The sequence below is a fragment of the Neofelis nebulosa genome, chromosome 2 (genome assembly GCF_028018385.1).
Source record: "Neofelis nebulosa isolate mNeoNeb1 chromosome 2, mNeoNeb1.pri, whole genome shotgun sequence".
Lineage (NCBI taxonomy): Eukaryota > Metazoa > Chordata > Mammalia > Carnivora > Felidae > Neofelis > Neofelis nebulosa.
In genome coordinates, this window is record NC_080783.1 from 221,982,927 (window position 1) to 222,097,797 (window position 114,871).

A 114,871-nucleotide genomic window follows, 5' to 3' on the forward strand; every position below is an offset into this window, starting at 1 on the left:
AAGTCAGGCAAGTCCAGGAGCTGTGGAGGTGGCAGGGTCAGCACCTAGGGTCCCGGAGGCTTGCCCTGATGACCAAATCGTGAATGCCTGAGGAGGCCGTGCAGCACTGCGGGTGCGTGGGGGGCATGTCAGTAGACCTTCCTACTTGGGAACCCAAGCGACACCTCTGGCCGCCGCTGTCACGGAACTGGGCCTGTTTCTGCCATCCGCTGGCCTCTCCTCCACTCAGTGCTTCGCCAAGTTGGGGCAGGGGGATGACCTGGCCTGGCCGCTTCCTGCAGAGACCCGCTGGGAGCTCCTTCTGCAGGGGCAAGCTTCGGAGCAGATCCAGGGACTCCGAGGCCCCCCTCTCCTACCTGGCCCCCTGAAGGTTCACTATGGGGATCCTGTCCATCCTTACCAACCTCAGCAAGAACAACGGGGCCCTGGCAGCCCCCTACCCCGAGGCGCGGCGGAACCCAATCCACGGAGGCCGCTTTCGGTTTTCGGCAAGAACTAAAGTTTCTAATTTTTCTTCCCATGGCACAGGAGGGGAGTCGGCTTTCAAAAAGGAAAAAATACGTATCCCCCTAAGCAAAAGGCGTCGTGCTCTCCCGCGTTAGAGGCACGGCCGCCTTCACTGATCCAGTTTCGCGGGCAGAGGAGGCTGCTGGGCCCGCAGCCCCGCGGGAGTCCTGGCGGACCGGGCGCCCCGGCTCTGCCTAGGCTCTGCCCCAGCACCCGGCACGGCGCCCTCTCCCCCTGCGAGACCACTCCCCAGGCCACGGAGGAGGGGCCGGGGCCCTTCGCTTACAACCCCAGTGGGTCACTTCCGTCGTCCCGAGAATTATTTCCGCCGCCGGGCCAACGCCACTTCCGCCCGCCCTCGATGCCGGGCCGCCGGCTCATCCGGAAGTAAAGCGGAAGTAAATCCGGAACTAAAGCGAGGTCGGGACAAGACGGCGCACAGGGCATCCCTTGGGATTGTGGGAAATGTGGTTTTCGGCCAACGTTAGAGAGGGGCGGAGCCTGTGGGCTGTGGGCGGGGCAGGCCACTCCTCTGGCCGGAAACCGCTGCCTTCCGGGCCCGGCCGGACCTGGGCCGAGGCGGAGCGGGACGCCGTGACGCCGCCAGGGGGCGCTGGGAGTGGGTACGGCCTGGCGGCTGCGTGCGGGGCTGGGGGCCGGTTTAGGGACGGACCGGAAGTGCCCAAACTCGGCGGCAGAGTGGTCAGTTTCAGTCCACCCGGGTTAGGTGTGGGCAGGCTCGGCGCGAGCCCTCGGCTGCGGGGGGTCGCGGTCGGGTGACGCTGGGGCCGGACGGGGACCGCCGCCTCGGGGCCTGGGACGCGCGGCTTCCGTGCCTCCGAGCGTCGACTCCGCCCCCTTGGTGGGTCCCTGGGGTGAAGCGGAGGCTCGGGGAGAGTCGGTGACTGCCCAGAGTCGCGCAGCTGCAGAGCGGGGTTTGTGCCCCAGGCTGGCTGTTTGAGGGAGTGAGCCCTGTTTGAAGTGGCAGCCTCATCGTGGGAGAGGGTGATGAGGGTGCCGGGAGTCCTGGTCTGACCGGGGCCGCCGCCGGCGCCTCCCGGCCACTCCCGCGTGACCTCCACGCTCACCTACCTATATTCCAGCCACCCTGAGCACCTGGGGCCGCCACCACCCACAGACCATGTTCCTGGTGCGCCTGACTTCTCAGCTGCTTAGGGCTGTTCCTCGGGCAGGTAAGCGGCCCCGTGGGGGCAGGGCAGATGGGCAGGATACACCTGGATGAGGAATGTGGGGCTAGGTAGTCCCAACTGCCCCACCTGCAGAGCCTCGCCAGCTTGAGGCCGGGGCCTGGCCACACAGACTCCCTTGTAAACATCCAAGTAACAAAAAAGGGGAAGTCTGGGCCTGAGCACAGCCGGCAGGAGTTCCACTAGGCACGCTAGGCCATCCTGGTCTGTGATGACAGTTCTGCTCCCCAGTCGGTGAGGCGGGATTGGCTGTGCTCAGGTCTGGTGGGGCTGCTTGAGTGGTAACTGGGCCATCTTGTTTCCTGCAGGTTGCGGTCGGCCCTGGCCCGTCTCAGGGGTGCTAGGCAGGTGTGCCTGTCGGCCCTGCTACAGCACACGGCCAACAGGCCCGAGCGGAGTCGCCTCCATCCCTGGCAGGGGGCTCCAGCTGGAGCTTGAGGAGATGCTGGTCCCCAGAAAGATGTCCGTCAGTCCCCTGGAGAGCTGGCTGTCCGCCCGCTACCTCCTACCCAGACTAGCTGCTGGAGGCCCAGCGACCGTGGCTCCAGCCCGACTCTATGAGTGTCCACCTAGCCAAGTGGGGGAACGGGCTGAGCAGGAGGAAGTGGGGGCCTGGGATGCACCCCGGATGCAGTGCAAAAACGTGCTGAAGATCCGCCGGCGGAAGATGAATCACCACAAGTACCGCAAGCTGGTCAAAAGGACCCGGTTCCTGCGGCGGAAGGTCCGGGAAGGGCGCCTGAAACGGAAGCAGGTGAGTGTGGGCCTCTCAGCCTAGGGCCCGGCAAGGAGGCTGAGAATGCGTGACTGTGCCACAAACCAGTCAGTGGTCCCTCCCTGTGCCTTTGCAGATCAAGTTCGAGAGAGACCTGAGGCGCATCTGGCTGAAGGCAGGCTTGAAGGAAGCCCCTGCAGGCTGGCAGACCCCCAGGATCTACCTGAAGGGCAAATGACTCTAGTGCTCCTCCCCCCACCCGTTACCGCTGATGACCCGTTGTAATAAACGTTCAGAGAACGCAGCTGTCCCCGACTGCCCTGGACCCTCTTCTGCCTAGTGTGACCTGTCTCAGGTTCGATGCTGGTGCCAGCCTCTGGTTTTCTAGGAGGCACAAGGGCCCCAGGGTGCAGGCTGGTGGTTCCTTCCCGGCGAGGGCCCTTCCTGGTGCCAAGCCTGCAGGAACGACAGCCTCCCCTGCCTAGGGACGGTTGCTGCCAGAACAGCTGTAAGCAGAGGCCCAGCCCCGCCCTTAAGGCTATTTCAGTGGGGGAGGCCGACTCTTACTGGACACACTGATGGCAAGAGTACCAAGGGACAATGCTGGGGGGTGGGGGAGTGTCCAGACTGAGTGGGGTGTGGTTGGGTTGTAAGGCGGGGCAGGGAGGGCCTCACTGGGAAGACTGGGGGAGGGGGCCAGGCCGCGTCCCCAGAGATGGAGCTTGGTCCCCTACAGGTCCCACAGGCCTGGGCCTCAAGTGGCTCTCCGAGCTGTCCTGCTCAGCTAGGGCTGGGGACCCCTCATCTCCTTTGGGCTCCGTGGCTCTGCACCTCATGGGACCCTGAGTGGGGGCCGATGAAGAAAGGATGGTTGGAGGCAGGTGCTCTGGCAGGCCGAGGGTTGGGGCTCACTGAGGACAGGGTGCCGTTCGCAGAACCGTGGAGACCCTACAGCCTTAGCGTGAGCCAGTGGCCCCCAGGGGTTGCAGGTTCCTCCTGGGTGCAGAGGGTCATATGATCTCCGATAGCGGGGGGGGGGGGGGGGGGACCCGGAGCAGCCTGTGGGCCCCTGCGTCCAGGCTTGGTGAGGGCTGGGCTGCAGGCAGGGGGGCCCGGCCAGAGTGCCATGGATGCGGGTGAGGCTGGTTCTCAGCATCTGCCCCGCTCCCTGGTGGCTGGTGTCCTCCCTCCATCCCCACCACCCCGTGGAGGGCGACACCACTTCTCACCAGGGCTGTAGGGACTCCTCGCCTTGTTCCAGAAACGTGTCTGGGGCCGGGCTTGAGTTCTCAGCAAATCACACACCTCTCGGGGAGGGCTTGAGCGTGGGTTACCCGGCAGTTTCTCTGGGATGGAACAGACCACATTGTGTTTCTCACCCCACGTTGTCTCAGCGAGCCAGGTGGGCCCCTGCCCTGTGCGTGCCAGCCAGCCAGCCAGGTAACAGCTGGGCCTGTCCGGGTCTCTGTCCGTCAGGGGAGACGGCTCGCGGAACTGCTGTGTGTTGTGGGTGATGAGAAGGGTGAAGCTGGCCGTGATCTGGGGGGGACCTTACACAATTGAGGGTACAGGCCTGCTTCCGCATTCGGGCTCCTGGCGGCCCCCAGGGGTTGGGGCTGAGACCAGGGCAGCCAGAGCACCCTCCCGGCCCAGTCACCTGAGAGGGCCCAGGGGGGCCCTGAAAGGCTCCCAGCTGGGATCACAGGCATCCTTCCTGGGTCTTGGTTTCCCCATGTTGGGGGCGTGGGGGGCAGTCAGAGGTGCCAGGACCCAGCGGTGGAGCCTTCTGGGGTGGAGGGGACCATGCCCTGTCAGTGCCAAGTCTGGGCTCCAATCCGCCCAGGCTCCCAGCAGGGCCTCTGCTTGCCAGTGGTGCCCTTGGCCCATGCCCGTGGCTGCCAAGCAGCTGCTGTGCTCACGGATCTTGGGCCACCCAGTCGCGGTAGCTGCCCTGCGGTTTACTCCACTCCTCCCCGGCCGGTGAGAGAGGCACTGGGATACTAAGTTGATCTGCCATCTGGAGACAAAGCCCCTGTCAGGAGCTTGGCTGGGCAGTGGATCCAGGAGGTGTGACTGGCCGGCCCGTGCAGGAAGCCACAGACCCAGGCTCCTGGAGGCTGGCAGCTGGCAGAGCACCACAGGGCCCCGGCACCCTGGCACCTGCTCCTGCCTCTTCCACCTGCGGTGGGTGCCAGCTGGGGGGGTCCCCTGGAGGTAGGGCACCTGGCCACACCTGGTCGTCCCAATGCGTGGGGTACTGACAGCAGGGGGCAGGGGCCGGGAAAGCTGTTAAATGAGCACATGGGGCAGCCCCTGCTGGAGGGTAAAACATCAGTGGGACTGTGGTTGAGACCTCCGCTCCAGGTGTCACTGATGCCATTGGGTTCCCTCGTGAGCCCCCCCCTCCCCCCCCGCCAGCCCCTGCTCCCTTCTCTCCCTGCCCCTGCCTGGGCTGCACATGTGCACAACCCCTCCTGCCCGTGGCTCGGACCTCTTTGGGCCCCAACCGCGACCTCGGGAGGCAATTTTGGTGGTTTTATTTTTATCTTTGCAGTTCCTCCCAGACTATAAGAGACTGCCCCTTCCCTCTTCCCTGTGGGGCCTCCACCCTGCCCTCAGCCTGCGGGATGTGCAACTCCTCCCTACTGGCCCCGGGCACCTCCACCCTGCAGAAGGGCAGAGGCAGATGGGTGTGGCAGAATACCCCTCCTGTCCCTCACTCCAGCCTCTCCTAGCATCGCCTAGGGCTTGGGTTCTGGCCAGAGGAGGCCCCAGCCAGGGCCAGAGCTACTGGCAGTGTTCTTAGGCCCTCGCTGAGGCCCTGCCTCTTGGGCCCCATGTGGCGGCATCTCTGAACTCATCCCTTGTGCCTTGTCACTCTGCTGTTCCATGTCTGGGGCACAGCCAGTGTCTTCTTGCCTGGGTGTTCCTGCCTACACGGTGGGCCAAGGAAGGAGCCTGAGGCAGGCTCAGGCCCCGGGGGAGGATGCTGAGGCTGGATGCTGGGTCCTGGGAGGGCTGGTTGTGGTCTGTTCACAGCAGATGCACAGGAGACAGCGTGCATATGTGCAGGGGCCCTGAGCTGTGAATGGCTGTACTCCCCGCTGTCCACGGGGAGTATGCAGACTGGTGAGGGTGACAGGCTGAGAGCGAGGCCTGTTCCCTGGCCTGGCTATGGTCAGCTGAGCTTGCTGAGGAAGGTCTCTGGAACCCAGGTGGACAGGGGTGGGAGGGAACATTCCTCTCGGGGGCCGAGTTTTGGGAAAAGCTCTTAAAGGGTTCTTGAGCTATGGCCCCTGGGATGGGGCCAAGGAGTCCAGACCTGGGTGTGGAGTTGGCCTCAGGTGGGGGCCAGAGGGTGACAACTCCCACCACCCGGCTTGGCGCCCAGAGGCCAGCCCGTGCCCCCATCAAATTCTGTCCACTGCTGACCTCAGCCTCACAGGGCCATTTGAATGAGGAAAGTGCCCCAGGGCATTGGGTCCCACAAGAGCTAAATGCTAGAGCCGGGCCTAGAGTCCAGGGAGGCTGGGACTTGGCCACTTCCGGGGGTGGAGTCTGAGCAGCATCCTGAGGCTTGGGGTTCTCGGAGGGTGTGGGGGGGCCTCTATGCCTACGTGTGTTGAGGACCACTCCCGGATGTGCCGGGGAAGGAAGCCCTGAACACGACTCCCAGATGAGCCACGGGCAGGGGAGTGGCTCTGGGAGTGTGGGGGGCAGCCCCAGGGCTGTCAGGGCTCCCTGAGGCCGAGGCTGAGGGGAGGGGAGGCCTCAGGCCGGGTGCAGCCTCTAGAACGTGGCCAAGACCGGGGTCGAGTGGGGTCACCAGGTGGCATTCATAATGCCTGCATCTTGTGGAGGGTGCGTCGGCCCAGCAGATTCGGGAACACAGGGGTCAGCGACAGCTGGACACGGGTGAGTGCCCTGGGACCCGGCACTCCGCGCCCCACATCCTTGCCCCCCAGGCTGGCCTCACCCTGCCGCAGATGATGTGCGGTGCAGGAGAAGCAGAGCCCAGCAGCCCAAGGTCTGCTGCGGGTGGAAGGGGGTCCCCGAGGCCAGCAAGACCGTCTCATGGACAGGGGCCTCCTGTCCACCACCTGTGCCAGCAGAGGGGGGTCAGGTAACCACTGGGTCCTCTGCGCCCAGACCGGGGGGGGCTGGGTCGGACGGGCTCTGGGCCCATCCCCTCCTCCAAGAGGAGCCCATTCACTTTGACCAGTCTTGTTGGTTTTATTATTTTGTATTTACAGTTGAATTTTATTCTTTAGCTTTTCAGCTGAAAGGGGTCTATTCAAAGCCCCCTCCCCAGTCAAGCTTACAGACAAAACTGACAGTTGTCTGCACTTGGCCCTAACTGGGTGTCTCCAGGTCGTGATGCTCTGCATTCTCAGAAAACAGACCCCAACTACAAAACATTTTTGTTTTACTTTTATTTGAGAGAGAGAGCTGGTGAGAGGGGCAGAGGCGGGGGGCAGGGGCGAGAATCTTAAGCAGGCTCCACGCTTGGCATGGAGCCCGGTGTGGGGCTCAGTCCTACAACCCTGGGATCATGACCTGAGTCGAAATCAAGAGTCAGATGACCAACCAACTGAGCCACCCAGGCGCCCCTGCAAAACATATTTTTCTCCTGCTGGGCCACAGCCCACATCCTGGATGTAGCCCAGGACAGAGCCCCTGGAAGACCTAGCACAGGACATAGACCCTGGAGAAGGACACCGCCCAGGACAGAGCCCCTGGAGAAAGATACAGCCGAGGACAGAGCCCCTGGAGAAGGACCCCGCCCAGGACAGCCCCTAGAGAAGGACACAGCCCAGGACATAGACCCTGGAGAAGGACACAGCCCAGGACAGAGCCCCTGGAGAAAGATACAGCCCAGGACAGAGCCCCTGGAGAAGGACACCGCCCAGGACAGAGCCCCTGGAGAAAACTGCCATCTCTTGCTGTCCTCTGGACCGGAGTCGGCCCCCTCCACACACACCCCCAAGGGCACAGCCAGGCAACCTTCTCACACCCTTAAAACCCCTTAAAAGGCCCAGCCCTACAGAAGCTCGGAGCCAACATTTCGCTTGACGTCTGGCCCCTCTCCTCCCTTGGAGAATTAACTCTGTCCCACTGGCTGCTCTGCCCTGTGTCACGGCCACCCCAACACCCACAGCCCAGTAAGATTGTAGCTGCGGGTGAAGCTGTTGTACCAAGCTGAGGACAAAGCGGCACCCGCTGCCTCACCCGCCCTGAGGCCATCACGGAAGGGCACCCACGGCCCTGCATTCCTGTGCCTCCCGGTGCGGCTGCGACCCAGCCTCCCAGCACTCCCGCGGCCCCTCGACTCGGCAAGATCACGTTTCCTTTCTCGTTCTGCTATTTCTTGTCCGGTTTTGTTTTTGCGTGTTTTTCTATTTACCTAAAGTCTCAGTTTGGCCCAAAGCCCTCAAGGAATTGTTCACATGGAGCCACCCTCCTGGCGCCTCTGTCTGGGACCCCTTCGGGGACGCCACGTTCCCCTCTTTCCAGGTTTCCTCCCTTCTCCTGGACTACGTCCTTCTGAGGGTGCGTGGGAGATAGATCATACAGTAAGGATCATGTATTTTTTAAAAATTAGTAGGGGGGCGCCTGGGTGACTCAGTCGGTTGAGTGTCTGACTTTGGCTCAAGTCACGATCTCACGGTTCGTCGGTTTGGGCCCCATGAATGGCTTTGCGCTGACAGTGTGGAGTCTGCTTTGAATTCTGTCTCCTTCGCTCTCTGCCCCTCCCCCGATTGTGCTCCCCCCCTCCTTCTCTCTCTCTCTCTCTCTCTCTCTCTCTCTCTCTCTCTCAAACAAAACATTAAGAAAGGTAAAAATACATAAAAATGAGTGGTAAGAATTGGCACGTGAGTGGATTCCCTGCGCCACAGGTGTTGTGCTGGTTCTTGACGGGAGTGACTTCCTTTCACAGCAGACCCGTGATGCGCCTGTTTTCCGAGGACCCAAGCACAGGGGTCAACTTGCCTACAGGTGGTGAAGAAGCATCCATGACTCAGCTGCAAGTCTGCCTGACTCTAAAATTTAATTTTAAAATATTTTTACGGAGGTTATGCTCGTATGTGCCTGAGTAGTTCAATAGTTCAACAGTGCTTATGGAAACTACCACACCACCTGCCCGGAGGCCACTGTAGCCCCTTAGATGATTCTTTTGGTATTTGTTGTCATAACTTCAAATTGGTGGCTTTTAGATTTTTTTTTTTTTTATTTTGAGAGAGAGAGAGTGAAGGAGGGGCAGAGAGAGCGGGGACAGAGAATCCCAAGCGGGCTCCCCGTTATCAGCGCAGAGCCCGATGCAGGGCTCAAACTCACAAACCCGCGAGGTCATGACTTGAGCTGAAATCAGGAGTCGGACGCTTAGCCGACTGAGCCCCCCAGGCCCCCCCAAATAATTTTCATTTTAAGTATGTCCTGGGGGTGCCTGGGTGGCTCAGTTGGTCTAAGTGGCCAACTTCGGCTCACGTCATGATCTCAAGGTCTGTGAGTTCGAGCCCTGAGTTGGGCTCTGTGCTGACATCTTGGAGCCTGGAACCTGCTTCGGATTCTGTGTGTGTCTCTCTCTTTGCCCCTCCCCTGCTCTCTCTCTCTCTCTCTTTCTCAAAATAAATAAAACTTGTTATTTATTTAAGGTCATGTAAACGTACACATGTATGTTTCTATCCTATGAAAATAAGTGCTCTCTATCATTAAAGATGTCTTCTTGTAAACGCCAGTGCTCTGAATTATTTGCACTTCATTATGCCACGTATCTCTCACGTCCCGTGGTATATTATCTTTGACGGTGTCACAACAGTGTCCCCTTCCCTGCACACATGCTGCTGGGCATCGTGACTCTGCTGCTCGTTCTACCCAAAGTGGCGTCTGCCTCCCTCCGCGTGACCTGCTCTGGCCCCAGTGTGGAAGCTGCCGAGCTTGGGCCTTGGGGGCCTGGCAGCTTCCGTCAGTGGAAGGAGGCCTGGGCTAGGTTGCTGAGAATCAGGTGAGCGGAGAGAAGGGGCCCCACGGACAGAGAGGGACACGTAGAGAGAGACGGGGCCCCGTGGAGAGAAGATCCAGCCGATGCCCCCTCTGAGGCCCCGGGTGCCAGAATGAAGCCGTCTGGACCCTCCAGCCCCCGTCGCCGCATGCCACCCGGCGCCACGTGGGGCAGACGAGCTGTCCTGCCGGAATTCCTGACCCGCAGAATCGTGAGCAGAAGATCACGGACACAGGTCAGATCCCTCCCGCACCACGCCGCGTGGTGAGGGCTGGGCCGCTGCCGGCTACTTTCTGCTTTGGCCGCATAAATGATCTGGGACTCTCCTGCCCTTATTTAATCAGCACGGACGCGGGGATGTTGTCTTTCTATTTGGATGATGATGCAACAAACTTGACTGACTTTCTTGCCGCACTGGCCCCAGCTTTGGCTCCTGTGCCCTTTGACCCCATCATTCTTGTTGGTCCGTCAGCACTTGCTTGCTTTTTGGCACCACGGGTTCTCCAGGCTTATCTCGTGTATTTCCTCCCCTGGTCCTAAAATAAGCCATTTCTTCAAGGAACCCCGATTCCTTTGTTGGAAAATGGTCTTAGGGACCAGGATCTAAGGGGTGGGCTTGCTGCCTCCCGAATGCAGAGCTAGAAAATGCGCATATGTGTACTGACCCATGCGTAGACACGGCTCTATGCTTCACGTGCACCTGTGTGCACACCGCTTGGGACATGAGCTGATTCGGGCGTCTCCAGCAGCAATCCATGGCCCCACGGCGCACTGTAGCCTCCTCTCCTTCCTTAACCCCCAAGTAGTGACGGGTCCGCCACTGGCCGCCACCACCCGCTTGCCGCATTGTACGCGAACGGATAACCCTGACCCTAACCCGCAGGGGACAGCTCTGTCGGCTCGAGGGCGGGGCTGTGTGCACTTCCTCTCCTGTGGTAGTGCAGACTCTTACCTTAACTTAGGCCAGCGCTGCCCACCCCCAGTCCCTCCCCTCCCCTCCCCCTCTGCTCTCCTCCCCCACCTCCTCCCCTCCCCCTCCCCCTCCACTCCCCACCCCCTCCCCTGAGCTCCTTTCACTCCTAATGTCCTTTGCTTGCTTGTTTCTGTCACTTTCTGATTCTCCCAACTTCCTAGACGAGTTTTTAAAAATGCGTCTGTCATGGGGCGCCTGGGTGGCGCAGTCGGTTAAGCGTCCGACTTCAGCCAGGTCACGATCTCGCGGTCCGTGAGTTCGAGCCCCGCGTCGGGCTCTGGGCTGACGGCTCGGAGCCTGGAGCCTGTTTCCGATTCTGTGTCTCCCTCTCTCTGCCCCTCCCCCGTTCATGCTCTGTCTCTCTCTGTCCCAAAAATAAATTTAAAAACGTTGAGAAAAAAAAAAAAAGAAAAAAATAAAAATGCGTCTGTCTTGAGGTTCACAGAACTGTGTGGTTCCTTGGGTCTCAGTAAACACACAGTGTCGCTTATGCACCCTCACGGTAACGTACAGGGCTCTCTTCCTCTTAAGAAATCCCCTGGGCCCCCTACTCAGCCTCATGTTGTAGTTTTAAGGTGGTTGGTTATGCATCAAAGGCTATAAGAAATATCTGGATATATATTGGAATTCCCAAAGATTGAGACTACAGAAATAGTGATCACGATAGAAAAACATTTGTTCTTTTCGCATTATGTGTTGTTTGGATGGTAAAGTCAACGTGGTATTTGTGCTGTGTTGCATACGCACTTGAGTGCAGATAACCTGAAGCTGACCATTTAAATATGTTATCTACAATATAAATGTTTGTGAACGTGCACTCACACAAAGGTAAAGGAATGTTGTTAAACTGAGAGAGTGTGTACATAATAAAGAGAAAGTGGGGCGCCTGGGCGGCTCCGTCGGTTAAGCGTCCGACTTGGGCTCAGGTTGGGCAACGTCGCACGTTCACGCCCACGGGTAGGACCCGCACGGTAGGCGTGTTTTGGTGCCCTTGCCCGTCAGTGACAATCAGGACCCCGTGAGGTGAGCAGAAAGCCCCTGGCAGTTTCTCGTGCCCTCCAAGCTCGTCATCGGTTCTTGCTCTCAGAGTGATTGTTGATCAGATCCTTGGAAGGTATGTTACAGCTGAAGACGGGCTCCGCTCTCTGACCTTCGGATGCGCCGGCCGCCCCGTCAGCTGCGATGCTTCCTGCTCTCCTCATACTGCCCTGCTGCCAACTGCAAATCCGACGCGGATGTTTCTGCAAGAAAGATCAAGACGGCCCGTTTATGACAGGCTGTTTCAGGGACTCTTGGCTGGCGATGCCGTACGAAACAATCTCCTTGGACAAGCTGTCATATGACCACAGCCGGGGACGCGTGCCACACTGTCCCCGGGGGCCACATCAGGGCTCCGGGGCCCCTCCGCACCAGTTGCTTCCTCTCTGGATGAGGAAGAGCATCCCTCTCATCCAGACTCAGCCTCTTTGGGGCCCCTCCTTTCAGTGTGAGGCTGGTCCCCACCGAAGCTCCAAGAAGACGGGCTGGGAACACATTCGGCTTAGTCCCAGGTCCCCATGACGAAGCAGAGTGAGCAGCGGCCCCGGCTGTGGGTGCAGGTGGGGGTGCTGGGCACACGCAGTGATGGGAGCCCCCCAGGCTGCGGAGCCCACGGCGGGCAATGCAGAGGGAGGCGGGCGCCGGTGTCCCTGTTGAGAGCACTCCAGGAAGATCGCTGTGGTCAAGTCAAGGCTTCAGGATGGCCGAGGGACCGTGCGTCGTGGGCACGACGCCACTGGCCCACCCAGCCCAGCCGGACACACGGGAGAGGCCAACACCCAGTGCAGAGCAGAGATGTGCACAGGGCTCGCGTGCGTGGCCCCACGGCCTGTCCTGGGGGACGGGATGGTGGTGGCGATGTCACATTTAAAGGCAGATTTATTTCCCTCGGTCGGGCACGGGAAGCAACCATGTCCTCGAGGAGCCGGGACACGCACTGCGTGCGGGAGCAACGCTCCGTGGGGCCTCTCAGGACGCTGGCCTGGAGGCCGCTCCGCAGCCTGCCCGCCCAGCCGTCCCCAAGGACAGAGCGTCCCTTCCCGGCTCGCTGGAGATGTGGGGGGACATGGGGATCTCGCAGGCGGAGGTCACCCCCACAGTCAGAGGCGCCGCACGCGGAATCCGCTAGAACCAGATCATCGGTTCTTGGTTCCTGGCTTCAAAACTGATGGCCTGTGAGGACAGTACAGAAACGACCCCAGCACGACAGGAGACGCCGTTTACGGACGTGGCCCAGGAGCCCGAGGCTTACAAACCATAGAATAAATGGGCTTCTGCGCATCATCGGCTGGTTGGCAGGGCCGCCACAGACCGAGGAAGCCGAGCGAGGACAGCACCCCACTAACGATGCCATGCCAGGAAACCGCTGATCGGGGGGCTGACCGTGACTAGTAAAATCTGTGGTCCCGGTCGCTTGACATTTTCTCGGGACGAAAGCGTTGGCTGGTCCCTGAAGCAAGGTTTCTGTATTTCCATAGTTTGTCTGTATTTTCAGATCACGGTGTCTCGATGCCTGGACGATGTCCCAGCCCCGTCTCGACGGGCCATCCGGCCCACGGTCCTCACGAGAAGGCAGCTCACGGTCTGTTCCTCGGGGTCTCCGGCTCTCCTGAGGGACGCCCAGGCTGTGCGAGTCTACTGCCTCCCTCGCGGCGTGAGACGTGACCGTGTGGCAAACCGCTGCGCCTCGGGGGGAGGGACCAGCACACATGCAAGCGGCCCCTCCCCGGAGCTGGTCAGAACCGGCAGAGGCTGGCTGCGGCGTTGGGAGAGCTCGTGTCGCTCATACGTGGACGCAGCTCCCGAGCAGCCTTGGGGTCTGCCCGCACCATCCCTGCGGCCAGCGGCCAGTCCCAGACCGGACACCAGTCGCTCTTCCTTGTGAAACTTGTGCCTCGTGCTGCCGTAGGCCCCGCCCCCGCCCTGTGCCGGGAGCCCGCTGCCTTGGCCGTCCAGTGCTGTGCCGCGCACGGCCACAGGTTAGCAGCGTGGCACGGGAGACTCGTCACACAGCTCCCATGGCCCACACGCCCGGATACGTGGCTTCTGGGCCCTCGGCGTCCTCCCCGGCGCTCATTCTGGGGGCGCTGCAGGACTGAGGTCCATTTTCTTCTCGGCTAGTTGCCTGGGGGCAGCCCCGCGGTCCCTTCCAAGGGCCCTTTCACGCGACAGCCGCCGTGATGGCGACCGGCAGACAGTGACATCCCAGCATGTCGTCACGGGGGTGCAAAGGACTCTTCCAGCCTTGTCGCCGCTCCTGCCCACGCTGAGGGAGACAGGACACGGGGGGGGGGGGGGGGGGGACCGAACCTTACAGCTCGGCACACCACCTGGCCCCAGCAGGGCTGTTTTCCTTGTGTGTTCACGTCAATCCTCCCAGCCCTGAGCCGTCTGGACCACACCCACCTCACTTAGACCCTGCGGGCCCCCCCATGAGAGCCAGACTGCAGCCCTCACGGACCTCCCTGTGTGAGGCGCTGCTCTCTCCCCTGGGAGGTGGTTCCCCAGGCGCCGCCCGCCTGGAAGGACATTTACCTGTGCGTGTCCCTCCATCAGAGGCCATCCCGGCCAGTCCCACGGAGGAAGACCCTGCCCCGTTTTCGTCTCTAGACAGCATTTCTCCCAGAGATGAAAACAACCTTATTTGTCAGTGGGAGGACCTGCCGTCCGTCTGCCTCCCTCCAGCAACTCGCAGTGCCCTGGCACACAGTAGGCGCTCAGCAAATATTTGTTGCGTGACATTATTGGTGGGTGTGAGCACGTGTCTCTGTGTCTGGTTGTGGCTGGTGGCGTCTCTGAGTGCCTGTGGTTTCTCCTCCCAGTGAGCCTGGCTGCCTGGAATGTCTGAGTCCTCGGGAGGAAGAGGCAGAAGCTGAGTCTGTCAGGCTGAGTGACTGACCCCGGCCTCGTCCAGCCACGCCTCCGAGGAGAGGGGCGGTGGGTCTGGGCCTCTGGGCTGGCTGTGGGATTGGCCAGAGTTCAGGGTGGGACCAAGGTGATGTCCGTGGGTTTGTTTTGTCCTGGTCAGTTCCCTTCCCGAGGGAAAACGGAGTGCGGGCGACACCGGGAAATGAGCAACCCGCAGGCACTTGTGAAGGAGCAGGAGGCCTCAAGCCTCTGCCGGGGGAGGGGCACGTGGCCTGATGGCTCTCTGCTCTCATCTGTGGCTATTTCCTGCCAAGAGCGGGGGTGGAGGGGTGGGCAGCGGCCCTTTGCCGCTGACTTTGGTTTTGCTGGCCTCAAGCAGAGAGGGCAGGGAAAGGGGTTTGCAGCCCTCCACTGCCTCTGTCCCTTCTTGCCCAGGGTGCGTGGGGGGTCGGCTTCCCCCCGGGGGCGGCCCCCTCAGACTTCTGCACTTGGGCCGAGCTGAGGGCTGAGTCCAGACCTCGAGGGCCCCGCTGGACCTCAGTGTGCAGGGCCTGAGGCCAGGGAACCTGTTGGGAACAGGAGGGCGCCCACCGGCTCCCGGCTCAGGGCTGGAGCTGCCCCCTACCCCTTTGTCCCCTCCCAGACAGAGGGACCAGCCCTGGGCCATTTCTGTCTCCCTCCAGCACTGCCTGGACATCTTCCCTCCGTGGGGGAGAGGCAGCCCGGCAGACAGAGGCGGGAATGGGGGACAGAGATGGAGAGACATGGGCGGGGCCCAGAGAAGGGAGGTCACCAGCTAATATAAACCAGTTAAAAAAACAGGAGGAGAGGCCAGGCCTCAAGGCCAGCCAGGCGGGCTTGTTTTTCCAGAATGAAAGGCCCAGGGAGGGGCTGGGGCCAGGACAAGCTCTGATTCCAGTTTGGAAAAGGGGCTCCAACCCCCCGGGGCCTGGGTCTTGCTGAGGAAATGGGTTCATTAGGTCTGGGTTGGGGGGGCCCTCTTCACACCCTCGTGGCTGGTCCCCCTTGTCGTGGCCCTCACTCCCTCCGTGGCAGTGGCAGTCTCCCCAGCTGACCTGGAGCCTAAGAGTCTGGTTGGGCTGGGTTTCTTGCTACTCTGAGGACTTGGGGACCAGGACAGGGTTCAAGGGTGAGATGCCAGCCACCAGGAACTGATGCCCGTGACCATAATTCTATTCAAATGGGCAGTCTAAAAAATGCACTGTGGAGTTTTTGCGGTTGTTTGGATTTTTTCTTCCTTTTTTTCTCTTTTTGAGGTTTGCTTAACTAGAAAGAGTGGGTTTGGTACACAGTGTGTGCTCTGTTATTTTGCATTTGTTTACGTGACTTGGTAATTTTTCCCAGAGCTTCAAATTTGTGCTTTCCGGGGGGCAGGCTCCCAGTACCGCCCCCCCCCCCCCACTCTGGGCAAGGAGGAGGTGCTCCAGGGAGCATCTTAGCCAGGGTTTGGTTTCAGGGACACCAAGGTCTGCCCTTGATGGTGGGCAGATGGGGGGGGGCAGGGGGTGTCCAGGCCAGGGGGGAGGGGCTGCTCAAACGCTGGGCGCTCAGTGCTCAGGGTCCCCACCCTCATGCCCTGGCAGGCTCCTCTGGGTGGTAGAGATGACTGAGGAAGAGCAGGGCCCACTGTGCTGTCCTGAAGCTCCTGGGCTGGTGTTCCTGTTCTCTTCCGTCCACGGGTGAATATGTGCAGCGCCCCCTCCCCCCAGGAGGCTAAGGGGAAGAGCTGTAGGTCTGGCAGCTGGGGCTCCTTGGGGGTCCCCAAGCCCCAGGATGCCTGGAACGCCACAGCAGGCACGGAGGGGACGGCCAGGCTGTCCACGTAGAGGAACCCCCTGGGCCAGGGTCCTCCTGCAGAGGTGGAAGGGAGGTGAAGCACGCCCCAGAACCCCAGCTCTGCAGCAGCCCCAGAAGGGCCTCTTATGTCACAGCCGCCCCCACAGCATTAGGGCCATGCCCTCAGCCCTCCTGCCCCTCTAAGGGCTGGGTTACTGCCCCCCCCCCCATCCTCCCAGGGCCTGAGCCATCCCCAGGCCGGATGGCTGCTCAGATTCCCCTCACCTTGTCGGACACAGTGACCATGCTCCTACCCCTCCCCACCAGGCCAGACCAGGATTCGGGGAAGACTAGGGGCCAGCTAGAGCCAGAGGGGGCGGTCTGCAGACTGTCGACCCGGCCCAGGGCTCCGTGATGTCATGGCGGGTACTAAGGAGGGGGAGGGGGCCGGGCTGTTTTTCTGGAGAGTTGGAGCAGAAGTGAGACAAAGCCAGGCAGGCGGGCCAGGCGGGCGCCATGGAGCTGCGGTCTCAAGTCCTGCTCTGGGAACTGTTGCTTCTGCAGAGTGAGTGCAGGGTGGGTGAGGGTCCGGAGTGGGAGCACAGGCGGGTCTTCGGGAGTTTCCATTCTGGGCAAAGCCTCCAGTCTGAGCTTGAGTGCAGAGGGGTGGGACACTCCCACCCTGCCGGGAAGGGGCTGGTCTGGGGGGCCTCGAGGGAGAAGCTCGCCAGGATAAGGGCCCCCCAGGACCCGGGAGGGTGTGAGGATTTATGTTGGATCTCCACCAGAACTTTCCCTCACACGGATTAGGGAGCCAGAGGCTGAGGTGGTGGGCGCCTCTCGCTGGGATCCCTCCTGCACCCCACTCTTCCAGGAAGCTCCTCAGGTCTGCACTTCTCCCAGTGGCCAGAAAAGGAGTAGGTTGGGGATTTAGGGGGCCTGGGAGTGGTGCGGCTCACAGGGTCTGTTCCAGACGCCCCCTGGCTCCCAGGCCCCCTGAGCCCGCCTCCTGGGCTGGCCTGCTGACCCGGCACATTCCTCCTGGTCCCGGGCGCTCAGCCCATCTCTGGAGCAGGAACTTGCTGGTGGGGTGCGGACGGTCCAGCCGCTCGTGCTTTGGACCTCTGCCCTTCGGAAAGGCTGAGGGGGCTCCGACCCTGAGAACTGGGTGCGGGGCAGGGCTCCCAGCTGTCTGAGAACCCTTGAGGGCTCGTGTGGCATGGCCCTCGGCAGGTGCACCTACCACGTGGGATATGAACGTGCAGGAGCCCCCTCCCCCCCCCAAACCAGCTTGGGTATCAGGCTTTGGTGCTCTGGGGGCCTTGCTGCAGTGATGGTGACAGTGGCCACCATTCCTGAGGGGGGCTGTTGGTCACACACACACACACACACACACACACACTCCAGAGCCGGCCCCACCGTCCAGCCCCAGAAGGGCAAGTGCTGTGCCACAGCCCAGGGAGGTGGCTGTGAGGACTGGGTGGGGGGGGGGCCGTGGGAGGGGTGCCTCCGTCATGCGGGGCTAAAGGAGACCTCCCTCCGCTCACTTGGCCTGGCCCTCCTGACTTTATCCCCACCTGTGAGGCAGGTGTTCATTAACACCCACCTGGCGGGGACTATAGAGGGACGCAGGGATCCAAGTGTGATGGCCCTGGGCCGGGTGGATGACGGTGTGTGTGTGTGTGTGTGTGTGTGTGTGTGTGTGTGTGTATAGAGGTTCAGGTTGCACTCCCCCTCCCCCAGTGTGACTCTCCTCTTCTTCTAGGCACCGCTGTGCTTCTGTCCTCAGGTTAGTGACCACCCCCTCCCTCGTGCCAGACCCACCCTATACCATCCCCTCGGATCCTTCCCTCCCCCTGACTCCTCCTCCCCACCAGTGCCCTCAGGGCCCGCGCCAGCCGCCAGCTCCGTGGTGTCCGAGTCCACCGTGAGCTGGGCGGCCGGCGCCCTGGCGGTGCTGCGCTGCCAGAGCCCGAGAATGGTGTGGACCCAGGACCGGCTGCACGACCGCCAGCGCGTGGTCCACTGGGACCTCAGCGGCGGCCCGGGCGGCGGCCCTGCCCGCCGGCTCGTAGACATGTACTCCGCGGGCGAGCAGCGCGTGTACGAGCCGCGCGACCGCGGCCGCCTCCTGCTGCCGCTCTCCGCCTTCCACGACGGCAATTTCTCGCTGCTCATCCGCGGTAAGGAGCCTGGGGCGCGCGGCGGGGGGTCGCAGGGGCCGCGGGGGCGCGGGCCGGCCGCGCACCCCACCGCTGGGTTTTCTCTCGGGTCCGCAGCGGTGGAGGAGGCCGACGAGGGGCTGTACACCTGCAACCTGCACCACCATTACTGCCACCTGTACGAGACCCTGGCCATACGCCTCCAGGTCACGGACAACCGTGAGTGCGCCCGCCCCCGCCCGCGCCCCCCGGCGGCCCCCTCCCCGCCCGCGCGCGCTGACCCGCACCTGCACCCCCAGCCCGGGCGGCCGGCGCGCACTGGGACGGCGAGAAGGAGGTGCTGGTGGTGGAGCGCGGCGCGCCCGCGCTGCTGACCTGCGTGAACCGGGCGCACGTGTGGACCGACCGGCACCTGGAGGAGGCGCAGCAGGTGGTGCACTGGGACCGGCAGCCGCCCGGGGTGCCGCACGACCGCGCCGACCGCCTGCTGGACCTGTACGCCTCGGGTGAGCGCCGCGCCTACGCGCCGCCCTTCCTGCGCGACCGCGTGGCGGTGGGGGCGGACGCCTTCGCGCGCGGCGACTTCTCGCTGCGCATCGAGCCGCTGGAGCCCGCCGACGAGGGCACCTACTCCTGCCACCTGCACCACCACTACTGCGGCCTGCACGAGCGCCGCATCTTCCACCTGACGGTCACCGAGCCGGTCGCTGAGCCGCCCCCGCGGGACTCGCCGGGCAACGGTTCCAGCCACAGCGGTGCCCCTGGCCCAGGTGCCGCGTGGCCCCTCCCCGCCCCAACCCCGGGCCCCGGGTGTCTGGCGAGGGGAGGGGAGCCCCCCCCCTCCCCCCCGCCCCACCGTGGGCCGCGGCCGGCTGTCCCTTCCCGGGACCCGGACCCGGACCCGGTGCACGCTCGGCGGGTCGTGCCGCGCGCTCCCTGACGCCTTCCCCGTACGGCCCCGTGCAGATCCCACGCTGGTGCGCGGCCGCAGCGTCATCAACGTCATCGTCCCCGAGGGCCGGGCCCACTTCTTCCAGCAGCTGGGCTACGTGCTGGCCACGCTGCTCCTCTTCATTCTGCTGTTCATCGCCGTCATCCTGGCCACCCGCCAGCGCCGCCGCGGAGGTGAGCTGGGGCTCTCCGGAGCAGGGGTGAGGCCAGAGCCAGCAAGCCTTTCCCGACCAGAAGCGGGATGTGGGGTGGGCGGGGATGGGAAGGCCCCTCAGGGCCTAGGGAGCTGGGGAGGGGGCGAGACGGCACCCAACTCGAGTCTCCCTCCCCAGGCTACGAATACTCGGACAAGAAGTCAGGGAAGCCAGAGGGGTGAGTGTCCCCTCCAGGCTCTCCTGGGGACCAGAACCCCCCCACCCCCCTCCACCCCCCCGCCTGCTCTAACCACCCACCACCCTCGCACCTCCAGGAAGGATGTGAACGTGGCAGACTTTGCCGTGGCCACAGGAGACCAGGCTCCTTACAGGAGTGAGGATATCCAACTAGGTGAGGGGGGCCCCAGAACCAAGACAGACCGTGGCTCCAGGCCTGGGCTAGGGGAAGCGCAGCCCCGCGGGGGGCGGGGCGAGGAGGCTCAGCCTGCTCTTTGCCTACACCAGATTACAAAAACAACATCCTGAAGGAGCGGGCTGAGCTGGCCCACAGCCCACTGCCCGCCAAGTACATTGACTTGGACAAAGGTGAGTGGCTAGGAGGGCGGGGCTGGTACCTCACCTCACCCACGCTCACTAGCCAACACCCCCCCACCCCCCCGGGGGGGGAGGGGCAGGAGTCCCTGGGCGGTCCTGCTGGATGTCTGCCTTGTGTTTACCCCACCTGTCCCCCTTGGCTTCCAGAGTTCAGGAAGGAGTACTGCAAATAAGGTGACCCTGGGCTCCTGGCTGGGCCAGTAGCCCTGCCGACTCCTGTCTTGGAGGATGACCTCCTGACCCTCATGTGGCTCACCCTACATCCTTCAGCGGCTGGTCCCGCTGTTCTGGAACTTGGCCTCGACTGGCACAGAGCAAGGCTGCCTCTGGACTCCTCTCCCAGGAGCTGTCCTAATCCCCACAAGCAGCAGGGGGCTCTCTGGGACTCTGCTCCATGCAGCAGCCCTCAGGTGCCTACTGGCTCCCACACCCACTGGTGGTCCTGCCCCCCCCCCCCTCCCCAGGCACAGCCCAGACCCCACTGATGTTCACCAACCCTTTGGGCTCTCCTGGCCTCTGGCGCTGTGGGCTGGGGCTCGGTGCTCAGATCAGCCTCAGGACTAGCACCCCCACCCCTCCTTCACCCCTTTTAGGGGGACCCTAAGGCTGGGATCTGAGGATTGCACACTCCAGGCCCCAGGCTAATTCCCCTCTGCTCTGTGTTGGGGTACTTGGGGCTGCGCAGGGGCCCCTTCTCTGCCTTCCGCCCAAATTGCCTTGACAGTCACCGGGCTCCGTGTGACTTTTGACCCTGACCCCACTCCCACAGCCCCTCCCTGGGCTGGAGTCTGGGGCTGGGACCTCCTTCGGCCTGTTTTGGCTGAGGACAGGGGAAGGGTAAAGATGGTTCTAGAGTGGCTTGTGTTGCCACTCCCAACACCCCACGTTTGCTCCTCCTAGGAAACTGCCATCATCACAATAAAGACCACATGATTTTTAGACTCGGCCCGGGTATGCATGCCTCTGTGGCTCCTGCTTTATGTCCCGGGGGCAGAGTCTGGGCTTTGGGAACCTCAAAATGCTTTCCTTCATCTGAAGCCCTGCCGTCACTGCCCATTTCTTTGAGTGGAAGGTCTGAGTCCAGGTACCCTGGGAAGAGCCACATCAAGGTCAATCCTATGGCACTATTCCTGGTCGGTCGTGAAGGAATTTCGGCTCTCTTCTGAGGGTTTATTTGGACACGGAGGAGGAGAGCCAGGATGCGCTCAGAGGACAGCCCTCTGAGAAAGCGGATGCCAAAATGGGATTCGATGTGTGAGGGTAAAGAGGGGGGAAGCAGGAGTGGGCACCAAAGGTAGGACACCTGTGAGGGGGAGGGGAGGGGGCTGCAGGAGGAAGAGGACTGTGTGTCTCCAAACATGCCCCCCTCCTCTAAAACCCTCCCAGGGCAGCAAGGGCTGGAAACCGGAGGTGGTGAGTCAGTAACATGCAGCTTAGGGCGCCTGGGTGGCTCAGTAGGTTAAGCATCTGACTTTGGCTCAGGTCATGATCTCATGGTTTGTGAGTTTGGGCCCCACCTCGGATGAGCACGAGCCCCGCTTCTCTCTGCCCCTTGTGGGATTCTCTCTCTCTCCTCACTCGCGCACGCACTCTCTCTTAAATAAAAATGTGCAGTTTATGACTGTCTACATCAGGGTGCACAAGCCACCCGCATGGAGTCCGCAGGTAACTTGGCATCTGAGCTCCCACTCTGGGGACGTGAAAACCCCAGGGCGACTTTGGGGAAGGCACGGTTTCAGTACACTCACACAAAGGAAGTCAAAAGATTTGTTACAGATCCTAGAACAGGGGTGCAGTGAGCAGGGGGAGGGCAGTTCTCTATCCCAGATCAGGAGAGAGCAGAAGAGAGACTGCAGGGTGCCATACGCCCCTTACTTATAACGTGGCTGGGGCAGGGGTCACTAATTTTTTGTAGGCTCAATTCTGAACGGCCAGTTTAAAAGGTACCTAGGGAAACACGAGGCAGGAGTTTGTGGTGGACACCTTAAGCTTGGGTTCTTAGCTAAATGTCTGGGCTCAGTGTGAGCAGGCTTGTCTTGCTGTAAATGCCTAGACAGCACCTCAGAATGGCTGTTTTCTCACCACACACCTGCAAGGGTCCCACAGTGGCAAAGGCAGGGGGCGAGGCTGGGCCAAGGGGCTGTGGCTTGCTTGATAATGGGCCTCCCTCTCAGCCTAGTGACCCCTAGTCCCACAGTAGCTGCACTGCTCTGACCACGGACTCACCCCTCCTTGCTGTGCGCCAGCCTGACCACATCAGAATCCACTCTGGTATTGTCTCTAGCCTCCAGCTACCAGTGTCCTATGACTTGGGCAGTCTGGTGAGAAAGAAAGGCTTGGGGGGGCCAAAGCGCAGATGGGGCATCAGACCCCCTGCATGTACGTGACCAGCAGTCATTTGTATCCGGCCTGCGGGATGCTGGGCCACTGGTGAGCTCTCGGGTGGGGACTGTCTTCCTCCTTCCCTAGAAACCCAGCAGAGAGCCATGGCAGACCCTTCATCCAAGGCCATACTGCGCAGTATCCTCAGATTACCTCTGGGGAAACGGAGCCCCAAGGGGAGAAAGCGCAGGCTTTGTTAAGTGGAGGTCAACCTCACAGATCCCTGCCTGCTCTCCCTGTCAGAGCTTAGGGGAATGGAGGTCAGCACCCTTGGCCCAGGCTGACCCAGGGGTGGTCCCCAGCCTGGGCTCAGGGACTTACCTTCTTCAGTCTGGCCCTGCCAGTCAGTGGTGGACTGATGGGCTTTCTCCTGTGCTGGTCCACCCTCCAAGGACAGCCATGACTAGGCAGATGGCAGAACCCAAGTTCCAGCCAGCTTCAGGGGGAGTGCTGGGGACACACCAGGAGGGGCATCCCCCTCAACATCACTCTTGGGTTCTGTCCTGGGGACTATCCTGTTCCTCACTCTGGCCAATGTGGGACTCCCTCTAGTGGCCTCAAGTTGTCCTCCTGGGACGGAGGCGGGGCGGGGGCGGGGATGGCGCGGGAGATCCTTTACCTCCAGTGGGAGCAGCGTGTGGTTGTACCCTCCACAACCCAAGAGGCACTGCTCTGAGTCTCCCGTGGTTCACAGAGGACCCCAGGCTGGTTGGATCCACAGATGCATGGGTGGGGATCGGGGGATCTCTTCACCTGCTACCAGAAGCACCTTGCCTGGGTACCTCTATGCACACGCGCGAGTGCACCGCTGCCCACGCTGACCTCCGCTGTTGCCGTCAGCAGCACATACACGTGTTCACGCGAGCACTCCCGCCTTCACGCCAGCACCTGCATGCACTTGGCCCGTGTTTCTCAGGGCCTCCGTGGGACCCGGCAGAGGGCGCGAGAGCCCGGAGTGGGCGCGGGGACGCAGAGACCGGGCTGTCTTCGGCTCACGGCCCGGCCCGAAGTATCCTCAGCTTCCCGTGGTGCCCGCCGATATGATTTTGAGCACCTGAGGGCCCTGGGAGACCTCGCGAGGGGGCGGAGGACCCGAACCCCGGCCCAGCCACACTTCTGTGTTCCGCAGTGGACCCAGGGAGCCCTGGCCAGGGGCTTGGCGTTGCCTGGGGCGGGGTCTCCTTTCTGACAGCTGGGTTGCACGTCGAGGGTCCCCAGCCGCCTCCCTCCGGGGGACGCCCCCCTGTCCGCTCACGGACCGAGACCCTAGGCCCAGCGTGGGGTGAGACTCGAGCACATTGTGGACGTCCCCTCGTGCCGGGCCAGGGACCCGTGGCCCACGACAGCCGCGAGGGCGGCGCGCCGGCGCTACCACCTCCGCCCCGCCACTGCCCACGCGCGTGCGCTCCGCCCTCCCGCCCTTCCGCGCGTGCGCAGCCCTGCCCCGCCCCGCGCCGCGGGCGGCCGGGTGACGTCAGGCCCCGCCCGCTCTCGGGCGCCCCCCGGCGGGCGCGCTCAGCCCGGGGCCGGCGGTCCCTTTAACTGCGCGGCCCGAGGGGGCGGCGGCGGCGGCGGCGGCGGCGGCGGCGGCGGCGGGGCGCACGGACGCGGCCGGGCCTCGCACGCCCTCCCTGCCTGCGTCCCCGGGCCGGGGCGGATGGGCGGCCGCGGGCCGCGGGGCAGCAGCCGGGGCGCGAGGAGAGCCGGGGCCGGCGGGGCGGGTGGGGCTGGGGCGGCCGGGCGGGGCGCCGGGGGCCTGGTAGCGGCCGGGCCCGGAGCGGGCGGGCGGGCAGGCGGGGCGCAGGCCGGCAGCGGCGAGGCGGCGGCGTCCGAGCCCCGGGCCGGGCCGGGAGCGCCGCGCGGGCCCCGCGCCGCCGCGCCATGGCGGAGACCAAGATCATCTATCACATGGATGAGGAGGAGACGCCGTACCTGGTCAAGCTGCCCGTGGCGCCCGAGCGCGTCACTCTGGCCGACTTCAAGAATGTGCTCAGCAACCGGCCCGTGCACGCTTACAAATTCTTCTTCAAGTCCATGGACCAGGACTTCGGGTCAGTGGGCCGTGGGGCCTGTGCGCCAGGACGGGTGTCCGCACCTGTCCGCACCGGGGCAGGGCCTTGGGGAATCTTGGGGCTGTGACTGGGGCAGTGCCTCTGCTCCCCGGGGTTGCCGTGAGTCCCGTCTGTGTGTGGCCTGAGCTGGGAACGAATGATTGTCCCTGACTGCCTGTCCAGGAGCCTGAGAGTGCTGGCCAGTGTGCGGGAGAGGGTCCTCGTTTTTGCCCCCACTCTGGACCTGGGCCTGTGTGCCTGAGTGTGTTTGACTTTCAGGTGGTCAAGGTCCGTGGCCCAGAGTGAGCTGACGTCCTACCTTGGCACTTGTCAGACTCAGGATCCCACTGCCCCCCCTCCGTGGAAGGCAGGTGCTTAGAGCTGGCCTGGAGGGCTTGTGATTCATGGGGCCCCGGGGTCACAGGAGTGGAGGGGGGGGGGGGAGAAGGAGAGGGGCAGTATCCCAGCTGCCCAGTAGGTCCCCTGTAGTTAGCATGGAGGAAATGAGGTACTCTGGGACAGACACAGATATGTCTGTTGGGGTCTGCAGAGGTTTCCAGAGGCTCAAGGCTCAAGTCCTCTCTCTGGACCCCTTCTCCAGGGTCCTGAGGATAGAGCAGAGATCAAGGGTTACTGGGGACGCTGGATTGTCACTCGACCTGCCCCTGCCTGAGTGTTACCGGTTGTTGGGTCTCTATCCCTGTTGAGCCACATAGTACTTGGGTTCCTGGGAGCAGCCTAGGCCATCTGCTGACTCCAGGCAGCCTCTGGGTCAGTGTCCCCATGTCCAGCCTTAGTGGTGGTTGTCTTGGCTGAGGGGACTTCCCGCTTGCACTGGGCTGGGCTTCTGGAACTGTGAGCAGGAGGCTGGCTGTCCACTTGAAGCTCTATCCGAGGCCTGACCTAGCACAGCCATGGGTAACCTGAGTCCCCAGCTCAGCAGTGCTGGGGGGTGGGGTACTCAGAGGCCTCACGGGCTAAGCAGGTGGGCCTGGCCGCCCTCAGGCAGCCTGTGTCCTTGTGTGCGACTGTGTCTCGGGACTTTGACATTGAGGCCATTTCCTGGATTCTCTGGTTTGCATAGATACTGGACAGCCCCAGGGCAGGTCACGCTGGGGCCATTCTGCAGTTCTCAGGGGGCCTGAGGTACATTTGGACAACTAGACTCTCTTGGGCACCACCACCACTGGCGAGAGGCAGAGAGTGAGGGTGTGTTCTTAACAGTCCTGGCTGGGCTGGGGCAGCGGCCCTACCATGCGAGGGGCAGCCTGGAATCAGGGGCTGTGAGGAACACCCTGGTGAGCCTCCTGCCCCAACCTTCCTTCCCACTGTGGACCAGAGCCTGAGTTCCCAGAGCCTCATGTTCCCGGCCACAGGTGGACACCTAGTAAGGGAAAGGGGAGTCTGAGCTGTGGCCATGGCCACCTGCTCTGGGCCGGGTCCCACTCCCATTTTTGGCCAGGTGGGTGGGGAGTCCTGAGCCCACATCCCACTTTTCCCATGCAGGTCACAGCCATTCTGACCCAACAGAGCTGGGGAAGGTCCCTGGGCCTATGGTGGGCTGGCCCAGAGGTGCCAAGCTTTGGCTTTGGTGAGCCATGGTGCAGGGAGGGGTCTGGGCCTAGCTTTTAGATGGTGAGGCACACGTTGAAGTGCCCTTGCCACCAGGGCTGCCTTGCTGATTCCAGGCCTGGCTGGGCTTTGGCACTTAGTTTGTCTGCCTGGCGGTGGCCCTGGCCTCTCCATCTCTGGGCCAGGAGCTCCGGTCGCTGGAGCCACCTGCCTGTGGGCCGTGTGAGGGCTGTGGGGCAGGGGGTGGGGGCTGGGCCTGACCCAGATTGCCTGGGTGAATGCCCACTCTGCCCTCCACAGCTGGTCCATCTGGGGTCAGTGCCTTAGTGGTGTCGGGAGAGTCCGGGTTGTAGAGGACCGGGGCCCCCTGGCCCTGGAGTCTGCAGAGCTGAGCTTGGGGGAGCTCTAGGATCAAGAGGTGGTGGGGGGGGGCAGGTCAAAGCAAGGTGGGAGCTAAGGATCCCTGACTCGTGGGTGCAGGAAGGGGACTCTTGGAGGTCTCCCCGGTTGTGTCTAGTTTGCTCTGCAGCCTCCCGCTCCATGGTGGGGAGGTCTGGTTGAGGGGACCCTGTGCCTCTGGGGACACATTTGTGGCTAGCCCACTGGGAAGGGCTGGCCTGTGGCATGCTGTGGCCTCTGGGAGCCCTGGGGGTTCCCCTGGGCCTGCGTCTGTGCCCGGTTCCAAGGGCCCCGGGGGTCCCCTTGGGCCTGTGTCTGTGCCCGGTTCCAAGGGCCCTGCTCTGCAAAGATTCCTTGCCAGGGCGAGTCTGCGGGGGCGGCAGGCGGGGCCGGACAGCCACAAGTTTGAGGTTAACTGGGATCTCGCCAGGAATTCTGAGGTTGGGGGCGTGATGCCAATGGGGGTGCCCCTGGATGGCCACCCCTGAGGGTCGGTGGAGACTCCTCCTGAGGCCTGCTCTTCCACCTGGTGAGGCCCGGCCCAGGAGGGAGCCCCAGAATTGCTTGGAGGCGTTTCCCCCAGCTCCACTGAGGCCTCTCCTACCCTTGTCTCTGCCCTGGAGCACCCAGAGATCGCGCTGGCCAGTGGTGGGCAGCATCGTGTATCCTGGGGAAAGCGCTCGCGCCCTTGTCCTGGGGGCTCTGGTGCCCCTTCCCCCAGCCCGGCTGTCTTGGCCTAGCTGGGTGGGGGACTGGGGTATCCCCCAGTGCCCCAGGCCTCAGGTGGAAGGCAGGATGCTCTGTCGTGCTGGTTGGAGGACAGGCTGGGGGGGCCAGGGAAGCAGGGACTCTGGGCCCTGGGGGTGGGGCGTCTGTACAGGGGTCGGGGACAACCCTGGCGGATTGGTCATCTCTAGGCCCTGGCCAGGTGAGCAGTAGAGACCTGGGGTGCTTCTGGGCCGTCTGCCCCTGGGGGAGCCAGGCAGGCCCTGTGGTGTGGGGGCTGGGGCACCCATCTGCCTGCTGGGGCGGGGGGGTGAGTCAGAAAGGGCGGGGGCTTGGGAATGGCAGGAAAGACTGGGCCACCTGGGCTGTGAGACAGGAATCAGGTCCCTCCCAAGTCTCTGTCGCTGCCCTCACTCAGAGACTGTGCTCTCCGCCTGCTGGGCTCCCAGGAGGGCTTGCTCCAGGGCTTTGTCTGCTGGCCGCGGCTGGCAGAGCCCCAGGTGTCCCTAGGCCACCTCGGGTCTTGCTGTGGTGACACCCTCTTACGTGGCCTCTGCTGAGTCCGGGGCTGGGTCACGGCCTCCCCTGGAAGCCCCACTCTGTGGGGTGTGGTGCAATCGTAAGTCGGGGCGGCAGATGTGGGGCCTTCTCCCATTGGGGTGTCCACCTAATCGTTGCATGTGTGGCCGACCCTGGCAGGGTGCCCCATCCCGCCCGGGCTGGCCTTGTGTCTTTTGTCTTCTGAGGCCTGGGGGGTGGGGGGTGGGCCTGGGCCTTGCTCCCTGAGGGGAGTGTGGGGTGCCAGCTCTGTGGGGACCTCCTGCCACCTGTTGCTGCCCAGGACTAGCAGAGTCCAGGTGTCCGGGCTCAGCAGGTCACAAGGCTGCCTCCTGCCTGTCTGGCTCCTCTTTCTCTGCTGGGCCCAAGTCCCGGGTGTGGAAATCTCTCTGTGTTGGGCAGGGTTGGGCTCCAGGGGGGTAGGGCGTAGGGGTGCCTCCTGCTGTAGGCCTGACCCTGCCTGCCCTCCTCCCTGGGGGTGCGTCTGGGCCGTAACCACTGCCTGCTCTGCCCCAACGCCCCTCCCCAGCTGCCCCTGTGATCTGTGCGGGCTGCTGTTCTCCTTGGCCCTCTGAATCTGAGACCTGACACCCCGCCCCCCCCGCAAACCTGTGTCTGACCCCAGCATCGTATGCTTCCCTCCCAGGGTCCTCTGTGTCCTGCCTGGGTACCTTCCCCGCCCCTAAACCCCCCTGACCAAGTGTGGCATTGAAACATAGGCCGGGGGCTGATTGCGGGGCATCGTGGCTGCTGGGGCTTGCCGGCCTCTGGGGCTGAGACTCCACGGTGGGCCCCAAAGCCTCGTGCCTGGCTGTGTTTCAGCCCTTGGGTTGGGCTGTTGCAGTGAGTCAGGGGGTCTGCTTCTGTCTCCTTGGCCAGTTAGATGGGTCAGGAGGGCTGTGGCCTGCCCTCCATGTGCGTGTACAGGCCTGTCTGCCAGCCATCTCTACCTGCCTGTGTCCGTGTGGTCTGACTGACTGTCCTCACATCTGTGTGGAGGCCTGCCGTGAACCAGGCCCCGTTCTGGGTTGGGGCTGGGGTTGGGGGAGGGGAGGTGGAGGGGAAAAGCCAGACAGAGGCCCACCCTCACGGATCCACACTGCGTGGGGCACACGACACAAAGCAAGATTAATACTTGCGTTATAGGGGGCTGCAGGAGATGACCCCCTGCTGGTAGAGGGTCGGGAGTTTGGACCTCTCTCTGACCCGGGCCCTGGGGGGGGTCCCCAGGAAGGGAACGTGTTAGGCAGCAGCATCCACAGACTGACATCTGGGCGTGGGGCTGTGCGCCCTGGGCCGGCACGCACCCTGGACAAGAGTGTGGGGAGGTGTTACCTCCGGAGTCCGCCGGTGTGAGCAGGCCCTGGTGCAGGTGGCCTCACGGCCGTGTCTGCCCACAGGGTGGTAAAGGAGGAGATCTCTGATGATAACGCCAAGCTGCCCTGCTTCAACGGCCGCGTGGTCTCCTGGGTGAGTCCGTGGGATGTTGGCAGAGGATGCTAGGCTACGGTGGGGGCTGGGCTTGGGTGAGCCCATGGCGGGGGTGGGGGTGGGAGGGGGGCCGCAGGCTGGGGGGCGTCCCTGAGCCATCGCTCTCCTCCACAGCTGGTCCTGGCTGAGGGCGCGCACTCGGACGCAGGGTCTCAGAGCACTGATGGCCATACAGACCTGCCCCCGCCTCTTGAGAGGACGGGCGGCATTGGGGATTCCCGGCCCCCTTCTTTCCAGTAAGGACTGTGGGCGGGGGGCTGAGGCTGGTGGTGCTGAGGGGCCTGCTGCCGGCCAGGCCTTTCGGGAGGAGGGGCAGCTGACCAGGGACCCACGGGCAGTAGAAACTGGTCAGCGGATGCGGGGCGGGCAGAGAGGCCCGATCTAGGTAGGTGGGCGGGTGGGAGAAGGGGCAAAGAGCTGGGAGGGCGTCCAAGGTCCAGCCTGCCCTGGCCCACCCCCTCTTGTGGGCACAGCCCCAATGTAGCCAGCAGCCGTGATTGCATGGACAACGACACTGGCACGGAGTCCATGGTCAGCCACCGGCGGGAGAGAGCCCGACGCCGGAACCGTGAAGAGGGTAACAAGGCCACACTGCGGACGCCCCTGGGCCCCTGTGGTGCACCCCATGTCCCTGCCTGCTCCCAGTTACTGCCCCCAACCAGGAGGGGACCCCGGGTGGAGGTCCTAGGCCCGTCTGCACAGGACCCCGGTGATCCCGCCCCCCAGCAGTCCCACAGTCACCTGGCCAGCTCCTAGTTCAGCTGGTGCTCGAGGCAACACGGGACCCCACGGCCAGCTCCCCTGCTGGCTTTCCCCGCAGCTGCCCGGACCAATGGGCACCCGAGGGGGGACCGGCGGCGAGAGCTGGGGCTGCCCGCCGACAGCGCGTCCACCGTGCTGAGCAGTGAGCTTGAGTCCAGTAGTTTCATCGACTCAGACGAGGATGACAACACAAGCCGGTGCGTGGGTGTGCATGCAGGTGTGCACGGGTGTGCTATAGGTGTACGCACACGGCGTGGTGTGTGGGGGCACGTGTGCGTAGGTGTGTAATGGGTGCGCACGTATGGGCATGGGCCTATGTGTGTGCATGGCCACATTCTACATGGGTGTGCAGGTGTATACTGCGGTGTGTGTGTGTGCGCGCGCGCGCGCGTGTGCATGGGTGTGTGTGACCCTGGATGTGTCCCTGATTGCACGGACATGTGTACGTGAATGGGCGTGTGTGTCGAGTGGGTGTGTTACAGGTGTACGTGCACGAATGTGCTGGCTCAGTGTCTGTGTCTCCGTTTGTCCTGAGAGAAGCGCTCCGTGCAGGTGTGGGGTGTGTACGTGTCGTGTGTGTAGGGGCGTGCACAACCAGAAGCTGAGCCTTCTCCTGAGCCAACTGTACCTCAGCCCCATGTCTCCCACGGTCGGCCTGGTTGGGGCCGGGGGGCGGGGGGGACAAGACCCAACGCCCATCACCTCCACTCCCTGCCCTGTGTGTGTTGGGGGGCGCCCTGTTCTCCCCAGCTGCCGCAGCCCTGCAGCCTGTGGCCTGGCCCCTAACCTTCATGCCCCCCCAGACTGAGCAGCTCCACGGAGCAGAGCACCTCCTCCCGGCTCATCCGGAAGCACAAGCGCCGGCGGCGGAAGCAGCGCCTGCGGCAGACGGACCGTGTAGGTGGCAGCCAGGCGCTGGGTGGGGTCTGCCCTTCGGAAGCCCCCACCTGCACCCCCTCACTCGTGCCCCTCCACAGGCCTCTTCCTTTAGCAGCATCACGGACTCTACTATGTCCCTGAACATCATCACCGTCACGCTCAACATGGGTGAGGGCTCCGTGGGGCCTCCCCAGTGGGGTGCGGGGTGCCTGGGTGGGCCGGGCCCCCTCAGCAGACCGTGGGGCTTCCCCAGTGGGGTGCGGGGCGCCTGGCTGGGCCGGGCCCCCTCAGCAGACACACCCCTCGCCCCCGCAGAGAGGCACCACTTCCTGGGCATCAGTATCGTGGGGCAGAGCAACGACCGGGGAGACGGCGGCATCTATATCGGCTCCATCATGAAGGGCGGGGCCGTGGCTGCCGACGGCCGCATTGAGCCCGGGGACATGCTGTTGCAGGTGCGGGGCTGCGGGAGCTGCTGGGGGGCTGAGAGGCCGGCACCCCCAGCCCACCGCGCTGAACCCCTCCCTGCCCCCCCAGGTGAATGACATCAATTTCGAGAGCATGAGCAACGATGACGCTGTGCGGGTGCTGCGGGAGATCGTGTCCCAGACGGGGTGAGGCGTGGGGTGGGCAGGTGGCGTGTTGGGGGGCCCGCACGGGGCGTTCCCCGTGTGACCTGCCCCACCCCACAGGCCCATCAGCCTCACGGTGGCCAAGTGCTGGGACCCAACCCCCCGGAGCTACTTCACCATCCCGAGGGGTAAGTGACCCCTCAGGGCTGACAGGGGAGGGGGATGAGGGCGCTCGCCCAGCCTGAAGGTCCTTTCCTCTGTGCCCCCGTGCTCCATTGTGTGTCCTACCATCCGTCCGTCCGTTTGTCCATCTGTCCGTTACCACACGCATTACCACACGGCGGCCGCCCAGCTGACCCGGTTCGGCCCATCGACCCTGCCGCCTGGCTGTCCCACACGGCGGCGCTGACCGGAGCCCTGCCCCGCTACGGTACGAGCCCCTGCTCCAGCGCCGTCACGCGCACCAGCTCCTCCTCACTAACCAGCTCTGTGCCCGGCGCTCCGCGTAAGTGGCAGCTCGGGAGAGCAGGGACCTGAGGCACCCGGGTGGGGGACCCGTCCTAAGTGCCCACCCAGCACAGTCAGGCGCAGGGCACACGTACGGATGGACACTGCCGACACGTGTGTCTGACCCGTGTGTGCCCTCGTGCGCACCCTCCTTCCGGTTTGCTGCCTGTGTGGTGGGTGGAAAGGTGCCCAGAGGACCAGGACAGCCCTGTGGTCCCTGCCCAGGGCTCTGTCTCGGCGGGGACCGGGGCAGTGGCCTGTCCCCCATGTGTGTGACCCCCGCCTGCTTTCTTGCAGCTAACACGACTAACAGCCCTGAGCTAGCGGAGGAGTGGCGGGAGGGGGGTGGTGGTGGGGAGAGGCCTGATCTCTCCTCTTGGGGGTCTGGCCTGCAGCGGGGGTGTGGCTCCACCTTGGTTTGGGCCCAAGATCCTGATGAAGCATCTGCAGGGGTAGGAGACAAGAGATTCAATCTCCCCAGCCCACGCCTGCTCCCCGCCCCTGGGAGGGCCCATCCTGTGGTGGGCGTGGGCCCCACAGTCACGAGACAGCCTTGCCATCTGGGCTCTGTGACCAGAGACCCTACGCGGAGCCCGGTCTCTGAGACGGGTGCAGCAGCAGGGCCCGGGGTCCGCCCCAAGCCCTCCCCCCTGCCCTCAGCTGCTCAGGGCTGAAGAGGGGCCTCTGCCTTGCAGAGCTGGAGGAGGCGCCGCTGACGGTGAAGAGTGACATGGGTGCCGTGGTGCGTGTCATGAAGCTGCCGGACTCGGGCCTGGAGATCCGAGACCGCATGTGGCTCAAGATCACCATCGCCAATGCCGTCATCGGTGAGGGGTCCCCGCTGGGCTGGCTCCGGGTGGGCAGGGTCAGCGCCCCCAGGCTCCGTGCCCTGACACGTGCCGCGGGCCAGGGGCGGACGTGGTGGACTGGCTGTACACGCACGTGGAGGGCTTCAAGGAACGGCGCGAGGCCCGCAAGTACGCCAGCAGCATGCTGAAGCGTGGCTTCCTGCGGCACACGGTGAACAAGATCACCTTCTCTGAGCAGTGCTACTACGTCTTCGGGGACCTGTGCAGCAGTGAGTGAGGGGCTGCGGGGCAGGGGGTCCCCAGAGGGCCTGCCCACCCCGCCCTCAGCCACCCTCCCTTCCTGCCAGATCTCGCAGCCCTGAACCTCAACAGTGGTTCCAGTGGGGCCTCGGATCAGGACACGCTGGCCCCGCTGCCCCATCCGGCCGCCCCCTGGCCCCTGGGTCAGGGCTACCCCTACCAGTACCCGGGCCCCCCGCCCTGCTTCCCACCCGCATACCAGGACCCTGGCTTCAGCTACGGCAGCGGCAGTGCTGGGAGTCAGCAGAGTGAAGGTGAGAGCCTGCCGGGCGCCTGACTCCCTGCTGTCCCCGCCGCCTGGCTCTGCCCTATGTGCCCGCCACCCCCCCCACTCCCCCCCCCCCCCCCCCCCGCCCTGTGTGCTCCTGCCTGCTCTGTGTTGAGGCCCTGGGCATGCTCCTTCTGGAAGGGGTGAGTGGCTGAGGGGGACGGGGCGAACCCTGCAGACTTCGGTGGTTGTGTGTGTGCGGGAGGGGCTGGTGGTCCAGGTGTGGCAGAAGCAAAAGGCCGGGAGATGACGCGGAAAAGGGCGGTGGAGGGGCCCTGGGACACAGTGGAGGACAGACCTCCCCCACCCTCGCCGCGGCGCCTGCAGCCCAGCAGGGAGCCAGAGGGGACACTTTCACAGACAACTGCGCATCCACTCTGGGATGTGTGGAGAGCTGAGGAGGGGCTTGTTGGAGGAGTGGCCTGAGGCTGTCTGTGTCGCTGAGACCAGGAGAGAGAGGTCAGGCAGCCAGCCCAGTAGACCCAGAAAGGGGTGGGAGAGAGAGGAGAGCAAGTCAGAGGGCAGTGGTGCCCAAGGGGAAGCTGTGTTGGGTGCCTGTGGACCCTGGATAGGCCCAGCTGGTGGCGGCATGCCCCTGTGGGCGGGAAGGGTGACCAGGCTGGGCCTGCTGTGTGACTCATGCTATCCCTTGCTTTGTGCTGAGCAAGCCTTAGACTGAAGGACTAGCGGAGTGGACCCTCCGGGCCGGTAAGCCAGGGTCCTGCCCGGCGTCCCTCTCGGCATGTTCCCAGCCAGCTGGCCTTCTCAGGCTCCCCGCTCTTCCTGGGAGCCCAGGACGGGGGCTGAGCTGAGTAGCTGGCCAGGGCCTTGGGGCTGGACGGAAGGCGGGTCTTTGTGTGGGGGGGGCCCAGGATGGCCGATGGGAGCACCAGGCACACAGGGCCTCACTGGTGCCTCAGGTCCTCAGCTGCAAGGTCAGGCATTGGGGTGAGAGGAGGCACTGTGCTGGCCCCGGAGTGTCCCTGCCTGCCGCCGCTCGCCCTGCGCCCCCCCCTACCCCCACTGCCCCCCCCCCCCCCGCCCCGTGCTGCTGCAGCTGCTCTGACTTCTCTGAGTGGGGTCGGCCCTGCCCTCCTGTCTGCATGGCTGCCCCCCTCCCACCCACCCTGCTTGAGACCACCAGGCTCTGCCCCTGGTTGCCCTGGCAACGCCCGGTTGTCCTGGGAGTGGCACGGCCTCACGCCATCTCGTTCCTCCCTCCACTCCTTGACTCCAGGAAGCAAAAGCAGTGGGTCCACCCGGAGCGCCGGCGGCAGCAGCCGGCGGGCACTGGGCCGCGAGAAGGAGCGCCGGGCGGCTGGAGCCGGAGGCAGTGGCAGCGAGTCAGACCATGCAGCACCGAGTGGGGTCGCTGGCAGCGGCTGGAGGGAGCGTCCGGCTAGTCAGCTCAGCCGGGGCAGCAGCCCACACAGTCAGGCCTCGGCTGCCGCCCCGGGGCTCCCCCCACTGTACCCCCTGACAAAGGCATACTCGGCGGTGGGGGGGCCGCCTGGGGGGCCGCCCGTCCGGGAGCTGGCTGCTGTTCCTCCAGAGCTGACGGGCAGCCGCCAGTCCTTCCAGAAGGCCATGGGAAACCCCTGTGAATTTTTTGTTGACATCATGTGACCGAGGAGAGAGTGCCTTCAGCTGGGCCCCACGGTAGGGGAGCTGGTGGTCCTGGCCGTTCCTGCACGGGCACTGCCCCTGGAGCTTGTGTGGGCTTGCCTTATTGGTGGCTGTCCTGCCTCAAGCCAGCCTGTGCTCTGGGGCACACAAGGGGCCATGTCTTGGGGCCCAGGCCTGGACAGAGAGTGGGAGCAGGCTGGGGGGATGGGCGGAGGGCAGCCCAGACCACCACGATCTGGACTCGGTGGCCTGCACGTTGCTGTTCAGAGCGCCTTGTGTCCACGCAGACCCTGGTGAGGGTCCTCCACCTCCCGGTGCCCTTGGAGTGCCTCTGGGACTCCCACTTGCCCACAGAGCCATGCACAGGGCTTCAGACTAAGCTGAGAAGTAGCTGCTGGCCCTGGGCCCCCTGTTTGCCCGGGACACAGGCCCCACCACTCTCTCCTGGGCTGGGTCGGACCCCTCAAAGGTGGAATCAGAGCCCCCAGGCTCTTCTGTGGATGCCCAGGATAGGGATCTAATTTATTTATTTATTGTCTGGCCTGTGTGCCCTGGGGAAGGTGGTGGCCAGGTCAGCTGCCCCCCTGCCCCCGGGACTCAGACTGAATGCAGGGACACAGGTTGTGTCTGAAAGTGGGAGGGTTGGTGAGGGAGAGACAGGAGAGGCATGTGTTTGAGCTAGCAGTGGTGGGGATGTGACCCTGAGGGGCAGAGGGCACAGATGCACGCAGCTGCTGCAGGGGCAGGGTCTGGGGGAGAGGGGGTAGGCAGCCCACCCTTCCTTGCTGTCCTCAGGTGACTGCCCACCCACTCACGCCGCTTCCTTCCTGGCGTTTCTGGCCTGCACACATCTGCGCTGTAGATACCGTATCAAGTCAGAGTGTCCGTCCAGATAGTTAATAGAGCTGCTTCTGTGTAAATGCTATTTTAAAGACTAAAAAGCATTTAATTTTATGGGACTGACGTGTGGATTGTCTCTTCTCTCCTGCCGGGGTACCTTAGAAGACTCGTCCAGCCTCCCCAGGGCCTGGCTAAGAGCTGACCCAGGACTGGCCAGGTGCTGCGCTCTGGGTTCCCGGTCAGCCACAAGGCTCTGTCCCCGGTGCTGGCTGCCAGCAGAGTCCCGGTGGCTGGTGTTCTGTCCGTGGTGCTGCCTCCCGGCTCCAGGGGTCTTCGTCGTGGGTGCTGGCCTTGGTGCTGAGTCCCACCACCACCCTGCCGGGGCTCTGTCCACGGTGCTGGTGGCGGCTGACCCCATTTTACCCGCTTGGGTTGGGCCAGGGAGGGGAAGAGTTTGGGTGTCTCCCTCCCCCACTAAATGGGCTTCTGCCCTGCTCACTATTCCTGCACCACTCTGGGAACCACGGTCTGTCACATGCCTCTGCGGAGGAGTCAGCACAGCTGACCACCACCCACCAACCTCCCACCCCTGTGATGCTTGGGGTGCTGGCTGGGGTCTCCAGGGTGGGCCTGGCCAGGCAAGTGATGCCCAGCTTGGCCTTCAGGTGGTCTGGCCAGGGGCCTTCCTGAGCCCTTGGCCTGAGCTAAGGAGCCCCGAGGAAACTTTTGTTGGCTTTATTCTGGAACAGTAGGGCTGGATCACCTGGGTAGGCCCTGGCCAGGACTTGGCTGGGACAGGGGCAGAGTCTCTCTGGGGCCCCAGGTGGGTGCTGAGGACCTTCCTGAGTGCTGCAGGCCCAAGGATCATTGTGGCATCCGGGTCAGCAGTCAGCCTGCTGTCAAGATCTAGAACTGGGGGCGGTCTCAGCAGTTGAGGTACTGTCTGGGTTGCTTCATAAGAACTCAGTTTGGGGGCATCTCAACTAAGTCTAGTAGGCTCACTGCGGTGAGGTCACTGGATCAGGTGTCACTTGTTTTTGCCCCGATTCTCCCCTCCCCTGCCCCCAGCTGCTGCCCTGTGCTCTGGCATTGTCTTCCAGGAAGAACTCAGGGGTGTTGAGCTCCGGCCGCTGCAGCAGCAGATAGCACTTGGGCAGGTGGAAGGTGGCTAGGATACCCAGGGCACAGAGGAGGATGGCGCCCATCTGCACGGCAGGCTGGTAGGCCACGTGCACATTGGCAAAGAGGGGCACAAAGGAGATCCAGGTGATGAAGTAGGCCAGCATGGCAAAGGTGAGGCCGTGGGCACCATTGTAGCGGCCTGGCCGGCTCTGCACCAGGAAAGTGCCCAGGAAGCAGAGGAAGGCCAGCATGGCGTTAGTGGCATGCACCAGGCCGAAGCTGATCCAGGAGTGCACGTGGCAGTGCACCAGCGCCTCTGTGGGCAGCACCCGCCAGTCCGTCACCACCTCTGGCGGGAAGGCTACCAGGTGCCAGGCACACAATGCGGCTTCTGCCAGCATAGCAAGCAGCACCACCAGCCAGGCCCAGGGCCCCCGCAGGCGGCCACGCATCTTCTCAGCCCAGCTTGGTGGCAGCTCCGACCCCACAAATATCTCGGCCGCTTGCAGGAAAAGTGTGCTCAGGCAGCCAGTGAGTGGGAGGTGGAACAGTGGCTGCTGGGCCAGGCAGCTGGCAGGGCCCGGCTGGCCAGGGAACAGGAGGACACTGAGGCAGACCAGGCCCAGGCAGGCCAGGCCAAAGCAGGCCCGTGGCCCACCTGAGGCCTGAACCAGCGGGCTGTCCGAGTGCCAGAGGAAGAGCCCCAGGGCCGCCAGCGCCAGGCCCAGCACCAGAGCCAGCAGCGTGAGCAGTAGCAGCACAGCTGGCTCCCCCCATGCCAGGAACATGGGCTTGCGGGGGAAGCAGCGTGTGCTCCGGTCTGGGGACCACTGGTCCTGGTCACACTGGGTGCAGAGGAGGTCATCTGTGGTGTGGGAGGAGAGAGGGGGCACTGGGGGGACGGGCTCTGCCACCACACTCCCACCTGCTGTGGCCTCAGAGTTGGACTTGGAGCCAGGACGTGAGACCGTGTGGGTCCCCGCCCCTGCTCAGCCTCAGGGAGGTGCTCACCTGGGTTGCGCTGATAACTGCCCGCCTTGCAGTCCACGCAGTCGTAACAGCAAGAGTGGAAGCCCTTCACGCGGCGCACCTGGCCCTCCTTGCACTGCCGGGAGCACTGGGACACGGGCTGCTGGCATAGGGCCTCGGGGCTCGGGCTGTGCTCAGCTTGGTGCACCCCCCCCCCGCCAGGACCTGCGGACGGTCCCCCACTGCGCCCCAGGCAGGGCCAGAGCTCTCTCCCGGCTGAGGGGAAAGCTGCCGTGCAGCTGGGGACCGGCCACCCAGTGCTCACCTGCTTCCCCGGCGTGTGCCAGCACATCTGAGAGCGCCAGAGCTCCAGGCGGCCCTTGAAGGTGCCTACGGTGCGCAGCTTGGGCGTCGGGTCCTGCCACACCCACAGTTTCAGGTCGTAATCAACATTCACGTTCCCGCTGGCGTCGAACTGCAGTGCCAGGCCGCGAGCACGGAAGCTCACGTTGTACATGTTCTCTAGGAGCTGACGGGTGCGTTGGAGCAGGTGGGTGGGGCCGGGCCGGGCCGGGCCGGCCGGCCGGAGCTGCCGGAGCTGCCGCCAGCCCAGATTCCCCACTGAAATTCCCCCGCTCTCGGGAGGGTGGGGGCTCCTCGGCCTTACCTGCCAGGGCCGCACAGGCTCCCGCCTGGGGCAGCCCGAGGCATTGCAGCGCAGTGTGTTGTGAAGGGCCTGGGCCACGCCATACACAGCCGCGTAGGCAGCGAAGGTCCGGTGGTGCAGCAGCCCCGCAGACAGGTTCTCTAGCGTGACGTGGTCACATTGGGGGCAGCGTGGCCCCACCACGTGCTCCTCCAGGCCTGGCTGTTCAGCGTCCAGCGAGGCGCAGAAGGCAGGGTCAGCGGCCAGGGCCAGGCGGGTCCGCACGTAGGATGGGAACTCCGGCATCGGGGCGCCCTGCTGCAGGAAGCCCAGCACGGTGCCCACCCCAGGCATGCCGGGCAGCGTCATGACCAGGTCTGAGGTCAGCCAGGCCTCACTGGCCACCCACACCTTGGGTGAGAGCTTGCAGCGGATGCTGTAGCTGAAGAGGGTGCGGGCCGCGTGGGCGGAGGAGAACAGCACCACCACCTGCACGCTGCTCTGGTTCACCTGGCGCAGCAGGCCCCGTAGGGCGCCCAGCCGCAGGCTGCCTGGTGGCGGTGGCACCAGGCCCTCGTGCGCGATGCAGATGCCCCTGGCGTTGGCCAGGCCGGAGAAGAGGCTCAGGCCCTGCCGGCCATACTCGTCGTCACTACCCACCGCCGCCACCCAGTTCCATCCGAGCTCCTGCAGCAGCTCCGCCATGGCCGCCACCTGCACTTGGTCGCTGGGCACCGTGCGGAAGAAGGACGGGAAGATCTCCCGGTTGCTCAGCCGGTCGGTGCTGGCGCCGTAGCTGACCTGCAGTGGCCGGGACGCACCTCCTGATGTGGGGGCCCCGGTGGGCAGGGCCAGTGGGGGCGGGTGGCACCGGGAGAGGTGGGGGTGGGGTGGGTGGGGGGCGCACCTGAGGCACAAGGAAGAAGCTGAAGAACTTGCCGGTGACGAGGGCGAGCTCGGATGAGTGGGGCCCGATGACGGCCAGCACGCGGGGCTGGTACCGTGTGTAATTGCAGTAGGCGGCAATGTTGCGGCTGCCTGCTTTGGCCATGAACATGAGGCTGGGCTTCATGGCCACCGTGGGCTCTGAACACGTGTCAAAGAGGTCATAGCCCAGGTGCAGCCCGGGCAGCAGGGCAGACCCGTTGTTGATCTCCTCCACCGCCATCTTCACGGCCAGTGCCGAGAGCAGGCCCAGAGACGAGAACCTGGGGCCACACAGGGCTGCGGGTGGCTGACACCTCATCCCCACTCAGGAGCACCCCCAACCCGAGCCACTCCCAGCCTCGCTCCCCACCCCCTGCATTCCTACCTGGTGCACACGGTAGCATTGGGCTGCAGCCTGTCGCCAAGACCTGTATCCTCGGCAGAGCCCAGCGGGAAGAGCCCACCCAGCACATAGTCCCCCTGCATCCTGAGCTGCTGTGACAAGCACAACGTTGCGCCCTCCCCATGGTCCAAGAGAGCCGTGAGGCCCAGGAGAGCCGTGAGGCCCAGGAGTTCGAGGCCGGGCATGGCAGGGATGGCAAATGAGAGAACAGGGTGGGGGCCCCGGATATGATGAAGTGGGGTAGGGCGTGTGCAGGGAATTTGCTTAGCAAAGTCCTCGCCTGTCTGCACCTGCTGAGCCCGGGGGGCCCCTGGAGACACCCTCGATTCCCCGCCCAGTAGGTTTGCAACTCTCTGGACTCTTTGATCCTGATGTCACAACCAGGCTCTCTGGCTGAGCAACCACGGACCATGATCTTGTTACCTGCCTGTGCCCAAACCGCTCTGCACCCACTCCGTTCCTGGAAGGGAGGGAGAACACTCAGGATGTCTCTGGGAGAGGGTCCTGGGGTCTCCAGCTGGCTGTAGGAGGTGCCAGTGCCCCGAGGAGTAGGTACAGAAACATCTGTCTCCAGCCCTGGAGAGGGCTGTTAGCAGCCAGGGGTGGGGAACTCCATCTACAGCCTCAGGGGACAGACCAGCCCGCCAGCTTGGTCTCCACCCTGTGGCTGGGGTGGGGAGGGCCCCAAGGTGGGAACAGTGCAACTGGAAGGTCTGGGCTGTTGCTCTGCTAAGTGTCTGAGGCCTGGAAACTTTGGGGACCCCGAGCCTGGCTGTGCCCACACCGAGCCTAGGCTCTTGACACAGCAGGTGCCTCCCTCTGGGGACAAAGGTCACAGCTGGGCCTGCAGGACAGTGCATGCAAATGAGGGAGGAAAGGCCATCACCCAATGGGCCTCTGGAGCTGGGTCAGCACCAGGTGTGTGCAGGGGAGCCTCAGTGGATTGCCAGCATTCCTACTTAGCCTCTGGGCGCCTGGGGGGCACCCAGAAGAACTGGGGGAGGCTGCAGACGCCCCCGGAGTGGAGTGGGAGAGCTGCAGGTGGACCCCACCCTGGCTGGGGCCTGGCAGATGTTTACAGGAGGTGGTCTGGCATCTGGTCTTTGCTGCCTGTGGGGAGGGGCCCCCGCTGCATGGTGCTCTCGGGACGTGCACGCATGTGCAGAACACACGCTTGATGCACTGTACCTGCACACACCACACACACAAACGCAGGACACGTATGCAGTGTGTGGCACCTGAACGTTTGCACGCGCATGTGTGCACATACGTGCAGCGCCGGCTCTCTGGTCCTCGTGGACCGCAGGCCGTCCTCGCAGGCTCTGGCACCACACGGTGCTGCGGTCCCTACTGGGTCTAGGGTAGTGCTGGACAGGGTGAAGCAGCAGACCCGCAGGTGGCGGAGGTGGCGCGGGACACCGCTGTTCGGGTCTGATACGTGTTCTCTTTCCGTCCCAACCACCGTGTGGCACAAGGCGGCTCCCCTTCCACGTTCTCCTTACAAGCTGTGTCGTTGGCCTCAGACCCGCCCTCCCAACCCAGGCCCTTGTGCGATTGTTTTCTCAACTACAAAATGGGGACAGGGGCGCCTGGGTGGCTCGGTCGGTTAGGCGTCCGACTCCGGCTCAGGTCACGATCTCGCGGTCCGTGGGTTCGAGCCCCGCGTCGGGCTCTGGGCGGACGGCTCGGAGCCTGGAGCCTGTTTCCGATGCTGTGTCTCCCTCTCTCTGTGACCCTCCCCCGTTCATGCTCTGTCTCTCTCTGTCTCAAAAAATAAATAAACGTTAAAAAAAAAAAATTCAAAATGGGGATAATGTGGACCTCAGCGGGGGCTCGGGGTGGGGGGCAAGCTAAAGCCTGCACAAGGACAGATGGGCAGCATGTCCCTGCCCCCTGCTGGCCGAGACATGCCACGTGTCCCCCTGGTTGCCACTGCCCTGTGAACCTGGCAGTGGGGCCTAAGCCCCCACGGGGTCACGTCTCCCCTTCAGTAAGCTAGTGCTTGACGCAGCAAACAGCCCCCGTCCTGGAGCGTACCACCTGCTCTAGAAGGGGAATTTATTGATGTTTGAAAATCCATCGCCCGTATCACACTTTCCCAGGGTCTCTGCAAGTTCACACTTACGCACATCTCCGCATGGTGGATACAGTCCCCTCGGCATTGAGGGCCCTGAGCTCACAGTGAAGAGCCAGTAGGAGACGCTAGGCCCCCAAGTGTCTGGTGACGGCTGGCCTGTCAGCTGGGCAAAAGGGTCCAGGCTCTCTCCGTGTGCCATATCATCCCGGGTCTCCTGAGCTCTGTAGGGACGGGGAGGACGGAATGCAGCATCTTGTTGGATGATGGGGAGGGAGAGGCCAGAACTGGACCAGCAGAGTCACGGGCTCTCTAGAGCTTTGGAGTTGTGCTGTGCAGACTCACAGGCAGCTGCCTGGGGGAGCGCCTGAATGACAGGGTGGCTGCAGGGGGCAGCTGCTAAGTGTGCAGAACTAGAGGCAGGGCAGGCCTCCGCTCAGGGCTTTGGCTCCTGCATGTTGCCGCTGAGGACATGTGGGACCCTGGCTAACAAGGAGGTGAGGGACAGGGAGAGGGCCTGTCCGCTGCTGCCCAGGGGTTCCATCCCTGTCCTGGGGACGGCCAACCCCGTGTGGAGGGGCCCGGGCGCCTGGACCTAGGCACTGCACCCAGGGCCTGGCACCGAGATGGGCCAGGGACAGAGAAGCACCTGCTGGGTGAGTTTGCTGGCAAGCAGGATGAAGTCTCTGCACTGTGGGGACCTGTGACTTCGCCCCATTTCACACACTTGGCTCACAGGCAGGGGGCAGCTTTTCAGGGTTTTGCACGAACACGGATACTGCCCTTACCCTCCCCGCCTTCGGCACTTTACCCATCCGGGCAAGGCCCGGTTGCACACGTGTAACCTGGTTGAGGGTGAAGCCAAGGTGCCCTTGGGCAGAGCAAGACAACGAGGAGGAGCGATGGCCGGGGCTTGCCTTCTCTGTCACGGCCCCCATGCCGCAGCCCAGAAGCTCAGCCCGAGTGGGCTAAGCTGGGCCCGTAGCTCAGCTGGCAGGGGAAAGCGTATTTCCCATTCCTGGGGCACCCGCAAATCTCCATGGTGGGCCTGATGGGTCCTGGCTGCCCCAGCCCAGCTCTGGAAAGGAGAAACAGGCCCCACCTCACCCGCTGGCCCTCAGGGCAGGTTCAGCAGGGAATGCTCAGTGTAGAGTTTCTGGGAGACATCGTAGACACGCTCAATGAAGGGCAGGGCCTCGCCCAGCATTTCCACAGCCTGCTCTGGGGACCCCACGTTCATGGCCTCCAGGAAGACCTCGCGTGTGGGCAACGTACAGAAGGCCACGGTGACGGCCCGGCGGATGATCCAGGGGTGGTAGGCAGCCAGAGAGGCGTTGTAGGAGTCGGTGCAGAGCACGGCAGTACGCGCGTCCTCGGGGCTGGTGCGCAGACCTTCCAGGAAGAGCTGCAGCCAGCGCAGGGCGCGGTGCAGCCGGAGCACCGTCCGGCAGCCTGAGTCGGGGTGCTGGGAACGACGCTCGAGGTCCACCAGCCGGTTGCCCACCTCGTAGGCCACCATGGACTGCAGGCTGCTGTAGTGCTCCTGCTGTGGGCCGCTGCACAGACGCTCCATGATCTGTAGCTTTGTGGTGACATCCTTAGAGATGAAGGAGAAGATGGCACCCAGGCTGTTCAGGAACCTGCTCGAGGGGAAGCAGGAGCTCAGCCCCGGGTGCAGGGGAGACTTCCCCCCACCTCCTGGGGTACATGTCCACGTGCCAGCAGGCGTGGTCAGGTTCGGCGCTGCCAGCCAGCTGGCGAACGAGAACGGCTGACCAGTTCCGGGCAGGCAGGAGCCTGGTGTGCACAGTGCATAGCATAGCGTGCGGGGAGTGTGGCCAGAAAGGCCCCACCTTTGTGTGGGGGCCCACAGGGCAGTGCCCCTGAGTGTACCTGACCAGCCCCCTCCAGCCAGCGAGGTAGGGATCCAGCAGCACCTCCTCCTTCTCGTTGAGACACTGCTTGAAACTGACTAAGACAACTTTCAGGTTGAAGTCCGACTCCAGGTCGCCCATTTTCCAACACACACTGAAACACACAGGGAGCCAGGCTGGCGGGGGGGTTGTGTCCCTGTGAGTCAGCTCGCTCCCTGAGTCATTACTTCAGGGTGGGGGGAGGGGCAGAAAGCAACAGCTGGGATCCCGCTGCCCCCCCCCCACCCCCCCAAGAAAGCCCAGAGTGGGATCCGTCCCCCGGCCAGGCCCCTTCTCCCCTGGAGCCTGCTTCACTCTGCTTGGGCCACAAGCTTGAACTCAGTGACCTGAAGCTGCCCTTTGCCCGGAACACGTGCCCACAGATGTCAGCGTGGCCCTGTCGTGTCACTTGGCTCGCACCATCGCTGTGCCGATCTCACCTGCAGCCTGTGTTCCTGCTCATTTCTTGCTTGTCTCTCACCAGAGCACCTGTTTTTGCCAGTTGCAGAAACACCTGCCGAGTCCCTGCCCAGAGCCAATTGCTCTCCCAGGCACTTGGACGCCCCATGAGACAAATAGCCCTGCCTATCAGGGCAACATTCTTGGGGAGGTTGTCAGACAGAAACAAAACCAGAAAATTCCAACACGGTGAGCAAAAAAAGATGAGTACTATGGAAAAAGAGACAGTAGAGTGAGGAGGAGGGCCATGAAAGGTGGCCAGGTGGGCTGAGTCCTTCCTTGCTCACTGCTGCGTCCTGAAAGCCAGAGCAGAGGCTGCAGAGTCAGCACTGCCGGACAGACAGACACCAATCTTTTCCTACTGGAACTGTACAGGTCCCACACGGAAAGGCAGCTGGGTCAAAGGTCCTTCTACACTCTGAAGACAGCCACAGGGAACCTTCCGGAAGTGCCCCAGGCCAGAGTTCTGCCCTAGATTCTGCTCACGTTAATGCAGTCACTCCATAAACATTCAAGTGCCCACATACTGAGTGGGTGCCACTGGACAACCCAGCCTCTGCTGTCCTGGGCACCCAGGGTCAGCACTGCAGTTGGGCTTTGACGGTCCCTGGGGACTCAGCTGCACCTCACCATCCAGGATGAGCCCTCACCCCACTGGGCCTGGGGGTTCCGGGCCCCTAGTGCTGGAAGCCCTGCAGGGCTTCTCCGTGAGGGAGGGAGGGAGGCTGCCCAAACTGTGGCAAGAACCCTAGCCAGGGCTAGGTGCCCTGGGTGCCCTTGCAGGTTCTGTCTTCACTCTGGGGGCAGGTAACTCAATGTCTTAAGACTTGGTCCTTCATTTCTGGGGAAATGGGCCAGCACGCCCTGCCCTGTCTACCACCCAGGCTGCCAAGAGCATCTGTTGGGGTCTCGTGGCTGCTGAGGCCCTGCAGGCCCCATGGGTTGGGCCACGTGCTTGGCATTGGGCGGAGCCCCCAGAGATGAGCTCACCCTGTCTTCAGGTGTGGGGGACAGCTGTGCCTGGCCTCAGGAAAATGGTGCTCTGGAGACTTCCGGCACGCCCCTCCCCTCTCTCAGGGCCTGTCTTCTGTCCACTGAGCAGATGGTCTCTGAAGCCTTCAGGGCTACGTTCCTGGCCACCAGACATCCTGTGGGCCTGGCCTTCCTCTCCAGAACCTGAGCCAGCAGCCAAGAGGATCTGCTGGGAACCTTTCAGAGCTTGGAAACAGGAAGGACATTGGCTGTGGAGCCGGGGCAGGCAGCCTGCCAGCTCTGAGGAGGTGATGCAGGGCACCGCCAAGGCTTCCCCAGGGTCAGCTCACAGCCCCAAGATCAAGTCTCGGCAGGAGAGCTGCCTGAGCACCCCAGCTCCATGGCTGAGAGCAGGCTGAAGGTCCCCACAGGAGAAGGGGGCACTCACCCTGGCACCCCAGGCCCAGCCGGCAGAAGCGAGGCCCTGTTCAGGAAGCTCTCTAAGTCTCGTTCGGGAAGGGAGCTCCAGGTGGCACCGGGATGGGACCCGGGACTCGGGAGCTCCGGGTGGCGCCGGGCTGGGACCCGGGGCTCGGGCAGAGTGGGACCCCAGTCCTAGCCGGGTCCAGCTCCAGCTGAGGCCCAAGGATTGAGCAAGAGCCCAGCGTCCAGGGAGGCGTGGAAGCCGAGTCCTCGGCCGCCCCCTACCGCGTCTAGCCCCTTGGCGATGCCCAGGCCCACCTGTCCAGTTCGGTTGGTATCTGCTCCCCCGCCTCAGGCCCGAGCCCGCCGCCCTCCGCACACCTGCGCCGCCGCCGCCGCCGCCGCCGCCGCCGCCGCCGCCGCCGCGCCGCGGGACCCGCCGCCCCGCCCCCGACCACAGCCCTGCCGTCCGGGATTGGTTGCCGCTTGCCCAATCCCGAGGCTCAACGCGTGGGCCGGCGTTTCCGGCGGGCGCACCGGAAGCTGGCGCCGTTGGGATCGCGCCTGCGCTGTGCGGTGCCGCGGGTTGTGGTGGCGCGCGGCGGAGGTCCTGGGTCCGGGATTTCATCTTCGAAGTGGTCCCGCCGGCTCGGTGAGCGCAGAGGCGACCGGGCCTGGGAGCCCGCCCGACAGCATGCCCGAGATCAGGGTCACTCCCCTGGGTGAGTGAGGCGCGCTCGGCCGGCCTCGCGGTCGCGGGGCCGGGCGGTGGTGTGGGGACGAGCCGCGGGGGCGCAGAGGGCCGGCCAGGTTCCCAGAGGCCACAGCTGTCGTCCTCGGAGGCCTCGGGCCGGCTCCCGCTCCCGGCTCAGGCCCTGTGTGGAGAAGCTCGGAGGAGCACCGGAGGGACGGTTTTGGGGTCGGGTCCCGGCCCGCTGCGTCCCCAGCTTTCTTCACGGTGAAAAGCAGGCCTGAGCAGACTGTCTCTGCACCTTCTCCTGGGGCCTGCCCTCCGGACGCCGTCACCGTAGAGGCACAGGGTCTCCATCGTCGCTGCGCCAGCTTTTGTCCACATGGACTGATGCTTTAGGTCGCCTTTCCTCCCTGCCTCTGCTTCCTTCCGCCTCCTCCATCGTCTCGCACCCGTTACCTGCAGCTTCCCGTTTACCCAATACAGCCATTCACTCTCAGTTCAGCCCTTGTCTTACATGATCCCTGCGACGCTAAAAAGAAAAAAAAAAAAAAGAAAAAAAAAAAGCTTTGAATTTTGTAAAAGATATAAACGGACACTTTTAAAAGCCCAGACAGTGCAGAACACTGTGAAGGATGAAAGATCACTGGGAATCCAGAGTCCCAGAAACAACTGGGTTATCATTTTGGTGGCCAACCCTCTAGGTGTCTCTGGGCATCCTTCCAGCACTCCTGCTCTGCTGTTCCAGAACCTGCCTCCTACACTGGGCTGTGTGGGGGGAGCATTTTCCTGCACAGATGTTCCACGCAGCTGCATATCCTTTCTCATGGTGGAGCTCTTCCTCAAAACAGCCCACCCAGTCCTTTGTGTGGACCCTGAGCTGTTGACAGTCACGATGAAGGCCCCTGCCCCTCGCCTGCCAGGTCAGAGTACACATCTCTTTGCTGCCATACAGGTCACTCCTACAGACTCTGGCAGCTGTTGGCGCAGGGTCCCCTCTGGCTGCTGTGACCCACACTCTTCCCTGCCTTTGGCTCCCTTCCAGGGGCCTCTGCGGGGTCCTCCTTCCAGCCTGCCCCTTCACGATTTGTCCCCTGTTCTCCTTGAACAGTTCTTTCTACTGCTTTTGTTACCCCAGATATGCACCTGGATGTGCTCCCAAGGCCGTAGCACCGTCAAAGCAGAACTATTTCTCTTGTTTTCCTTTGCCGGTTTGTACCTCATGGGCTCTCTGGTCAGATATGGAGAGTCCCAAAGGCTGTCCTACCACACAGCCTTTGCACAGCTGCCCCTCCCATCCTGGCTGTCCCTCTCCACACTACTCAGAAGTCATTTTGTGGAGGACTTACCTGGTATGGTTCTAGAAGTTTTTGGGTTCCCTTCTCTGCCTTAATCTTCTCCATGACGCACTCAGTGCGTCTTATCTACGTGGTTATCGTCTGCTTGCCCTAGAACATGAGCTTCTGCGGATATGGCGCCTCTTTTATTTTCTCCGGAGTCCTGCCTCTTTTTGTGTGCCATCGACTGTTCCCCATCTTCCTGCCCAGTTCAGGCCTCAATCCTTGCTCCTTGGGATTGTTGTGGGTCCTGGTGGGAGCGGGTGGCCAGTGTCTCAGAGCTGAGCTCTGGAGTCCGGAAACCATCCCTGGCCCTGTGCTTAGGAGCCATGTGCCTGTGAACTGATCCTATGACTTCTGTGATTTCACGTCCTCTGTAAAGAGAGGCAGCCCTCCCCTTTCCCCTGTCACAAATGTTTGGAGGGCCTCTGGGCACAGCTTTAGGGCTGAAGATGTAGCAGTGGGCAGACAGCTGAGACACTGCCATCGTCCTGCTGGGTCAGGAGCAGGCCTTTGAGAGACCTTCAGGCCAAGGCCTGTGGCAGAGCTCTTGGCTAGGATCGCCTACTGTTGTCATGGGTGACTGAAGCTTCTCAAGGACCAGCCAGGGTCCTGCTCTGAGCCATGGCCTGGTCACCCTCGTGTGTGTGGTGTTAACGGAAGGTTCGCGTGGCTGGTAGAGGGAGGCTTGTAGGATCAGGATAGAAAGCAGGTCATTTGGTGACATCATGCGAGGGTATGTCCCTTTCTTCCTGGGCCTCCAGACTCCAGAGGAGATGACACATGGCCAGAAGAGATTGCTGGGATGTGTCCTGCTGGGGCTGGAGCAGCTGGTAGGACTTGAAGTCAAGAACATGGATAGGACTCAGGTTAAGTCTGGACTGGGGATGTCTTGATGGGGTGCAGTGATGGGGCATCTGCACCGAGGCCACTGTAGCTGGTCATTGCTGGACAGCTGGGGCCCTGTCTCCCCATGGCTGGGCTAAAGCTACTGCACAGTGTCCCTCTGCAGTGGCACCACCTGGAGGCGCTTGATGCCTTCTGGGAGTAGGCCCTGGGGGAGGGTCCCCACAGCTCAGATGTCACCCCAGTTGAGGTTTCACGAGGGGTGGCGAGGCCTCGTGGAGCATCACCTTGCCCCTGTTAAGTGCCAGGACCACAGTCCAACACCTGTTGCACATCCCCTGGCCTTTGACGGTTGAGGTCAGCGGCAGCAGGTAGGCTGCTCCCTCGAGAGGTGAGGGGCGTTTTCTGTCTGACCTAGGTGGTAGTGGCAGGGCCTGAGGCTCGGAGGTGCAGTAGGGGAGGGCACATGGGCTGGAACCCGCTTGGCCCTTTGTCCCTTCCCTGCACATCTCCCTGGCCTGTGTGTGGAGGTGACAGCGCTTCTTGCCTCACCCTTTGTCCACACAGCAGCCGTGGGGATCTAGTTTCCCCAACCCGCTGAGGGTTCTGCAGGGCCAGGGACCCAGAGCACCCACTGGAGGCCTGAGGCAGGCGGCTGGGGCCATCACTTGCAGCAGCAGGGAAACGGACATGGGGGAAGTGGGAAGGGGGTGGCAGCACCTCATCCCACCTTCCCGTTCAGGAGCTGGCCAGGATGTGGGCCGAAGCTGCATCCTGGTCTCCATCGGGGGCAAGAATGTCATGCTGGACTGCGGAATGCACATGGGCTTCAATGACGACGTGAGTCCTGAGGGAAGGTGGAGGTCCCTGGAGGGACCTCACGCTGCCTGTTCCTTGTTGCTGTTCTCAGTAGGATCCCAGGCTTTAGAGCCTCAGGCTCTGACCCATAGAGTAGGGACAGTTTGGGCAAGTGGGCAGTGGTAGGAGGCAGGTGGGTCTGGGGTCACTGCCTTCCCTGGCAGCCCTGGGCCCCACCACTTGACAGATGGGGTACCCTGCGTGGAAGCGTTGATCTGTACCAGAGCAGGGGCTCGCGGGCTCCTGCAGGGTCATGTGGGGCAGCTCGGTGCTTCCCAGGCAGGGCTTCTGGCTTGGTTACTGGTTCTGGCGGTTTGACCCCTCCCTGGGTTTTCAGAGGCTGTGAACAGTCTATGGTCCTGGTGTGGCCTGCCAGGGTGGGGGTATTAGTGCCCAGGCTCAGCCTGTGCCTTTATTCCCCACTCCTGGGAGTCACTCCCTGGAGTGCTGGCTGCCCGCCACTTCCATCACCTGCAGACCCAGGGCAGCTGCGTTCTGACCCTTTTTCTTGGCTTCTCAGAGGCGCTTCCCTGATTTCTCCTACATCACCCGCAATGGCCGGCTGACCGACTTCCTGGACTGTGTGATCATCAGGTGAGCGCCCATTGGCTGCTGGTCATAGTGTGATGTCGGCTCACATCTAACCCCACTTTGGGGGCCCTAGTGGGCCCAGGAGAGCCCCCCGGGGCCCGTGGAGGCTGCAGGCTGTGGGGTGTTGCGGGCCCAGGTTCTGTTCCAGGTTGCCTATGTGACTCACCCCCAGGGCTGGCCCTCTCCACCTCTGAACGGTGGTTCTGGAGGCTGTGTCTGCGTGAGCTTATAGGTGTTCATGGTTGCCCCTTGACAAGCTTTGATCAGCCCTGTGGAGGCGAGGGGCGCTCTGTGCTGTGGGTGCCTATTGGCTCTGCCCCTGAGTGTCATGGATGAGAGCCCCAGGTGCCCCAAGAAGATGAGGTTGTGTTAGGGCAATAGGCCTGTGGCAGGGAGGCCACTGCCCCCAATGCAAAGATGGCACATTTCACCTTGAACCCCTGGGCTGCTTCTCAGACTTCCTCACTCAGCCTCTCAACAGCATTTGGCAGCGGTGACTACACCCTCCCTGCTCGTCCTCAGTCCTCAGACCTCAGACCTTCCCATACATCCTCATCCACCCTGCCCCTGACCTCTAGTCTCATGGTCCGGCTCTTCTCTGGTGACGGTTGAACTCCCCAGCCTGGCTGAATGGAGCTCCTGCTTTCCTCCTCTTCCTCACACTCCACCCAGACAGCCCACAGTTTGTGGGTCCAGCCCTTTTCCTGACCTTCAACTTTGCCATGTGGCCAGATGACCAGAGCGGCCTCCTGCTGGTCTTCTCCCCGCACCTTGCAAGCCAGGGACCTGGTGGCCCAAGGCGGCCTCGTCCTCAGCTGCTGTGAGGCTCCTGTGGACTCAGTCCCTTCTTGGACATGGGCTTGATGCAGCAGTTTGCTCCGTTTGTGGACCCACAGCACTCTGTTCCCTCTGCCCCAGTGCCTTCCTGGCCTGGCTCACGTGCCATGGGGTCTTTCCATCCATCTGCTGGAGAGGGCAGCTCTCCTGATGCCCTGTCCCCTTCTCAGCTACTTTCTATCTGACCGTAGAAAACGTACACCTCTGATGCAAGCATTACCTCTTTAACGCTCGCTGCTTTACTAGACACTTAGGTTGTAGGTTCCAGGAAGGTAGCAGTTTTCATCTGTTTTGCTGCCTCGTCACTCTGCAGCACTTAGGGTGGCATCTGACACACGGTGGGGCCCTGGTGTGGAGGGGCTGTGGGGCGGGCTTGCTCGGGGAGCAGTGGCCCTGGGCTGATCTGTGTTGCACCCTCAGCCACTTCCACCTGGACCACTGTGGGGCACTCCCCTACTTCAGCGAGATGGTGGGCTACGACGGGCCCATCTACATGACCCACCCCACCCAGGCCATCTGCCCCATCCTGCTGGAGGACTACCGCAAGATTGCTGTGGACAAGAAGGGCGAGGCCAACTTCTTTACCTCCCAGATGATCAAAGACTGTATGAAAAAGGTGGTAGCTGTCCACCTCCACCAGACGGTCCAGGTCAGGGTCCTAACAGACCCCATCCCACTCTCTGTCTGATACTGCGGGGCCACTAGGAGGCAGCAGTGGGCAAGCATGTAGGGACCCAGCCCAGATTCAGGGTGGGAGGGGGGCGCTAGAGTGCCCATCAAGTGCACAGAGCTTCTGCTGCTCACCCAGCCGTGCGTCTGAACACATGTAAGAAGGTGGAGACCGGACAGTGAGACGGGCAAGCCCTGGAGGGCACCCAGTACTAGCTGTGGAGTTTGGGCTTTGTCTCGGTAAGTGTCATATGTGGGTCGCGGAGGAAGGTTAAGGTTTTAAGCAGGCAAATGCAATCAAATTGGGTAAAACTTAGCCCAAGGATTGTAGATTTGTCTGTTTCTCCTTAGAGTCAGTGGGTTTCGCTTGTTATTGGATGCCTATATATTTTGGGTTGTTTTATCCTTCTGGCTGAACGTCTTGTCAATACAAGTATGTGTATTTATCTTTAATAACGCTTCTTACCTTAAAGTCTGTGTTTCTGGTAACATTACACCATCCCTGCCTTTCCCACCTTTGGTTACTGTTTGCATGGCATGGCTTTTTCCATTGCTTTTTTTTCAACTTTACTACAACACGTTTCAGATGTTTTTTTAATTTGTTTTTATTTTTTAAGTTTATTTATTTTGAGAAAGAGAAAGACAGTGTGCATGTGTGTGTGGGGAGGGGCAGAGAGAGAGAGAGAATCCCAAGCAGGCTGTGTGCTGGCAGCATAGAGCCCAATGTCATGAACTGTGAGATCATGACCTGAGCCGAAATCAAGGGTCAGACACTTAACCGACTGCGCCACGCAGGCGCCCCTGCATCATGTTTTAAATGTAGCTCTTTTAAGTGGCATGTAATTTGTTTTTGTTTTTGTTTGTGTATGGAAATTTCCTACTGTCATGTGTTCACCATTAAATTTAGAATCTTGGTCTTTCCATTTTGCCTTTGTATAAGGCCGAAGGAGAGACATTGGCTAGTTTGACAAAACCTTCAAGCGAACTCCAGGAGTGTCACCGACAGCATGACCTTTGTGACCAAATCCAGCAACCGGAACTTCATAATTTTCCTCAATAAAATTCAAACAGCCATCATTGGGTACAAAGGCTGAGATTTCTTTTGTCGTTCTTGATCAGCTGGACCCTGATACACTTCCTGATGGCAGAATCTGGCTGTCTGGTTTCAACCCCTACTTTTTCCGGCACATTCCCTGTGCATGGGAAGCGCCTCCACAAGGGTTGGCCTTCAGGCCCCACGGGCCTCCTTGTCCTGTTGGCTTTGCTGCTTCTAATCTTGTCTGTGGCTGGGGACCATCCTGGCAGTGTGAGGACTGACACTAGCCTGTCCTGCTGGCACCATGGGCCTGAGCAAAAGAGGTGTTGGTTTCTTTTTCTTTCTTTCTTTCTTCCTTTTTTTTTTTTTTTTTTTTTCTTTTTAAAAAATCTAGCTTGATAACCTGTCCAGATGGAGCGTTTGGACTCCACATTTAATAACTTTGAGCTTAGCTCTACCTTCTTACCATTTGCTTCCTATTTGACTTGTCTGTTCTATGTTTCTTCTTTCCATTATTGCCTTTTTCGGATTAATTTTTTAAAATTTGTGCTTCTCTTTTATTTGGTTGATAACTTCATGCTCTTCTCATTCTTGTAGTGGTAGAGGCTACAAAACGCATTTGTGACGATGCTCTAAGGTACTTGGAGCTTTCACCTCTATGTATGGGAAAGCTCTTAGAACGTCGTAAATCTGCTTGTCCCTTCCCTGACTTCGGCTGTCGTTCGCCTTGACTTTGATTTGCTCGGTACACGGGAAACTCAGCAGGACTTCTTGACTAATTCCGACAAAGTCTTCTCTGTGTTTACCCTCTCTACTTCTTGTGTTGTTCACTTTCTAATTTGTCTTCCTGCTAGAGAACACCAGTGTGGATCGGTGGGTAATGCATTCTATTTATTTATTCTTATTTTTGTTTTTATTTAAAAAAATTTTTTAGAGGTCGCGGGGGAGAGAGAGAAAGAGAAAGAAAGAGAAAGAGAGAAAGAAAGAGAAAGAGAAAGAATCTTAAGCAGGCTTCATGCTCAGCGCAGAGCCCAACATGGGGCTCAGTCCCACGACCTGGGATCATGACCTGAGCCGAAATCAAGAGTTGGATGCTCAACTAACTGAGCCCCCAGGCGCCCCCACGAATCTCTTTTATTTGTTTGCAGATGGGTCTGCTTCACCCTCATTCCTGAAGGACTTTTTTCATTACGTGTGGAATTCTAGTTTGGCTGTCATTTTTTTCTTGGTACTTTGGATGTGTCTTTCTATTCACTGTTTGGAAGAGCATCTTTAATCTTAGACTGCTTGTAGGGTTGTGTTCTTCTCTTTGGATTTTGGGGGGTGGATTTTTGGATGCTACGATGGGCCTGAATGTTGTTCTGTTCTCATTGAATCTGCCCAGGTGTGAAGCCTCTTGGATCTGTGACCTGATGTCTTTCATCAGGTTCTTCCAGTGTTACTCCTACCTATTGCTCTCCTCCAGCCCAGGGCTCCAGATGGCAGAATGTTAGGCCTCTCACTTCAGACCTTCCCTGACGCTTTTGTCTTTCTGTGCTTCGTGCTAGATAGTCTTTCCTATATATTTTAGCGCATTAGTACTCTGATTATATGCAATGTGCTGTTAAATTCATATATTGAATTCTTTGAGTTATTATGATTTTTGGTTTAGATTTCCACTTTTTAAAATGATTTCTAGGGGTGCCTGGGTGGCTCAGTTGTTTGAGCATCTGACTTCAGCTCAGGTCATGATCTCATGGTCTGTGGGTTCAAGCCCCTTGTTGCGCTCTCTGCTGAAGCATGGAGCCTGCTTCAGATCCTCTGTCCCCCTCTCTCTTTGCCCCTCCCCTGCTTGTTCTCCCTTCAAAAATAAACCTTAAAAAAAAAAAAAAAGATTCCTAGTTTTTTGGTCAACATCCTGGGTCCTTTTTATGTCTCTGAATGTATTAGTCACAGCCCTCTTAAAGTCCATGTCTGAAAACTCTAGGAGCTCTGAGTCTGCTTCTCTAGACTGTTGTTTTGCTTTCTGTGGTGGTGTCTCGTCTCTTATGTCTGGTTGCTCTTGGTTGAGAACTGGACGTTGTGTGTGAGAAACAGGAAATGATGAAACGTGATGAAACGTGATGAGAACCATGTTCCCTTCTGCCCTCTGCCTCCCCAGTGTCCACCTCCCTGGCCCCTTTGCCATCGTCTTCAACCCAGCATAGCCTGCAGACCTGAGTTGAGGCCTCTTCTCTGTAGGTGGATGATGAGCTCGAAATCAAGGCCTACTATGCAGGCCACGTGCTGGGGGCAGCCATGTTCCAGATTAAAGTGGGCTCAGAGTCTGTGGTCTACACGGTCAGTGGAAGCACCTGGGGCACTGGAGGGACTGCCTGGCCGGGGAGAGGAGGCACCTGCCTTATTGCCACATTCTTTGCCAGGGTGATTATAATATGACCCCGGACCGGCATTTGGGGTGAGTAGGCTATGTGTTTGTTTCTTCCTGTGTGGACCCCCTAGGAGTGCAGTGATGCACAGGGGTGTGCTGGGTGCCTTCAGTGTCCACCACGTGTCCTCTGTGCGTGGCAGAGTCTCTTCCTCCTGCTTGTCAGAGCGTCAAGGGAGGCTATGGCTGGGGTCCGTTTTGTTGCTCCTAAGCCTTGAAGCCTAGCTTTGCAGCCATGTGGATTGTCTACCTTGGCCCACGCCCGCCTCTGTCATAGAGCTGCCTGGATTGACAAATGCCGCCCCAACCTGCTCATCACAGAATCTACGTATGCCACGACCATCCGGGACTCCAAGCGCTGCCGGGAGCGAGACTTCCTGAAGAAGGTCCACGAGGCTGTGGAGCGTGGCGGGAAGGTAGCTGGTGCAGGCGGGGCTCTGGGCCTTGTGCCCACCCGACCATGCTACATGGTCCTTCGCCACCTCCGGCATGTCAGGGGACGGGTGCCATGTGTTCTGGGTGTGTAGGGAGGAATGTGTTCTCAGCATTAGGAAGAAAAACTTCCCTGAAGACCACGGGGGTTCTTATTCATCCCTTATCTCAGATCCCAGCCCAGGGCTGGCCAGAGCATCCACCGCAGTCAGTTTTCGATGTATTGTGGCTGGGAGCAGGACTTGAGGGCAGAGCGTGGGGGCCTTATCTGTGGCCTGCAAAGGGCCTCTGACTCTCGGGGATACCTGGCCATGCCCTCTCAGTGGACGCAGGCCCTGGCCATCAGAGCTGCCAGCAGGGCCAGTGTTTATAGTACCCGCTTCCTGAGAAGGCAGCCACAGGGAACCACCGCCTGCCCACTGTGATCAGAGGTGGCTTTAACTTGGGTGGGCAGCATGGCCAGGGGTTCCTGCCTGAGCCAGCCTTGCCCTTCCCCTGCAGGTGCTGATCCCTGTGTTCGCACTGGGCCGCGCTCAGGAGCTCTGCATCCTGCTGGAGACCTTCTGGTAGGTGGTAGCCAGTCGGTTTCTGGGAGCCCTGGCTTGAGTGGGTGCCAGCGGCATGTCCATGTCCAGCTCTAGGCAGAGTATAGTTAGGGTACGTGACATCTGTTGGGGCGCCTGCCTGTACCGGGCCCCCCAGTCACGTGCCTACGTCCCCTCTGTGGGACCTGGATGTGTAGGAGGGAGCAGGCAGGGGGTGATTCCTTCACGGATGCAGCCTGGGCTGGGGTGTGAGGGGGACGCGGGCTGGCCCTGCCCCGGCAGCTCCTCCACCGTGGCCCTGGCGCGGTCCACAGGGAGCGTATGAACCTGAAGGCCCCCATCTACTTTTCCACGGGCCTCACGGAGAAGGCCAACCACTACTACAAGCTCTTCATAACCTGGACCAACCAGAAGATCCGGAAGACCTTTGTCCAGAGGAACATGTTTGAGTTTAAGCACATCAAGGCTTTCGACCGAGCATTTGCTGACAACCCGGGTCCGATGGTGAGGCCCTGGCCAGGAGGGGGTGGGGATGGCTGTCCTGTGCCCGTGGTAGCCAAGTTGGGCCGAGGCAGCCAGCGTTGGCTGTCTACATGTGTGCACCTTCTCCGTGTCTGGGACATGTGAGTGGTCCCTGCCTGCAGGTCTCCCTCAGGGAGTGGGGTGCACTGTGCTGAGGGAAAGATGGGGGGGTGGTCAGAAGATGGGGCCGGTGGTGGGGGCAGGGTCAAAAGACTCTGAGGGCAGAGGAGGGGCTGGACTCGTGGCCAGTGCTGGTTCTTTGGCAGGTGGGTGTCCACTGCCCTGACTGTCCCCTGCCTGCCCTGCAGGTTGTTTTTGCCACACCAGGCATGCTGCATGCCGGCCAGTCCCTGCAGATCTTCCGGAAGTGGGCAGGGAATGAGAAGAACATGGTGAGGGATCTGGGCTCCAGGTGTAGCTCCCAGGAGGGCCTATGAGGTTGGGCAGAGGTGGGGGAGCAGAGGCTCCGCCCGGCTTGGGGACACTGCTGTTGTCAGGACGGGGCTCAGTATCCCAGGGCCCTGTGTCTGACCCAGGCAGCTCCCACCCTTGCTGTGTGTCGGCCTCTCTGCATCGGGCAGTAAAGCCTTCTGGCTTCCCTAGCTGACGTGCTTACTCAGGCCTGGGATGGGGAACTGCTGGCAAGGGGAAGGGGCCATCAAAGGTTCAGGTTTAGACAGGCAGCAGGGGTGGGGTGGAGAGACAGAGAGAAAGCCCAAGGCAGGAATGGGTGGGGGTGGGGGGGTGTCCTCTGCAGGGTGGCCGCCGGCTCCACGCCTCACTGCCCCACAGGTCATCATGCCTGGCTACTGCGTGCAGGGAACCGTGGGCCACAAGATCCTCAGTGGGCAGCGCAAGCTGGAGATGGAGGGGCGGCAGGTGGTGAGTCCCCACTTCCTGATAGCTCCACGGGCCCCGCCTTGGCTCGCTTGGGAGCCCTCTGAGCCTTTGCTTGTGGTAAGGGCCTGTGTGCACTGTGATTCTGCAGCTGGAGGTCAAGATGCAGGTGGAGTACATGTCCTTCAGTGCCCATGCTGACGCCAAGGGTATCATGCAGCTGGTGGGCCAGGCGGAGCCCGAGAGCGTGCTGCTGGTGCATGGGGAGGCCAAGAAGATGGAGTTCCTGAAGCAGAAGATTGAGCAGGAGTTCCGTAGGTTGGGGTGGGGGGTGGGGGGGGTGTGTGGGGAGGGCTTGGGGGGGCACGGGGGGGTGTGGGCTGCCACGGGATGTGGGAGGAATGGGGGGGCGCGGGCTGCCATGGGGTGTGGGGCACGGTCTGCCCATGGGGTCAGCATGGGCAGAGCCAGCTGATCCTGACAGGCTTTCTGCCCCTCCCCCTCCGGCCCAGGGGTCAGCTGCTACATGCCAGCCAATGGTGAGACGGTGACACTGCCCACAAGCCCCAGCATCCCTGTAGGCATCTCGCTGGGGCTGCTGAAGCGGGAGATGGCACAGGGTACGCAGGGCAGGGTAGGGCAGGGAGGGCAGGGGAGCGGCTCAGCGGGTGGACCCGATGGCAGCTCCAGTCCTCGCCCCTTTCTCCACAGGGCTTCTCCCTGATGCCAAAAAGCCCCGGCTCCTGCATGGCACTCTGATCATGAAAGACAGTGTGAGTGCGCGTGGGCGGGGGCACGGCGGGGGCGGGCGCTCCATGCCCCCTGACCTGCCCCTGTCCCGCAGAACTTCCGGCTAGTGTCCTCAGAGCAGGCCCTCAAGGAGCTGGGTCTCGCCGAGCACCAGCTGCGCTTCACCTGCCGTGTCCATCTGCACGACCCTCGCAAGGAGCAGGAGACAGCCATGCGGGTCTACAGCCACCTGAAGAGGTAGGTACCCAACCCTTTCCGGCCCTGGGGCGGGTAAGAAGAGGGGTACGAGGCAGGTCTCACAGTGCTTCCCCACAGCGTCCTCAAGGAGCACTGCGTGCAGCACCTTCCCGACGGGTCCGTGACCGTGGAGTCCATCCTTATCCAAGCCGCGGCCCACTCTGAGGACCCAGGCACCAAGGTGCTGTTGGTCTCTTGGACCTACCAGGTGAGTGGCCTCCAGGGCCCGGTACCCGGCAGGTCAGGATAGGCGGGGTTACCCCATCACCTTGCTCTGCCCAGGTATGGTGGTCAGGGAAGGTGAGATGACTGCCCCCTCTTGCATCTGGCTACAGGATGAAGAGTTGGGAAGTCACCTCACGTCACTGCTCAAGAAGGGCCTACCCCAGGCCGCCAGCTGATCACCAGCCAGAGGGCCCTAGGCTTCCCTCTAGAGCCATGTCTGTGCCTCAGGTCTTCCCTGTGTCCCTGGATGTGGAGCCCACGGCTGGTCACAGCACTTGTCTGTGATGAGGACACAACCAGCGTTATGTGTCTACGTGATTGGCCAGTTCTGGCTGAGGAAAGAAATAGGCCTGGGGACTTCATCACCCTTTATTTCTATTCCTGAGCCCCCAAGAGATGGGTGGTTGCTCCTGAGGTATTTTGTCCAGTAAAAACAGAACCAAAGACCACATGGGTGTTCCCTTCTTGATGACCAGACCTTTTTCCTGCAGTCTACCCAGAGCAGCCCACCTGGGGCAGATCGGGGTACCCAGGAAGGTGGGGACTTCTGGAAGGTACGGGCCAGTGGGAGGCAGGAAGCCTGCTGTGGCTCCGGATGGCCAAGTGCTGGTCCCTCCTGCTCCATGGCATGCAGAGCTGGGCAGGGTCCAGTGGCAGGGCCTAGTATGTCACAGCTGCCCTGATCTCACCTGGGCATCTGGGGATTATCTGTGCCTCCCATGTGGTGAATCCTGCAGGGCACAGGAGGTTTTCTACAGGGGCTGGGCCTGTCCAGGCCACAGCTTCCTCTGGGCTGCAGAGCCCCTGCCTGTCAGGGCCCTCCCCGCTCCCTAAGGCGAGCCCCCTCAGCCTCCCTCCCTACTGGGAACTTGATCACAGGGGCCGGGTCAGGAGTATGGCTTGGGTCTAAGGGCCCAGGGGAAGGAGACCCCTCACTCCAGGCTGCCTGCTTTTGGGAGCAGCTGGAGACTTTTTGTCCAACTTGGTTGGGGCTTCCTTGCCTCCAGGGCCCTGGCTTTCCTGCTCAACACAGGCTGGATTCCCACCTGTTAGGACAGAGGAGAGCTGCAGCTGTGCTGCTACCAGGAGCCCCTCCTCCCATCAAGCACCCCACCTTGGGAGGGGCTCAGTCATTGGGGTGCATGCAGGGACTTTTCCAGGCTGTCTACCCTTACCGAGACTCCCGTACTGCACGGACTTGAGGAATAAGCCGTGGGCCGGGGCCACACGTGTCTGGTGTCTGCCGAGGGGGTCCCGGCTTTCCAAAATCACCTTCACCTGAGCGGGCATCAGAGCTCCCAGGCCCACAGCCACCAGCACAGCTGTCATTCTTCGAACCTGCAATCCGAGGCCAAGACTGCCATAGTGACCCAGCTCCTCGGGTCCGCCCCCATCCCTGGAGGCCCAGGCAAAACCCACCTGTCTGTACAGAAAGGACTGGCTCTCAAACTCCAGGTTCCAGAACTGCAACCTAGAGATAGAGGCACCTGTGACGCCTGGGCCAGGACAACCCCCCAGTCTGCACTGTGGCCCCAGAGGAGGGGGGCAGGGGGAGGGAGCTAGGAAAGACTGGTTTCCACTCTCTCTTCCACCCTAGGGGCTTCCATTGGCCACCCTGCCCTCAAGTGAAGCTGCTGGGAGAGACCTTGTGAACGGGAGGGGCTGCAGAGCCTTCTGAGAGGCCTAGGCAGTGGAGACAGGGCTCTCCGGTGGAGGTGCTGCTGAGGCACAGGTCCTAGGGCAGCTCTGGGGCAGGGAGGCGAGCATGACCAACTCATCTACCAGAGACCCAAGGCCCAGGGTAGGGGTTCTTCAGCTGATCATGCAGAAGTTCCTCCTCCCTTCAGTGCAGGCTCAGACTGAGAAGGTTTGGGAAGCCAACAGCCGACATCTGGCCAGAGGCCCCAGAAACAGTGGAACCAACCGCCTGCCAGGTAGTGCTGGGACCACTGGCCTGGTGCTTCTCTTCCAGCAAAGTGTTTTCAGCAGCTGCCAAGATCCATCTACTAGTCCACAAGCCGTGGCTGGACAGGGCTGGGAGCCCTTGGAGAACGCATTCTCTGTTCCCAGTGTGGCAGGACCCCAGCCCAGGGCGGGGAGGGCACAGCTGTAGGTTCATGGTTGTTGGGGCCATGCCACTTAGCTGACTAGCATCTCCCCTGTGAGGTTGCTGACGGACACCCAACTCCAGCTGTGTCCTGCACCACCCTCACCAAGGAAGGTGCTAAATCTAAATCCAGCTCCCCCAGCCTCTGGCCAGTGTGCAAGGTGCTTTTCATTACCTGTTCTCCTGGGGGAGGACAAAGGGGCTGCCTAGGTCAGGGGACACAGAAGCTCGGCGCAGTGTGCGCACTGAGCTCGTGGCTGGGCTGCCAGCTGACTGGAAGGCACTGAAGTCATGTGTCCCTAGAAGGTGCTGGGCAGCCTCCTGCATGGCATCTACATCCAAGCTGCTGCAGGGAGACAGGTGAGTGGTCAGGAGGGAGTAGCCAGCCAGGTGTGCCTGGCAACCCTCTCCTGCTCCCTCACATCCACGCTCACCCTGCCCGTAGTGCCCAGCATCGGTTTCGTTCAAACACAGACAGCTGATCGGGCCGGTGGCAGCCGGTGGCCAGGCGGTACAGGTAGGTCCTGGATGTGGCAGCATGGCGGGCATGGAAGTCAGCGGGTACTCGGAAGGCCTGCAGTACCCTGTGGGAGCACGATCAGGCATACCAGAATGACCCCTATGCACCCACGGACCCAAGTGTCCCCTTGGTATCTCCATCATTCCCAAGTTCTGTGCAGACACCAAGTCCTTCCTGACTCGTGGTCTCCACCCACAGTGGACCAGTTTGGAGACAGCAGACAGGTGCTCACCGGATGGCCGGGTGCCTCAGGTGGGCATTGAGAGCTTCAGCCAGGACCTCGGGGGAGAAGGGGGGCTGGCCTGAGCGGCGCTGGACGTCTAGGTGAGCCGCGTTGCTCAGCGCGTGGACTCCAGCATCCGTGCGGCTGGAGATGGTGAACTTGACCGGCACCACCGAATTCAGCCTCTTTGCAGCCTCCTGCGAGGACAGAGCCGCCTGGGGCGGGGTGGGCAGCGCAGGGCGAAGGCCGGAGCCCAGAGACCCGGGGGCTCCCATCTGCCCATTCCCCGGGTCTCCCTCTTTCCATTCTGAGGGGGTGGCCGGCGGAGCTCACCTCCAGGTAGTTCTGGACCCCGATGGCGCGCTGGGAGCCCCTGATGGCCGCGACCCCGCTGCGGGCAGAGGCGGGCTCAGATTAGCTGACGGAGGCCCGCCCCGCACAAGCCCGTTCCCTTCCCAGGCGTCGAGTCCTAAATTAGCTCCCCCGCCACCTCCCCGGCCCCACCTAGGATGCCGGGATACACTTGGAGGCCGCGGGCATGAATGGGAGGTCCTGAAGACGTACTTGAACTCCGTGCCCAAGTACTGGAAGTACACGAGGTAGCGCGCCCTCACCGAGGCTGCGGCAGGGCCCATGGCTGGAGTCGGCAGAGCCAGGACCGGTCGAGAAGGGCCAGGCTGAGCAGATCCGCGTGTGTGCCCTGCGCGCGCGCACGGAAGCAGCCTGGCCACGCCCCCCGGCTGCGCCTGCGCCTTAGCTTTCCTCCCTGCAAGGCACTCGCTCGCCCCAAGGCCGCCGAAGGCCAGAGCAGGGGAGGGGCCGGGCTTAGGGAGCGGGTGCAAACTGCCAGCGGGCTGAGGAGCGCGTGGATCGGATTCGGACAGTGGCACCCGGGAGGGGCTCCCGCGGACGGGCGCTCTTTCATCCGTCCTCTCGCCCGCTCACCCACTTCCCACCGTCCTGGAGTGGGTCCGTGCCCACGATCCGCGCAAGCGGTTTTCGCAAACGCCCCGACTTGCGTAACGGCCGCCTCGCAGGAGCGGGCAGTCCCGCGCCCTCCCCGCCCCTCGCGGACCGGCGACTGTCGCTGGGCCCGACCCTCTTCCCCGCCCGCGGTGGCCTGGGAACGGGGCGGCAGGACGACGGGGCGTCCGGGCCGGAGCCAGGCGTGGCCGTGGCCGCAGGGAGGGGAGTTGGGCGACGCTCCCCGGCAGTGACAGCGGGAGGCGAGCGCGGGCGGCGAACATTGGCGACGCTCCCCAGCCGTGACAGCCGGCGGCGCGCGCGGGCGGCGGACTTTGGCGACATTCCCCGGCAGTGACAGGCGGGGCGGGGCGGCGGCGCGGCGGCCTCATTCCGGGGCGGGCGGGCGCCGAGCGCGGCGCGGGCGGGCCGGCTGACGGAGGAGCGAGCGGGCCGGCCGGGGATGCCGCTCGGGGCGCCGCGGTCCTCGTGTCAGTGAGCGCCGCGCACCGCCGCAGCCATGACGGTGGAGTTCGAGGAGTGCATCAAGGACTCGCCGCGCTTCAGGTGCGCCCCCAGGGGCGGCGCGGCCCTTTGTGGTCGGCGGGGGTCGCCGCCCCCTCGGGGCACCCGGGGTCGCCGAGGGTGGGCGCACGGGGCGGGGGGGGGCGTCGTTGCCGCCTTTGAGCCGGGGCACGGGAGCCGGGGGTGGGGGGGCGCGGGAGCTGGAGGACCCCGCCTCGGACAAAGCCCGCAGCCCCGGGCCCAAAGGCCTTGAACAAAAGATGCCCCTTGTGCCGGTCACCTCGCGCGGAGAGTGCGCGCGTGGGGGTGCGGTGGCCGCCGGTACAGCCACCTTTCCGTGGGAGTGTTCACCCCCGCTTTGTGTCTGCACCATCGAGCTGGTCACCTGCACGGGGCTGAGGCCCTCCTGGCCCTGCGGTCCTTCTCTGGCCGGGGTGGCCTGGGTGCCAGGAGCTTCAGTCCCTGGAATGTGTCTTGGTCCCTGTGCCCAAAGCAGTGCATGGGGGTCAGGCAGCAGGAGCCACGCTTCAGTCTAGGGCTGGCTGCTTGGCAGGGGTGACCTAGGGGCCTGGAGGTGTGGGCCCTAGGCTGAGCAGACTGGGTGGGATTTTCGGGTGGGGGTCCTGCCCTGTACCCAGCCCTGGGCTTGTCTGTTTAGTCCTTCCTGGTAGTGCAGGTGGGCTCACCCACGTGCACCACGAAGCACCCTCTGTGTGGCAGGTGCATATGCTTGTGTTCTGGTGCATATGCGTGAGCTCTGCTCCTCTGGACCCTCCCTTGAGGTGCCAGATCCTGGACGTGAATGTGTGGGTGGGCCGCACCCCTGGGCTGGCATGTTTGATGTGTACATGCAGACCAGGGATAGGTGTGTGCCTGCGTGAGTGCGTGTGCACGTGTCACTTTGTAACCTCTCTGTGTGGATATGTACACGGATGTATACACGTACTACGTGTTTATCATGCACATATGAGTTCTGGCACTAAACACACGTGTATTCTGACAGTAGGCATATGTATCTGTACGTCTGTGTGTATCGTGTATACATATTTGAGTGTGTGTGTGTGTACTCTGTGTCACTGCCTGCATGCACATTTGATTGCACGTGAGTGTTTCTACCATGCTTCTGTGTACATGTGTCCTTGGTCATGCGTGTGTGTGCCTGCTGGGTCTTGGGTATGCTGGCATGAGGACCTGTGTGTGGATGGACTGGTGAGCCTCAGCCCTGGTGCTCTTCCCCCTGGGTCCCTTGCACAACCATCACACAGGGACAGAGAGTCACAAAGGCTTGGGGAGGCTACGGATGAGGAGTCAGGGGTTGGTCCAGGAAGGGGCCCCAGGCAGAGGGGCTGGGGGGACCCTCTGCGTTCACCCATCTTCTGTTGCTGACTGATTGAGGGAGGGGGTGTGAGCAACTCAGGCACCTACAGTCGTGGGCCCCCCCACCACCACCCACTGCCCTCCAGGACCCAGGCCGTAGGGGGAGACATAGCCAGGGTCTTGGTCCTGGCTGAGGCACGCTAGCCTCACCCTCCCCGCTTGCTCAGAAACCTCATGGTCCTTCTCCCCCGAAGTGGAGGGGTCCAGGCCCACCTTGCCTTGTCGGACTGGGGGCACTGGCATCGCATTCACCTCCTGGCCTTCCCTCCCACTAGCTTGGTCTGCCACCACTGTGGCTCACAGTGGGTGCAGTGGCTGCCTGGGTTTTGCCATGCTTCCTCTGGCAGGGAGGGGCTACCCCTGGAAAGTGCCCAGCTGGGCCTGGGAGGGGGGCTGAGGAGATTCACCTGAACCTTGGATCGTAGAAGCTACACCGTGTTGGTTTGGCGGTTGGGCTGTGATTTAACAGGGCGTTGAGGTTCTCTTGGGGGTCCACTGTCTCCTCCCCCACAGGGACTTCCGGTGGCAGGCCTGAGATGAGCCAGAGTGGGGCTGGGTGGGAGGCTGTGGCCAGTGATGTGAGGCCAGGTGGCTTCAGACCTGGGAAGAAGGACCCTGCCTACATGCTCTTGGCCTCGGGAGAGCCCCACAGCCTTGGGATACACGTGGGAGAGTCCAGACTCTTCCAGACAGGCCTGGAGGCGCAGCCCCCTAGTTCTTAGTGCCCCCTCCCCTGGGTGGGGCTTCAGGCGCTGAGTCATGGCTTTGGTGGGAGAGCCTGCCTCACCCTCCTCCTTGTCATACAAGCTGCTGAAGAAATCCTGGGGGGGGGGGGACAGGAAAGGAGGTCTCGGGTCCTTGGGGGCCAGGGCTCCCAGGACAGGGTGTTGGTGCTTTGCTCTCTGCTGAGCACCCACTTGACTCCCGTGAGCACACTCATCAGCATCTGGTGCAGCCCCACCCTTGTGGGGGACCCCCCCACCCTCCACCGGCCTTGCCCAAAGGCAGCGGCTCTCTGTGCAGCGGCTCAGGACAGTTGGGGCAGCCAGGGTTCCTGCTGCAGCATCCACTCCCGGTGCGTGTCTCGTACCTTCTCTGGAACTCAGAGTCCCCTTAGCCCCACTGGAAGGGATGGCGCTCAGAGAGGAGCCCGTGTCCTGCCAGGGAGTGAGTGCGGTGGGAAACTTCCAAAGTCGCTGGCTGGGGCTGCCTGGCATCCTCCCCACAACTCCAAATTGTAGGCATGTGAGGGACTAGGAAACACTGGAACACAGCGCCCCCCCTCCCCCCACCGCTGGCCATGAGGGCAGCGGGGGGGTGGGGGTGGGGACACTAGACCTGGGTGGCCTTTGCTCTGCCTGACCCTGACCTAAGACCTGTCCCTGGAGCTCTGCCTCTCACCTCTGGCCCTGTTGTCAGCCCCGACCCTGAGTCCCCGTTGTCCTTCATCCCCTGGAGGCCAGATGGGCCCAGTTCACCAGCTGAGTGGGTTGGGGGGGGGGGGGCGCCAGGATCCTGGCCCTCTTTCCCTGTTTCCTGTTCCCAGAACACGGGGAGGGGGTCACGTGCCAGATCCATCTGCCTTGCCTTCCGGGGATTCTCCCGTCTGTGGCTTCTCTGGTGATGTCATTCGTTAACTCTTCCCTCCCTGAGGCAGCCCCATTGTAAGGCTGTCCTGGTGGGAGTGGGCTCCTCTGAGGCCTGACCCACCACTCCCTTTGAGCAGACTGTGCTGTTTGGTATTCCGAGGTTGGAGGAGTCAGGGGGCACCCGTCCAACAGTTATTCTGGGGTCTCATAATCTGCCGGGACCGGAGACAGCAGCTGGCCCATGCTTACGGGCCCTGAGACTGGCTGGCCCCAGGCTCCCTAGGACCTAGGTGGGATCTGGGGTCAATTCAGCCCTGGAGTGGCCGGGCCAGGAGGGTGACCAGCAGCCCCTCTTTCTGTCCTCAGGGACTTGATGACCTTCTCTCCCTGGGGCCACAGCAGCCAGCTGCCATCACAGCCGACTGGGCCTCTCTCTGATGGGAGTGGTGGTGGGTGCTGGGCGGCTCTGGAGTCAGCTGGACCTGGGTCCCAGTCCCACAGGCTCTGCCCAGGGGGCATCGGCCTTTGCCGGCTTCTATTTCCTCGTGTCTGAGGAGCGTAGGACAGCGAGTGGGCTGAGGGGAGCGGGTGGCCTAAGCCGAGCGGCCCCTTCTCACTGCAGACCCTCCCGGAGAGGTGCGTGGGGCTGGGGGCGCTGTGGCTTGGCGGGTCTGCAGCCACCTGTGTTCCTGTTGCAGGGCTACTATTGACGAGGTGGAAACAGACGTGGTGGAGATCGAGGCAAAACTAGACAAGGTGAAGGCGGGGCCCAGGGGTCAATGGAGGGTCCTGGGCTGCTCTCTCTGCCCCCGTGCCTGGCCCTGACCTGGCTCACACACAGGCTCGTGTATGAGTGTGCGTGTGTGTGTGCGTGTGTGATCAGGGCTTGGCCCCTCCCTCTGGGTTTGTGCCTCGTTCTCCCCGGCTGTACCCTACCTATCATACCTGTCCCAGGGGGTGCGTGCGGCACACGTGTGTCTCCTGTCAAGAGGGGGTAGGCCTTGGTGAGTCCCCCGCTGCCATCTTTTGGGCGAGGGGTGGGGATTGTTACTAGGGACGGGGTGGGGAGGGTGCTATTGAGTGGCTGGGTTGGGGGCCCGAGGGCAGGGGCAGGGGAGGAGAAGAGGGAGGAGAGGAGGGAGGGGTAGCATCCCTGAGCACCCTCACTGGCTGGTCCTGCCAGCCCCCTGGCTAGGACCACATGCCCACCTGGGCCCTGGGTTCCCCAGTCTGGGCTTCGCTGTCCTGCTCCAGCCTTCTGCTCTGGAGCCAAGACGCACCCGGCACCTTGCTGCCCTCCCGGCTCCAGGTGGGTCACAGGGAGGGCTGGCTCGCACGGCTGGCTGCGTCCCGGGCCCCGATGGGCCCTGGGGGGCTCCCGCCTCTGTGGCCTGATCTCTTGGAGGAGGCGAGGGCCGCCCCTTGCAGGCCATGAGAATGTGGCTCCTTCCGTCATCCGTAGCTGGTCAAGCTGTGCAGTGGCATGATCGAGGCTGGCAAGGCCTATGTCACGACCAACAGGCTCTTCGTGAGTGGTGTTCGAGACCTGTCCCAGCAGTGCCAGGGCGACACCGTCATCTCGGTGAGCGGGCGGCTGATCTCTGACCTCTAGACAGGGGTGGCACGGGCAGGCAGCCCCTTGACTGTGCCCAGGCCCTGGGAGCAGGTGGGCATCTGTGCTGGGCCGCAGGGGTGGGCGGCTCGGATACCTGTGGGTGAGGAGGTGCCAGCCACGCTGGGAACACAGCTGTCTCATCTGAGCAAGGGGTCTCCCCTACCCCGCCTCCCCCTAGGAATGTCTGCAGAGGTTTGGAGACAGCTTGCAGGAGATGGTCAACTACCACATGGTAAGCCCTGGCCACAGTGCGGTGAGGTATGGGGGCCTGTCCAAGGGCACATCCCTCTGGCTTCCCATCCCAGGCGCCCCCTCCACCCCCCCCACCACCCCCCCCACCCCCCGCCGGCTCCCCGCAGGCCCCGCCCAGCCTGGAACGGCTGTCAGCTGGCTCAGAGGGAGCTGAGCTGGCGGGCTGCTGGGAAGCCACGTTCCTATTCTTCCAGTCTGTGGGGGTGGGGGGAACATCACTGAGGTGCTCTGCTGCGTCCCAGGTGAGGGCCAGGCAGTGGGGAGGTTATTTGGATCCTGGGGGTGGGAGGAGGTGGCAGCATAGTCGAGGCCTGAGGGCAATGGGGTCTCAGAGGCTGGTCCAGGGTCCCCCAGTTGAGCAGGGGTCTCTGGCCAGGCGGCAGAAGTATCTCCTAGGCTGACCCCACGTCCCCTGGTTAACTGCCAGTCTCATTGCTACCCAGGCTGGGTCTGGTGACCTCAAGCCCCTCAGAGCCCCCAGCACAGGACACACAGAATAGGGCCCAAGGCACACGTGGGTGGTCAGACCCTGGCTTGGGAACCAGATCCCAGACTAAACAAGGAGCCCCACCCCCGCAGGGGAAGTTTAGAAATAAACCAGCTCAGGATAGCTCATTCTGCACTGTCTGTCAGTCTGTCTGTTCCCATTTAGGGCCCAGCCCTCCTCCCATGTTGGGAGGGATCTGACTATGGGTCTGGTCAGCGCTGTAGGGACCCCTGACCTGTTCCTAGGTCGAGTCCCTTGGAAGCTCTGGGCTCTAATCCTGTTCTTTCTCCTGTAGGCCTGGCCATCCTTGAGGTGGCCTCCCAGGGCCGGGAGGCCGTGTCTTGTGTATGCCTGCCCTGGGTTGCCATGGGGTGGTGCTCTGGTCTCTAGTCTGGCTGAGAGCCCAGTGGGGGAGATGGGCAGGTGGGCACAGCTGTGGCCTCTGGGCATCAACCCAGGCCTGGGGCCACGCCCAGTCCCCTGGACCCTGTGAGGCTGGCTCTGGGGGGGGGCAAACAGCTGGAGCCCAAGCAGGGCTGGGCAGGGCTTTCCCTGGTCCTCATCTGCAATGACAGGGGCTTGGTCCCTGGAGCCCTAACCCCACCGCCCCCACCTTGGCCCACAGATCCTGTTTGACCAGGCCCAGAGGTCTGTGCGGCAGCAACTGCACAACTTCGTCAAAGAGTGAGTGGCCCCCAGAGCCCTGTGGCCTGGCCTCTGCTGGCCCTGGGAGGGGCTGGTGGTGGCACCTGTGGTAGCACAGGGAGCAGATACAGCTACGCCTGATTGGGAGGGGGGATCCTGGGGCCTGCCTTCAAGACTGTGGGTGGGGGACTCAGTAGGAGCCAAGGCTTGGAGGTAGGACAGGCCTGGGGTCAAGGAAACAGTGCCTGGAGGGCAGGGTGAGGGGTCAAGGTGCACACAGGGTAGCCAGAAGGGCCTCTGGCAAGGGGTGAGGGTGGGCTATAGAAGGCATTAAGGTTGTGGGAGGGGTGGGGGCTGCACTGAGGCCTGACCTCTATGCCTCATGTGCAGTTGGGGTGCCTGTGGCCCCCCCAGGTGAAGATGTAGAATTGAATCTGAGTCTGAGTCTGGGGTCCAGGGTGAGGCAGAGGGTCTCCCTAGGCTGGACTGGTCCTGGGAGTGAGGTGGTGAAGGGCAGGGGGAGGCCCTGGATCATGGGAGGGGCCCTGGTGGGAGAGGCGGAAGAGGAGGAGGAGAATAGGGGAGGGGAGAGAAGGAGGAGGAGGAGGAGAGCCGTAGCTGGGGGGTGGGGTGCCGGGACAGGCAGGTGGGGAAGGGAGGCCCTGCCTGGGGGCACAGAGTGGGCACAAGTAGAGGGAGAGCATTTCATGGACGTGGGAGACCCTACATGCACCCCTCCCAAGACCCTGGCCTGACACCTGCTGGCCCTCAGGGATGTGCGGAAATTCAAGGAGACCAAGAAACAGTTTGACAAAGTTCGGGAGGACATGGAGCTGTCCCTCGTGAGGAATGCCCAGGCCCCACGGCACCGGCCCCACGAGGTGGAGGAGGCCACAGGTGCCTTGACCCTCACCCGGAAGTGTTTCCGTCACCTGGCACTAGACTATGTGCTCCAGGTCAGCGGCTGGGCACAGAGCAGTTGTGGCCTGGAAGGGGGTGGAGGCTGCTCTGTATTCCGACAGACAGACAGACAGAGCTGTTGCTCGGAGGGGCCCCTCTGCCTCCAGAAAACCCGAGATGCCAGATCTTGGGAAGGGACAGGGTGGCGGGGTGCCCAGGCAAGGGTGGGCCGGGGACAGGGGTGGGGCTGAGGCCTTGAAGATCTCGCGGAGGGGGCCTTGGAAGGCCTGGGAGCAGGTCTGAGAATTTCTGGCTTTGCCCGTGGGAGGAACCCACGGTCCCGACGTGGGGAGGGACTCCTTGACCGTGGGAGGGTGAGGCTGGCACAAGTGCAGGGAGCTGAAGATGAGCTGGGGGTCTCAGGGAACCACAAGCAAGCCTGAGAGGACTCTGCGGTAAGGGACAGCCCATGGGCTGCCTCGTCCCTGACACCCTTCACCCGTTCACCCCTCCCCTGGCAGATCAACGTACTCCAGGCCAAGAAGAAGTTTGAGATCTTGGATTCTGTGAGTGACTGGTTGGTAGGGGTGGGGGGGGGGCATTGGCCTTGAGTACAGGCCGTGAGATGCAGGGGATGTGAGTGCACCTGCTGGGCCCCTGGGGGCCTGGTCCCACCTGTGCCCCCCCGCCCCTGCCTACAGATGCTGTCCTTCATGCACGCCCAGCACAGCTTCTTCCAGCAGGGCTATAGCCTGCTGCACCAGCTGGACCCCTACATGAAGAAGCTGGCAGCCGAGGTGAGCCCGCGGGGTGGGGCGAGACCCAAGACCCGGGTCTCAGGAAGAATGTTCATTCCCCTCCCTGGTGCCCCTCCCCCACAGCTAGACCAGCTGGTGATCGACTCGGCGGTGGAAAAGCGTGAGATGGAGCGAAAGCATGCTGCCATCCAGCAGCGGGTGAGGCCCTGCACCCCCTGACCTCCGTGCATGGAAGGGGGACCCCAAGAAGCCAGTACCCCTCTCCCCCAGGCCTGCCCACACTGCTTCGCTTACAAATGTGTGCTCAGAAGGAGAGGTCTCTGTTTGTTTGTTTTTTTAAATTTTTTTAACGTTTATTTATTTTTGAGGGAGACAGAACACGAGTGGGGGAGGGGCAGAGAGAGGGAGACACAGAATCCGAGGCAGGCTCCAGGCTCCGAGCTGCCAGCACAGAGCCCGACACGGGGCTTGAACTCATGAACCCGTGAGATCATGACCCGAGCTGAAGTCGGATGCTTAACGACTGAGCCGACTGAGCTGCCCACTCTCTCCAGAGAGGTCTCCATTCTTAGGAGCCTCAAAACGGCAGAGTAGGAGGGGCATCGGTCACTTAGGGGTCACTTAGAGGCCAGCCTGGGTGGGCAGGTGAGCCAGCCCATCCGGGTTCCAGATGCTGGGGCTGGGGCTAGAGCGGGGACCCGGGGTTTCCTTCCTTCGAGGCCAGTGGTGGTCTCTGAGGCCTCAGTTGCTGGCTCTTGCCCAGACAGCCCCAGGGTAGAGAGGTGGGCTGCAGGTAGGAGTGACTGTTCCCAGACCACTGGGAGCCCACTCATCGGCTCTCTCTCCCTCTTTGCACCCCCTCCTGCTCCTGGCCCCCTCAGACGCTGCTGCAGGTGAGTGGGAGTGCCCTGGGGGAGGGAATGGGGGGGGGGAGCAGTTGAGCAGGCAGGGCGGGGCCTCTGCCCTCCCCCGCCCCGCAGAGCTTCAGCACCAAGGACACCTCACTTTGCTGCGAGCACGCGGCGGCGGCTGGCACCAGCGGGGACTTGGGCTGAGCTGGACTGCATCCCCCGCGGGAACAGCAGCAGCTGTCCCTTTCTGCCCCCACTCAGCCAGGGGAGCAGGTGGCCGGGCCTCCTCTCCTGCCGCCGGACACACAGGACAACGCCCAGTGTCTCCTCAGTCTCTGTGAATGGAGCTCTCTGTCAGGCTGGCTGGAGCAGGCCCAGCTGGCAACGTGAATGGGGGACTCAGGATGGGGGCAGGAAGCTTCCTTCCTGATCCGAGAGCCTGCTGGCCCCACAAGGCTGGGGGTGTGGGCTGGGGCCCTCAGCTGTAGTGTGAGGCGTCTGGCCTCAGTGGGGTTTCAGGGTGAAGGTCCGTGCTGGGGTCAGAGGAGTGCCCCACCTCAGCGTTGGCTCTGGGGGAGCCTGGCAGGGCAGCAGTGTCCTCGCAGCCAGGCCGGGCACTCACTGGGGGCTGGGCTCCAACCACCCCCAGGACTTCTCCTACGATGAGCCCAAAGTGGAGTTTGATGTGGACGCGCCCAGCGGTGTGGTGATGGAGGGCTACCTCTTCAAGAGGGCCAGTAATGCCTTCAAGACGTGGAACCGGTGAGGGAGGGGCCTGCTCAGGGGGTCTGCGGGGTTAGACAGGGGGCTGGCCCTGCCTGACCCCCTCCTGGCCCATCCACCTGCCCAGGCGCTGGTTCTCCATCCAGAACAGCCAGCTGGTCTACCAGAAGAAACTCAAGGTGCGCTTCAGGGCTGCTGGGGCTGGGTCAGTGACAGCCGGGCCCCTCCCCGCCTGGACCCCGGGGGCGGGCTGGGCGGCGGGGGTGGCACAGGGTTGAGGACGCTGAGCCTGAATGGGCCACCCGAGGGCAGAGACCACCAGGGTCTCAGATGGTCTGTGTCTCTAAAATGGAGCGATAAACGGGTGGTCAGCGCAGGGCCAGGGCTGCGTGCTGAGCGCAAGGGCCCCGGTGGTGCTGCCCGCAGGACGTGCTCACCGTGGTGGTGGATGACCTCCGTCTGTGCTCCGTGAAGCCATGTGAGGACATCGAACGGAGGTTCTGTTTTGAGGTCGTGTCACCCACCAAGTGAGGAGGCCCAACCCGGGGCGGGGTGGAGGAGGGAGCCCTTCCGCCCGCCCGGCCTGATGGTCCCCTTCCCCTAGGAGCTGCATGCTGCAGGCCGACTCAGAGAAGCTGCGGCAGGCCTGGGTTCAAGCTGTGCAGGCCAGCATCGCCTCTGCCTACCGGGAGAGCCCGGACAGCTGCTACAGTGAGGTGCGGCCCTCTCGGGAGCCTCCACGTGTGTGCACACGTGCCTGCGTGCTGCAGAGAGGCAGCCCCTGCAGGCCGCGTGCCAGCGTGCATGTGAGTGTGAGCACGTGCTCATGCACACGTAGGTGTGCGTGTCGTGTGTACGTGCGTGTGAGTATGCGTGCACACACGGACACGCAGGCTTACGCTGCAGGCGTCCCAGCCTGTGCTGGCATCTCTGGGTGGGGGGGTGGGGGGGGAGAGGGGGCCCACCGGGGCGACCGAGGCTGGAACTCCTGAGGGCTGAGTGGCCCCTCACACCATCCCCAGAGGCTGGACCGCACGGCGTCTCCATCCACGAGCAGCATCGACTCTGCTACGGACTCGCGGGAGCGCAGCGTCAAGGGCGAGAGCGTGCTGCAGCGTGTGCAGAACGTGGCTGGCAATAGCCAGTGTGGGGACTGTGGCCAGCCGGATCCCCGCTGGGCCAGCATCAACCTGGGGGTGCTGCTCTGCATCGAGTGCTCCGGCATCCACAGGTGCGCCCACTGGGTGGGCGGGGGCTGAGGTGCTGGGGTAGAGCCACGCCCTGACTCACCCCTGCCTCCTCACCTCCCAGGAGCCTGGGTGTCCACTGCTCCAAGGTGCGGTCCCTGACCCTGGACTCATGGGAGCCAGAGCTGCTGAAGGTACGTATGAAGGCCATCTCAGACCGTTGGCAGGGGGTGGCGGCTGCGGCAGGAGCCGGGTCTGCAAGCCTGGGGGCGGGGGTGAGAGGGAGGGGCAGGACCTGGGGCTGATGCTGCACACCCCTTCTCCTGCTAGCTGATGTGTGAGCTCGGAAACAGCACCGTGAACCAGATCTACGAGGCTCAGTGTGAGGGGCCAGGTGGCAGGAAGCCCACAGCCAGCAGCCCTAGGTGAGGTTGGGGAGGGGGGGGCAGCCTAGACGGGGCCAGGGCAGCCCCCACGCACGCGGTGCAGCCTCACGGCCGTCCCTGGTGCAGGCAGGACAAGGAGGCCTGGATCAAGGACAAGTATGTGGAGAAGAAGTTCCTGCGGAAGCCACCGTCGGCGGCACCAGCCCGGGACGTCCCCCGGCCCTGGAGGGCGCAAAAGTGCCAGCGCCACCACAGCTCCCCCCGGGTCCCCGCTGCCCGCCGCAAGGTCCGGCTGGAGCCCATCCTGCCCTCTGTGGCTGCTCTGTCCTCAGGTGCCAGCAGGCTGCTCCCTTAGCTCACGTGCCCACGCCGAGTCAGGGACGGGCTCCAGCAGGGAGGAGGAGGGAGGCAGGGACTACCGGCATGACTTGGGCACCCTACCTCGCCTTGGGTCTCAGTCTCCCCACCTCCCCGCAGCAGGTGCTGTGGAGCGCAAGTTCCGGAGGGACTCTCTCTTCTGCCCGGATGAGCTGGACTCCCTCTTCTCCTACTTCGATGCTGGGGCTGCTGCAGCCGGTCCACGGAGTAAGTGCCGTGAGGGCCCTGGCCCCTGTCACCCGACTCCCCTCAGTGAGGCCAGCAGAGCAGGGCCAGGCATGCTCATCTTGAGGTGGATGAGTGTGGACAGCCTTAGCCATGTGCTCGGAGACCAGAGGGACAGGCGTTTTTTGCAGGAAGGACTGGGCTGGGGCTGGGGAGAATTTAGGGGTCAAGCAGGGATAAGGTTGAGATAGCATCTCAAGGGTCTGGGGTTACTTGGCCACTGACTTGGAGACCGAGGCCCTGATCCTCGAGAGTGATGTGTATGAATTGTGTGCGCGGCGCGCACATTGGAGTGTATGTGGGCGTGTGGCTGGATGCGCGCATAGGCATAAAGGTACGTGTGTGTGCGCGCGCGCATGTGCATGCTGGGGGCCTGGACAGCTGTGTGCTGGAGCCAGCCCGTGAGAAAATTGTGCACCCTTCCCAGCCCCTCTTGGAGTTGGGGGCCACATGCTACAAGCAGGGTTTCCCGCCAAGGGCTTCCTGTTAACGAGTTACCAGCACCCAGTGGTCTGGAGCACTTGTAGAGCCTTTCTGGGCAGTGTAGGCAGAAGGCGTGGACCCAGGCCAAGAACAGACAGGGCTGCTGGGGGTGACAAGGGCGTGCCCTCAGGCGGCAGAGGGCGCTGCCTCACCATTCCTAAGCCTGGGGCTGCCCTTGGGTAAGCCAGCTGAGATTTCACTCAGCATAGTGGGGGAGGGGGAGAGGAGGTGGGGGTGTCCCAGGGCTTGGCAAAGACCCCTTGCTGCACAGTGACCTCCCAGGGTGCACTCAGCACAGACAGGGCTGAATATCCTCTGTGCGTGGTCATGCTTCCGCCCATCCATCCTGCCAGGGCTGACCTGCTGGGGGGTGGGGGGTGGCTTCCCCTGGTGTTGTGCTCTCTGATGCGTTACTTTGGCTCCTTTGAGCCCTTCCTTGGTTTTCTCCCCTTCCCACCCCACCCCCCATCCTAGGCAGGGCTCCCCTCCCCTCGTGGCAGCAGACCCTGTCCCTGGAGGATGGATGGGGCTTCCAGCCTTCCCGCAGGGCTCCAGCAGGAGTCAGGAGCTCTAAGGACCCCCTCTGTCCCCGGACCCCGCAGGTCTGAGCAGCGACAGTGGCTTAGGAGGCAGCTCTGATGGCAGCTCTGACGTTCTGGCCTTTGGCGCAGGCTCTGTTGTGGACAGCGTCACTGAGGAGGGTGGGTGTGCCCCCTCCCCCCCCTCCCCCCCCCCCGTCCCCGCCCCCGCCCCGGCCCTCCCCAGTCCCACCCCCGGCCTGGTCACAGCCCCTGACCGCAGCACCTCTCCCCGTAGAGGGTGCAGAGTCGGAGGAGTCCAGCGGGGAGGCGGATGGAGAAGCAGAGGCCTGGGGCCTGGCGGACGTGCGCGAGCTGCACCCTGGTCTACTGGCGCACAGAGCGGCGCGAACCCGAGACCTCCGAGCGCTGGCCATGGCGCTGGCGCACGGGGCAGAGGTCAACTGGGCCGACGCGGAGGACGAGGGCAAGACGCCGTTGGTGCAGGCTGTGCTGGGGGTGAGCAGGCGCAGGGGGGTGGCACAGGGCACAGGTGCATCTTCAGAGCCCGCTTTCTTCTGGCGCCCACACAAGGGGCCCTTGTGCCCGCCCCCCCCCCCCCCACCCCGTTCCCGGAGATCAGACAGGAGCCATTTCCTCAGCTTAACCTGACTGTACTCGGCTCCCCAGGGCTCCCTGATTGTCTGTGAATTCCTTCTGCAAAACGGAGCAGACGTGAACCAAAGAGACAGCCGGGGCAGGGCGCCGCTGCACCACGCCACACTCCTGGGACGCACGGGGTGAGTCTCTGGCGCCCCTCCTGCCCGCCCAGGGAAGGGGGGCTGGGGCCACCTCCTCCCGCCCCTGGCCAGCCCCGAACCCGTCCCCTCCACCCTTCTTCAGTCAGGTCTGCCTGTTCTTGAAGCGGGGGGCCGACCAGCACGCCTTGGACCACAAGCAGCAGGACCCGCTGAGCATCGCCATCCAGGAGGCAAACGCGGACATCGTCACTTTGTGAGCGCTGACGGGGCCGTCGGGGGTGGGGCGCGAAGGCTGGGGGCTCTGGGGGAAGGAGCGCGTCCGCTCTCGCCCTCCCCGCCCCTCCACACCTCATGCCGCGCCTCCCCCAGGCTCCGGCTGGCCCGCATGGCTGAGGAGATGCGAGAGGCGGAGGCGCCCCCGGGCCAGCCGGGCCCCCTGGCGGGCAGCAGCCCCACGGAGCTCCAGTACCGCAGGTGCATCCAGGAGTTCATCAGCCTCCACCTGGAGGAGAGCTAGGGCGGCCAGGCCCCTGCCCTGCCCGGGACGCCCCGGCCGCTTCCTGGAGCCCCAGCTGCCTGCTCTGGCCTCCTGGGAGCTGCCCGACCCCCAGGGCCGTGAGAGGGACCCCGGCACGGAGTCTTCTGAAGGCCCACGTTTCCCCCTGGGAGGTGCTGCATCATCTGATGCCCCTCGCCACACCCGGGGACCCTACGTCTTCAGGTGGCCCCTTCCTCGGGAGCCCGGGTCGCTCATGTCACAAACCACTCTCAAGGCCCCGTGTCACCTTGTGCCCCTCAGAACCACCCTCCCTCCCCCGCTCTGGGGCCGGTGTCACCTCGTGCCCCCGCCTTTACTGCCATGGAACACTGACCTGCTAGTTGGGTCCCTCCTACACACCCCCAGAGCCCCTCTGCTAGGCCTTGGGGCTGGTGGCTGGCCACCAGCGCCTCTCAAGGGCAGAAGGGGACAGCCCATCCAGGGAATCAACCCGCGTACCTCACTTAGTGACCGGCATCCAGGCTGGGCTTCTCGGGTGCTGGAGGGGGGGGGGGGGGTGGGCTGTGGCCTGGGGCCTCAGCCCTGGCTGGACGCGGGCGTCCCGAGGCCATGTGGCTGGCCACGCAGGCCCCAGTCCTGGGCAGCCCGAGACCTGTCTCTGCCTCCTCCAGAGGCGCTTGGCCCAGAGCCGGTGCATAAAGGACTTTGGCACTTTCCGCCCCTGCATCCGACATTCTTTGTCACAGACTGAGCGGATTTTCTACAACGATCTCTTTCTCACTTTGTCTTGTGTCTTTTCTCTGTGGACTCTCGAGGGCCACCTGGACGGGCCCGGCTCTGCCTGCTGCTGGGGGGGGGGGGGGGAGGGGTGGGGCTCCTGCAGCTCTGTTCTGCCCCTCACCTGCCTCCTCGCTCCTCTAGCTGGGCCCTTGGATGGGCCCAGGGGTCCCTCAGCTCACTCCCCAGGGCCCACCAAGGTGTTCGCTCTGCATTCCCCTTTCCTGGAGCCCTGGGGCAGTGGCTGGGCCTCTCCCCAACTTACATCCTTGGTCAGGCCAAGGCCAGTTGGCTGGTCACTATGCAAAAACTGTCCAGGGAGGCTCCATTGGCGGCAAGGTGGGTGCTGACTAAGCGCCCCCCCCATCTCCCTTGCCTGTTGGCCGTGACCCCTAAAGAGCAGAATTAACTCCCTCCTTTCTCCCTGCTTGAGCTCTGCCCCCACCTCCCACCCCACCACCTGCATCAGGGCCTCGGGCTGGCAGGACCCGCCCCCTGCTCCAGATCACAGTTAATAAACTGCTGCTTGCACCCCTGCCTGTCATTGGCTCACCCGCCTCACTCCACTCTGTCTCAGCTGGGGAGGGGGTGTCTCCGGGTCACCTGCCTTCCCCAAGGGGTGGCCCTGAGTGGGGTAGCACCGGTGCCCCCAAAGGACACAGTAAGCCAGAACCCAGCCTCTGCCTGCTGGGGACCTGCTGGGGACCTGTGGCTTCTTTGATGGAAACTGACTCCCAACACCAACAGGCCCCATTCCCTGGGCCCTCCGCCTTTCTCTGGCCTGGACTGTGGCCCCTGGAGGGAGTAGGAGTGGATGCAAAGCGGTGGGGGTGATCTGGGTCTGGTCTTGTCTCCTGGGCAAGCCCTGGCTCTACAAGCTAGCTGTGGGCACAGCTGCCCTCCTGCCCCCTGGCCCCCACAGCATGTCTGTGGCTCTGAGGGGTGTGGTGGTGCAGCCTGGGGTTTCCAGCTTACTCAGGAAGGGTGACTGGGGAGGTGCACACACTCGGCCACCAGGTGAGATCACAAGTTTTATTATAAAGCAGCCCAAGGTCACCAAGGTTACCTTGGCCTGGCCCTACCCTTCCTTCCACCTGTCCTGAGTTAAGGAAGGCTCTGCCTGATGCCCGCACACACCTACACATAGGTGTAGACAGATATGTTGGCACACTCAGGAGCACACGTTACGTTTTTACGTGACAGTGACACCAAACACAGGCACACTCCCATGTAGAGGTACCCCCCCACCCCCTTGCATGCACACACTCACGGGTACGTACAGACTAGACGCAGGAATCCAGAGTGGTGGGGACACTCCCCTCCCCCCTGCCCTGGGCCTCCTTGAGTGAGGCCACCCCTGGGCCACCACTGGGCTGATGAGAGGGCCCAATGGGCTGGGCACCCTGGTGCCTGCCTGCCTGCCTGCGGGCTCCGTGCTGCTGCTTCCTGGGCCCTGGGCTTGGCTTGGCTGCCTGGTGGTGGCTCTGTGGGGCTGGTCTGGTTCACTCTGGGCAGCCAGGAGAGCCCAACGCTCCCATACTCCTCAGGGTCAGAACAAGCTCAGGCTGGTTCAGGTGTCAGGAGGCTGGGGCTCTCACTTGGCCTAACTCTTCAGCAAAGATTCCTGCCACAGCTCCCAGAAGCGGCATGGGAGAAGAGGCCAGCAGGGCCCCCCAGATGATTAACGTCGTTCCTGCAGTCAGTGGGCAACGGGCTGGCCTCCGGCTTGGCGTGGGACGCCACTGTGGCTGCCCCGTCTGGGACCCGAGTTCTGCGGAGCCGGCGGCAGCCCAGTAGCAGTGTGAGGGCTACGGCATCGAGCAGCAGCTCCAACAGCTCCAGGACAGAGAGAACAGAGGAGCCGAACCACAGGCTCCAGAGGCTGCCCATGGCTGAGAGCAGCTCGGGCACCTGCAGGCATCAGTGGGCGGTGAGCAGGTGCACAGGGCTGCGCCATGGCCGGGACCCGGGGGGTCTGACCAGGGCTGGTCCTGCCCCCCCCCCCCCCCCCCCCCCCCCCCACAGCTCTTGGTTCCTGGCTGGCTCACCGAGTAAACGGGTGTCTCCTCCACTGTTCGGTAGTTGAGCTCCTGGTAGAAGATGTTCACCTTGGCCATGTTGCTCCTGGGGCAAGGCAGAGGTGTGAGGGGCAGGGCTCCTCCTTGGGGCCCAGAAGGGCAAGGCTGTCAGGGGGAGGGGCCCGGACGAGACCTCTGGAGGAGGAGGAGGAGTGCACCCACCTGAGGCTTGGGCTTGGGCTCTTGCTCTGGCTTGAGCTCCTGCGGCCTGGCTTGCCCAGCACAGCCAGGATCCAGTCCTGCACACAGAAGCCTCGTTGTGGCCACTGCTCCTCCCAGCCCTCAGGGTGCTGTGGGGCAGGGGTAAGAGCAGGGGTACAGCCTGGTCCAGGGTGGGCTCTTTGGGACCTGTGAGGCCCACCAGCTTGTCAGCCCCTCACCCCACCCCTTCAGCGGACTCACAGCTGACTTGGAGGAAGGCCACCTCGAGGTCCCGGCAGAGAGCTTGTAGGAAGACTCCCTAGGAGAGGCAGATCCCCATAACACTCCTGCTGTCGTGCTATGGCAGTGACTCCTGACCCTGAACCCCAACACTTGCCACTCACCTGCAGGACCTGGGGCAGCGGGAGGCACAAGGAAGTCGGTGTGTCCCCAGGTCCCTGTAGAGGCGGTAGAAGCAGTGGCCTGCAGAGGTGGGGGGGGTGGGGGGGTCACAGATGAACCCATCACCCCGACCCAGGGTGGCGTGGAGGAGAGCTTTCTAGGTTGACCAGGCCTGACCTCCTTCCACCCCCAGGGGAGGGCGTGGCGGAGGGGGGCGGGGCGGAGCGGGCGGAACGGGGCGGGGTGGAGCGGGCTGGGCGGGGCAGGGCGGAGTGGGGCGGGGAGGAGCGGGCAGGGCGGAACGGGGCGGGGCGGAACGGGGCGGGGTGGAGCGGGCTGGGCGGGGCAGGGCGGAGTGGGGCGGGGAGGAGCGGGCAGGGCGGAACGGGGCGGGGCGGAACGGGGCGGGGTGGAACGGGCGGGGGGGCTGGGGGAGGAGCGGGCAGGGCGGGACGGAGGGGGCGAGGCGGAACGGAGCGGAACGGGGCGGGGCGGACGCGAGCGGGGCGGGGCGGGGCGGAACGGGGCGGGGCGGGTCTCACCCCAGGCTGGGTGCCGGGAGTAGCTGCAGTACTGGGCTCCTGCCGGCAGAGGGTAGAAGTAGTAGCCGCAGGAGCAGGTCTCCACCATGAGCTGCTGGAAACAGGATACCAGGCAGGCCTGGGGGGACAGCAGGGAACACGGGGGGCTGAAGGTTCCAGAGGCAGCCCTTCCTCCGCCAGAGCGTGCAGGAGGTCCTGTCTCACCTCCTTCTCAGCAGCGCACCTGCCTTCCCTGGGCCCTCCTCCATCACCCCCTCCCCCCTTCCCCCAGCCCTCCCCGCCTCTCCCCACTTCGTCCCTCCCCGCCAACTTCCTCTCCTGACCATCCTCTCCCTCGGCCTCCCCTGGGTCCTCCCCGAGACGCTCCCTTCCTCCCACCCCATGGCCCCAGACTCACCTGCAGGGTATAGGAGGCATTGTACAGCAGCTGCCCACCCACACCCTCCACACCGTCGGTGCAGTGACTATAGGGGCTCCCCAGCCGGCGCACCTCGTCCTGGGGGGAGGGAGAACGCTACAGTCCCACTCTTGTCCCGGCCCTTGAGGCCCCAGGGTTAGGCAGGCAAGTGGGGAGTGGGGGGGACGGGGCGCACCCACCTCTCGGATGCCGATGGTGGTCTCGGTCCCTGGCCGGATGCTGAAACCCTGGTGCTCCAGGAAAGGTGTGTGGTCACGTTCATGAATCATGACTTTGATGCCAGCTTCCGTGGACAGCAGCGGGAGGTGGTCCTGCTGCTCAGTCCTGAGGACCAGGCTGATTCCTGGGGGAAGAAGCAGGGTGAGGCCAGGCTGGCCAGGATGCCTTCTCCCCCACTCCGCCTGCGGCTGGCACTCACCATGGGTGATGCCCGGGCGCTGCGCAGCCCAGACGCCATTGAAGGTATAGCAGCTGCCATAGGTGGGGTGGTGGAACGTCCGGAAGTGCCTGGAGCCGGGAGCCACACTCAGACCAGCACCCTCCTTTGCCCCATGACCCCACTGCATGTGGCCTGAGGGACTATGACCTGCGTCATCTCTGGAGGAAACTCAGCGGTGGCACCCACATCTGCAGGGTGAAGCGAGGGGAGCAGCCACCCGCCCGCCCCACCCCTACTCACCGGGCCTGGCAGTCCCGGCCGTCGAATTGGCAAGAGAAGACAAAGTGGCCACCGTGGCTCTGGTGGCTGTCCTCGTGGGCAGCGGGCAGCAGGGCCAAGATGCTCACATAGTGGAAGCGGTACCATTCTCGGGCGGCTGTCACACCTGACGAGAAGGCCCTGTAGAAGCAGTCTCCGCCTGTGCTGTTACACTGAGGGGCATGGGGTCAGCACAGCACGGCCTCCCTGCCTGCCCACGCCCAACGCAGAGCCCTGCGGAATGACGGCTCGCCAGGACCCTTCAGGCCTAGGGACGCTCACCAGTCTGAAACCCACTCTGCTCTGGCCACCTGGGTGGCTCAGCCTCTGCAGACGGACGCCGCGGTCCAGGTAGGAGGCAGGCTGTGGGCCCCGGTCGTCGGCAAAGGGGACATCCCCGTCCTCGCTGAAGTTGAATTGGTAGAGAGAGCGGATGTTCTCCCGGGCGAACCGATCGAGTGCCTGCAGATGATGGCGGACTGAGCTCGGCCTGGCGGGTGGAGTGGTCAGGGCGAGGGAGAGGGGTGAGCTGAGCCGGGGCCACCCCCTAACGTCCCCCGCATCAGTCACGGGATACCGCTGGGGACTGCGGCCTCGCCCCATCCTCGGGAAGCCTGAGCTTCAAACTGGGCTGCAGAGTGAGGCCAGCCCCCCCCCCCCCCCCCCGCCCCCAGCCTGGCCTGGAGCCCGTGTGCACTCCACCAACCTTCCGGCACAGCCACCGGTCCCCCCGTCTTTGCCCCCTCTGCCTCCCCGCCTGGAATGTTATCCTGCTCTCTTCTCCGGTACCCCCCCAACCCGAACCCTTGCTCCAGGCGGCCCAGCACCTGGGTGTCTGGGTGACACCGACCACCGCAAGCTCCCACTGGCTCTTCCTTGTCTGGTACCCGTCCCACCCCGCACTCCCCAACCAGAGTCTCAGGGTTCCTGAGCCAGTGGAGCTTCCACTGTGACCACACCTGGGGAGACACCCGCAGGCTGCAGAGGTGAGGAGTCAGGAACCCTCACCTGTGCGGGTTCATGTCACACAGAGTGACCGACGGGAAGAGCTTTCGCTCCGAGTGCACGGACACGGTCATGATGACCGGGTAGCTCCAGTACTGCTCAAAGAGGAGCCCAAACTGCCAGTAGAGCGCGCCCAGGGCACCCAGGAACAGCAGCCCCCAGGATGCCGTCTTGAGGCGGTTCTGGCTGGAGCAGACGAGGCGGATGGCACCATGGACGGTGGCGTTGGTGCAGAAGAAGGTGAACAGCTCCCGGAAGGAGGCATGCAGCTCCACGAGCCTCTCCCCTTGGCCCTCCTCGTCCTCGGGCTGAGGTGGCGGTGGCAGCTGGGCATCGTGGGACTCTGGGGAGCCACCGGATGCCTGGGCCATAGCTCCTGCCTGCGCCCAAGAAGCAAGCTTTAGTGTGGCCCCTGCCTGGTGCCTGGCCTGACTCCCACTCAGGCCTCCTCACCCCAGGCTGGTAGGACTTCGTTCTCTGTCCCTGGGAACTCTAGGGACAGTTGTGGGCCTCGGCCGCCTATGGCACAGCCCAGCCTGCTGATGTTTGAAAGAGGCCCTATCAGAGGCTCGGGACCAGTCCTGCAGCCATTCCCACCCCCCCCCCCCCCAACCCCTGGCCGGGCACCAGGCGGCCTCCTCAGGCATGCCTCATCGCAGCCAGAGCTGGGTCTGGCTGGTGGGGATGGGGACAGTGGAGGGTATGGTGTCTAAGCCCTGCCTGAAACTGTTTGCAGGCTGGCTTGAGGCTGGGTGGGTCTCTGCTACGGTCCCCTAAGTGGGACAGGGGCCTCCGGGGGAGGGGCAGGCCAGGTGGCCTGCTTGTCTGGGTTGTGTCCTTGGCCCAGAGCCAATGTGGAAAGTCTGGGGCCCTGGAAAGACCAAACTCTGGGCCCCAACGGCCTCTACCAACCCTCAGTGGCCAGTACGGCCACACTTGATTGGGATGGACAGAAGCAGGCTGCTCGGCCACGTCTGGGCCAAGGGTCAGGCCTGAGTGTCGCTCGGTGCCGTGGGCCCACAGTGAGGCGTCACCTACCAAGTCGTGTCCCCAGCGAAGCCCTGTTTGTGGACCTTGGGCTTCAGGAAAAGCAGGCAGGGGTCAGTGGGCCAGCCAGTGGTGGGGACCTGAGGGCCCCAGAGAAGTAGAGCCACAGACCAGGGCCCCCAGACCCCCAGTTCCTCCAGCACACAGGGACATGGGACCCTGACTAGGCCAGGCCTGTGAGCCCTGAACATGTGCTGAGTCACCGCATGGGCTTCCGGTGGACTTTCCACATTGTCCGCATCTTGATCTGAATCACTAGGCCTTCTTGCACCCAGGGTATGGCCTCCTGAGCTCTGGCCCCCTCCTGAGGCGCCTGGGGAGGGGGCTGAGCCAGGGGCAGCGGATAAGCATCTGCCAGCACATGCCCGGCCCGGTACACCCAAACAGGCTGCTCCCGTGAGCTCCGGGAACCTGCATGTTGGAGCAGGCTGTAGGTATGGCTTCGCAGGGCCATAGGTACAGGTGCGGGTAGGTTGGCCTCCCTTCCCAGCTTCAGGTTTGCGGGCCTCCCTCGTGCCTGGCCAGGAGCAGGTGCCAGCACAGGGTGCTAATGGTGGGTCTCACATGCACAGAGCTCTGCTCACATGCGTGTCCCCCATGATCAGAGCGGGCCTTCACGGGTGAGGTAGGATCCTCAGCTGTGTGTTATAGGTTAGGCAAGAGGAGCTCCAGAAGGTTCTTTCTGAATCCAGGAACCATGTTTACCCTCCCCCAGACATGTAGCCCAAACCAGCCCCCTTCTGCCCCAGCTGGGGCTATCAGGGCAGGAAAAGGGGAGGCCCTGAAGATGGGGATCTGGAGGACCAGTGAGAGCCCCCAGGGCTTCCTGAGATAGGGGCAGGGTCCAGACACCTGGGAAGAGGGCCCCGGATGCACTGGGGTGAATGTGGGCACTCGGGATCCGAGAAGCCTCAAGCCAGACACAGCAGGAGCAGGGGCGACGGCCCCTTCGGACACACTCGCACACACATGTGCGTGTGCAAATACATGTTCTCCTGTCACACGCACCAAGCCCTCAGTGGGGACTACACGACCCTCATCTCTCGCCCCTTGTACATGCTGGTGCTCCAGGTGACACGTGGGACACAGCGCCCTCCACTTCAGGCTAGAGAGACCCCCAGAGAAGACCTTCCCTCCCTGCCCCGGCATGGGCACATCAGGTGTCCCTGGGTACCTTGAAGCTGGAGCCTTCCTGTGCAGGTGCCTCCATTCTCCCGTGGTGGGTGGCCTGATGATGACGCTGTAGTGGGTAACAAGGCAAAGTGGGATGTGGCCCGACACTGGCCAGGCAGCCTCCTATTTATAACCGGCTGGCTGGGTGTGGGGTGAGGCGGGGAGGGGCCTGGCTGGCGGGGGCAGGCACACCCACTCTGGACCTGGAAGGGGAAGCCATGAGGGCAGGGATGGGGGTCCTCCCCCTGGGTGAGCCTTTCTTGCCCAGAGCCTTGGGCGCCAGGCCTAGGGGTAAAGGGCTCTTGGAGGGAGAAGAGACCCCCCCTGGATGGCTGCCCTGCCTCTCTCTGAGCAGACCTTCCCCTCCCCCAGCTCCTGACGCTCAGAGCTCTCTTGGGTCAGACACCTGACTCCCAGCAGACCCTGCAGTGCCCTGGCCCCTCGCCTATCTGCCTGCTTGCCTCCTGACGGGCCCGGGAGGGATGCCTGCTCCCCACCGCCTGCCTGGCTCACACTGCGAGCACCGACTACAGGTATTTGTGGCCAAGGGGCACTGGGCAGGGGCCTCCGCTCCCAGAACTCAGGTGTCTAGGGCCAGCCGCCCAGCTGCTGGGACAGGCTCTAATTGTGGGAACAACCCAGGGCCTGGGTGTGGAGATAGCACCTGGTGGCCTGTGGCACACAGTTCATCCTTCCTACCATATAATATGGCCACCGCTGACCACACCACACGCTAAGACAACACGCCTCCCACGAAGATGAGACACCACGTGTCTTGGCCACATATGCGCTGAGACCACATGCTGACAACACACACCACACTCAAGGCCAAATCACACGGTCTGGGGGGGTTGAAGTCCTTGGCCTCACTGTTGTTGTGTGAGGCCGGACGGTGCACCAGAGGCAGGACAACCCAGGACACCCCACCCCTCTGGCCCAGTTGGGGGGGGGGGCGTCTAGCATGTCCCCAGGATGACCCAGAGGCCTCACCATCCCAAGCAACCAGATCCTCAGCCTGATCCCAGGTTTGAGGGCGTAGCTCAGGCCCCACTGCCCCCTCCCCAGGGCAGGCTCTACACCCTGCCCCCAATGGGTGCTGAGGGAGGGAGCCCCACTTCCAATAGGCCCTGCTGGGACGCCTGGGCTCTGAGGAGGGGTGGGGTCATCAGCCCTGTGGCTTTGGAAGGAGGCAGATGGCCACTGGTGATGCCTAGAGAGGGAAGTCATGCCTTCACGCCTGGGGAGAACAGGCCTTGGACTCACGCGGGTGTGGGTACAAATCACATCTCTGTCACTTACTGTGGGACTTTGCCCAAATTACTCAACCTCTCTGAGCCCATTTCCTTAAGTGCAGAATGGGCCTTTGTTTCCTCTTCCTGCACAAGGCTCAGAGGTGGGACCAGTTGATATCACTGGTCCCTCCCCAAGCATCATAGCCCCTAACCTCAGTACGGGCCTGGGGTGTCTCAGGCCTCTGCCACCACGCAAGCAATTTCCCTTTGTGGGGTAGGCGATGTTACCAAGGAGGTGGGGCACGCACTGTCCTGCGGGAGGCCTCCTAGCAGCACGGGAAGGTCCCAGGTGCTCTGGAATGAGAACAGGGGTAACCTGTGGCTCAGGAGGCTGAAGAAACGAGCCTTCAGGAAGGACGGCCCTGGAGGCCCCGGCTCAGGTCTGGTCAGAGTCCCTGCCAGCCAAGGGCAGCGTGGAGGGAGCTTGGAGGGAGCCCCTGCGTTCCTGTGGGAGAAAGAGCCCTGGCCAGGGACAGAGGCACGCCTGTGCCGATCGATGCCCAGTGCCCTGAAGGACTCGAGTCGAGTGCCCTGAGGAAGCTCAGTGCCCTGAGCTCATCCAGGCAGAAGGCACAAACCTTCCTTCCTTCCTCCTGGGGAAACACCTTGAGAACTGCCAAGGGGCCAACAGAAGGTGCCAGGGCCAAGGGTCAGCAACCAGTGGGGAGGGGAGGAGGCCACCCCAGAGCCCACCTCTGAGAGGGCAGAGAGGACACAGAGACTGCATCTAGGGGCAGTGAGGCCAGCAGCCCCGCCTCTCTTCCGGGCACATCCCTTCTCCTGCCTCCCCAGCCTCACTGGCCCCCAGAGGAGCAGGATTGAGGGCTGGGGCCAGGCAGGGCATCCCCAGCCCCTGGCACAGTGTGGGCCCATGCGGTCACTCCTCTATAGCTGTGTGTTGAAGGGATGTGTGGACGCCTCAGAGGCCCCACGCACTCCACCCTCTCCGCAGGACAGTAGGACGCTGGCCCCACCTGGAGTACACCCCCCATCGGGACTTTGAGGGCCTGCTTCCACTGAGGCTGGGTCTAGGGGTGCCAAGGTGTCCCCGTCCGGGCTGGGGCTCTCCTGGACACTGTCGGTGCTGGTGTTGCATGGGGCCCCCAGGCTCAGCTCATTCCTCTGAGGGTGGCCCTACCCTCGGGCAGCTCAGAGTCGGTCCTAGGAGATTCTGGTGTGACAGAAGTGAAGTCGAGCCCACGGCCCCTGCATGTGTGCTGGATTCCCGGTGGGCATGGGCGGGTGGGGGTCATCCTCCCTGGGCCTGGGGGCTGGCCCACCTGCTTCCAGGAGGGTGAGGGGCCTTCCTGGTGCAAATGCAGAGTCCCCTCACTCCCCCAAGCACTGACCACAGTGTTAAGCAGAGGCTCTGGCCAGCACAGAGGGGGCTCCCTGAGGTGCCTCCGGGCAGTTGGGGGTGGGTGGAGCTCAGGGTCTGCCCAGTGTTCCCACTGGAAGGGGTGGGGTGTGTGCACACTTCCTGCCTGGTCACCTCCAGGCTGGCTCTTTGGTACCCTCTCTTGAGCCCTGGTCCCATGGTCCCTACTGGTCACATGCAACTGAGACCCTCAGGTCCTGCCCTGGGGCGGGGGTGGCAACCGGTGGTGGTGGTGGTGGTGGTGGTGGTGGTGGTGGTGGTGGGGGGGGGGGGGGTTGTTTTCTTGGCTCTAACCCTCTTGGCTTCCTGGCAGCTCTTCCGACACGGACCATGGATCCTGGACCCAAGATGCTCAGGAGTGAGCATGGCCATCTTCTCCCCACAGCTTGGCCGTTGGCGGAAGTGGCAGTGGTTGGAAGGAAGTCTGGCGGGAAGGTTAGCTCCAGCTTCTTCTCCAGAAGGGTGGCTTTGGGATTTGAGAAGGTCTCAGTTGTCGTTAACTGCCAGCCTAGCTGCCCACTCCTGCCTGACTGCTGAGGCCACCAGCTCTACGGCCAGAGGCCTGGGCAGCGTGGGCCTTGTTGGCCCGGAGGGCAGCATAGGTGGGGCCGGTGGGCGAGGGTCTTGGCAGGACCTGGTGGCCACATCTGTCTCGGGAACCTTCTTCCTCAGGTGTGACTCAAGGGTGCTTGGTGATCAGGAGGTTGGGACTGATGCTGGGGGATTCTGAGCTGAGCTTTTCCATCAAGATGCAACCCCACTGGCTCCCCCACTTTACACAGGGACCAACTGAGGCAGGAGAGTGCCTCTACCTGCCCGAGGACCAGGCCCGTACCGCCACTGCCTATGCTCTGCAGGTGTGTGTGGGTGCGTGCCAGACACACCTGTGCTTGAACCCCAGGTGCCCTGGGGTAGCCTCCCTTACATAACTTTCCGTGTGCTAAAAAGAGCTGGGCCCGCCCTGCATGGGGACATGGGGACGGCAGAGCTCTCGGAGGAGGCAGAGGAGTGAAGGCACAGGCACGATGCTCAGTGTAGCAGCAGGAGGCCAAGCTCCAGAAACTGCCAGCCTCCCCACCAGGCAGGCAGGCCAGGACTGGGTGACGTGGTAGAAAGCGGAAGCAGGCTGGATTCCCACGGGTCGACTCACCTGGCAGCAGACTGGGGGACGATGGGCACTCCTTCTGGGTTCTGCCCAGGGCCTGGGGCCAGATCCTGCCTGAGATGCCCCGGGTGGGCCAGGGTCAAGGGTAAGCATGGCTGCCTGCCCTCTGCTGGCATCTGTTAATGGTTGTGTGATCAGTCACCTCGCTGACTTGTGGCCTATACCAAGAGGCACTCAGGGGCTTGGTGAAGGGTCTGGAACCCCAGCGTTGTCCCACATTGCCGTGCAGTCCGGCACGTGGTCTCTCCAGACCTGTCCAGGCTGATGATTAGCACCTGCCTCATAGTCGATATGCAGCACTTCCCCTGAAACAACCTCTGAGTGGATACCCCAGCCCGCACTTGGCCCTGTCCCGGGTTTTCTCTCCAGGGAGGGCAGTAGGCAATAAGTATGCTGGCTTACTCAGCTGCCCAGCCCACCCCGCGTTCAGACACCAACTCTCCTGCCTCCTGTGTGCCATCCTCACGTCCCTCCAAGCCCTCCCCCACGGCACTCTTGAGGAGCGGAGAGGGCCAGCCCCAGGCCTCTGCAGTCAGGACCCTTTTGATGCTGGCCCTGGGAGCAGCAGCTGCACCTAACTGCTTCAGGCATACTCACAGTGGCCAGGCTCTGCCTCCCCCTCCCCCAGGGCCAGGGAGGGGACTGTGGGAGCAGAAAGCAAGCCTCAGTGCAGTGTCCACTGTTGCATAATGACCCCATTCATGGGCTGGGTGGAAAATTCAGCTGGGGAAACAGTGAAACTATTTTTATGAGGCCAGCTCTCCCCATAGGCAGGGGCTGGACAGGCTTGCCCATGGCAGACCCCACCTGGCCCAGGTTCTGGCAGTGCTCCCCATCCCCACGCCTCACTGGTGGCCAGACAAGGAGATTCAGGACGTGACTCTCAGGGGGCCTGGGCAGGTTCAGTTACTGACGGGGCCGGAGGATTCTAGCGCCTCCAGCTCTCTCCTGTTAAGTGGGCAAAAGGACTGCGCTCCCCAGGCCGGATTGCTCCCGTCCCGTGGAGGGTAGCATGGTGGGAGGGTCGGGGTCCCAGTGAACTCAAGGAGGAGTTCACGCCGGCACCTCCGGAGACACCCTTTGACGGAGCTTGTCTGTCTTCCTGGGATTGGCGCGCCCCGCTCTCGGCCAGGGTTCATGGGGAGGTAGTGTGCAGAGTGAGGGGATCCGGGACCCCTGCGGCCGCTGACACCCCCTGGGGCCGCCCGCCGACAACGCTGTAGCGGAAAGATGCCCAGGAGGGCCTTGGCGGCCTGACCAGATCAGCGGAGACACCGGAGGACCGCCGAAGCGCATGCGCCCACCGTCCCGCGGCCCCCGCCCCAAGGAGCTGCCCGCTAGTGCGCACGCGCCGACGCTCTCTCTGTTGCGGGGCGCGAGGCGGCAGCGAGACGCAGGCGACGTCCGCCCGGCCGGCTAGAGCGGCCACCCCGGGGCCCGGCGCACCGGAATCGGAAGTGGGGGTGAGCACAGTTCCCCCGCCCGCCCCGTGAACGGCCATCTTGCAAGCTTAGGCGGCGGCGGCGGTGGCGGTGGCGGAGGCGCAGGCGCTGCAGCGGTGCGGTGGGCTCGCTCCCGGCGCGGTGAGGCTCTCCGGCGCGGGCCACGCTCTTCCTTCCCTGCTCCGGTCTCGACCACGGCGAGCCTGAGCGCGGCGGCGGCCCACGCGCGGCGACGGGGAGAGGTGAGCGAGCGGCGCGGGCCTGAACCGGGGCTTCGGCCGCGCGTCCGCCCCGCTGGAACCGGCCCGCGCGGAGCGTACGGGGCCGCCGCGAGGCTTGTCGCCGTTCGATCTGCCGTTCGAGGGGCCCGGGCCTGGAGCTTCCGTGCGCGGAACCTGAGGTCGGTTACGGCGGGGCGCCCGGGGCTCCGGGCCGGGGTGGTCCTGCGGCCAGCTTTGGGGATTTGGTTGGCCTCGCGGCTGGGGCTCCCACGGAAGGCCCTCCTGTTAGTGGCACGCTTGCGGGCACCTCCAGGAGTAGCCGGCATAGATCTTGGTTTGTAAACGTATCCCGGGAATTGGTGTTGGGGTGGCTGCCATCGAGCCCGCCGCTTCACCCGTAATCAGTACCCAAACTGTTTCGTAAATTCCAGCAGGAATGAGTGTCCTTAGGGTTATGCCTCTTGGGGTAGTAGCTGAGAGAAAATCCAGGCCGTAAGACTGGGAAGCTCCAGTCGGCTGGCTCCACCGTGGGCCTTGCCGACTAGCGCTCACGTTGGGCCCTGGGCCAGTTCCTCGTCTGTGCCGGCCCACTTTCCACCTCTGCCGGTCACCTGCACCCTCTCAGCTTCGAGAGACGTGAACTTGTAGCTCCTTTTTCACTGGATGCCACCTAGCTGGTCTGTATTTAGTTCAAGTCCGGTTCCCAGCCGCTTTCTGGGCCCAGGCATGGAACAGCCAAAGAGGGGTAAAGCCTAGTGGGAGTAGAGCTGCTAAGTGCGTAAGAACACAGCGCAGCGATGGGCCAGGTGGGTACTGTGTTTGTTCCAGGTCAGTGAGACTTGGTGTAGTCCGGCTTTAGTAGAAAGCGTCATTGGAACACTTGCTGTGTAGGCTTGAGGCATGGTGCCTCGGGCTTGCAGTCAGCAGTCTGCTGTTTTCTGAAGTGTTGACCTGTGTGGCAGGTGCCTGAGGGGTAGTGGGACTGTCTCCACCGGCCCTGGGCCCCTGTCCAGCCTGCGAAGCAATCCCGGTGGAGAAAGGAGAGACTTCCGTGAAAGGCTCGGGCTTGGGAGTGTCACGTGCCCTTCTGGTCGGTCGGGCCAAGGTCTCATGCCACTTTGTCACCTGAATTACGCTTACTCAGAGTGGGAGAGAGGTGCGGAGAAGAGAGGAGCAGGGTGTTTGGGTGCTGGGCAGATGACAGGTGTGTCCGTGTGAGGCTGGCGGGACTCGTGGCCTGCCGGGCGTTGGTTCAGGCAGCGCTCCCTTACCTCCCGTGTGCTGACACTTTACTCCTGACGTTTGTTTTCATGCTGCACCCTTTTTCTTTTAGCATAACGCTTTTCGTGTTCCCCATCTGTGGGGATTTGCAGGGAACCTGAGACCTGCTTCACGGGTCTGTGCAGGTGCCGTAGACCAGAGGGGCCCCTGAGGGCACTGAGTGAGGCGAAGGAGGGGTCCTCAGGGAGCTTTTTCTTTGTCCTGAACTGAGTAGTTGAATCATAAATGTGACTTTAAAGAGTATGCTTTTGGGGCGCCTGGGTGGCGCAGTCGGTTAAGCGTCCGACTTCAGCCAGGTCACGATCTCGCGGTCCGTTGAGTTCGAGCCCCGCGTCAGGCTCTGGGCTGATGGCTCGGAGCCTGGAGCCTGCTTCCGATTCTGTGTCTCCCTCTCTCTCTGCCCCTCCCCCGTTCATGCTCTGTCTCTCTCTGTCCCCCCCCCCAAAAAAAAAAAAAGTTGAAAAAAAAAATAAAGAGTATGCGAGGGGCATCTGGGTGGTTAAGCGCCCGACTTTGGCTCAGGTCATGATCTTTCAGTTTGTGGGTTCAAGCCCCGCATCGGGCTCTGCGCTGACAGTGTGGGGCCTGCTGGGGATACTCTCTCTCTCTCCACCTCTCTCTGCCCCTCCTGCACTTGTGCTTTCTCTTTCTCTCAACAATAAATGAATTAAAAAAAAAAGTTGATACCTCTGAGAGCAAGAAAGAGCGAAAAGTTTGTGACTGACCAGGCAGGATCTATTTATTTTGTGTGTCTGTCCTGTAAGCTTCATTAAGCACCCAGCCTTGCCACATAATTACGCACAAACACGGTGGTATTTGAATTGCCCAGGGAATTTTTTGCGTATTACAGAGTGTTAATTTTAGGGTGAACATTTAAAAATTTTTTTAATGTTTATTCATTTTTGAGAGACAGAGACAGAGCATGAGCGGGGAAGGGGCACAGAGAGGGAGACACAGAATCTGAAACAGGCTCCAGGCTCTGAGCTGGCAGCACAGAGCCCGACACGGGGCTCGAACTCACAAACTGCGAGATCCTGACCTGAGTGGAAGTCGGACGCTCAACCGACTGAGCCATAGGGTGAACATGTAAAAGACACCCAACAAGTCCAGTGTGGCGGTTCTGCTTCCGGTGAGGTGAGCCACCTGGCCCCTTTGGCTTGGCCAGGAGCTTGGGGGCAGTGCTGCGCGGGAGAGCACTCCCTTCCCAGGCTGGCTGCAGCCTGCTCCTGCTCCTGCTGGCGCCTGGGAGGCACCTGTGTGGTGTGGAGCTGGGTCGCAGGGAGGCCTGTGGGGGCATTTGACTAGGGAAATGAGGGAGGCTCTTGAGGGACTTAGCTTTTGAGCTAGGCCAGGAAGGGCACAGGTGGGTTTTCTGCCAGTGGAGACCAGGCTGAGAGACAGCCGTAGGGTTAGGGTGAGGAGGGGGTTGGGAGTCAGACACTAGGAGGGCTCGCTGGGCTTCTTTGTCGGGGGCTTGGCAGGAAGGGGGAGGTGTTGCAGTTCAGTCTGTTTGGCTGTGGGGAGATCTTGAAATGCTATGATCAGAACTGTGGGTGGAGAAAGTTAATCTGATTTAAGTGTACGGGGTGGACTGAAAAGGGGAGACTGGAAGCTGGGGGGGGGGCCAGTGGCGAGTCTGGTGGTGCTTGATGGGAGAGGTAGTACGACCCTGCATTAGGGTGAGTGGAGTGGGAACAGGAGGAAAGGGTGGGCAATGACGTGTGCAGGAGGACTGCTCTGCAGGCCCTGGGGTGTGGGAAGCACACCAAGCCCCGGCTGTAGTGCAGTGGGTTTAGTGCTCTGAGGGGAATCGAGCCAGCAAAGGGGCAGGAGTCCAGAGACCTCTGACCTGACGGATCGGAAGGAGCTGTGGCTGTTGCCAGGGAAATGAGCAAGCAAAGGCCCTGAGGTGGAGATGATGGGGGGCGGAGGTTTGTTTGACTTCAGGTTTGTGCAGGCTGGAGGTCAGGGTCGAGATCCTGGCCGCTGATGTCCAGTGTGCTGGCAAGATGGCCTGAGATGGCTGAGTGGCAGCGTCAGTGGCGTGGAGGAGAGCAGGACAGGCATGGCTTCGATCTGCCACCACTCTAGCCTGGAAGCTGCTGTCCCTTCCCATTCCCGCATACCCCCATGTGTCCTCTGTCTCTATCATATTTTAGACTGGCAGCTTTCACACTTTATTTTTAGCAGCAGAACTTTTTTGCCTTGCTGTCTTAGGGGAAACTTCTGCATGCAGAGCACATCAGGCTGAGCTGCTCCAATGCCTGTGAGGGTGGGGAGCTCTGTCTTCTCTCTCACCATCACTCCCCTCTGCCTCCGAGCATCACTGAGGTGTCCCGGGCTCCACCCCCCCCACCCCCTGAGCCAGGCCGTTTCTTCTCGTGAATGATGGCTGCGACCTCACTCCTGGTCCTCAGCCTTCAGTGCTGTCCGGTCCCTCCCGTGCCATCTCATCTGTCTCATGCTGTCCCCTTCAAGCTCTGCTAACCTGTCCCAAGTGATCCAACAGAAAAGCTGGTCTCTCTTAAGACTTGGACCTAAAAACTTTCTGCAGTGCTATTGGCTGCGTGGCCTTGCCTCCCTGGTCAGCCTTGTCAGCCACCATTTACTGTGCTGTGGCTCCTTACACAGTGGCCCAGTGCCCTTCCCTGGACCCGTGATGCTGTCTGAAGCCTCTACCTGTGTCCTTAGCTCTGATCAGGAGGGTGCTCCTTTTGCCTCTTCCCAGTGTGAATGTCAGACTTTCAGGGCCCCCCATCTTTCTCCAGTCTCCCCTGTTCCTCCCATCCATTTTGTTTTTCAGTTACTTTTTTTTAAAGTAATTTTGTGAGACGGCACTCATGCAGGTGGGGGAGGGGCACACAGAGAGAGAGAATCCTAAGTGGGGCTCACACCGTGGGATCATGACCTGAGACGAATCTAGGGTCAGATGCTTAACCGACTGAGCCACCCAGGTCCCCCGTCTTCCCATTGACTTTTGAGCAGTAGTAGATATGTTGGAAAATGTTTAACAACAGGCTTTTGTTGGGGGCTGGTTTGGGGTGCATCCTGATTTCTGTGGTGTAAACATTTCATTAGCCCAGAGCGCAGCAGCACCAGGCCATGCTGGCCTCAGCACACCGGTCCTTAGGACCCTTTAAATTCGAGGGCTTTCTCCCGGGTAGTTTCTTTGAGGACGGAAGCGGGGCTTTGGTTTTGTTTCGTTTTTTATCTTTGACCTGGTGTCACATAAACGAAGGTTGTGGGGGGCAGACCCCCAAGGAGACTCGTCGAGTCCTGCTGGTGTGGGGGTGGGCGGCAAGTCAGGACAGCCCGCAGGCCTGGCTTCTGGGTGGCTGGGCTTAACCTCGTGGGACTGTTGAAGCTGTCTGTGGCTGAGGAGGCAGGGCGTGTCTCTCGTTCTTTGGAAACAGACGTTTGCTTTCCCTAGATGAGCAGCAGCAGCAATAAAAGAGCTCCGACGACAGCGACCCAGAGGCTGAAACAGGACTATCTTCGCATTAAGAAGGACCCGGTGCCTTACATCTGTGCTGAGCCCCTCCCTTCCAATATCCTTGAATGGTAAGGCTCCATGTTGACCATTCACCCCACGCCGACTGTCACCTGGGTTCTCTGCTCGCTTGATGGGGAGGCCCTGGTGCTCCTGTCCTGTCGTGGCATTGGGAAGGGTGCCTCTGTCTGTACCGCTTTCAGATGCGGGCAGGCTGAGGCCTACGGATGAGGCCTGGTTGTCTTCCTGATGGGCGGCGGCTGGGGCCACCATGGGGTCTTCCTTGACCTCTATCCCCTGGGTCTGGAGAGAGCACGCTGGGGAGCGCCTCTCGGGTGGGTCTGTGGGATCCATAGGGAAGGCTTCGGGGCACGGCATAGGTCTCACGGCTGTTGGTGGAGAAGTTGCATTTCTAGACTCTCCTTTTGCTCTTTGCGTCTTGGTGCTGTAGAGTGGCCTGTCCTGTCTTAGAGAGTTTGTGACAGAGGGTCAGGGGCCCTGATGCTTGGGTTCCTGGCGCTGGCTGGGGCAAGTGCTTGGTAGCCCTGGCCGACGTAACAGGCTCTGAGCCTCACGCACACTCGCTTCATAGTGACTTTCAGGCTGTGCTCAGGTGTGGCCTTAGGAGGTTACGTGCTTCTACAGAAATGCTGCCCTTACCAGATTTATCGGTTCTGTGGGAAGTAAAGTGTAGGGTTGAGATAGTAAGCATTTTCTGTGTGAAGGGTATTTTGTCCAGAGAAAAGGAATTTAACTGAGTTAAAAGCTGTTCTTTAGATCGGACAGGTGTTTGGACAGGTGTTCACGGGTTCTGGATCTACCTTCCTCAGCTTGGGGAGGAGGGGCTGCTCTGGCAGGTGAGGGAGGGTTTTCAGGGTGAAAAGGGCCGCGCGGGACTGAGGCTTTGGGGTTACAACAGAGCTTCCCCGGCCCCCTGAATTGGCAGATGGAGGGACAGCTCCCACAGCAGCCGCAGGGTCGTCCTCGTTGTTTGGGGAGCCTCTCTCTGCCTGTGAGTTCAGATCTCCAGGTTCAGTCATTCACAAGGAGGATCGATCGCTGAGATTTGTTTCCATGGAAAACCAGCAAAATTAGCAAAGGGACAGACAGTGCGCTGGAGTCGGAGTCCATAGGAGACCGACACGAGCCCCCCCAGCCCTGCTGTGACCACACACATGAGGTGCTGTCCCCCAGGGAAGCCTATCAGAGACCCAGGACGCAAGATTTCCAGTTGGAGCAGGTCATGTGCCTCTGCCCGGCACCTCCCAGTGCTCCAGACCCCCAGCAGGGAGGCTGGCTTCCTTCTAGCACGATCCATGTTGTATCGTTGGCATAAACAGTTTATGTTGCATCAGGGTGGTGAGCCCCTCTCCCCACTCTGGAATCCAGTTCCCAGACTGGCTGGGGACGGTCGTGTCCGGCCTGCTGGCTGGGCTCTGTCACCTGCTGGGGGTGTCCCCCGAGTGCCGTGCTGCTTGGCCACTCAGGCTGCTGGGCTCTCTGCTCTTGCTCGCTGCCCCTACCCAGTGTTCCCAAACTGGACCCCGGAATTGGGAGCAGTGACAAATTAAGGCCACGTTCCTGGGTGTGTCACGTGCTTAAGCTCTGAGGCTTGTTCCTGGTCCACCAACACAGGATGGCAGTGTTTGCGGAGTAAAACATATCAGCTGGCATGTGTTTCATCCACGACGTTCAAGTGGCATTTGTGGGAAGAGGGGTTTCCGAAGGGATGCTTAGTGACGTGCTAACAGCTATGTCTGATTGGCTCTACGTTCTCTTTTGTGCTTGTCTCTTCTGTTTGAAAATGCTTAAGTCCACACACCTCTTGACATGCGGCCGAAGCTCCTTATTTGCACGGGACAGTGGAATCTGTGAGTGCCGCCGCTCGTGGTCTGAAGCACGTGGGTCCACCTGGGCTTGGGCTCTGTGTGAGGACTTCAGTGACAGTTACAGGCTATCCCTGTTCTCCTGCGTGAGGCCAGCTGCTCTGAGGTCACACGTCTGCTTCTTCTAGAACATCAACACTGGGGGACACAGAGCCACCTCGTGTCACCTGCTGTTCCCTGCTTGGCCTACTTCGTGATATTTGGGCACACTGAGAAGTGCAAGTTTCTAAGTGCATCTCAAGAATGTGTGTGAAATTAGCATTTGAAAATTTGTTAGTGGACTTTCATGGTTAGAGAGTGTTAGTTTCTTAGGTGTTGCAGGCACGAAAGTATTTTGTGGAGGACGTGAAAGATACGGTTCCTAAGACCCCGTTAGGAGCGCGTAGACCGCAGCGCAAGTTCACCTGGGATGTTCGCACGTCTGGTTTCGGCTGGACCCCACACCCCGGCCGCGGAGGGACTCAGAACTCGGAGTGTTTGCCGTCCCTAAAGCCAGCTCATTTTCTTCTCTCCCTCAGGCACTATGTGGTCCGAGGCCCAGAGATGACTCCTTATGAAGGTAAGTGAGTCTTCAATCTGAGCGAGGGGAACAAGAGACCTTTTTGTCTTCTGAACAGACCTCTCCTGTCCGGCACTTCGTGTCTGTGACTCACGCTCCAGTCTGCATGTCCGTTAGTAACATTGCACTTGCTTGGAGTCTGTCCTCGTTACTTCAGATCCTAAAGCGGTTTAGTCTTCAGGGGCTTTCTGTGAGTCTCAGAGGTTACCCAGGCTCTGACGTGAGTGGGGCCGGAGCCGGAAGACAGACCTGGTAAGCCGTGCAGTGCAGCCATTTTCTCCTGCTGTGTTCAGACCCGCACGAATGTTGTCGGGAAAGAAAGCCGTGGTTATCGAGCACTCGCCCTGCCGAGCCCTCTGAGCCACGTGGTAGCCCCTTCGTGTGGATGGGGCCCCGAGGCTCACGGGGAGGGTGCAGGGTCTGCCCTGGCACAGCCGGGCACCTCTGCTCTCCTTGTTCTGCCGGGGCTGACCTGGTGATGCTGCCCAGTGTCCTCTGGTGTCATTTACAAAGTAGACCTGGGATTTTTCAGTCAGCGGGTCGGGGGCCTACAGGGAGCCTGGCACCAGCCTCAGGGTTCAGGCCAGGTCGAGGGATGAGCCGTGGTGGGGCAAGCCCAGGGCAGAGCTGTGGCCGGGCTGTACCTTCAGCTCTCCAGCCACTGGGTCCTCACTTTGAGTGGCATCTGCCTCCACATGGGGGTTTTGCGTAAGATTTCACTGGAAAAGAGTCCGGCTGCTGGAGAAGCACATTCGAGACCCACTGCTCTGGACCATGAGGGGAAAGCTGTGGGTGTGGGTGGGTGGTTAATAGTGGAACTGGCCTGGCTCTCTTGAAGGTGGTTTGGCACGTGTGTCACCAGCCTTATGAGGACTCTCCTTTGACACAGGAGTCTCTGTTCTGGGAAGACGTGTCCTGGGGAAACAGGTGCAGAAGCCTTTCTGTAGGGTGGGTGTGTTAATAGTGTCACACTGGGGGCCGCCCTAGTGTCCAGCAGCGGGGTGTGGGCTTGATGGGCTTGTGGTGGGGTTCCTAGAAAAGCAGCGGCAGATGGGCTTCAGGGCAGCCTGGACAGGTCATAATTAAAATGCTTGTTAAGGAGGCTCCTGGGTGGCTCAGTTGGTTAAGTGTCCAGCTTCGGCTCGGGTCATGATCTCACGGTCCGTGAGTTCGAGCCCCGCGTCGGGCTCTGTGCTGACAACTCAGAGCCTGGAGCTGCTTCGGATTCTGTGTCTCCCTCTCTCTCTGCCCTTTCCCCACTTGCACTCCATCTTTCCTTCTCTCAAAAAGAATAAACATTAAAAAAAAAAAAAAACTTGTTAAATACATGTGTGTTTCTAACAAACTAGGAATGAGCATGTTTTCTTTCTCACAAGTGGGATTTTAAGGTTTTTTTTTAATAGTTTTAATATTTTTCCAAAAAATTGTGAACATTTAGTAATTTTGTAACCAGGCCTGTTGCTGCTGGAAGTGAACCTGGACAGGGGTGGAGGTGGCAGGGGGAGGAAAGGGCAGGCCCCGAGTGGAGGCTGCCGGGCTTGGGACCGCAGGAGACCCCACCCCCACCCCCACCCCCAACCCCCAGACCCAGCCCTGTCACCAGGGCTTCTTTATGTGTGGTCCTGCCCTGTGTATCTCCCTGCTGGTCATGGCCTTCAGGCTGTCTCCTCAGAGACCAGCTTTTCCTGCTGTTCCTCCTTCCCCTTCTTTCTTCTTTCTCTCTCCCTCCTTAGCCTTCTCTCCCTCCACTGCCTGCCTCCCTCTTGCCCCTCAGCACCTGCTCCTGTCTCTTCCCCTGCTGCGCATCCTCTCTTGCGCTCAGGGCCGCACTCTGCACTCTGTAGCCCTGCCTTCTGCTGACCATTCTCCTCAGGGTCGATGAGGGGCCCCCTGAATTGTCAACCGGAGGGATGGCTCTCCGGCCTCGGTGTCTGGGGTTCTGTGGACTTTGATGGTGTGGGCTCCTTCCTCCACACTTGCTCCTTCTCTGGCTTCTGGATGTTCCGACCCCTCCTTCTCAGTCTCTCATGGCTCTGCACCCTGGCCATGTCCGTTCGGCTCAGCATTGGTTGACCACCGACCCTGTCCTTGCTCTGGGCTCTGCGCCCACGCTACTCCTGGCCGATTCCAGGCACACCGATCCTGACGGTTCAGAAGTGGCTTCCCGCTGGTACAGGCGTTGCTGAAGATTCTCCCTGAATCGATCTGTGGATTTTACCCAATCCTGTCAAAGTCCTGGCACAGCTTTTTGTAGACGTACACAAATTTATTCTGAGATTTTTACTGTAAAACGTACACGGAAAGGCAGAGGACCCAGAGCAGTTGAAACAAGAACAGAGTGGGAGGAGTCAGTCTGCCTGGCTTTGAGATGCCTGAGCTTCGGTCAGCCGAGTGTGGAGGGAAATGCGGGTCAGTGGAACAGAGAACCCAGGAGCTGCTTGGCACCGCGGTGGCCCACGGATCTTTTGTTGTTGTTGCAACGGAGTTGCAGAAGCAGTTCAGTGGAGGAGGTGCGTGGTACAACATCGTCCCTTCCCGGGCGCGGTCCTCCCTGGCCTCTCTCCAGGGCCACCGTGCTCTCTGGGGTTTCCGCCCCCGGGGCTCGGTCAGGGCTGTGCCCTTCGCTCGTCGGCCTGTGGACGCTTGGAATGAAGGATGTGGGAGCTGCTGGCGTGGGGGGTGCGTGCGCTTCTTCTCTGCGCTCCCCAAGGGCTTGACCCCTGGGTGAGGCTCCGCCCTCCCACGTCCCCTGCTTTGCCTCCTTACCTCTCAGGACGAGCCTCCCCCACAGACCCTCCCGGAGTTCGTCTCGTACGCTTGACGCTGCACGTCTGGCCGGGGGGGGGGGGGGGGGGGGTTGCGTGCGTCTGCGGTCCGGCGCGCGCCGCCCGCCTTGAGGTTGCTTCCCCGGTTTGCGCGGCAGCCGGTTGCCTCTCTGCGCGGCTCCTGCGGGGCGAGCCCTTCCCTCGGAGGGTGAGCCGGCGTTGGCCGGCTTTCACCTGCGTGTCTCTGTCGGGTGGACGCAGGAGGCGGGGCTGCCGGGTCAGTGTGGGTGTTGACGTTCCCGCGCTCGCCGCATGACGCGGGCCGCATCCTGCTGCCCACCTGCCCTCCGCTGAGCTGCGGGCGGGGCCGTTTCCTGAGCGGCCGGCTCCAAGCGCACGTCGGCCGAGCCTGCTTCCTCTTGAGAAAAGCGCCTGTTTGTATCTCTTGCTTATCTTCCAGTTGGGCTTTTCTCAGCGATTTCGGCCGACTGTGCCTTGAGTGTGGTTCATAGTGCTAGTTTCTCGCTCGGGGCCCGTCTGGCTGTTGAGTCGGCCTCACGGGGGACGCTCGCTCACGTCATCCCTCCAGTCCTGGCAGAGCTTGGAGTGGGAGACGGCACTCACGTGAGGCGGCCGGGGCGCCACGACCCGTACGAGACGTGGGGAGGCCCGACCCGAGTGGCGTGAGAGCAGACGTGTGTGGTGCGTCCCGGTCCTTGAGGTGGGGCCCCACCCAGGGTGCTGGGGACGGCAGGGGGCCCGGGTGGAGGACAGGGCGGCACTCCTGAAGCCTCGCTGCGCAAGCACGCACGTGCACACACATCACTGGGTGTCCGGTCAAGTCACGTCCCGTGTCGCCTGCCTGCAGTGGGCCCGGGGCTTTGCGTTTCCGGTAGGCTCCCAGGTGCAGCCCCGAGAGAAGGGTGTGAGGTGAGGTAGCCCGTGGGACCGTGAGCTGCGTGGGCAGGGGCCAGAGCCTTGAGGCCCGCGAGGTCATCCCGAGTGAGCAGTTTGGATCAGTTTGGAGGCGTGGCCAACAGGGCTTGCTGGTGGAGGACGTGGGAGGTGATGGCCGTGGTGGGGGCAGGGAGGCAGCGGGACCTCCCAGATTTTGGTGTGAGCGGCTAAGAGGGGGGAGTTGCTGTTCGAGGGAAATGGGTATTGTGTCTTGGACCTGTCCGGGCAGTGTCGCCCGGATGGTCGGCCCGTGGGTCAGCAGTGGGGGGAGGAGCCCCAGAGGGCCAGGTGCAGGTGCCAGTTGGAGATATCCCCGTGTCACGTGAGCCTGAGGACCCAGAAGTGTGAGTGGTCAGGGAGGGCACCAGAGGAGCCAGCGGCCGGTGCTCGGGGCAGTGGGACGGGAGTGGGGAGCCAAGGTGGGGTGGCGCCCAAGGAGGCAGGGGGCGTGGTTGCGAGGTACAGGGCGGGCTCTGCTGACCTCCGTGTCGGATTTGGGGGACCGCGGTGGGGGCAGGAGCCTCGGCAGGGTGGACCTGGATGTAGCTCTCAAGGGGTTTTACATAAAGGAGGGTGAGTAGCTGGCAGGAGGGGGAGTGAGGTGGGGTCAGGTGTGTTGTTGTTGTTGTTGTTGTTGTTTTTTAAACATTCATTTGTGAGAGACAAAGACCCAGCACGAGTTGGGGAGAGGCAGGGACAGGGGGAGACGGAGAATCCCATGCAGGCTCCACATTGTCAGCACAGAGCCCGATGCAGGGCTCAGGCCCACGAATTGTGATACCGTGACCTGGGCCGGAGTCAGATGCTTAACCGGCTGAGCCACCCAGGCGCCCCTGGTTTTTGTTTTTCTAAGATGGGAGAATCACATGATGGCAGTTGGTTGCTGCAGGGTGTCATTCGGTGGAGAAGGAGAGACCAGGAGTGCGGGGGAGGGGTCTGGAATAGGGGTGACCTCAGCCGACCTGCTCAGGGGTGGGCGAGAGGACCCAGTGAGGAGCTGGGTACGGCTTTTCCTCTGAGGCTCTGTTCTCAGTGACAGGGGGCCCGGGAAGGGTGAGCAGGGTTGTGCATGTGGGGCAAGGGCCACTCTTGATTTGTGGTCATGAGCCCCCAGTGAGACTGCCAGCAAGATGCTCGTGTCCCAGGGGTGGTCAGCCGCTGGGCCCGGGATGAGGGGGGCGGCGCTGGCAGGGTGGGGGCAGAGTGGGAGACTGAGGGTCGTGGCACCAGCCTGAGGGCTGGAGCGGAGCTTGGTGCCTGGGGCTGCCCCCACAGGGGGTGCACTGTAGACCGTGACAAGGCTCTTTCTCTGTTTTGCTATAGGTGGCTATTACCACGGAAAACTAGTTTTTCCCAGAGAATTTCCTTTTAAACCTCCTAGTATTTATATGATAACACCCAATGGAAGATTTAAGTGCAATACAAGGTAAGGCATTTCTGCCGTGCTTCTCAAGTGTGAATGTGGTCATGACGAGTGTGTGAGCTCTGTTGAGGGGGTCCCTGTCTTGCAGGCTGTGTCTTTCCATCACGGATTTCCACCCAGACACGTGGAACCCGGCCTGGTCCGTCTCCACCATCCTGACTGGGCTCCTTAGCTTCATGGTGGAGAAGGGCCCCACCCTGGGCAGTATAGAGACGTCGGACTTCACGGTGAGGGGTGGAGAGCGCACGGTTCGCATGTTGGGGGGCTCCCGCTCATGTCCTCGGCAGTGGGAAGAGCAGGCCGGGCTTCCCTCCAGGGACAGCACGGTGTCTGGTCCTTGTCGACTGGTCTTTATTTTCTTATTGTCTAAGTGGGAACTAAGTTTCGTGTCGTTAATTGCTGATAGTGAAAGACGAATAAGCCTTGATGAGGCTGAATTAGTTTGTGGTGAACGGCAAGTTTATCGAGTGCTTTCAGCAACACGAAGACAACAGCTTTTGAGGATAAGATGTGTGTAGAATTTGAAAGAGTTGAAATTAATCTTCAGGCTGATATTTCCCTTCTGTTTCTTCCTAGAAAAGACAGCTGGCTGCACAAAGTTTAGTGTTTAATTTAAAAGACAAAGTCTTCTGTGAATTATTCCCTGAAGTCGTGGAGGTAAGGCACAGATGCTGGCGGTCCGTTTTGCGATGCCCTCGCCAGGAGCACTTCCAGATTTGATTCTTCCAGAGAGAGAACTGTGCTGCTGTGTGTCCCTTTGCTGCACACACACAGCACGCAGGGCGCCTGTTCTCACACGCACCTGTAGGTGCTGACTGGCAGGTGCAGCCCTGCCCCCCTCCTCAGGGCGCAGGGCTCCTCGGGTGGGCTGCTGGGCTGTGGGGAAGGGCCTGCCAAGAGGGGCTGGCGTGTACCCTCATCTTCGCTCTGGAGCAGGGTAGGCTGCACCCAGGTCGAGGCCACAGTGATTCTGTGTCGCTTGGACCTGCTCAGTCTAGGCCCTGAGAGGCGCAGGCTTGGTGTTTTTGACGAGTCCCTGGGTCCCCTCGTCTGTTAAACAGAGTTAAGAGCGCCTCCCGCTTCCGAGGGTGAGTGTCGGGCCGGTGACCACTGGCCTCCCAGGCAGGATCTTTGTGGTGGATCTTAGGACCCTCCCTTGTCCTAAAGGAAGCAGTTTGTTTAGACCAAGCCTTGTTCCTTTCTGTTTTTATCTTAGGAAATAAAACAAAAACAGAAAGCTCAAGATGAACTCAGTAGCCGACCCCAGGCTCTCCCCTTACCAGATGTGGTTCCAGACGGGGAAACACACCACGGTCAGAATGGGCTTCAGCTCCTCAACGGGCACGCGCCGGGGGCCGGGCCGCACCTCGCGGGCCTCCAGCAGGCCAACCGGCACCACGGACTCCTGGGCGGCGCCCTGGCGAACTTGTTTGTTATAGTTGGGTTTGCAGCCTTCGCCTACACGGTCAAGTACGTGCTGAGAAGCATAGCGCAGGAGTGAGCCCCGCGCCACAGCCGGCAGAGGTGGTCGAACCGAGGGCACCGCTCCCGAGCTCGCCATGGGCTGGCTGGACGTGCCGCCAGGCGCAGGGTGGACCTGCCTGACTTCTGGGGTTAGCTTTTTAAAAACCTTTAAAAGGAAAACAAAAACCAAAGCGTGTAATTTGGATTTAGAGGAGGTGCAAGATTCTCAGCTCCCTGTCCTCGCCCTGGGGTCTGTTGGGAACCATGGAGCTTGGGTGTCGAGGAGGGACCTCATGCTTTGGTTTTATAGCTTAATCTCCTGTATCGTCTTTCGGACCTGTTTTAGTAAACTTGTTTTTCATTTTACTAGATTTGGTCACTTAAAAATACAAAAACTCGATTAGCAAATACTCTGCGTGCAATTCTTGGTCCAGTGGAGCCCTGGCTCACCAGGCAGGAGCAGTTCCCACAGCTGTGCCTGGCCAGAGGGCCCAGGGGCCTGGCCAGGGGGCCCAGGGGCTGGCCAAGGACGGCCACGGACGGGGGTCCAGGAGACGTGGGGGTTTGGCCTCAGCGTTTGAAACGTGTTTGCATTCTCTTGGAAAGAAGCAATCCTTCCTGGGAAAGTGGGTTCTTGTTTTGCTGAAGTTGAAATTCCACATCCGCTTGATGTCTGACCACAAGGTGGCGTCCTTTGTTCAAAGAGCCACCCTGTCCTCTGCGGTCTCTGCGGTCCCGAAGGCTGCTTTCACTTTACCCCCCCCCCCCCCCCCACTTTCCTCCACACCTATGCCAGGCTGGGCTCCCCACTGCCACCTCCAGGTTCCTGGCTACTGCAGGGGTGACCTTTGGTACCCACAGGACATTTCCTCTGACCCCAGCAGCCCCATGGAGTTCTGCACCTGACAGGCTCCCCTCACACTTGGCCCAGATCTTGGGTGTACCCTGAAGATAGGCTCCTGTGTTCCTTTTCACAGCTGCTCCCCGTCCAGTGTGGGCTCTTCCCCTAGAAGACCACACGCAACTGGGCATCCAGAGGAGGTGAAGGCTGCCCCGGGAGGACTGGCCTGAGTTGCGGGCGGGGCTGGTGGGGTTAAGCAGGCTCCCTGGGTCGCTGATGTCTTCCGTTAAGCGCCTGCTTGATCGTTTCCCTTGCACGTTATTTGGAAGCACTATGTCTGTGAGTCATGGGCTGAGGTGCTGTGATTTCACTCCAGAGGCCAGAGGGGGCTTCAGGTGCAGCCATGCACTTGTACATCTTCGACTTTGGGTTTTGATCAGTTTATTTAAAATTGCCCTATAATTTACCACTTGTGTGTATTTAACCCACTCGTGTGAAAAAAAATCTTTCATTATATCTTTGTTCCTAAATTTTGTGCCGTTTGAGTCTCTGTTGGCGGAAATGCAAGTCCGTCTCAGCCCGGTGCCAGGCTAGCCGCTAGCCCATGCATGGGCAGGCCAGCGGTTGGGCCTGTGAGGGGTGGGGGGGCTGGAGCTGCCGTATCTGCAGCTCGGTGGTGCCCCAGGAATAACGGCGGGCCCTGGTGGCAATGCTGCTGGGCCTGGGTCCCTGTGTGGGCGGCGCTGGGCAGTGGCGAGGCTCTGCTGTGCTGGATGCCGGGCCTTGCCTTCTGTCCACACCTGGCTCAAGGGTGCGTCTGTGGAGGTGGGCATCTGATCAAACACTTAGTGTTTCCTGAGGTTTTTGAGGAGGTAGATGGCTTAGCAAACATTTTACTCGACGCGGGTTATTTCTTTGCTGTATGTGAAATCTCAACTATCAAAAACCCTTTGTCAGTAGTAGAGGTAGATCGGTGCAGTACAGAGCCTTCACCAAGGGTCCAAGGCGGTGTGCTGTCTGAAGTGACCCGAGATAAAAGATGCACTTGGGCACCTGGCTGGCTCAGTCGGAAGAACGTGCGACTCTTAATCTCGGGGTTGTGAGTTTGAGTCCCGCGTTGGGTGTAGAGATTGCTTAAAATAAATAAAAATTAAGAAACAAAGATGAACTTGTCCTGTGGGGCTACACGTGTTGCTCCCTCTCGGAGGAATCGCTGGCCCCTCGTTCTTGTGTGGGGTCCCCGGTGGAGGGCAGTTGGACCCCCTTAGGCCACCCATTGGACGTGTGCTTCCCCAGCTGGCCCGGCTGAACCCCTGAGAGTAAGCCGTGCTGTGAAGTCTCTGGATCCAGGGGGAGAAGCCCCCCCAAAAAACTGGTCCTGTATGGACGCCAGTGAAACAGTCCCGGAGGTGTGCCCTGTGGTCCCAGAGAAGGGCATACCCGACATTTATTTCTCCCCCAAGAAACTTCCCAGGCAGCCGACAGGTCTGGGCTGAGGCTGGAGCGGCCCTCCTGGTGCCAAGGGCATGACTTCAGGCAGCCCGTTGTAGGGACGGCACCCAGCATGTGGGCTGTGGCTGTGTGGCAGCTGGCCTGAGCCTCCCCTGTGCAGGCAGTTGATGTCTGCGGCAGTGAGGCGTGGACGCTGGAGAGCAGGGTCCCTATGGTGGTTCCCGGCAGCTCCCGTGCTCACTGGGGGCGCTGGGCCCTGGGAGGACCCATGGGATGTGGGGGAGGGGGCACTGAAAACAGAGACACTGGACACTTCCCTGACACTGGACCCAAGTCTAAGGGGGCAGTGACCTCATGCAGAGCATGACTTGGCTGCGACTGCTGGACCAGTGGGCCGAGGAAGTGGCTCCTGCTTCCTGCTTGTTCTCAAGGTGCCTAGGGATGGGAGCAGAGCTCATGGTTCAGGCATGGTTGGACCTGTCTGAGGCCCATTGCCATGTGGCTCCCCCATCCTGCTTCAGAGGCCCTCTGCTGTTGGCCTGCCTTTAGGAGGACCGTGCCGGAGGCTGGTGCAGCTGGCAGTGTCCACACGGCAGCCAGAGACGGCGCATTGCCGATGGCACTCCAGTGACGCACTTTTGAGCCTCGAAGGATCAAGCTGTCAGGATGCAGTTGATGGGAGCACAGGTTCCCAGCCTGCAAAGGGGGGTCTGGCAGCTCAGGAGGAGTCTTCTTGGCTACCTTTCCTGACCCGGTGTTGGGTGCAGGGCACATCTGGGGTTCCACGGGGCAGGGCACAAGGGGATCTTCTGCAGTGCGGCGCCCCCCTCGGGACCCGGGCGTTGGGAGCTCACCAGCTGGACACCCAAGAGACCTGAGGCTCCCAGTCGTGAGCTCAGGGTTCACCAGAGCCGGCCTCTGTTGTCCCTGGAGGTGACCGACCATCTCTGCCTGAGCCAGCAGAGGGGACGAATGACCCTGGGCGGACACTCCTCACACCTTCCCCACCAGGCTTGTCTCGGCGCCTCAGCATTCCTGGCAGACATCGGGAAGTTGAGGGGTGCCTGGGGAGGACTCCTCCACCAGGACCGGTGTGCCCCACCTTCCTCTAGGCCGGACTGCAAGCAGCAGCTCCTGCGGGGGCTATAGCCATGGCTCTGACCCGTCCTAGCCTCGGTCCCCACGCAGGCCCTCACCACGCGGCGAGTGAGTCTGTGCGGCTCGTTGGCTTGCGCTGGCCCTGGCGGACCCGTTGCCCGCGGCGTGCACCCTGGAGGTGGTTCAGGATGGGTCCCAGCTCTCCCTGGGGACCCGCCCACTGTTGCTCAGGTCCAGCTGAGGGGAGATCCCGAGCTCCCTCTCCTTGGGCGGACAGCTGTGGAGGAAACCGGCTCCTCTGGCGCCACACGGCCACCCAGGGGCTCACACTTGTGCTGACCTCCAGGTTGGGGTGCAAAGGCCTGGGGACTCCGCTCCCTTTCCCCTGCTGGCTCAGGACCATCAGAAGCACAGAGGCCTGTTTGGGTGAGGGCAACCCCTCAGGCAGTAAGGGTTGGCCTCGTGCCCCAAGAAGAGGAGGGGGCAGAAGGACGTTGGGGCGGCCAGGGCCACCCACCGTGCCTTTGCTCTGAGGTCAGTCAGTCCCTCCCCTCACTAGCCAGGCTCCCCGCTAGTGGAGGGCCAGCGCCCACTGCCAGGACAAGGCTGGGAGCCTCGTGGGTCAGCTGTCCTGCTTCCTGGGTCCCGCCTTTCTCAGGAGTGGGATCTGAGCCAGGCTTCGGGGCATCGCCGGGACCTTGGGGTAGGGGTTGCTGTGTAGAGGGCTTGGGGGGCCCGAGTGAGGTGGGTCATACGTAGGAAGGGCAGTTGGGGCTGTTGGTCCTGATGGAGGGCTCCCCTACCCTGGGCCACCACCCTGAAGGGGCTGGATGTGAGGTGTCAGGAGCTGAGCTGGGAGGCAGGTGGGGTGAATTCGTGTTAACAGTTTCCAGGGTGAGTTAGCCCTGGGGGGGGGGGGGGAAGGGTGGGGGCTGTTTCCAAAGGCTCAGAGCGCCTGCGGGAGGCACGGCCCCTGCTAACGCCCCGTCCACGCCCCCGGGCGCCAGCGGACCAGCCGAGTGTGAGCCCTCCCCCTTGGAGCTTCGGGGAGGAGGGGAGGTTTTATTTGGCGGCGGCGCGGGCGGCCAGGGCGCCGCGTGTGAGGGGAGGCGGGCGCCGGCCCCAGCCTAAGGGAGCAGGAGCGAGTCTGCCGTCGTCGTGCCCGCCCCGCCGCTGCTCCAGCTCACCCTGTGTGCACATGCACCGGCAGCAGCCAGGCGCCTCCTGGGGCCGTGTCCCTGCACCGGGGCCCTGAGTGCGGCTGTGCTGCTGCCCCCATGAGCACACTGGGCTGTCCCCACCCGCAGCGCTGAGCCATCACCGAGGTCCGGAGCTGCGGGCTGGCCGCCATGCACTGGGCCCGGGCTGCCGCAGCCCTCCTCTGGCTGCAGCTTGTGCTCCTCGGGGGCATCAGGGCGCGGCGGGAGCCCAAGAGGCCACGGCAGCCCGGCCAGCGCACCGAGCACCCCACCGCCACCGCGTCCAACAGCGAGGGGCTGCCAGGCTCCCCCAAGGTACATGCGGGCCGGTTGCACGTGGGTGCGGGTGTGCACGCCATTTATAGACTTCAGGGGGGCCCCGGCTCTGCAGGCCTCCCCATCCTGTCCCCACGAAGTGGGACTTTGGGCACGATTTGCAGCAGCTGCTACTGGGGCATCCATGGGGCCCCCCTGGCCCAGGGGAAGGGGCGGGGGAGGAGAGGGACTTCCCAGAGGGGTTACAGTAAACCCTTTGAAGCCCTAGGTTCCACGCGCTGCCGTTTGGTGTAACTGCTAATTCAGGAGTGGGTGGGGAGGAGTTCTAGACTCCTCGTTGGGAATCCAGGTCCCCCACAACTTGAGTGGCTGGAGAGGCCCAGGCTAGCCTGGACCCTGTGCTTCCTGGAGGTCCTTACCCTGATCGCTCACTGCGTGGCCAGCACCCTCTCCGGCCTCTGGCACAGGCTGTGTTCCTGGTTATTGCAGTCCCTCTGGCCCCAGTCTGGCCCTGGGTCCTCTCTGAGACAAAAGTTCCCCGCACCCACCTCAGCGCTGGTCCTCCACCTTTCCTGCACCTTGTATCTCCAGAGGGGGTCTCGGAGCTGACTCCAGCAGGCCTGGTGGCTTTGTGCAGCTGCCCACCTGGGGGCCGCGGGACTGGGAAGGGAGAGGCCGTTGCTGGGACAGGTCCCCCACCCCCCCAGCCCTCACGCCTTTGATCCTGGCCTCCAGCCTCCCAAGGGCGTCTCTGCGGCGGCCAGCCAGGCTGCGCTCAGCCCACGCGGCCCGTTGGAGCCCGGGGCCCCGTTTGCCAGACGGGCAGGCCGAGCCGGAGAAGAGTGGGCTACCCGCAGCTTCTGGGGCTGATTCCGGCCAGTCACCCAGGGGAAGGTGCTTAGTGGTCGTTCCCTGCCCTGCCTGGCACGAGTCAGCCTGGGGACAAACAGGAAAATCTCTATTCCAGGAGTGGTCTCTGTGGGTTGGGGGGCTGCCATGGGACACGTGCCCCGGACAGCCCTCCCCAGACACTGGAGCTCCTGCTCTTCTTGCTAGGGATGAGCTCATCTTCCACTTGTCCCCTGCTCCTGCAGCCCTTGGCCCCTAGACGCCACTGATGTACCGGTCTCTCAGGGCTCCTGGGTCCCTCAAGCGTGGCCAGGGTGGGTGGCAGCCGGGGGACCGGGCAGATACCAGATATGCGAGGAACCAGGACATTCCAAAGTTTTTTTTTTGTTTTGTTTTTTTTAATCTTTTTAATGTTTATTTATTTTTGAGAGACAGAGACAGAGCATGAGTGGGGGAGGGACAGAGAGAGGGAGACACAGCATCCGAAGCAGGCTCCAGGCTCCGAGCTGTCAGCACAGAGCCCGACGCGGGGCTTGAATTCACGAACCGCGAGATCATGACCTGAGCCGAAGTCGGACGCTCAACCGACTGAGCCCCCCAGGCGCTCCTGGACATTCTGAAGTTCTTGGTGTCCTTCTCTTCTCTGGGTGGAGCCCAGACCAGGGGTGGGAGGTGCCCTACCCTACCTGCCCTTCCCATCCCCCCCAGGATAGAGACTTGGCCTGGTCTATGGAGAGGAGGCCCTGGCTTTCCCAGGTCAGGAGGCGGCACCTGCCCCGGGCGCCTGGCTCTTGCTATGCTAGGGACTGAGGGCTGACTGCCGGCCTGGACCCCGGGTCAGGACTGCTCAGCTTGCCCTGCCTGGGTCAGCCTGAAGAGAGCGGCCAGGACTCTGCGAGCCCCATGGTGGTGGCTCTCGCCCAAACCTCGCTCCAACAGTGAGGTGGACTGGCCAGCTGTGGCCTGGGTCAGAGCCTGAACAGCAGGGCCGGCTGGGGGGCCAAGGCCACCAGCTCACACACTCATGTCCAACACAAAGCAAGGCCTGTGCCTGTCCTCCCCCTGGTTTCGCATGGCTCTGGGACTCTCGAGAAGCCCCACAGAGAACTCGCTGCTCTTCACTGCTGCCCACCTCAGCCAGGGCCAGGCCTCTGTTGGGACTTGTGGGGCTGGTCTTGTGTATACACAGGTGTGCCCATCTGCTTGGGAACAGGGTCCAGTGGGAGGGGACACGGTCGCTCTAATACAGAACCCAGACCACGGTGCCTGGATATCAGGCCCCGAGCCCTTGTCCTGTGTCTCATCTTGGTCTGGGTCCCCAGGGGTGGCCCGCGGTGCCCCGTTGCCACTTTTCTTGTGTGTACCCTGAGTCCTGCCCAAGGTGGCCTGGGCCCTGAGGTTCCCCGATGTCCGCTGGGGGCAGTAGGGCAGGACTCATTAGGGCCCGGTGGCCAGCTCACTAGCCCTGTTCCCTGGCCCTGCAGCCGCCTGAGGCCTTGGGGCCTGAGTTCTCAGATGCCCACATGACATGGCTGAACTTTGTCCGGCGGCCAGATGATGGGGCCTCGAAGAGACGGTGCCGGGGCCGGGACAAGAAGTCGGTGAGCCCCGGGGTCTGAACCCAGGGCAGGGGTGGCTGTGGCTCCAACTAGGACCCTCACTTTGCTCCTGCCTCCCCGCAGCGAGGCCTCTCTGGCCCCCCAGGGCCTCCTGGGCCCCCTGGGCCCCCCGGCCCCCCCGGTGCAGCAGTCAACCAGGAGGCCCTGTTGCGAGAGTTTCAGGAGATGCTGAAAGGTGAGGCCCCTGTCCCTGACTCTTCCCGCCTGGGGCCCCGGGGGTGACCCCACACTGACCCCGAGGTGCTGCCTCACCCTTTTCCCCGCAGAGGCCACCGAGCGCCGGTTCTTGGGGCTGCTGAGCCCCTTGCTGCCTGAAGGGACAGGCAGGTGGCTGGTGGCTGAGGCCTTCCACTGTGGACTGAAGGGCCCTACAGTGGTGGACGAGAGGACACTGCTGGAGCTGCGTGGCTTCCAGGCTGTGAGTGGGCTCGGGGGCTCGGGGGGGCCCTGGTCCTCTTGGGGCATCTGCTGTAGGCCTTCCTCATGTACCAGCACGGGCCAGCGGGGTGCGTGGTGCTGGGTGGGCTCCCCACCACTGCGGGGGTGGTGCTCACAGCCAGCCTGGGACAGGCACCCAGCACATACATGCAGGGGGAGGTGACCTAGGTCAGGGTTAGCAGGTCTCGTGTGCCATGACTGGGGGGGACCCAAGGTGGCCGGGAGGCAGGGATACCTTTCCAGGTGGGGGCTCTTGAGGGTTCATCCATCCCTTGGGGCCTGGAGCCTGTGCCCAGGGGCCCAGAGGGGCATAGACACGTAGGTCACCCCCCACCTTGCCCACCTGGGGCCTGCTTGGGGTGGCGGCTGTTGGTCACAGGCGCCTCCCCCAGGCTGGATGTGCAAGATGAGGGCCCAGGCGCTGCAGCTGGCTGTTCACCTGCTATCCCTCCAGCCCACTGCCCAGGGCGCCTTCCTGCGGGGGTCCGGCTTGAGCCTGGCCTCGGGCCGGTTCACAGCCCCAGTGACCGCCATCTTCCAGTTTTCTGCCAGCCTGCACGTGGGTGAGTGGGGCCGGCCCCCAGACCTGGGTCCTTTGCTGCAACCCCACCTCCCTGGGGGTCTCACTCAGGGCCACCCTCCCCCAGCCCTCAGCCGCTCCTGGGCCTACATCTGGCAGTGCGTCCTGAAGGCCCCCAGTCCCAGCCCCCTGCCCCTCTCTGCTCCGTCCTCCCTGAGGGCTGTTGCAGGCCAGGCCCTGTCTCCACAGACCACAGGGAGCCGCAGGGCAGGCCACGGCTGCGGGCTCGGGACACAGTGCGGGCGCTCGTCTGCATCGAGTCCCTGTGTCATCGACACATGTGAGTGGGCCTTCCTAGGGGGCACCCTGAATGCTGGGCGGTCGCGGGGGGTGGTGCCCCAGTGTCGACCGCGCTGTGTATGGGGGTGGGGTCCTGGCCCCGCAGTCAGCTGTGCCCTCACCCCTGTCCTGCGCGCCCTGTTCAGGTCCCTGGAGGCCATCTCGGGCCTGGAGAGCCGAGGCAGGGTCTTCACCATGCAAGTCCAGGGTCTGTTGCACTTGCAGGTGAGGCCAGGGGGCTGCCCCGGGGGGGGGGTGGGGAGGGCGGGGATGGGGGTGGATCCGAGGCCCGGAGCATCGGCCAGATGACCCCTGGGGTGGGTGCAGGTGAGGCCAGGGGGGCGCTGCACCGGAGGGGGGTGGATCCGAGGCCCGGAGCATCGGCCAGATGACCCCTGGGGTGGGTGCAGGTGAGGCCAGGGGGGCGCTGCACCGGAGGGGGGTGGATCCGAGGCCCGGAGCATCGGCCAGATGACCCCTGGGGTGGGTGCAGGTGAGGCCGGGGGGGGGGGGGGGGGGGGGGCTGCACCGGAGGGGGGTGGATCCGAGGCCCGGAGCATCGGCCAGATGACCCCTGGGGTGGGTGCAGGTGAGGCCGGGGGGGGGGGGGGCTGCACCGGAGGGGGGGGATCCGAGGCCCGGAACATCGGCCAGATGACCCCTGGGGTGGGTGCTGTGTGCTGGGGCTTGAGCTTCATCCCTCCATGCGCTCCCCCGGGGCAGGAGGGTGTCGTGGGTGGTGACATCCACTGTGGGGTGTCTGCAGGCTGGACAGTACGCCTCCATCTTTGTGGACAACGGCTCTGGGACAGCCCTCACGATCCAGAGTGGCTCCAGCTTCTCCGGCCTGCTCCTGGGCACGTGAGGACCAGACAGGGCCCCCCACCCGCCCCCCACTGTCCTCTGTAAAACCTGTGGTGACAGCAATAAAGAGCTCTCAGCCCTCCCTGTCGCCTGGTCGCTGTGTAGTCATGGGGGTGGGGGGCGCAGGTGTGGCCCTGGAAGGACGTGTGGCCTCATGTCCGGCCTGGAGGCAGCGATCTGTGGACACGTGAAGGGCCAGGGGCCCAGACCCGTTCAGCACCAGAAGTTGGTCAGATGGTGGCCAGATGCCACGTGCCGTGCCTGTCTGGGGTGCGGAGCGCGAGGTGGGGAGCCCTTGGGAGGGCCTTGTCCCGTGGGGCAGGTGCGGGGAGCCCACGGGTGTGGGCCACACCCAAGATTGCACGTGCGCGTGCAGGTCACCAAACCCCACACGTGAGCCCAGAGGGCGTTCCTGCCCACGCTGGGGTGCTGAGTGCGCCTGTGTTTGCGGGGCGGGGCCCAGGGTGGTCCAGGCCCAGGCCGGCAGGGCACCTCGCTGACCCCACTTCTCCTTGGTGGCTGCCGCATCAGGTGGATGCAAACCCCAGGTGGGGCGGCCAAGGCCGTGCCCGCCCATCCTGTGGGTTTGGGGCCCTCTACCCCTACCCCGTCTTGGCTCCAGCAAACCCAGACCAAAGAATGTAAATCGATCTTGGGATGTCTGGGCCTCCGCAGAGCTGCTGAGATACTATCTCTGGTTGGCACCTGGGTCCTCGGCAGGCGGCCCCACCTGGAGGGCTGAGGTGAGGCCCCTGACCCCTCCACAGAAGCCTGGGGGCCGGAGGTGGGGCTCGGGTCCGCAGCAGCAGGGCCTGAAGCCCCATTTCCAAGGCTGAGCAGGGAAGGGCCTCTTTCACCCTGTAGATGGAGGGACCGGGCAGGTTGAGGTTGGAGCCCAAGGGCCGTTGTTCAGCTTCTCCCCCTGGGGACCCTGACCCCTGGGGGGGGGGGGCATGGCGTGGGGGGGGGCACGGAGCATGGGAGGGACCCTCCCTGCAGCCTGCTGGGTAATGAGGCGGGACAGCAGTGGTGCCAGACTGGCGCCAGCCCGTGCAGCCCAGGGTTTGGCCGATGACCCACCCCACCTCTCTCCCTGGTCGTCCCAGGCTGGCGTCAGGGGCTGGGGGGGCTGAGTGGGGGGTGTCTCTGCTTCAGCTGCAGGCACCGGCCTGGTCTGAGTGGGGATACTCTGGTAGCTTGTGGGGGTGGGGCGTGGGTGCCTTCCTGGGGTCTCCAGTGAGAAGGTTGGAAGAGGGGGGGCACACAGGGGAGGCAGACGCTTGGGAGGACACAGCGTCCCCCACTTCCCATGACCGAGGTCCCGTACCAGGCTGGCCAAGCTTGGCTTGGCCATGGGCACCAG

General features: G+C 62.4%; 11 protein-coding genes, 1 long non-coding RNA gene and 1 pseudogene across 34 annotated transcripts; 7 read left to right on the forward strand and 6 right to left on the reverse strand.

Annotated features, from left to right (window-relative positions):
- Positions 1–1,035: 1,035 nt before the first annotated feature.
- Positions 1,036–2,734, forward strand: AURKAIP1 (aurora kinase A interacting protein 1). 4 transcript variants are annotated; one of them, XM_058719461.1, is made up of 4 exons: positions 1,036–1,130; positions 1,611–1,700; positions 2,024–2,469; positions 2,567–2,734. In XM_058719461.1, the coding sequence occupies exons 2-4, from the start codon at positions 1,649–1,651 to the stop codon at positions 2,666–2,668; spliced, it is 600 nt and encodes a 199-aa protein (XP_058575444.1). In that variant the 5' UTR covers positions 1,036–1,130; positions 1,611–1,648; the 3' UTR covers positions 2,669–2,734. The 4 variants fall into 4 exon arrangements, with proteins under 4 accessions (XP_058575444.1, XP_058575441.1, XP_058575443.1 ...); XM_058719458.1 differs by having other exon boundaries at positions 1,070–1,209; XM_058719460.1 differs by lacking the exon at positions 1,036–1,130 and adding an exon at positions 1,230–1,369.
- Positions 2,735–16,547: 13,813 nt separating this feature from the next.
- Positions 16,548–20,912, forward strand: MXRA8 (matrix remodeling associated 8). Of its 2 annotated transcripts, XM_058719470.1 has the most exons (10): positions 16,549–16,671; positions 17,872–17,895; positions 17,984–18,289; positions 18,386–18,487; positions 18,568–19,038; positions 19,235–19,393; positions 19,552–19,591; positions 19,689–19,765; positions 19,879–19,959; positions 20,116–20,912. In XM_058719470.1, exons 1-10 carry the CDS (start codon positions 16,623–16,625, stop codon positions 20,139–20,141), a joined length of 1,335 nt encoding a protein of 444 aa, XP_058575453.1. In that variant the 5' UTR covers positions 16,549–16,622; the 3' UTR covers positions 20,142–20,912. The 2 variants fall into 2 exon arrangements, with proteins under 2 accessions (XP_058575454.1, XP_058575453.1); XM_058719471.1 differs by lacking the exon at positions 19,879–19,959 and having other exon boundaries at positions 16,548–16,671.
- A 3,199-nt stretch (positions 20,913–24,111) lies between these two features.
- On the forward strand, positions 24,112–35,829 carry DVL1 (dishevelled segment polarity protein 1). Of its 5 annotated transcripts, XM_058719469.1 has the most exons (16): positions 24,112–24,401; positions 29,057–29,126; positions 29,262–29,383; positions 29,621–29,724; positions 29,944–30,106; positions 30,713–30,806; positions 30,887–30,956; positions 31,104–31,243; positions 31,326–31,402; positions 31,481–31,548; positions 31,713–31,865; positions 32,563–32,694; positions 32,778–32,945; positions 33,024–33,230; positions 33,913–33,952; positions 34,482–34,616. In XM_058719469.1, exons 1-15 carry the CDS (start codon positions 24,232–24,234, stop codon positions 33,921–33,923), a joined length of 1,749 nt encoding a protein of 582 aa, XP_058575452.1. In that variant the 5' UTR covers positions 24,112–24,231; the 3' UTR covers positions 33,924–33,952; positions 34,482–34,616. The 5 variants fall into 5 exon arrangements, with proteins under 5 accessions (XP_058575452.1, XP_058575448.1, XP_058575450.1 ...); XM_058719465.1 differs by lacking the exon at positions 33,913–33,952 and having other exon boundaries at positions 34,482–35,829; XM_058719467.1 differs by lacking the exon at positions 33,913–33,952 and having other exon boundaries at positions 24,113–24,401; positions 31,713–31,790; positions 34,482–35,829.
- Positions 35,381–40,751, reverse strand: TAS1R3 (taste 1 receptor member 3). Of its 2 annotated transcripts, XM_058719464.1 has the most exons (6): positions 39,760–40,751; positions 39,355–39,655; positions 38,469–39,248; positions 38,127–38,330; positions 37,844–37,964; positions 35,381–37,697 (listed from the first exon to the last, which is right to left on the reverse strand). In XM_058719464.1, exons 1-6 carry the CDS (start codon positions 39,960–39,962, stop codon positions 36,709–36,711), a joined length of 2,598 nt encoding a protein of 865 aa, XP_058575447.1. In that variant the 5' UTR covers positions 39,963–40,751; the 3' UTR covers positions 35,381–36,708. The 2 variants fall into 2 exon arrangements, with proteins under 2 accessions (XP_058575447.1, XP_058575446.1); XM_058719463.1 differs by lacking the exon at positions 39,760–40,751 and having other exon boundaries at positions 37,844–37,961; positions 39,355–39,717.
- Positions 40,752–41,818: 1,067 nt separating this feature from the next.
- CPTP (ceramide-1-phosphate transfer protein) lies at positions 41,819–46,061 on the reverse strand. 7 transcript variants are annotated; one of them, XM_058719480.1, is made up of 4 exons: positions 45,937–46,061; positions 43,745–43,901; positions 42,959–43,491; positions 41,819–42,075 (listed from the first exon to the last, which is right to left on the reverse strand). In XM_058719480.1, the coding sequence occupies exons 2-3, from the start codon at positions 43,864–43,866 to the stop codon at positions 42,969–42,971; spliced, it is 645 nt and encodes a 214-aa protein (XP_058575463.1). In that variant the 5' UTR covers positions 43,867–43,901; positions 45,937–46,061; the 3' UTR covers positions 41,819–42,075; positions 42,959–42,968. The 7 variants fall into 7 exon arrangements, with proteins under 7 accessions (XP_058575463.1, XP_058575462.1, XP_058575467.1 ...); XM_058719479.1 differs by having other exon boundaries at positions 41,819–43,491; XM_058719484.1 differs by having other exon boundaries at positions 41,819–43,491; positions 43,745–43,879; positions 45,937–46,039.
- Positions 46,062–46,180: 119 nt separating this feature from the next.
- On the forward strand, positions 46,181–58,887 carry INTS11 (integrator complex subunit 11). 3 transcript variants are annotated; one of them, XM_058719474.1, is made up of 18 exons: positions 46,260–46,340; positions 47,448–47,661; positions 49,235–49,332; positions 49,871–49,944; positions 51,199–51,427; positions 54,704–54,802; positions 54,886–54,920; positions 55,168–55,306; positions 55,824–55,888; positions 56,182–56,371; positions 56,698–56,781; positions 57,182–57,271; positions 57,378–57,540; positions 57,739–57,846; positions 57,938–57,999; positions 58,071–58,213; positions 58,292–58,421; positions 58,549–58,887. In XM_058719474.1, the coding sequence occupies exons 2-18, from the start codon at positions 47,460–47,462 to the stop codon at positions 58,612–58,614; spliced, it is 1,977 nt and encodes a 658-aa protein (XP_058575457.1). In that variant the 5' UTR covers positions 46,260–46,340; positions 47,448–47,459; the 3' UTR covers positions 58,615–58,887. The 3 variants fall into 3 exon arrangements, with proteins under 3 accessions (XP_058575456.1, XP_058575458.1, XP_058575457.1); XM_058719473.1 differs by lacking the exon at positions 47,448–47,661 and having other exon boundaries at positions 46,181–46,340; XM_058719475.1 differs by lacking the exons at positions 47,448–47,661; positions 49,235–49,332 and having other exon boundaries at positions 46,222–46,340.
- Positions 51,853–52,789, reverse strand: LOC131503892 (small ribosomal subunit protein uS12-like; annotated as a pseudogene).
- On the reverse strand, positions 58,794–62,027 carry PUSL1 (pseudouridine synthase like 1). The gene is given in 9 exon segments (XM_058719478.1): positions 58,794–59,422; positions 59,425–59,484; positions 59,614–59,776; positions 59,858–59,909; positions 60,721–60,891; positions 60,980–61,129; positions 61,298–61,485; positions 61,622–61,679; positions 61,853–62,027. Coding segments are annotated over 9 exon segments (1,086 nt in total). The 5' UTR covers positions 61,924–62,027; the 3' UTR covers positions 58,794–59,249.
- A 191-nt stretch (positions 62,028–62,218) lies between these two features.
- ACAP3 (ArfGAP with coiled-coil, ankyrin repeat and PH domains 3) lies at positions 62,219–77,718 on the forward strand. 2 transcript variants are annotated; one of them, XM_058719491.1, is made up of 24 exons: positions 62,219–62,818; positions 66,441–66,498; positions 67,205–67,324; positions 67,536–67,589; positions 68,722–68,780; positions 69,514–69,697; positions 70,163–70,207; positions 70,343–70,438; positions 70,523–70,597; positions 71,281–71,292; positions 71,900–72,012; positions 72,101–72,152; positions 72,400–72,500; positions 72,578–72,689; positions 72,996–73,204; positions 73,285–73,354; positions 73,491–73,585; positions 73,673–73,878; positions 74,027–74,131; positions 75,235–75,333; positions 75,449–75,669; positions 75,841–75,950; positions 76,054–76,164; positions 76,281–77,718. In XM_058719491.1, exons 1-24 carry the CDS (start codon positions 62,772–62,774, stop codon positions 76,426–76,428), a joined length of 2,502 nt encoding a protein of 833 aa, XP_058575474.1. In that variant the 5' UTR covers positions 62,219–62,771; the 3' UTR covers positions 76,429–77,718. The 2 variants fall into 2 exon arrangements, with proteins under 2 accessions (XP_058575474.1, XP_058575473.1); XM_058719490.1 differs by having other exon boundaries at positions 62,220–62,818; positions 74,024–74,131.
- LOC131505668 (uncharacterized) lies at positions 70,769–71,881 on the reverse strand. The gene is made up of 2 exons (XR_009258504.1): positions 71,405–71,881; positions 70,769–71,307 (listed from the first exon to the last, which is right to left on the reverse strand). It is a non-coding gene; the product is annotated as an uncharacterized LOC131505668 (long non-coding RNA).
- Positions 77,719–78,205: 487 nt separating the features above from the next.
- On the reverse strand, positions 78,206–89,804 carry SCNN1D (sodium channel epithelial 1 subunit delta). 2 transcript variants are annotated; one of them, XM_058719476.1, is made up of 14 exons: positions 88,511–89,804; positions 84,692–84,757; positions 82,474–82,850; positions 81,748–81,955; positions 81,448–81,638; positions 81,187–81,275; positions 80,948–81,111; positions 80,748–80,846; positions 80,351–80,468; positions 79,811–79,889; positions 79,668–79,725; positions 79,428–79,555; positions 79,236–79,311; positions 78,206–79,098 (listed from the first exon to the last, which is right to left on the reverse strand). In XM_058719476.1, exons 1-14 carry the CDS (start codon positions 88,616–88,618, stop codon positions 78,799–78,801), a joined length of 2,061 nt encoding a protein of 686 aa, XP_058575459.1. In that variant the 5' UTR covers positions 88,619–89,804; the 3' UTR covers positions 78,206–78,798. The 2 variants fall into 2 exon arrangements, with proteins under 2 accessions (XP_058575459.1, XP_058575460.1); XM_058719477.1 differs by lacking the exon at positions 88,511–89,804 and having other exon boundaries at positions 81,187–81,365; positions 82,474–83,842; positions 84,692–84,923.
- A 208-nt stretch (positions 89,805–90,012) lies between these two features.
- UBE2J2 (ubiquitin conjugating enzyme E2 J2) lies at positions 90,013–105,384 on the forward strand. Of its 3 annotated transcripts, none has more exons than XM_058719487.1 (7): positions 90,013–90,209; positions 94,900–95,030; positions 97,364–97,404; positions 102,450–102,552; positions 102,638–102,776; positions 103,126–103,206; positions 103,766–105,384. In XM_058719487.1, the coding sequence occupies exons 2-7, from the start codon at positions 94,900–94,902 to the stop codon at positions 104,048–104,050; spliced, it is 780 nt and encodes a 259-aa protein (XP_058575470.1). In that variant the 5' UTR covers positions 90,013–90,209; the 3' UTR covers positions 104,051–105,384. The 3 variants fall into 3 exon arrangements, with proteins under 3 accessions (XP_058575470.1, XP_058575472.1, XP_058575471.1); XM_058719489.1 differs by lacking the exon at positions 90,013–90,209 and adding an exon at positions 90,221–90,367; XM_058719488.1 differs by lacking the exon at positions 90,013–90,209 and adding an exon at positions 90,374–90,522.
- A 3,036-nt stretch (positions 105,385–108,420) lies between these two features.
- C1QTNF12 (C1q and TNF related 12) lies at positions 108,421–113,590 on the forward strand. 2 transcript variants are annotated; one of them, XM_058719492.1, is made up of 8 exons: positions 108,421–108,918; positions 111,213–111,329; positions 111,411–111,522; positions 111,614–111,765; positions 112,165–112,348; positions 112,555–112,645; positions 112,791–112,869; positions 113,411–113,590. In XM_058719492.1, exons 1-8 carry the CDS (start codon positions 108,754–108,756, stop codon positions 113,507–113,509), a joined length of 999 nt encoding a protein of 332 aa, XP_058575475.1. In that variant the 5' UTR covers positions 108,421–108,753; the 3' UTR covers positions 113,510–113,590. The 2 variants fall into 2 exon arrangements, with proteins under 2 accessions (XP_058575475.1, XP_058575476.1); XM_058719493.1 differs by having other exon boundaries at positions 108,427–108,918; positions 112,240–112,348.
- Positions 113,591–114,871: the final 1,281 nt, after the last annotated feature.

Excerpts from the sequence above, each read along its gene's own strand:
- AURKAIP1 (XM_058719461.1), top strand. The coding sequence starts at position 1,649 with ATGTTCCTGGTGCGCCTGACTTCTCAGCTGCTTAGGGCTGTTCCTCGG. Across the intron at positions 1,701-2,023 it reads TAGGGCTGTTCCTCGGGCAG|GTTGCGGTCGGCCCTGGCCC; the intron begins GTAAGCGGCCCC and ends TGTTTCCTGCAG. Across the intron at positions 2,470-2,566 it reads GGCGCCTGAAACGGAAGCAG|ATCAAGTTCGAGAGAGACCT; the intron begins GTGAGTGTGGGC and ends GTGCCTTTGCAG.
- MXRA8 (XM_058719470.1), top strand. The coding sequence starts at position 16,623 with ATGGAGCTGCGGTCTCAAGTCCTGCTCTGGGAACTGTTGCTTCTGCAG. Across the intron at positions 17,896-17,983 it reads CGCTGTGCTTCTGTCCTCAG|TGCCCTCAGGGCCCGCGCCA; the intron begins GTTAGTGACCAC and ends CCTCCCCACCAG. Across the intron at positions 19,039-19,234 it reads CAGCGGTGCCCCTGGCCCAG|ATCCCACGCTGGTGCGCGGC; the intron begins GTGCCGCGTGGC and ends GGCCCCGTGCAG.
- DVL1 (XM_058719465.1), top strand. The coding sequence starts at position 24,232 with ATGGCGGAGACCAAGATCATCTATCACATGGATGAGGAGGAGACGCCG. Across the intron at positions 24,402-29,056 it reads TCCATGGACCAGGACTTCGG|GGTGGTAAAGGAGGAGATCT; the intron begins GTCAGTGGGCCG and ends GTCTGCCCACAG. Across the intron at positions 30,807-30,886 it reads GCCTGCGGCAGACGGACCGT|GCCTCTTCCTTTAGCAGCAT; the intron begins GTAGGTGGCAGC and ends GCCCCTCCACAG.
- TAS1R3 (XM_058719464.1), bottom strand. The coding sequence starts at position 39,962 with ATGCCCGGCCTCGAACTCCTGGGCCTCACGGCTCTCCTGGGCCTCACG. Across the intron at positions 39,656-39,759 it reads AATGCTACCGTGTGCACCAG|GTTCTCGTCTCTGGGCCTGC; the intron begins GTAGGAATGCAG and ends GTGTGGCCCCAG. Across the intron at positions 37,965-38,126 it reads GGCACACGCCGGGGAAGCAG|CAGCCCGTGTCCCAGTGCTC; the intron begins GTGAGCACTGGG and ends GCCCTATGCCAG.
- CPTP (XM_058719480.1), bottom strand. The coding sequence starts at position 43,866 with ATGGGCGACCTGGAGTCGGACTTCAACCTGAAAGTTGTCTTAGTCAGT. Across the intron at positions 43,492-43,744 it reads GGCTGGAGGGGGCTGGTCAG|GTTCCTGAACAGCCTGGGTG; the intron begins GTACACTCAGGG and ends CCCCTCGAGCAG.
- INTS11 (XM_058719474.1), top strand. The coding sequence starts at position 47,460 with ATGTGCTCCCAAGGCCGTAGCACCGTCAAAGCAGAACTATTTCTCTTG. Across the intron at positions 51,428-54,703 it reads ACCTCCACCAGACGGTCCAG|GTGGATGATGAGCTCGAAAT; the intron begins GTCAGGGTCCTA and ends TCTTCTCTGTAG. Across the intron at positions 54,921-55,167 it reads ACCCCGGACCGGCATTTGGG|AGCTGCCTGGATTGACAAAT; the intron begins GTGAGTAGGCTA and ends CCTCTGTCATAG.
- ACAP3 (XM_058719490.1), top strand. The coding sequence starts at position 62,772 with ATGACGGTGGAGTTCGAGGAGTGCATCAAGGACTCGCCGCGCTTCAG. Across the intron at positions 68,781-69,513 it reads CTGCACAACTTCGTCAAAGA|GGATGTGCGGAAATTCAAGG; the intron begins GTGAGTGGCCCC and ends GCTGGCCCTCAG. Across the intron at positions 70,208-70,342 it reads AGTTTGAGATCTTGGATTCT|ATGCTGTCCTTCATGCACGC; the intron begins GTGAGTGACTGG and ends CCCTGCCTACAG.
- SCNN1D (XM_058719476.1), bottom strand. The coding sequence starts at position 88,618 with ATGCTTACCCTTGACCCTGGCCCACCCGGGGCATCTCAGGCAGGATCT. Across the intron at positions 80,469-80,747 it reads ATGCCTCCTATACCCTGCAG|GCCTGCCTGGTATCCTGTTT; the intron begins GTGAGTCTGGGG and ends CTGTCCCCCCAG. Across the intron at positions 79,890-80,350 it reads CTCCCGGCACCCAGCCTGGG|GCCACTGCTTCTACCGCCTC; the intron begins GTGAGACCCGCC and ends CCACCTCTGCAG.
- UBE2J2 (XM_058719487.1), top strand. The coding sequence starts at position 94,900 with ATGAGCAGCAGCAGCAATAAAAGAGCTCCGACGACAGCGACCCAGAGG. Across the intron at positions 97,405-102,449 it reads AGAGATGACTCCTTATGAAG|GTGGCTATTACCACGGAAAA; the intron begins GTAAGTGAGTCT and ends GTTTTGCTATAG. Across the intron at positions 103,207-103,765 it reads TATTCCCTGAAGTCGTGGAG|GAAATAAAACAAAAACAGAA; the intron begins GTAAGGCACAGA and ends TTTTTATCTTAG.
- C1QTNF12 (XM_058719492.1), top strand. The coding sequence starts at position 108,754 with ATGCACTGGGCCCGGGCTGCCGCAGCCCTCCTCTGGCTGCAGCTTGTG. Across the intron at positions 108,919-111,212 it reads GGCTGCCAGGCTCCCCCAAG|CCGCCTGAGGCCTTGGGGCC; the intron begins GTACATGCGGGC and ends CTGGCCCTGCAG. Across the intron at positions 111,766-112,164 it reads AGCTGCGTGGCTTCCAGGCT|GCGCCTCCCCCAGGCTGGAT; the intron begins GTGAGTGGGCTC and ends TGTTGGTCACAG.